Source organism: Pleurodeles waltl, chromosome 3_1, assembly GCF_031143425.1.
Source record: "Pleurodeles waltl isolate 20211129_DDA chromosome 3_1, aPleWal1.hap1.20221129, whole genome shotgun sequence".
Lineage (NCBI taxonomy): Eukaryota > Metazoa > Chordata > Amphibia > Caudata > Salamandridae > Pleurodeles > Pleurodeles waltl.
This window is the reverse complement of record NC_090440.1, coordinates 1,007,711,210-1,007,855,388: the sequence shown is the minus strand read 5'-3', so window position 1 is coordinate 1,007,855,388 and position 144,179 is coordinate 1,007,711,210.

The window sequence follows — 144,179 nt, the reverse complement described above, 5'->3', positions numbered from 1 at the left end:
GGCGTGTGCTGATGGCGGGGCCTGGGCCGGAGCGGCACCGTGACGCTGAGGGGTCCCGGCATCGCTGGAGCCGCTTGAGGGATCCGGTGTACACTGCGATGTTGGGGCGGTCCCTGGGCTGCCTAAGTGTGGAGTTTCGGAGAGCCGTGCAGCCGGGTGGCAGCTCAGGGATCGGAGCGCCGCTCACCGACGCGGACGGCGCCGGTCAGATGTGGGACCCTTATTAAAGCTGTCTGTGCGGCATTTGGGCTGCGCTCCGACGGGCGGAGGTGGCCCGCTGGATGTCGATGCTGGCCCGGCAGCAGGTGCCCGAGTGGCAGATTTTGGAGGTGGCAGCCGCCATTTTGGAGTCGGGCACCGGAGCCGGAGTGTGGTGGTACGAGGACCGGTGAGCGGCGGGGTGCCGGCGCGGGATTTCACGGCTGACGAGGGCGCCCTGCGGGGACATCTGGAGCTCTGGAGGAGGTGGTGAGTGCCTGGTCTGCCCGGGCGCCGCAGGTGGTGTGCTCCGATGAGGCTGTGGTGAAGCGACTGGGAGCTTGTGCGCAAACACCGCGGTGCAGGAGGAGGAAGGTGGATTACAGGGACAGGCGCTGATACGGTCTGTCCAGTTGACTCGTGAGTACGGGGGTGAACAGAGGGGCTTCCCCCCCCGCCGCCCCGCGTCTGCGGAGAGCTTGGTGGACATTAACCTACACCCTTGCTGCGGTTTTGATCCAACACGAGGAGTCAGTCTAGGGTAACCCAGTGGAGGTGCTGGTGACGATATCGAGGCCTGTTAGTGTGGACCTGCTGCCGGTGGGATTGCGCGGTGGTCACTGCCCGTGCCTCCAGCTTCCATTCTGGGATCAGTCAGCAGGAGTGCCACGGAGGAGGTGGAGGTGTCCTGCTGCAGCTCTTTGGTTGTGGAGGTGGCTGGGGGCCTTTGCTGGTAGTTCACGGCAGGACCCGGTGTGTCTCTCTTTGCCATGGGGAAACATGATTCTAAGCAGCCGAAGCTGAACTTTGACCATAAACGCGCCACGCGGCAGGGAGAGTTGGAGCAGGGGCCCCAGGCGGCGGAGGGGCGCGACCTGGCCGCTGATGATCATGGCGAAGATTTACGCACGCTGATGCTTGAGATGCGCTCTAGCCTCCGCAATATTGATACTAAACTGGACAACCTCACCAGTCAGTTGGACTCTGTGAAAACACAGGTGGCGACGCACGAGACGAGGTTGGACACGCTTGAGACTCGCCAATCTGAGTTTCATGAGTTCCAAGTGGAGACGAGGGACCAGCTCCTGCACATGGACAAATTATTGGGAATAATCCATGCGAAAAACGAGGACTTAGAAGCGCGGTCCCGGCGCAATAATCTACGCGTCACGGGGGTCCCGGAGACCACTGCCATAACTAAAATGGAAACCTATGTCACTGAACTCCTACACGAATTGTTTGACCCTAATCTCTCGGCGGTGTTTGCGGTGGAGAGGGCACATAGGTCGCTGGGTCAGAGGCCCCCTATTGGAGCGCCGCCCCGGCCTATAATTGCGAGAATCCTGAACTACCAAGAATGAGATTTGATCCTTAAATTGGCAAGGGAAAGAGGGACCATCACGCACAAGGGCAATAACATCTCCTTCTACCCTGACTTCACCCCTGCTGTCCAGGCTGCCCGCCGGGAGTTTCTGCCTGCAAGGCGTCTTCTTCTGCAGGCGCAGATTCCGTACTCTCTCCTCTAAGCGGCTAAATTAAAGGTGTCCTTTGAGGGGTCTGCCCACATATTCACTGATGCCTAGGAGGCGTTGAAGTTTGCCAAACATGTGGGACGCAAATCCACACAACGTTCCAGGGATGCTACGGAAACAATGGATAGCAGGCTCTGCGACAATGAGTAAACGCGGGTCTCATCTATTAGATCCTGTGGGGAATGGCTCCTTTTTGACTGTGGACTTCTATCCGCTGGAGGGGTTAGTGTACTTGTGATGCCTGGTGTTCAATCGTTGACATCTGCTATCCTAGATAGATCTAAATTATTAGGTTTTGAGTGGCTAGGATCCCCTGCAGATCTTCCGGCCACCCCGTTTCACACTGGGGAGTAGCCGGCATCGCCACACCCCCTCTGGAATGTTCCCTTGTTTATTTAAATGTCGCTTTGGGGATAGTATGGGGATGGTTACTCTACGACCCGGTTGGGGGGTTGGAGTGGGTGGGGGGCGGTTGGTTGGGGTTTTTGTTTTGTTGTTTACTGCCATCATCTATTGTATGCTATCTGTGTGGTGTCCTGAGCGTACAGCCTGGTCATTGTCAACATGTCTTACTGCACCTTACATAATGTGTGTGGGGAATGCCCAGAGTGGATAAAACTTTGAACTGTCTTACCTGGAATGTTCGGGGGCTCAACGACCACAGGAAGGCTAGGTTGGTACATGCATTTTTGGTGCGGCACTGTGTGGATGTCTGCCTATTGCAGGAAACTCATTTGAACACCGCCCCTGCCCAAAGAATGCGTCACACCAGATGGGGGCACGTTTATTCAGCTATCTATTCCAATTATGCCCGGGGGTGGCGATACTGATACGACGTGGGTTGGATTGGCGGGAGGGCGCTGTTCAATGTGACCCAGAGGGGAGATATGTTTTGGTACAGGGCATTGTGTGCGGAGTTTCGGTGGTATTCGTGGCTGTGTATGGGCCTAATGCTGACTCTCCAGGTTTCTTCCATAAGCTTTGGGGGCAAGTGAAAGCCACTGGATGCGATACAATTGTATGGGGAGGTGATTTCAATGCAGTACTTGATGACAAAGCAGATAGGAAAGGGGTGGCTCGTACATTGAATCCGTTGGCGGGTTCCGCGCTGCGGGAAATACTGCTGGATGGTGTGCTGGTTGATGTGTGGCGGGGTAGGCATGGGGACCTGAGGGAGGGCACCTGTATATCGACTTATAGCGGCGCGTGGTCCCGTCTTGACTTCTGGCTGGTGTTGCGGGATGTCGCACTGTGGACGGCGCAGGTAGAGCACATGCCCCGCACGTTGTCCGACCATGCACCTTGTATGTTGAGATTACTACTCCCTGGTGGTCCTTTTCCGGCGTTCTCGTGGCGGCTCCCGCCTCAAGCATTACTTGATGATGCGTTCAAAGGGGAGATACGGACTGATATCACTGACTACTTTGAGCGCAATGTAGGATCGGTGGACACGGAGGCGACTTTGTGGGAGGCCTTCAAGGTAGTCATTAGAGGCCAGTGCATAGCCCGTCAGGCGGGTGTATTGAGGGCGATACGGGGCACCCTGGTAGCGCTGGAAGCCGATATAAAACTACTTGAACGCACTTTCTTAGAGGCTGGAGAATCAGAGGTGGCGGGGCTACTGAAAACCAAATTATTGGAGTACGACGAGGAGGCGATGCGGGAGGTTAAATTTCTAGGGAAATATGCGGAGGCTAGGCGCTACGGCGAGGGTGGGAGACCGGGGAAGATCCTGGCAAATATGATTAGACCGCCGCGTCCCGCGACGTATATTCATGAACTGCGCACGACGGCTGGCAAACTGCTTCATGACAAGGAGGACATTGTAGGAGCATTCTCCGAGTTTTACTCTCGTTTATATACCAACAGGATGAGTGTCCGGAGGGGCTTGCATCCTTCCTGGATTCCATTGCGTTGGTATGGTTCAATAATAACCACAGAGAATATATGGACATCCCGATAGACGCCGGAGATGTGGCACAAGTTATCATGAGCTTGCCGCCTGACAAGGCACCGGGACCTGATGGCCTGACAACAGCCTTCTATAAGGCGTATGTGGATGAGCTGTCGCCCCGATTGTTGGCAGTGTATGAGGAGGCCTTGGAGAGGGGGGTGTTGCCTGCCACCATGCGCGAGGCGCTGATTATCACGTTGCTGAAGCCGGATAAACCTGCTGACGATCTAAACTCATATCGGCCCTTATCTCTGATTAATGTAGATGTGAAAATCTTGGCCAAGCTGCTCGCGAACCGGGTGCAGCCAATGTTGTCGATGGTCGCACTCCCTGACCAATCCGGTTTTATACCGGGAAGGGCGACCTCCCACAACTTGTGAACAATCTTCGCCGCATTGCATTACTTACACCCTGAGGTCAGGGCTGCCGTGGTGTTTTTAGATGCCACTAAGGCCTTTGATACGCTTGAATGGCCCTATTTATTCCATATATTGAAAAGGATGGGTTTCAGTACGCTGCTGCTCAGGAAAATTCGCCTGCTTTACACTTTGCCTACAGCCAGAGTGCGAGTGAATGGCTTGGTGTCTGAACCGTTCCCTGTCTTGCGGGGTACTAGGCAGGGATGTCCTCTCTCCCCGCTGCTATTTGCCACAGCTATGGAGCCGTTGGCAGCGAGGATTAGACAACATCATACTGCAAGAGGTATAGGCTTCAGTTCTAGAAACCTTCTAATATCACCATACGCGGAAGACGTGACCCTTTATCTTATCAATCCTGCGGACAACCTGGATCCCATCTTGCGGGAATTTGTCCGCTTTGAGGGCTTCGCGGGCTTCGCGGGCTTCGCGGGCATCTCAATCAACTGGTCTAAATCGGTAATCTTCCCCCTCACTGACAGCACTGCGGAGGTGTCCTCCGAATACCCCCTGCGCTGGGAGGCGGAAAAAGTCAAATATTTGGGGATTTGGATTAGCCGGAACCTTCAGGAGATCTGGGGCCTTAACTTTGGCAGGGCTATGATGTGGCTGAGCGAGAAAGTGAAATTATGGGCTTCCCTGCCCCTGTCGCCAACTGGGCGGATTGCGTTGACAAAAATGATAGTGCTACCCAAATTCCTTTATTTATTCGTCAATATACCTATACCGCTTACGTCGCACTTCTTTACCACTTTGCGGTCCTGTCTGGTGGAGCTGGTGTGGGCGGGTGGACAAGCCAGGGTAGCTTGGGATACGCTAGCACTACCACTGCGACAGGGAGGTCTGGGTGCCCCAGATATAAAACTGTATGCCCTCTGTGCTCAGGCTCAGTTCCTGCATTTTTGGACCCACCCTGTCCCTTTTCAGCCTCATGTAGCAGTGGAACGAGATGCGGTGGCGCCCCTTCCACTTGGAGTGGCGATATGCGCTAAGGCACGGCGTCCTAGAGCAGATGTAGATACGGCTGGGACGCTGCAATGGGTGTGGGAGGAGTTGCGCAGGAGGCGGGGGTCCCATTGTTGTATGCTCCATCGCTCCCTCTGTTGCATAACCCGATGCTGCCTTGCGTGGCTGATGGGATAGCCGGTCACCTAATTGACAAGCTGCATCTTCGCACCTTTGCGGACCTCTTTCCCAATGGCAAGTTCATGCCTCCCCCGGTGCCGGAGGAGGGGGGTACGGTGCCTTTTTCCGAATTATTTTTGTACCATAAACTACGTGCGGCGTGCCGGGCACTATTTAGAGGGTTCCCTGACGCGCCGCCAGTCTTTACAGCTTTGGAGGCGGTGGTGGGCTCCCCATCTCCCCGTAAGCTGGTAACTCGTATTTACCGCCATATGCAAAACATGACACCGGGGGTGGCGCCTAAATCTATGCTGTATTGGAACGAGGAGCTCCAACCTGAGATATCTGAGGAACAGTGGGAGTTCTGCTGTGGGCAGCTAACTGAGCTTTCGCCAAACTACAAGTTGCGTTTGATACATTTTAAATACCTGCATAGGTTCTACAGAACCCCTATCAGCCTGAAAAGAATGGGGCTTAGAGAGACGGATGAATGTTGGCGATGTGGGTCGGCCTCGGCCTCTTTTCTACATATAGCATGGTCCTGCCCGAGGTTGGAGGGTTATTGGTCTCAGGTTTTTATATTGGTAAACCAGATTGTGGGCCGCTCGGACGTCCCTTCCCCTCTGCTTGGGCTACTAGGATATGTTAGAGACACTCTGCTATCATCGCGCAGGCTGCATGCATTACTTCTACTGTTTGCTAAGTGACGGGTGGCGATCCACTGGGGTAGACGGAGGGTGCCCGCGGTGAGGGACTGGCTGGCGGATGTAACTTATGGGCACACGCAGCTAACCACGTTCTGGGAGTTACTGCCGGCTGCATCCAGGCCCCGTGACATCTGGGATCCGTTTATGAGTTGGGCTCGGGAACATCAGAACAGGGAATCAGAAGGGGATATTTTGAGTGAATGATCCCTGGGAGGTAGGTGGCGGTAGGGATACATCGCGCTCTTTTCCTCTCACATTACGGAGGCAATACCTGTAACACTAGCATGACCCTAGTCGCTGCCTCTGCCTTCCTCTACGGTTGCCCTCTCTCTACACTAAGGCAGAGTGTTGGGACCCTCCGAGCTCCTGTATCCAGTCTAGTGGCTTGTAATTCCTATTGATATCGACATGATGACTATTGTAATATGTTCTTTTCTGTATGACACCTAATAGCATACTGTATGTAACACACTAATGATGATGACTGGCAGGTTTGTTGGTTGTATTTTTTTATATTGCAAAATGTTTAATAAAAAAAAAAAAAAAAAAGTGTAGATTCCCTTTGGGAGCGGATGGAGTGTGGAGTTTGGGGTCTCTGAGCTCACAATTTAAAAATACATCTTTTAGTAACGTTGATTTTAAGATTGTGTGTTTGAAAATGCCACTTTTAGAAAGTGAGCATTTTCTTGCTTATACCATTTCTGTGACTCTGCCTGTTTGTGGATTCCCTGTCTGGGTCAGTTTGACAGTTGGGCTGGTTGCACCTCACACTAGACAGTGACACAAAGAGAGCTGGGGTGTAGCCTGCATATCCTGATGAGCAATCTGTGCTAGGAGGGAGGGGAAGAGTGGTCATTCACACCTGAAAGGGCTGTGCCTGCCCTCACACAATGCAGTCTCCAACCCCCTGGTGAGTGTCTGGGGCCTGGCCTGGGCAAGGCAGGATTTCACATTCCAAAGAGACTTTACTTTGAGGTAGGCCAACTTCAAAGGAGAAATTGGGTATAAGAAGGGCACCCAAAACTACAGACTTTAGAAACACTTCTGGAACCAAGAGGAACCTCTGCCTGGAGAAGAGCTGAATAGCTGAGGAAGAAGTGCTGCCCTGCCTGTGACTGTGCTTTGTGGAGCTAACCTGCAGTTGCTGCTTCTGCCAGAGTAAGAGGGCAAAGACTTTACTTTGTGTGCCTTCCATCTTGTGAAGAAATCTCCAAGGGCTTGATTTAGAGCTTGCCTCCTGTTGTTTGAAGTCTCAGGGACAGCAAAGACTTCTCTCTGCCGGCACCTGGAGTCTCTGGAGAGACTCCTGCTCTGACAAGTGGTGCCCTATCCAGTCCCTGGGCCCTTGAAAGGAAAGCTGGTGGAAATCCAAGGAAATCGACTTCGGACGACTCCGGACCGACGCCGCTGCAGCCCCGCTGAAGTCCGCGACTGCGTGGAAGTCGCCGCACCACGTCGTGACCAGCGCCTCTCGAAGTGTGCGGATTCAACGTTTCGCACATACGCCGCGATCCCCGACTTCGCGCATCGGCTTGTTTTCACTCTTCACCAAAGGTACTGTATTTGGGGGTCTACGCGACTCCATGTCCGGCACCGCTGGTGTCGGCTTGTTGGGAACGACTCCGTCACGACGCCGTGTTAACACCTCATCGAAGCATTTTTGTTTCTAAGCGCTATTTTTGAGTTTAATCTTTAAAAATTCATAACTTGACTTGTGTATGTTGGATATTTGTCTTTTTGGTCTTGTTTTGTTTAGATAAATATTTCCTATTTTTCTAAACTGGTGTTGTGTCATTTTGTAGTGTTTTCATTAAGTTACTGTGTGTGTTGGTACAAATACTTTACACCTAGCACTCTGAAGTTAAGCCTACTGCTCTGCCAAGCTACCAAGGGGGTGAGCAGGGGTTAGCTGAGGGTGATTCTCTTTTACCCTGACTAGAGTGAGGGTCCTTGCTTGAACAGGGGGTAACCTGACTGTCAACCAAAGACCCCATTTCTAACAATTATCATATATGAGAGCACCTCAAAATACAAGATTGCAGGATGGCTGCTGTACAAAACTTTTTCCTGTGTTTGATTTAATAACATATAGTGCTGTTCAAGTATAGTAAGAACCCAGGCCAACCAAAAAGTGCCAATAACAACTGACTTGCTACTTATTTCATTACTGGCATTGTTGTCAGGGTGGAGGGAAAAATGAATGTTTCTAAATTTAGGTTTGAAAACTATCACTTTTAAAAAATGCTTCCCAATGCCCTGATATAATCTAATGTACTAGGGTGAAAAGGCTCTGCATGTTAATGAAATACACTTTTTGAATTCTGAAGAGACGATCATATTTTTAAACATTTGCTGTAAGATGTCTTGAAAAATTAAGGTGTTTCTAAAGTTAAGCAGGCCAGGACTCCCTAGTTAATCCCCTTTTCAAACATCAGTTAACCTTTATATAAAAGCTTGCCTGTTAATCATCTTTTTAACATTTACTGCTGAGTCAAGTAAATAGCATCCTGCTATTGACCTGGCGGCCGCATGTAAAGGTCAGGAAGGCAGCATGCGGCTCCCGGGTCGTACTTTGAGTATCAACACAGTGAGGTCTTGCATCCTTACAACAACAACACAAAGATGAACTCAGGGTTGGATGCACATCAATTGGCCTATTAAGATAATGGAACTAACGGTAAGACATAAAGGATGGAAACTGCTGGGGATCCAGAGTATATTTAATGGTTGCATCCATAGGAATACTCTGGGGCTAAGCCAGTCCTGGATTTTTTAAATTAGTGAAGGCTGTTGTTCCAATTGTGATGGGAATTGCTTTACAGATGTTGTAGGGTCAGGAATAAAAGAACGACACAACTATGTTTGGCAAATAATATGAGCATTTATGAATAACGGCTGGGAGGGCAGCAGAGCTCTGTGACTGATACCGCACGCAACTTTGTCAGTACAAACAGCCCTTTTTATATGTTCACGACACCTTGAATACGTCTTATCACTTGTCATGCATTTTGATTTAAGCGCCTACTTGGTACATTGTATCTCTACCTACATTAGCCTTAAGCCACATTTCTCCTTGAGAAAGCATCTAATTACGCATTTACAGAAAAGCAAAGGTTGCACATCTGTCATGAGCACATTTGTCAATAAACCGCAATGTCTTTTATCTCACGTTCTGAAGACTATCGGTACTTTCTCCTTTAACTAACTCCACACTTGGAAACATTTCTGTCTGGCCTCCCTTGCAAAGCTGCTGGCCTTCAAGCATCAAAGCTTATTGTGTTCCCTTTCTAAAACCACCATTGTGTATCCTACCCTTGTGAATGTGGATTGGAATGTGCGCCCTCCCTGCTTGTATGTGTTATCAAGTTATGACTCAAGCTTTCTATGGCCTTCTACTTGCAGCTGCATCATGAATAAATGTTTCTGCTTGTCCTTGTCTTGCCTCCATGCTTCCTGTCCTGAGCTCTCTATTTGGATACCATGAGCATTCTGGGCCTGTATTCTTCTCTGATCATGTACAACTCTGCACATTTTCCTCCTAATTCATGCATTAGCAAAAGTGAGCCTTCTCCTTTTTCCATATTTTCAGTAACATTCCCCCCTTTAGTTGAACTTTCAACTACTTCTTCACCTTCCCTGATACATACATTCATAAGTGTGTATATGTTGTCCTTGTCCTCTTGCACTTTCCTGGCTACCCTAATAGTGAACATCCCACCCAACTTCTGGCTAACTCTCTTGCAGAATCCTACCACCATTTGAAAGATACAAAACATCAATAAGATCACCACAAGTATCGGGAATAACCCCTTAACCAGTCCTGACAAACAGGATGGCATCCATACAAACCACCCTTAAAACCATTCATCGGGGGCACCCCCCTCGTCTGCCATCTTCTTCCGTAGGTTATGTAGAGTATGTATGGCCTCCGTTATTGTCCCGTTGTCTGCATCATTAGCTGGCACGTATGTACAACAGTTGACTGCATTGAACCCATCTTCAGTCGCGTTAATGGTCTTCATCAGTTTCCATCGGGTTATTTGCAGCCAGCGGGCAGTTGCCTTTGCATGGACAAATGGGAAGATGCTTCCGAAGAACAATTGGGCATCATTGAACAACCTGTGCTACCATGGAACGTCTTCCCAGGTTGTAGTACCCATATAATCTGCATATCTCTTCTTCCGATGGTGTAGCAAGGTGGTTGGATGGCTCATGGGGCGGTCATGTAACTTTGAGATGTTCACCCCTGGAATCACCAAGGAGGGGGTGTGCACAGTAACTAAGGAACAAAGACCTCTCCATCCGGGAGGAAGTCGCGAGTACAGCCATTCTCCGCATTGCCTATAGTAGTCCATCTGACTGGTGGTGCCCCATTGCATGTCAGTATTGTACCTTGTGGTGATGCAATTGATGTTTCTCCCTACCGGGACGGTTCCATTCCCTCTGAAACATAAAAAGAAAACAATTGATGTTCTACCTGCTTGAAGAGTGGATAGCGTTTCTACCCAAGTTAATCTAGATATGTTTTCGTCCCACATAGCCTGACATTTCTGCTGTGTGCTATTGTCACTCTGATTTCCCATACATAAAGAGAGAGCTCTACATCCAAATGTTGCGCCATGGTATCACTGACGATGGACGTATACTGATCCGTTTACTCAAAAATATGGCCTCTCCTGACAATCTTGTGGCAAAGGTGTGGCTGAATAGTTTTTACAGAATAGTGTAGGTCGTGATACTCCCAGGAATCCCTGCTCTAATATTCTGCCATTTTTTCGAGCTTCACTATTAACTCCTTGCGGTCTGTCAGGACATTTGTTATATCGGCTAACTCCTCCTCATATTGTGTGGTGTTTACTAGGAATGCTCCCTGTCTTATCTGTAAGGGTTGCATCCGTGCTCTCATTCCACAAAGATACAAATGTAATAATCATTGAGTAACATTCGGAGATACCTCTTTTGAAGAGTGCAGCCTGTGTGTGTCACTAGCATGTGGAATCAGGGAACAAACAAAACATGATTCATTAGTAGTCTGCAAGCCTATCTCTGTCATGTGCTGATACCATATGTTGTCTAATAAACTAACATGAATATTATGGGATACATTTTCATACTTATATACTTCTCTCTGCAAGCGCTTAGTATACTGAAACATTGCCAAGCATGGGCTAAAGTACCATTGAAATGTAATTGCTAGCATAACAAAACATGAACAAAAAAACAAAATATAAATACATAATTGTCCACCATCAGTGTCGAATAGGAGCTCCGCTGGCCTATTTAGGAAGGGCGCAGTCCTTCGTCTTTTTCTTTGCACTCCTCTAGAAGTTCCTGTGAAGATGGTGATGCGTGACATGAAGCAGGGGCCAACCGAACGTCTGACAGATGTATCCATGGCTTCCTGCCCTCCACCTTCACTGCTGTGGGTGTGCTCTGGGTAACTAAGTAGGGGCCCTCAAACTTGCTGTCTCTCCATCGTCGTAGAAAATTACGGATGTACACTTGCTGGCCCACGGAAATTGCACTGGTTTGCTGCGGTGGTGCACTTCTCCTGTCGTGACACCTGCTTAGAGAAGAACTTGACAGACTTCAATAACTGAGATAAATAACTATTCATCTCCTGTCCTAAAACCTCAGCTGTCATTTGAGCATCTGTCCTCTGTCGGGCTATTGTTAAAGGAGTTGGCATAGGATGTCCTGTCACTATCTGGAGAGGGGTCAAGTGATGATCACTTCCTGGTTGGTTCCTGAGGGCATATAAGGCTAGTGGAAGACAATATAGCCAGTTTTTCTGCAGTGTGGCACATCGTTTACTTATTTTGTTCTTTAACAAGCCGTTAAGGCGTTCCACTATACCTTACTTTGGGGATGATAAACAGATGATAATTTATGCTTTATTCCTAGAAAGGTGCAGATGTGCTGAAACATTGCATTAACAAAGTGTGTGCTGTTATCTGAGGGGATCGCTTCTGCGGTTCCCCACCTAGCTATCACCTCTCTTATCAAAAAGTTGGCTGCTGCTTTAGCATCATTATGTACACATGGTCCTGCCTCGATCGTCCTTGAAAAGAGGTAGACCACCACGATAAGGTATCTGTAATTGTTACATCTCTCAATCATGTCAACAAAATCTATATGTACATTTTTAAATGGGCCTGTCGGACGTGGTATTGTTGAAGTAATGACTTTTAGTGTGGGTCTAGGGCTGTACTGTTGGCATACTGCACATTCTGCAATGTACGTAGTAATCATTTCAGATAATTGTGGAATGAACCAATCTCTCTGCAGCGTAGCAAGAAGATATTCCTTGGCACTGTGTGCAGGGAGGTGTAGTTGCTCTAGGGCTGTATACAACAGGGCTTGTGGCATTACTGGCTTACCTGTGCTTTCTTGCCTTTAGATAACATCTGTTGGTGACTGTATACACCCTCGCTGTTCCCACAGCTCCCTTTCATGAGGTAGTGCTTGTTCTTGCAATTCGAGTAAATGTAATCGTGCTGTCTCTGTATATGGGGGTGGTAATTCAGTAGCATTCTGTTGCCTGCTTGTCATCATCCTTAACGTGTGTTCATCCTGTTCACTATAATTTGGAGATGTTTTAGCTGCTTCTTTTGCTGCCCAGTCTGCCAAGGCGTTTCCCCTGGAGACAAGGTCTTGCTGATTGGTGTGTGCTGCACATTTTATAACTGCTACCTTAGATGGCAGAGTTAAAGCCTTTATCAATTGCGCCAATAAATCTTTATGCATTACAGGGGATCCATCAGATTTAAGAAATCCCCTCCTTTCCCACCGGTGAATGCTGGAATGCACGGTGGTGGTGACATGCTTAATCTGAATAAATGGTAACCACTAGTCCTTCGGCATGTTGCAACGCTTCAATGATGGCCACTAATTCTGCGGCTTGTGCTGAGAAATGGGATGGAAGCGGTATTTGACTCACTATCTGTAAGGTGTCAGAGGATCCCTGCTGTTCGGCTTTTACAACAGCTGCTCCTGAGTGCCTAATCCCAGTCTCCTGATCTATGAAAGAGGACCCATCTACAAAGAGCAGCATGCTCTCAGAGATGGGGGTCTTCTCCTATCCCATTCTCTTTTTCTGGGGTGCAAGTGGCACAGTCATGTACTTGTTCATTGTCAGAAACTGGGTGTGCAAAGAACGTTGCTGGATTAACTGAGTGACACCGTACCACTTGCAAGGATGGTATTGAAAGTATTACTTCCTATTCAGATACCCTCTGAGTTGTAAGGGTGCTCTTGCTCTTCTGCAAGATAGCGAATACCGCATGCTCTACATACAGTGTTAAAGGTGATCCCATCACTATGGTGCTGTAGCCAGAGCTTGCTCACATGGATAAGTCTTTTCATGACGGGATCTAGCAGCCCACTGTATTAGGCAATTGGTTTGGGTCCCATAAATGTCTTTTGAGTTAGTACTGCTGTCATTGTCGTTCCATTACAATGACAGAGGAGGTAGAATGTTTTATTATAATCAGGTGTACCTCACACTGGAGCATTTGTTATTGCTCTCTTTAGCGCCAGGAAGGTTGTCTCCCTTTCGTCAGTCCAGTCTATTTTGTTTGCGTTTGTGTGGGACTCTTTTAAAGCAGTTACAAGTGGTGCGGTCAGAGTGGCGTGGTCAAATACCCACTGCCTCACATAATTGAAGAGTCCTAAAAACTTCTGCATTTGTTTTGTGGTTATGGGCTTAGACATGTTCCTAATACTCTCTACTCTGTCTGGTTTCACTCTTTTCCCATCTTTAGATATTATCTGTCCCAAGTAGTGGACCTCTGTCTGCACGTACTGCAATTTATTTTTGTCCACTTTATAACCTTTTTCTGCAAGCATGCAGAGGAGACCAATGGTGTCATCTCTACATATGTCTTCAGTGGCACTGCAAACCATGATATCATCTACGTATTGTAACAAAGTACTCTTGCAGTTTATGTTTGCTAAGTCCTTCTTCACTGTTTGTTAAAAATGCTTGGGGACACACAGAAGCCATGTGGAAGACGCCAATAGCAATATTGGGTCTGTCTAAATGTGAATCCAGTCAAATATTGGCTGTCAGAATGCAGTGGAAAGCTGAAAAACGCACTCTTCAGATCGACCACTGAGAAATATGTGGCTTCTTTAGGAATGTTTGTTAGTATGACTGATGGGTCAGGTACCACTGGAAATTCTGGTATCACTACATTGTTAAGGGAGCGGAAATCCTGAATCATTCTCCAAGTACCCTCTTTTGGCTTGCGTATAGGGAAAATCGGGGTGTTGCACGGTGTAGACCTCTCATATATTACTCCCTGCTCAAGTAATGCTTGCATGTTGGGGAGAATGCCCTCTTCTGCCTCTTTGGACAAGGGGTACTGGTGTATCCTGGGCAGAATTGCTCCAGATTTCAAGGTAATTTCCACAGGCTCAGCCCCTTTGATCAGACCCACATCAGATGGACCCTTTGTCCACAACACCTCTGTGACTTTTGCCAAATCTCTCTCAATTATTGTTTGGTCTTGTGCGTGTCTGGACACTGTTCTGTATTGTAGCTGCACTCTAATGGCAATGTCTATCTCAAACACCACTGTCTCAATTAGTGGGTAATCATCAAATATTTCTTCGTCTGATATATCTCTTAATTTAACCCCAGGATCTGTGAATATTATTGATGCCCACATCTCCTGTCTTCTGTCACTTGTCAGCAGCAGGGCATATGTTGATCTTATTTCAAGGGCGGATATTTCCAATATCATTTCAGATTCTGTTATGGGATCCACAGGCTCGTAAGGCCTGAACAGCAGTTCCGTTGGTAACTGCACTGTTTTCCCTCGTAGTGCTGGTGTGTGTGCTATCAAGGCATATACACCGCGCAAAAAAGCCTCTGTATCGACAGGAACTGCTCTGACCTGTTGTCCTAGATCCTCATGAGCTATGAAGGACAATATCCTGCTCGGTGTGACACCTGGTGTGTAACATACCATTGACCCATCCTCCAGGAAGGAGATGGTCATGTTCAGTTTACTCATTAAATCTCTCCCAAAAAGATTGACTGGTGACTCTGAGGAGTACAGTAGTGGTCCTTCAATTTGTTTATCTCCCACAATCATGTTTACCGATTTAGTGAATAGAACCCTGCTCACAGCCCCAGAAAATCCTGTGTCCATTGAGTTGCAAGAAAGTGGTAGTGTTCCTTCCTTTATACACGACTTGGTGGCCCCAGTGTTGATTAAAAACCTGAGGGGCGACCTTTTAGGGCTACCGTCACAGTGGGTTCCTCATCTGACCTGCGGGTTACCGATAGTATCAGACACACAGTGGCCATCTGCGGGCTCTGTCATTGGGTATAATTTTGAGTTGGTGTTCCCCCGAACATTTGGGGTGATGCATGGAAGGGGTTGCCTCCTTGCACTGTTACCCCTCCCACCTGGACCTGTGCCTGTCTCCCGTAGTGTTGTTGGCGCCTTGGGGCCCACCTAGCGACACTGGCCCTTGGGGTACAACCCACTGGGCTTGGGGGCCCTGCAGGGGTCCCTGCATTGCTTGCTGCTGGGGCGCCCATTGCATTTGTTGAGGCCTCATCAGCCCCTGTGGGGTATTCCAACCTTGCACTCTCTCATAGTTTTTCCTGGCTCTGCATTCTCTTGCTCATCTTACCCCAATAATAACGTTGTTGTTTTGCCCTATAGCTTCCTTCTCTTTTCCCTTGTGTTGACCCTTGCTCTCCTGTAAAACTCCCCTGTCCCTTCCTTGTATCACTTACTGATTGTCCTCCTGGGGCTTGTACCTGTACTGGCATTGTGACAGACATTGGTGGTGCAGTTACAAATGCCCCTTCTGTACTCGGCTTCTTAAGTTTTTGTTGCACCAACTTCGCTGCGGCCCTTCCTGCCTGTTCTGTCCTCTCCTTGTCTTTTTCTTGTTTTCATTTAAAATAATGTATTATGTGGCCCTGTATTTCGGGCCATGGTTTAGCCTCTATTCCCACCACTCCATCTACATTTGCTTGTATATCAGTGGGAAGGCCTCACTTTAATACATTATAAAACAAAATTGCATTAGCTCCCATGTTTTCCTAATTACATCATACCACCTGCACCCATTGTTCTTTCATTGTAGTAATGAATTCTGCAATATCCTCAGTTGGCTTTATACTTTCTGCCATAAGAGCTCCAATGTCTGGTCTATCTGGATACGTCCATCAGAGCACATCCCAAACATGTTGACGGACATTGTTAAAAGATGACCCGTCAAACTGTGTATTTGTCAATGTTACTTGAGGGAACCCTGCCCTAACAAAAATTGTGTTTACTTCGTCTCCTACTAATGAGCTGAGCAGGCTTTTGACATCACCTAAGGCAAGGTTGACCCCGGCAGTGTGTTTTTCAAAGCATCCTATCCAATTTCCTGCACGTTCAGACAGCGGGGGTAGTGCTCTTTTTAAATTCTCTATGTCCATTTGTGGCCATGGTATGTATGTTGGCACTTGCCGTCCCTTAAAAATAAGGGGCAACTGAGTTATTGGTCGAGAGCTTCCTGCCCTGAGACTTAACCTTGGATCTGGTCTAGTACTGCGTGTCACTTTAGATGGTTTGTCTATGGCATACTTTTCCCAAACTGCAAGGCATTCTTGCATGTAAGGGTAATTCCAATCTTGGTTACCCCGTCCCTGTCGTATGCAATCTTATGCAATCGCTAAATCAGAGGGTTGAAAAGACCCTTATCAGGGCGATGGCTTCCTTCCTTCTCTTTTAGTCCACCTTGCCAATTCATCTGAGAAAGGGTGACAATAATAGCTACCCTCCTCTTGCTCTATTATCTCTATAGGTGTCAATTCTAACCTTGCTTTTAGGATTGACCGTCTTTTTGTATCTGTGCCACCTCCGGCTTTCATTATTAGTTCTCGTGTAGGGCGGGGGCGAAAATTGTATAACCTTCTGTTAACTCCTTGTTCATGCGCACTCCTATTAAGTCCATTGTCCCAATCCTCATCATCTTCTGCCCCGGTTACGACCTCTGAGCCATCGGAGGCTCCTCATATTGCAGCATTTCTACACCTCCCTCCCATTCTTCTTCCTCTTCTATACATTCCTCAGCCGCCTCTCTCAATGTGTCTGCTGATGTGTCTCCAAGCCTAAGAATGACATGCCCTGTAGTCCATTGTCCCCAGAGGGGGGCAAGGCTCCTAGATTGCTCTGCCTGTCTCACCGTGTGTTGCAACTCACTTACTAGCCTGTCTCTCCCGCTCTGTTCTGGGTCGGCTCAAGGAGCTGATGGGGTGGGAGTGGGGGTTGCCTCAGCTCCCTGCGCCTCTAACCTCTCCTCCTTGGGCTCAACCCAAACTGGATCTTGGTACCCTGCAGCTGGCAGGATAGGGTAAAGACCATAAGGTGGGGGCTCCCTTAGTGACTCTCCCAGTGATTCACTTTGTGTTTGTGCCACTACCTCTTCAGGCGCAGTTGACTTTACCTTTGGTTTTTCATGACAGAATACCCGCCATAGTGACAGAATAGCTTCCCTCTTCTGTCGTTTATTTTTCTTATATGTTGAGCGAATGTAAGTTAATGTGTGTTCATCTATGTCATCATCAAATGTCCCTTCTTTTGGCTATGGTTGAGCGTGATCCTCAGTGCCTTTGTGCCACTGCTTACAATATTTTAGTATTCTTTTCTTATCTGAAGGGAACGTTTTTATCATATGGTCCAGAGGGGTATCCATGGTCCCCACAGGACGGGTGTTTCTATGTGTACCTCTTGCAGTCTGACCACTGCACTATGTATCTCTTTTAGGCTTCTTATCTCTCGTCTTAATGTGTATTTAGCTTTACCACTATTACTGACCTACAGCAGTGTTGTGTAGGGACAGTCCTACTCAGTATTACCTGACTTTACATATATTGTTGTGAGACCGTATTGGTCAACGTCAGCCATACTTATCACCAATCTGTGTAGCACCTCTTCTATGGTGATGTCTGGAGCGGGTGAATTTATAGGGGGTCAGAGTGGATTGGTACCTGACCCAATGCGTGTTATAACATTGTCATGAATGTAGATAACCTCTTGTGGTGCTCGGGATGTGTTGAGCCATTCATTGTTTAAGGTTGTAAAATTACAAATATCTGTGAGAAATGCATCAAGAAGAGCCTCTAATATAAGGGGTGATTGTGTTATTATTTCAAACCGCGGGTTGTTGCATGGGCATGGGGGTTGCCCGTGAGCCCATTTAAATACTAATTTTAACTCAATGGTATCTGTTTCCTGCCTGAATCATCAACCTCACTCATAGGGATTTATTATCAACCTTTACTTACTTTGGGATTCTTTATTCAGGCTCCCTGTGTTTTTATTTACACTAATTATTTCCCACTTACAGGACGGGTTAAGGGTGTCTATTGGGATGTCAAAAATATGGCAGAGATCTCGCACCATCTCCTCCTCATTTATATCTGACTGCGTGACAACTGGTGGGGACACCTGCCATTTCTCTATAATCTGACCCTTATGATTGTAAAACACTGTACTATTTTTGGCCTCTTTTTTACTCATTACTCATGAAATAAATCCACTTATCACTGCTGCGCTTTTTAGGTTTTCAACCAAGGGTCTGACTGTGCTCAGTGTAAAGTCAACTGACACCAACCATGAAGTTGTCCCCTTACCTAAACGTCAGACTCCCACTGATATCTCAGCCTTGGTCGCTCTCCCTCAAAGACGCCTTCCAGATGTTACTAAATCTGGGAATTTGGTGAACCGGGCGTCTGACTCACTCAGGGCAAAGTTTGCTGGCGCCGGTAAAGCAACCGTCTCTTACCATGTCAGACTTCACACTTGTTATTCGGTCCACCTCACTATTTCTACCCTGATCCTCCGGATCTAACTAGGATACCTGGTAGGCATTCCCAAATGAATGTCTCTTCCAGGGGCTGCCCCTGGGTAATGCACTGCTGCCTGTCGCACTAGCTAGTCTACCGATCTAACCGGGAAATCACAATTCATTTGTACCATCCCAACAAAACATTGCATTGAACCCCCTAACTAGTCTTCCGGTCTGACCGGGAAATCACAGTTGATTTTGAGCATAACAACATAACATTGTATTTAAACCCCACATAAATCATGCATTCATTATGTCATATTACAGTTGCCAAAAAGAATCATACAATTAAAAAATAATAAGGTAAGAAGCCCAGCCTCTCTCCACCCTTTAGGACAGCAACATCTGGAATTCCCGACTGCCTGTTTGAATAGGCAGGTGTAAGCTCACCTGTTTTTGTTGCGCGCAGTATTCTATTCAAGCAGTGCAGGCAGTGCCTCCTTCAGCTGCAGTCCGGGAAAGAAAAGATAGCTCCTGGCTGGCTAAGCCAGAAGTTGTAGGGTCAGGAATAAAAGAACGACACGACTCTGTTTGGCAAACAATATGAGCATTTATGAATAACGGCCGGGAGGGCAGCACAGCTCTGTGACTGATACCGCACTCAACTTTGTCAGTACAAACAGCCCTTTTTATATGTTCACGACACCTTGAATGCGTCTTATCACTTGTCATGCATTTTGATTTAAGCACCTACTTGGTACATTGTATCTCTACCTACATTAGCATTAAGCCACATTTGTCCTTGAGAAAGAATCTAATTACGCATTTACAGAAAAGCGAAGGTTACACATCTGTCATGAGCACATTTATTAATAAACCACAATGTCTTTTATCTCACGTTCTGAAGCCTATAGGTACTTTCTCCTTCAACTAACTCAACACTTGGAAACATTTCTGTCTGGCCTCCCTTGCACAGCTGCTGGCCTTCAAGCATCAAAGCTTATCGTGTTCCCTTTCTAAAACCACCATGGTGTATCATTCCCTTGTGAATGTGGATTGGAATGTGTGCCCTCCCTGCATGTATGTGTTATCAAGTTATGACTCAAGCTTTCTATGGCCTTCTACTTGCAGCTGCATTATGAATAAATGTTTCTGCTTGTCCTTGTCTTGCCTCCATGCTTCCTGTCCTGAGCTCTCTATTTGGACACCATGAGCATTCTGGGTCTGTATTCTTCTATGACCATGTACGACTCTGCACATTTTCCTCCTAATTCATGCATTAGCAAAAGTAGGCCTTCTTCTTTTTCCATATTTTCAGTAACACAGGACATGAGGTCTAGTCTACCAAACAGAGGAGTCTTGGGGCAGGCAACATTTGGAGATAATCTCCCTTGTAATTAGTCAACTTTATGTATTAAAATTGCACTTTCGAATTTAGCAGTCTTGAACTCTGTATGTCACTAATAATGTGCCTAATAAATAACAGCAAGAGTTTTCCCACATTGTATGACTGTAACCCAGAAGGACATGGTAAAATGTCAGCCTCTGGAAAAGTGTAATAGACATGGCTTTAGCAAAGCCCTACCCCTTCTCTCTGCTCACTGGGAAGACAAAGAATGTAACTGTCCAAATCTGTGGTATATTATGGGGAAAAGGATAGACATGCAGGAATGCTTGTAGAGCGCCGGACCAAAGCCCCATGCAGCTTGCAATGTTGCTAGTAAAAGAGTGAAGCAACGGAGGTACAGGTAACAGTAAATACATTTAAACAGTGCCTAATATATTGACAACTAGTTAGACAGTCTTGACCAGCCTTGGCATCTCCAGTTTATTCTAATTACATGGTATGTTACGTGTTGATAGTAGAGACTGTCTTAGATCAGTCACCCGACCATACACCACCAGTTTGTGGTTACTGCTATTTGGCCACTCGCACCAGAGGCGATGGAAGTCTCCTCAAGTCTGGATCACAAACCTCACAGCATACACATAGGAAGTGGCTGACAATTACACCACGCATTGCAGGGTCGGTACCACTACAACCACGGCAATGTTTATAAAGTACAAATGCTTCCTGATTAGTCCTGACATTCATGACCATTCCATTGCCCTTGGTATTATATACACATTCCTCTGGTGCCAGAGCAGAGGAAAGGGATTATCTCTTTGTCTGATCCGGATAGCCCCTTTCGCAATGTCCAGTGCCTTTATTGCTATAAATGGGTGTTGTCACCAATGCATGGTCTATTGGTAGCTCCTGCTGTTGTCCTTGTGTGCTTTTTGGAGAAAAAGGTACACGTGGCAATTGTACATCTAGTTTCAGTAGACAGGGACATAGAGCACTGAGGACACCTTTTCACAGTTGTTCCACTGCAGTCAGGTGCCATTCACTCGCAAGGCCTGTGTAGCATTTGTTCACAGTTCCTTCAATTAAGCCGATGCCAGTTAAATAAGGTCTACTCTTGCACATTGTTTTCTCAGCAATGTCACTGTAGCCGGTTGTCGGTGGACCCGGCTCATGACGCCTCAGAATGGCGTCTGCCGCGCGGCATCCACGGCGAGAAAGACGGCTTGCCCTGTTCCTGGGCAACGGAGACATCAGAACCTCCCTCGGGAACCCGGATATCCGGGTTCCCTACAGAACTAAAAGGGAGGGCGGACTACATGATGAGGAGGATGCGGAGAACACGGACGACAAAGAGGACGCAGAGACAACAGGATGAGAGGAGAACAACGACGGCAGAAGGAACGGGAACCGCGTGGTTCCCACGGAAGCAGCCGACCAGCGGGGAACCGAAAGGAACGGTGACACACGCGCAGACCGTCACGCCCCAGGAGGGACGTGGCTAACAAACTGGTGGTGTATGGTCCGGTGACTGATCCTTTTTTCGGTGACTGATCCTTTTTAAAGGACAGTATTCTTAAGAAAGGGGATAGTTACGACAGGAGGGGAGAGGGGAGGGACGGTACGGGAGGAGTGAGGGGAGAGGCTTGGAGAGAACAGGGAGGAGACGGGGAGGAGTGAAAGAAAGGGTAGAACAACTATAAAACTTCCTTCAAGAAAAATATTCTAAAGAGCATGTGAAACAAAAGACATATTCACGGGGTGAAGCACAAGGAGGTGACTTTGCACACTCTCGCTTATATAATACCACGTACGCACCCGGGAGCTATCTCTCTCTCTCTCTCTCTCTCTCTCTCGCTCTCTCTCTCCCTTCTTTTCTCTCGCCCTTTCCCTTCTGTCTACTCCGGCTATGAACTGTTAACCTCTATAACCCCAACTTACCTTCATTTTCGTTCCTCTTTCCGGTACGTCTGGGAGTACTGCAGAACCTCTTCGCCGGTCAAGAGGGGACCTGGGAAAAGAGAGAGAAGAGTCACTCTATGGGAAGAAGCACACCACCCCTACACTATTGGCAAAACAAAAGACTATAAAGAAGTATAAATAAATTCATGGTTTCACACCCACTCAAGCATCCGAGTTCTTATTATCACCTGGCCCACTGCGACAATGGTGTCAGAAGTGGGATTTTGAAAGGTGATAAAAGGAGAAACGTAAACAGGAAACCATGGGGGAAAAACCTACACTGGAGGACATGATACAACAGCTAGCTGAAGGACAACAACACCTTCAGCTAGTATGGGAGGCACATCAGAGGGAGGCGAAGGAGGACCGGGAAGCATTACAGAGTGCACTAAAGAGCCAGGCCACCATCATGGCCAATAACCAATTAGTGCATGAGACGGCCCTCCAAAACCTTACGGATACCATAGCAGCTAGTAAGGTCCACCCCAATGTACTTAGCTCAGTCCTGCAGAAGTTCCAAGACGGTGAGGATCACAACACTTTATTCACTAATTTTGAACGAGTGGCCTCCTCTGCCCAATGGCCTGAAGAGCGTTGGGGTCAGTATATCGCACCGCTGCGGTATCTTCCAAACGGCATATCAAGCCGCCAACCCGGGTGGTACCACACCCTACAAAGAGATCAAACGAAGTATATTGGAGCGAGTAGGCCATGAGTCTGAATATTACCGTCTATGTTTCCGGAAGGTCAAGTGGGGCCAGACAGAGGATCCCCTGACTTTTTATTTTAAAGTCAAAGACCTTGGTTTGAAATGGTTAGGACCTCTAGGGACTGAGAGGGAAGATATCATAAAGGCAGTAATATTGGAACAGTATTTGGAATCTCTTCCCTCATCCACTCGGAGTTGGATAAGGCAGCACCCAAATGTCAATACTGACATGGCTGTGGATTTAGCTTGTGACTACCATAGGTCGGTCGACTTCAAGAACCCTAGCCCTAAGATAACACCGAAACCGGCCATTGTACCTTTCAGGAAATTTTCTCAAAAACCCCCAGAAGAGGCAGGCCCTCCCAGACTTGGAGAAACCCCCCCTATGCAGCAACCACAGTGCTATAGCTGTGGTGAGTGGGGCCACATAGCGAGATTGTGCCCTAGAAAAGGGGAAAGAGCGGAACCCATGGAAATCGGGGTCACAAGAGGGAGGGTCTTGTGTACTGGTGGGGGTAATCCCAGGTACAAACAAACAATTAAAGTGAATGGAAAGGTACTCCTGGCTCTCATAGATTCAGGATGTAGCCAATCTGTGGTGCGAGCAGATGTGCTAAACCATTCAGACCAAAATACCAATCAATGGGTATCAATCTGTTGCATACATGGGGACAAAAACAACTACCCCCTGGCTCTCGTTCACATAGAATGGGAAGAGAACCAGGATCTACTACCTGTTGGGGTTATGGACCAATTAGTGGAGGAGTGTATTCTGGGAACGGACTATATACGGTTCCCTGAACAGGGTAAAATCAAGGACCCTGTCCGAAGACTGGTGGACAGAAGCGCCGTTTCATGATAGTCACATCAAAAACAATCCATGTCACCCTAGACTTACTAGACGAGAAAAGAGACAAGTAAAACAGACATATCAGGCCACTGGAAAGGGAAGGGTCGTAGAGAGAGTGGTGGCCAATGCTACAGTCCCTCCCCCGTCGTTTTGAATCAGTCAGCGAGAAGACCCGACATTTTGTCACGCTTGGAAGACAGCAAAATCCGAGTCCACTAATGAGGTGGGTCCCTACTTTCTTATCCAAAATAATCTCCTTTATAGGTTCGTAAAATATAACAACATCGAAAAAAGACAACTAGTTGTACCAGAACCATATCGCTTACAGGTCCTTTTTTTGGCACACAACCAACCAGGAGGGGGACATTATGGTAGGGAAAAGACCGAGGAATACCTATTAAGGAGATTCTATTGGCCCGGGGTATATGCTCAACTCAGACGATACTGTGCGCAGTGCCCACGTTGTCAACTAATAGATCCGGGACCCCACAGGAAAGCGCCACTTCAACCCCTTCCTATCATTGAGGTTCCTTTCTCCCGGATCGGTATGGACTTGGTAGGTCCCCTTTTACCCTCCACAAAGGGATACACATATATTTTAGTGTTAGTTGATTATGCTACGAGGTATCCCGAGGCCATACCCCTTTCTAGCATGACCTCTAAAACAGTGGCCCAAGCTATGATCGCTTTCTTTTCTAGGGTTGGATTTTCCCAGGAAATCCTGACTGATCAGGGAACGCCCTTTATGTCCTCACTGATGAATAATGTCTGTAGGATCCTTGGGATCAAGCAACTAGAAACCTTGGTTTATCACCCCCAGACGGATGGGTTGGTGGAACGCTATAACTGTACTATAAAAACACTACTACGGAAAACAGTCTCTGACTCTGGACGTGATTGGGATCAAAAGCTCCCTTTAGTCTTATATGCCATAAGAACACACGAGCAGGCTTCCCCTTCTGTCTACTCCGGCTATGAACTGTTAACCTCTATAACCAACTTACCTTCATTTTCGTTCCTCTTTCCGGTACGTCTGGGAGTACTGCAGAACATCTTCGCCGGTCAAGAGGGGACCTGGGAAAAGAGAGAGAAGAGTCACTCTATGGGAAGAAGCACACCACCCCTACACTATTGGCAAAACAAAAGACTATAAAGAAGTATAAATAAATTCACGGTTTCACACCCACTCAAGCATCCGAGTTCTTATTATCACCTGGCCCACTGCGACAGTCACTCACTGCAAGTGTCATATATCCATACATTCCAGGTGAGATGGGTTAGTTTGAATGATGTCTGCATTTCTAAAGTATGCAAGAAAAATTGAAAAAGAACTATTTTGTTTGAACTATTCTGCATAGCGAGTTTAGCCATGACATGACAGCTCTGCAGCCTATGTTTTCCTGTTCATTCCAGTGAAATCTTACTTTGGCACTGATTTCAATTAGGGCGGAAGAGGGTGGGATATTTATCACATTCAGTGAATAATGGTACCTCATTGTAGGGTATTTACCAAATGCACTAAATACCTCCATTTACAACATCATAAAGAGGCAAAACCTACAATATGTATGACAACAAGATTGGCATATTATCTAATGGTCACTTTCCTTGATAGTATTTTCCAAGTTTACCTGCCAAAATCTGTCAGGGTGAAGTTGCTGGGGTGCAATCATTACAGCTAAAATCAGCCATGGGAGTTTCCTCTCAAGGTGTGTGGGGCATTAAGCACTTCTTAGTGGCCATTACCACCAAGTTTATTGTGGCGGTGGCCAACATTGAACAATGGCTATGGGCCTGATTTAGATCTTGACAGGAATTCGTCGCCCTGCTGTGATGGTGGTTTCAAGTACTCCACCAAGCTGATGGAGTTTTGTGCGCCATATTTAGAAATATGGCAGTTGAATCTCTGTCCGTGTGGACAGAGTGGAGTACACCGAATAAGCGGTCTACTGCTGCTGACGCAGTGGACTTCAATGTTGGCTAACAGTACTCTGTCGGGGTGGCGGGATTGCGCCAAGCATATTTAGATTTCACAGTTGTGCTGGTGTTGTTCTGGTGGCGGATCCCTGAAGGCGGGAGTCCATTGCAGGACCTGCTCAACATTGTACTATGGCTGTGGCTACTGAATGAATGCCAGCAGCACACAGCTGTTGTATATTGGCCAATTGTGAACGCCTACATTTTAGACCATGATCTTTTGCCATTCCACTGCAGAACACCATTGTGCTGGCTGCTGAATTTGCCACTCAGAAGTCAGGTTATTTTCCTTTAACGCGCTCTGTTCATTTTTCATTTGTCTAATTTTTTTTTTTTTTCATTAACTTGAGGGCCACAGTTTCATTATTTTTTTGTTAATCGTAAGGGCAGGGACAGAAAATTCACACTTTACAGAGGGAGAATTGTCATTCATGGTGGCTGAAATCATTAGAGTAGAACCCCATTTGTTTGGAGCACAAGTAAAAGTTACAACCATAGCACAAAAAGGGCAAATGCGGTCAAGAATAGTTGAAAGAGTGAATGCTGTAGCCAATAACCTGTGCAGACAGGAGGAAATTAGGAAGAGGACGAACAACCTGCGGAAGAGAGTGCCTTCACTGGCCTCCAAGCGTCACCTGGAGGCCCAGAGGACTGGTGGGGGTTTCATAGCCCTCCAGTAAAAATTGTTTCTTCTGGGGAGAAGGTCTTGCAGATCCTACATCCTGTCTTGACAGGTGGAGTGGAGACTGGTAAGTTAGACTTATGTATGTTTCACTAAACATAAATGTAGTTTTTGCTCTTAAGTCAGTTGCACATAATGTTTTTTCTACCTTTGTAAAACATATAAGCAAAATTTAAAAAATCGCAAATCTATTGTCATCATCAAATAAGTAGCATGACGGTGCCAACACTCCTTTTACTTCTCGACAATATTCGTAGTCAATTTGCGGGTTGTTCTTCATCTATCATTGCTTGTATTTGATTGTATGTTTGAATGTATTTTGTTTAGTTAAGATAACAGTTTCAAAACCCCATCCATTATACCATGAAGGTATGGTGCTTGCAAGTCTTATTTTCACTTTTTAACATAATTCACGTCATATTTTTTTTAAATTGTGAGCACATCTTCTCTGCATATATTTTACTAGGAATGTTCAACTTGCTATTTTCCAAGTGTTGGCAAGTGTTACAATTTGTTTTCTTGTGTTCCATATTAGGTCCCACACTCAGAGTGCGTGGACAACTATCTACCACTGAGTATATCTTTACTCCAAACCAGGATCAAGCCTTCATTGAGGACTCCACTCCTGCAAGTCTGGATGATATAGAGCAGCATAATCCATCTGGTCTGTCTGGGCAGACAGCTCCACTGAGTCTCACTCAGCCCACACCTACACCTCCCACCCCAGCTCTTACAGCACCTCAGCCAATGGACATCTCCAATTCCTGTGTCCAAAGGAATTTCACCCCAATCTTGTGCCACAAGTCCCGGCTGCTGTTGAGCCAACACCACCATCACCACTACCTCGAGTTCAGTGAGGATCCAGTGGGATGGGACACACTGGCTCAAGGGCACAGGGTAGTGAGGTAGGGTTGGTGGGAGGGAATCTGTGGGCCAGCAAAATGAGGCCACTGGGTTCACTGTCATTCAGACCATGGTCATTCAGTCTTTGGGACCCCTACATCAGCCACAAGACATGATGGGCCAGGTCCTTACAGAGCTCCTGGACATTAAGCAATTGAAGAGGGAGCACACATGCTTGTGATTTATGAATCAGGTAAGCAGACAACTTTCAAATTGATTGAATGGAAGTTCTTCCTACTACAATAGACCTGTTCCCTGGCGTGTGGTGGCACTATGACAATATGTGTTTCATCAACTGCTCCAACCACATGTGGGTTGCCACCCAAAGCATAAAAATGTCCCTTCATATTTGCTAAGTCCTCATTTCGTGGAAATCATTGAAAAATGAACTTCTTGTAGCATACCACTGAAAGCTGGTTGTGACATGCCACCAGATACTGCCATAGTGTATTGGAAGGATCCTGTGGCCACAAAATGGAGTACTGCCATGATTTTCACTATGGGTGTTATTGAGGTAGGATTCCTATTGTGAGGCAGAAGATCTGGCTTCAGTTGATGACATAAAACAAGAATAGTTTAACTATTCAATCTAAATTTGTTTATAATATTCCTTTCTTCCATGGTGGCAAGGTCTGGAAATGATCTAACTACCTCTCCCTGGGTTCATATGTCTGCATTTAAGACAAAATAGAAAACTGACTTCAAATGGGCAAACAATAGTTTGATAATCAACACATATCTCATGTCTTTGTAAAATTTCAAATGTTTTTGTGATAATGGTACACACAATTTTTAGTGATATTGTAACTTAGCTAAACAATTTTTACAAGTCTGGTATTTTCTAAAAATAATGTGTAAATAATACATTTCAAATGTATTATTTACACATTTTTTTTACATTTTTTTCTAACATTCTATCAACGGTAAAAGTGTAAAATAAACCACGTCACTATTGCATTTAAACACAGTGACGCATTACGTTATACTTTTTGAATGTTATCAAAAAACAGTAATGTATGAATTCTCTATATGTAAACAAACTAGCTGCCATTTTGAGTGGTGGTGACACACTTAACATTTAAAAATACACTGTTTCACATTTTAAAATGGCAGCCGCCTGAGCTTGCCGTCACAACATTTGCAATCTGACAGCTGGCGGCGGAAGTTGACAGTGTACTAGGTGTAATACTCCAAGTCGGACAAAGCCATAGGCTAACATGTGTGACAGCAATGTACGAAAGCCAATGGCTATGTCCTCCATTGACAATCCTGTATGTCATGTACATGTATGTGGCATTACAAAAAAAGCTCACTTGCCTCCTAACACTGCAGCCTACAACACTTCCTCCACTTTTACTGCTGTTACTGGCCTCTGGGAGCCACAATGATAGGCAAAGCAAGTGACAGGGCCCCTAATGTCACAGCAGAGGAGTTGGAACTGCTGACCAACTGAGGTACTGTCCCTGTCCAGCTAGCTGTATGGGAACCCAGAGGAACAGGAATAGAAAATGTATATCTAACTACTTTGTTTATTTTCATTACACAGGCTACTTTATACCTTTTACTTCCTGAGTGAAGTGTTGTGATTTGAGTGTAGTCAACTCAATAATTGGGCTGGGGACAAAATTATGTTTAACAATGTTTTTAAATGTCTGTAGATTGAAATGAAAAGTTATCTGAAGGAACTCTGTGCCTTTTCATTTCCATTTACTCACAGTTCAAAACTGCATGCCCCTTACTTCCAGTAGCCAGTGGCACTGTATCATAAGTATAAGTGAAAAATATAGCCATATGATGAAATGGGAGAAATGTAAAGTGCAAGAAAAATTAGGCAAGTTATGGACTTGCCTGATTTTTTTAAAAACTTTAAATGTATCCCATTTCCTGATGAGTGAATAGCTGTATCTATTATCTATGTAATGGTACTACATATGGGGAAAGGTATATCCTGTCCTGCAAGTACATATGACACAGGCACTCACTCACCCATACAAACATGCCCGATTCCTACACACACTTGTTCATACATCAACAAAACCATTCTCTTACTGGAACACATGGCAGCCCTTCCATATTGCTCTTAGTCATAGTTTAAGGTACTAACCATAGTTTCTGGCTCTAAAAACATTAGGTATTAATCAAATGAAGCTGGGCATGGCTTCACAATATACACGTTGTTTAGCCTTCTGTAGCTCACAATGATTTGTAGTTATCAGAAGCAGCTCTCAATACAGGAAATGTGTCAGACTGCTTGCCTAGATTATGTGTGTGGCCTGGATTTATAAAATGAGGACACTAAAAGTGATGAGGGTACTCAATCGGCTACTACAAATGAGTATTTTCTAGGAAATAATACATTTTGATAAATGATAGGTACTAACCTTTCAGAAATGCTTGTGAGGGATTTTCCAAAATTATGTTACAGCATGCAGGCAAACAAAACCTCACAAAACAACTTTTCCGTTCTTTTTTAGTATCCATACAGGTCAATGCCCATCAGAAAAAAGCTAAATGGAAGGCTATCGGCAAGAAGATGTGCCCCTGGGGTTCTACATGCAGTGTAGCATCCAATGCTGCCAGATGTGGGAGGACCTACAATGCTGGACCCAAAAGTCATCTGAAGTCCAGCTTGGCCATTCCTCCCAGTGTGGGAAGTGTGTGTGCCACACACTGACCCCCGCTAATGATCTGCATACTTGTGTGGCCTATCCGGACCTTAATGGGCAGTTGAGAACCCAACAGCAGCATCAGGGGGGTAGTTTTTTAGGACAGGTTGTTAGATAACTATTTTGTGGTATAGCAATAATATCTGGAATCAACATAAATGTTGGTACACATCCAATGCACAAGAAGAATTCTGGAAAGTGTACGTATTGCACAAGGTATATGATGATGCATTTTGTGTATTGGTTTATGTTAAACTTTGCCACTAGATTCTTTATCACTACCAAAGGATTGTTTTAAGCAGACACATGCCTGCCTAAGAAAAAAGAGGTACCTGGATTGTGTCTTTGAAATGATAGACAGTTGTACCAAAAAAGCCACAATTGATGATTCTGTCAGGTGTGATGCTCCATCACAATTGTGAGCGGGGTATTTTGGCCCTATTGCAGGTGACATAGCATACAATGCACTTATGATACAGTGGAAGTTTCTGACTTCACATTGGTGAGTTGGTGTAATGACCAAACAATATTGAGCATCTGATCCAAAACAGCTAGGAACATGAGTACAGTAGCAACATTTATTAGCAAACACATTTAATGAATATGTTTCCACTGCAAAATGCAAGTCAGTTAATGTTAACAGTACCAGATTGGCACAAAGCCGTCATCTTTCACAAATGTGCATGTAAGCCAGTCTGTTAAAAACATGAATTTAGTAGGCAAACATTATTAATTGAAACAGACAGGAATATGTACATATTGGTGACAGAGTTACAGTTACCCCAAACACAATTTTTTGTGTCCTTTGTTATGTCCAGCTGATACATTAATGTTGAAGCAAAGGAGTTATTGATAGGGACTTTTTCAAATGGACAATGTACATGTTTAAAAGGTGTATTGCTAGATTTTTATTTTTGTGACATGAGTACACTGTTCAAAACATACAAACTATACCGTTCAGAGGTGTTAAAGAATTTCATGACAAATTGGAAACGTTTAAGAGAAATTATCTAAAATGAAATAAGATTAATGATGGTGTTTTGAAAAACTGTGAGCAAATGGGTCCATAATATGTTCCCTACATGCATGGGGTAACAGTAAAGTATACCTAAGTTTCATAGCCTTGAAGCAGGTTAAAATGTGAAATTAGGAAATGGTTTGTTAAAAACCCTTGCAATCATGACCAGATAGAATACAAATGTTGTATGTGTCTTTTCAGCATCTTCAGGAGCAGGTAAAGGAGACATTGGCCAGGAAGGCTGGGAAGGCACTGGCCACTGTGTGTCTGGTGGAGAAACATCAGACATCAACGTACAAAGTGGCATTGAGGGTGAAGAGACTGGCATGGAGGCCAACAGCTCAACATCTTCTTCGTAGGCCTCCACTGAAAACCATTGCCTAGTGGTGATGGACCTGACAGGACCTGTTCCATCTGCATCCTTATATGCCACACAGATTCCCATCTCCACCACCCTCTTGCTCCCCCCCAAGTTGGCCAAACCCAACACCCTAAAAGGACTGGATCTCCTTTGCTTCAGGTACCTCCCCATGCCCCTGTATTTCCAGCTAGACCTCAGTTAAGAGTCTATTGACCTCTTGCACAGCATCTCTGAAATCCAGACAGCAATTGTGAATGGCATCCAGGTCCTTAGTTCCCAAATGCAGCAGATGGTTGCATTACTGGATGCAATTCATAGTTCAATGTCTGGCATGCATCAATCACTAGCTAAAATAGTATTTGCATTAACCGCAGCCCCCCAACCGGCCCAAACTTGTGCCCCCACTCTGGTTCCTTCCTCATCTCAAATCCCAACTCCCACCCCAATTCCAAGCACACTCACCTCCTTGCATGCACCCTCTCCAACAGACAAAAGTAGCACACCCACACATAAACATAAACACAACAAGGAGCACAAACATACACCCATTCAACAGACATACAAAACTGACACAATACCCACAGGCACTACAACGACTACCACACCCACCACCACACCCAAAAGCACCACCACCACACCCACAACCACTTCACCCACACCCAGAAGCACCACAACCACAATATCCACCTTTACATCACACTTCTCCAAACATACACAGTTACACACACACACACGCACACACACACACACACACACACACACCTACATGCAAAACAACACCCACCAAACACACACACTCACAATCACCTAAATATAGTTCAACTACAAAACCACACATTTTCAAATATAAACCATAGAAAAGCACACACACACCTACACCCACCACATGCAAATGCATAAACGCACCCAAACACCTTCACAGAAACACACACCCAAACTTACTCTAAACCCACATACACCTGCAAAACACACAGACACACACAACTCCCACTGCAGCTCTCCCTACCTCCAAAACCTCATTGTCTCCAACACCTTTTACCCCTTCTCTTCCACCTTCTTTTACTGCCTACCTGTCCCTAACCCCTTAGAAACCAAATCCTAACCCTCCAAAGAAAGATCATTGAGTTGCCTGCTCTGCCCATAGGATGCCCCTTACTGAGGAGGCTGTCCTTGGCAGTGTCATTAGAAGGCATGCTGTGGGCCAGAAGCCCAAATTGCGTACCTACATATTTAATGGTCAGTTCTTATAATTTTCTGTTATTTATTTGATCTTGAGGGAAGCATCTCATTTGTTCAATAAATTATCATTTATGTTCTCAAAGTTTGTCCTGACATTATTTTTAAATTGCTAGTTATTGATTGATGACAGTATTACTAATGCATATATGAGTAACAGGAACTTAATTTCATTGATGACAGTGACAAGCACAGGTTTCTTTTCTGACATATTGGTACAGTGCATACATTAGTGATGAACATTTGTAATGGACATGCTAATTTTGATGAAAGCATTCATCACGACAATGGACACGTAAACCAAAATGAAACATGTTTATATTTTTGTAACTTATGAATGCAGGTGTGTTAATTTGAAAGTCATGAGTGTTAATAAACACATATCCATTACACATGAAAACACCTTTTGATTTAAATGAAATCTAATTATATACAGAAAATGCACAAACAGGGGCAAATTGGAAATCTGTGACACTTTATTAAGCTTAGAAGTGACGTTGGATGTACATTTCTTGTTAACCCACTTGTTGCATTGTGTAGTGCAATTACTACATTTTATTAGGGTTATGTAGTTACAATAATATCTAATATTTGTGTATCTTATTTGGTAGCTAGGAGAAAATGCTAGAACACACTTGTAGGGACATATTTAGAAGGTTGCACTAGAGTGGCTTTTTGTGTAGGTGTCCATTATCATGAAGGCAGTTTGGACCAAATTGTTAAATGTAACTAAAATGTAGAGGTGTGTCTCTTTCAATTTCCAAAACTATCACGTTACACACATCTGAACTGGACATTATTGTACTATTGCTTGCTAGTATATTTAAAAAATGTATGAGTCCAGAGCTAATGTACACAGACAATTCCAATGGTAACAGGTAAAACAGTCACTTACTTTCAGTTCCAGCGACGACAGGGTTGATTTTCATCGTAGTCAATGAACGGAAAGTGAAAAGTAGAAAAAGGTAAGTTGTGCCAACTCAAGTGTGGAGGTTTAGTCACCACAGTCATGTCGGTGGGAAGGCACATCATGATTGGCCTGGCGGTAAAACTGGCTGTGGTTCCCACCGCCTCTTTTGCCTATGGCACCATTAATGCAGGTATAAAATTATGGTGGTGATGGCGGTTAGCCGACAGACTTTCATCTATGGGCCCACCAGCATCTAAATAGAGCGGGCAGATTGCCTAGTCAGCGGACGGATTGTCTGATGGAAAAACGAAGGTGGGACCGATTCCGTCAAGATCTAAATCAGGCCCTATATCTCGGCCGATGTAAATTAGGCAGGTGGACATGCGGTTAAGTCTCCGACTGCCCAACTTAGCAGTCTCCGCTGTTGTCAAAGTATTCTCTGACGAAATTTAAATTGGGCATACGGACCATAGTGTTGTTGGAGATACTTATCTGCCAGGATATAAACAAGGCCCTTAGTCACTTTTTTTGGTGCTCGCAGTCTTACAGTGGGGCAAGGCTGCGGGCTATAGTTGAAGAGGGCTACAAGAGGCTGGATACCTTCTCCGCCATGTCCCTTGCAATTGGATTTGTTGCTGTGGAGAAAAACGGAGCGGGAGCTACCATAATCTTTGGCCCAGTGAGGATACACCTGTGCCAAATGAACTTGGCAGGTTGGTCACAGTCCCCTAACGGTTCTCAGAGTGAAAAATTGGCACACATTTTCTAAGTTCAAGGTTTCAATATTTGTTAGGGGGAGTACACGTTGACACCAGCAAAGGGTCTAGGACCGTGGGCACAGTCTTGGTGGGCAAGTCTCACTCCAGCGGAGGCCGGCAGCATGGGCTAGGGAAGTTCTAGTTTGAACTGGTCAGTTGGAAATACATGAAAAGGGCCTGTTGAAGCTTGTTGTGTCTCTGTAGCCCAAACAGGAGGTCAGCCTTGTGATCCATTGAGCTCAGTTCTTTGTCCTGGGTACAAGAGGGAGAGCAGGACCAGTCTACAGGATTGTTCTTAGATAACAGACAGCAAGTCAAGGCATCTTCTATTCTGTCACAGGTTCAGAAGTGATCTGAGTAAGGAGCTGTGGGTGCACATTTATGCCCAGTGCCAGCCTGTGGGTGGGGGAAACTCCTGGCAACTTTCTCACCAATGGGGTAAAAGTTGCCAGGAATGGCCATACCCACCTTTATAGCACTTCCTGTGTGTTTTACTGTAATCAGTCCACCAGTGCCCCTGCCTTCCAAACAAGCAATATGGTAGAGCCTCTCTTTCCCTGTGCAGAGCTCCTGTGCCCACCCAATATGTAAAGCCATGGGAATGGGCACGTCCTCCTCTGTGGTCACTCAAAACTGGCTCTGGGGGAAAATACTCTCCCACTAGGCCTGGTGCCTGACTAACTGGGTGTACAAAGGAAGAGGGTAGCCCCAGGTGTTAGTTACATCTGCTTGTTACAGGGTAGGCCCTTTGAAGGTAAATAAGTTATTGTGCATAGGCCAGATGGCCAGCCAGCCAGAGAAACCAAATGCCTCACTCCAAAGGCCTTTGTAGCAGCTCTGGGAGCAAGTTCACACCTCAACAGGGGGGCTATTCACCTTCTCGTTGATACCTGATGGAAATGGGTTTCTAGAGGCTTTAGAAAGGGAAAAGCTAACTTTTCTAAAAGTAACTTATACATTTTTTAAATCAGAATTTACTAATAAATTTGGTGTGCAATAAATATTTTAAATTGTCAAAATACAAACTCTATCGCTGTTTCCTAAGCGGATATAACAAATATTAAATTTATTATTGTATCCTAATGCTTTCCAATGGAACAGCTACCCATGCTACAGTGAAAATCGCTGATGGATTTTTCACTGTTAGGACATGTTACAGTCTTTACATGTCTTACTTTTAAATACCCTGCACACTTATGGACTTGTAAGGCCATCTGAGCGATGACATTAATATTTAAATGGTGGGTTTAGATCTGTCAAAAGGGGTTATTCTAACAGGTCGAATTTGAAGTTTAGACCTACACAACCAGGTTACTATTGGAAGGCCAACAGCTATGTTTACACTCCAAATGCAGTGGATGGCACAATGAGTGTTGCAGTCTACTCGTGACATTTAAATTACAGGCCCAAGGTACACTGTTGTATCATCTACTCAGGGTATATTGGTTAGTTAAATATGCCAATCAGAGTGTGCCAATTTCATCATGTTGAACAAAGGTACTTTCCCCTTGGCTGGAGTTGTGCAGCCAGCAAAAACAACCAATGCAAAGATTTAGGGTGGTTCTATGCAAACAATGGTCATTTCCAACACACACTAACTGTCATTCATTACATACAACAGGTATGAAGTATTTAATATCATTGGATCTGGCTTACTGACTGGTTTTAACTCTGTTTCTGTACTACTTACTTCGTTTTTAGGTTGAGCTTTCGACCTCATGTATACGTCAGTACACTTCTTTGTGGTCTTCAAGCCCACCCACTGCTTTTCACTTGTTTGTTGTAGTGTCCTTTAAAAATCCTTGTTTGCTAGTGGTCAATCCTTCCCTTTGTCCCTCCTTTTTCACTTTTGTTTCCACCCAGGAGCAGGGAGCAAGTACTGTATACTTTCGCTTTGGTACTTTATCTCTTGATTTCAGGGACTACTTTATTATTTCTTTCCTGCTCATGTTACACTATGGGTGCTTCAGGCCGTAGCTGCTTTAATTTTATTGCATCATTCATCCCTCCCAACTCCTCCCAATACGAAAAAGACCAGCTGTTGTGCTCTGATCGAAGCTGCTGCAATAGGGGGTGCTCTGCAGCTCAGTGAATGCAGGTGCGCTCTCTTGTCAAAGAGAAGTGGAAACATGCTAAGCAGGAAAGAAAAGCTTTTATCAGATCAGAAGACGGGTCTTTCCTCACTCCCCTTGCACATTGCATTTTGGTTTTCATTACCTTCCTATGACCCAACAGTTGTGTTCCCTTGAACTCAGCATTTGTCCAGCCATGCTATTGACATTACATTATTTGAGCCTTTTCTATTGAGGGTTCCCTCCGTCCTCTGCATTCAGTTCCTTAGGCCCTCCATTCCTGCATATTTGAGATTTCATTTGATCCTTCCTCAAGAGCACCTCTCCCTCCCCCACTTGCCTGCCCTATCCCCAACAACTGCCCAGCCCAGCTCCAGCACAACACAAAGGGTGAAACGCTCAAATGGTTACACAAGTGCCATCCCCAAAGTATAGCAGGCCCAGTGGCTTAGAGCTGAAACCCTGCACAACCCGAAAACCCCAGTCCAGCAGTTGCACTCATCCACACTACCCCTTTGTCTCAGGAATGAGTGCTAATACCTCTTTTCTCTCGCTGAGCCTCCTGTTTTCCCTCTGTCCCTGTCAGGCCATCCAATGTCTGAATTGCACAGGGTGAGTACCCATTTCCAGCATAACTATGGTACCGCACTGTGTGATTCTGGGCGAATACCATGTTCCCTGAGCCTCCTGTTTGCTCCTCATTAACTGGTATCACCGATCGGCACAGGGTTACAGTTTCTTGTAAAGGAAAATGCCTACAATGACATCCAATGTCTGAATTGGCCAGTGTGAAACCTGAAAATATTAAACAAATCACCTCAACGTAAATAAACTGTGTGACCCTGAGCTGATACAGTGTTCCCGCAGCTTCCCGTTCGACCACTTGCAAACTCCTGCAGTAATTTACAAGCACAATTCATTTACACTGCCCTTTACTCAAAGTCAAGATGATTGTTATAGCCATGTACATACAGGGGTACAGCCCTTTGCTCACACTCTTGGCGGCCTGTAAATCCTGCATTAACATTTCCTCAGCCCTTCACACACCCACATAGACACACACACACATGCTTACAGCCCATTAATTAACACTTTACATTAGGACACACACTTCTACTTTCTTACACACCTTAGCCCTTACACCCGAATCATATACCCCATATCGCCATTTGCTCAGAATCATCCCTCCTCCCTGATACCCCATCACCCACAAACTCGCTTACCACTCTGCGCACCCATCAATCCTGTAGCATCCACATCCATCAGCCCTGCCCCTCCCCCATACATCCTTCAATCCCTGATAAGGCATTCCTCACACTGCAGCAAGCAGCACTAGGATCTCTCAGCAGCAGCAGGCGGCATGGGACCACTCTCCTAAACCCTCTCTACAGGAATTAGTTACCCCTCTACACTGGTCCCCCCTCCAAGACTAATAGAACACGTAGATTCCCACAAATAGAAGAGTATCGACTCAGGGTGACTGAGTAACCTCCCCTGGTCCACTTTATGCTGCACAAAGTACAAGCTGTGGTGCCATGCTCTTCGCGCCCCCTCAATTGCATTCCCTGAAATCTCAACAGCACGGTCACTGATGTTTTACAGTCCACATTGGCTGCAGTTTGCCTGGCAAAGGTTCCCAGTAAGCACAGAGGCACAACATGATTTCTAAGTCAAATTGTTTGGCAGCTGTGCAAAAACAAGAAGCCAACCTTTACACTAAATCCTCCTAAATAATCTCATCCCCCATGTACTGCACACCTCCACCCTCCACCTCCCACCCCCTGTGCATTTACACTAGCACCATATGTGGCAAAGGAACCCCACTCTGCCTAGTATTCTATCCATCCCAAGGCCGTACAGCTCCCCTAGCCAGTGGCAGCTTGTGACATTTGAAAGTGGTGGGGCGTAAAAGTCTGGTAATTACTTTTATGTAGCGAGTGAAGCGAGCAAGCTCAATGGACAAATGTGGGGTTCAGGGTGGGTCCTGCTCTTAACACTTTTTTTTTTAAAGACTGACAAATAGTGCGTTTGAAAGGAAATAAATTTAGTGACAAGGCAAGGTTTATAAAGCAGTGAGAATGTATAGTCTTGAAATATTAAACACATTAAACACTGCCCCTAATCCTACTGCATTAATATGTTCACCCTTTATTTTAATGTGTGAATTGTACATTAAAACAACTTCATGCCCTTCAAAGTGTGTGCTTACCCAGTGTCTTGCACTGCATGCGGCATCAACTTTGGAAGAAAATGCTCTAACTGGGCATCACGAAGCACCCACAGCTGCTGGCTGCATATGTGCAGACAGGTCTTTAAGTGGGATGGAAAAAAGTGTGGTCTCTCTAAAAGGGAACATGCAAAATAAATTTCCATGATTCCCATAGTGTGCCACCTGGCCTGTATTTTGATTTCTCTCTGAGATTTTATTGCATCCATAAATATAACACAACAACTGACATACACCTAAAACCTGTCAGTACTGTTGGCTTTGTCAGTGGTTGTTAGCTCTTTAAGATAAATGAGTAGCAACAATGATTAGTTATAATAAAGATTTTAACATTACAAATGTTTCAATTCTGAAATTGTGAGACTGTCAATTAAATAATATTGAGGCCTGTGGAAGGAGTAGGGCCTTCAGTTATGTGTGCTTTATGTTAGATATGTTTGCCCTTTTTCACTTCATATCTAATCCATCTGCACATGTTCAACCACCTCTCTCCTCTTCAGCACCCTGTTTTCACTCTCGCCTGAATGCACTTCCTCACACCTCCCACATTTTACCACCCCAAGCATACACTGCACTCATTCAAATTTAAGCACTTTATTTCCTTTTGCCGTCGAAGTATTTTGACAACTCTGCACCCCCTTCGCACACATTTACACTGAATTTCAATTGTAACTGGTATATGCGACCATTGTTCGGTGTGAGGCCAACACACTGACAGACACTTTGGCTTACTGTCAGCCTCAGCACCAGCGCTATCAATCAAAGTCCCTCATAAACACCTGGCATGATTCAAAGTATGCACTATGCAAGAGTAATAAAATGCCTGAAAAAATATCAAAAACAGAGCATGATGAAACAGCTAACTCTCTTGGCGAACGCAACAGTAAGTAAAACATGTGAAATAAGAGATGAACTAAATAACTTTTTAACATTTATTGTTTGCATATCAATCCATGTTTTTGGCATTAATGCTAAGGGGATGACGATCAGGCCAGTTTTAAAGCCACACAGCAGATAAGTGCCTTACTGTAAGCACATATTTTCCCTGTTGAGCTTGAGTCTGATATTTGGATCAATTTCACAGAAGAACAAGAACCCTGGTCGTCTTTTGGCTTCCTTTTATGAGGGAACAAATACAGCAGCTCTACTTCTAAAGGAGCCAGCAATTTGCAGCCAGGGCCTGGGGAGGTTAGCGTGACAAGGGGTCTCAGTTTAATAAAATAACTCATGATTAGCATTATAACACTTACTATTACCAAAGCCAAGGCACGAAATCACACGTGCTTGCATCCTATCCTAATGTGTGACAAATGGGGAAATGGTGGGATCTATGCCTGTGAATGACAGATGGCTGCCCTCATGCAGGGATGAGGACTCTGATTCTCAAAATCACGATGCAAAAAAAGTGTCACTAGCCTATAGTGAACACTGACAAAGATCACAATGGAAATAAAGTTATTTAGAGCAGTCAGCCCTGCGTCGTGCGTCACAGGGTAGAAAGTTAATTTGCTGCCTGGCCTCCGTCTCCTGCTTCAAGGTGAGGCAGCCTGGGACAGACAGCCTAGGCTTAAATGCATCAACCTGTTTAGAGTTACGATAGTTACGATCGCATCTCTGAACAACTCGTTCTATTTATTATTTGTTGCTATAAATGTGTAGGAAGTTCAGAGGGGCACAGCCCCTCAACCCTAAAGGAGAAACTGACCCTGCCCTTAGCCCGCCCACATGACCCCATCCCCTAACGTTACACTACGTGGCATCAGCACCTCTCTCCCCTGCAGAATCCAGCTGTTCAGTAGCACTTTGCTTATCAGAGCCTGTAGTTTCACTTTTCCTTTTATAAGTATGGACCTGCAAGTTCCAGAATGCAAAGCACAGGTGGGTAAAGCATCAGAACTGGCTATGCTGCATAAATCCACTACATGCTACACACTTAAATAGCTCCTGATAACATGCCACACACTTCAACTACACACACTTCCATTCCACATCATTCCACTCCATGCCACATAATTACAAACCAATAAAATAAACTCCAAATAATTCCACTCTGATCCATGCCACAAAATTGCAATTCACATAACACCACTCTGCTGCAAAACTCCACTCCACTCCAAACCATATAATTACACTCCATGCAACACAATTCAACTCCAGATAATTCCACTACACATAATTACACTCCAACCTACATAATTACACTTCATGCCACATATTCACTCTCCATATATCCACTTAATTCCAAAACACGTAATTACACTCCACATATATTTCCACTCCACACCATGCCACATAATACCTCGAAAACGTATGCCACATAATTCCAACAGCACCACACAATTCCACACCACACAATTCAGCACCATAAAATTCTACACCATAATTACATGCCACATAATACACCACATCATTGAACTCCACATGTTTGGACTCTACTCAATACCACATAAATCCACTCTATGCCACATAGCAACAATCAAAATAAATGCACTCCACACCATGCCACATAACTCCAGTCAGCATCATTTCACTCAACGCCATGCAGTTCCATGCCACAGAATTCAACTCCACACATTTCCATTGCACATCACATAATTCCACACCAAGCTACGTAATTAAACTCCACAACACAATGCATAACACACCACATACATCCAATCACACCACAGAATTCCACATCATTCTGCAAAATTCAGTAGCATGCCACATAACTCAACTCAACTACATGCCACTCCACAACACACAATACTCTTACACATAATTACACTCCATGACCCACAATCTTAGTCCACATAATTCCAGTACACTCAATACCATACAATTACTATCCACATAAATCCACAGTACCCCATGACACATAATTCCACTATACAACTCCACTCCACACCACACAGTTCCACGCCACACAATTCCACAACAAACTATTCTAATCCAACCTACATAATTCCACTCCAATCCACACCACATACATCCACTCCACTCCACAACACATAGCTGAAAGACATTGCCATTTACAATGCAAATAGCTCTTGTATTGCCAAGGCCTAGCGGCTTTCTATAACAGAAAAAAAATCTCATAACCACGAGACCTATTGGCTTTACCAATGCTTGTTCAGTTTACCCTTTTCAAGTCTATTTAGTACATTTTCAACCACTGTTTCTGCATTTCTCATTATTTCTTCTAGTGAAGACATAAGGCCATGAATGCCAAAGTGAATAAAATTACAGCTACCAGACTGAATACCAATGTCATGAAAATATTGCATGCTATTTCAGAGGAGAATTAATGAATGCAATAAGTGCAAATTGGACTGTCATTTCATAAGTTTCAAGCTCCTTGAGAGAGACCTTTTTTGGTACATGAACTGGTTTGAAATGATTTGCTTGAATTTCCCCCTTGGATTATCTCCGATGGTATCTGTCAACATGAAAAAGATGAGCCTACCAACAAGGTTACATCAATCATACTGCACTGGCAATTCTGAAATATGAAGTATATGATAATCCACCAGTCCAGGCTGCACTTGCCTTGCACTGCACAATCATTGACTTTGGCAAGAGTCAGACGACAAACAGGCAAACAGTGTCTGTTTCCTGGATTCCTTTGAGGATGCACTTCAACATGTGCACACCCTGTCTTCAATTACAACAATACCAGTTCTATCAAGGTCAACTGGTGCCATTCTACAAGATATTACAGACTCATCATCAGTGTGAGGGCAGGACACTGGCCTTTGAAGTGTAAGAGAGAGACCCTCCACCCTTCCTGCCTGGGAGACCCATTGATTATGCAGATGAATGCAGATGTGACTGAGTGCCCTGTGTTTATAGCTGTCTGGGTGGAATGCACAAGGGGATCTGTTAACCAGCATGGACCAGACGTGGATTTGAGAAAGGCTGTAAAGCACAGGTAGCAATAAGTGCAGAGGAATCCCCACTTTCTAAAAGTGCATATAGTAATATTAAATCCAACTTCACCAGTAAGCAGGATTTTCCATTACCATTCTGGCCGTACTAAACATGACAGGGCTACTCCTTTCAGATCAGAATCCACCACTTAAAAGTATATAAGGGCAGTTCTAATGCTGGGCTATGAGAAGAGCAGACCTCACAGTAGTGGAAAACACATTTGTGAGCTTTTCACTACCAGGACTTGTAAAACACATAAGTACATGTCTTGCCTTTTACTTACATAGCACCCTGCTCTATGGTTTACCTAGGGCATACCTTAGGGGTGACTTATATGTAGAAAAGGGGGAGTTTAAGGCCTGGCAAGTAGTTTTAAATGCCAAGTCGAAGTGGCAGTGAAACTGCACACACAGGCCTTGCAATGGCAGGCCTGCATCGTGGTTAAGGGGCTTCTTGTGCGGTTGGCACAATCAGTGCTGTGCCCCACCAGTAGCATTTAATTTACAGGCCATGAGCACCTCTAGTGCACTTCACTAGGGACTTACAAGTAAATTAAATATGTCAATAGGGTATGAGGCAATTTTGCCATGTTTTGAGGAGAGAGCACATGCACTTTAGCACGTTCAGCAGTTGTAAAAGGCACAGAGTCCTAAAACCAGCAAATACAGGGTCAGAAAAATGGAGGGAGACAGGCAACAATTAGGGGATGACCACCCTAAGGCTGTCAGGTCTAACATGTGTCCTCCCAGCTGAAAGTGGGGAGAGGCTACCCAACCCCTTGCTCTCATCACTGAGGCTGGAGAGACCATCAGCATTGGCGTGGTCAGTCCCTGGGCGATTCTCAACCGTAAAGTCCATTCCCTGCAGGGAGAAAGACATCCTCAAGAGTTTAGAATTTTCACCCTTTATCTGCATGAGTCATCTGAGAGGCCCGTAGCCTGTCTGAACCCAGAAGTGACTCCCAAACAGGTATGGTCTCAGCTTCTTCATTCCCCAGACCACAACAAATGCTTCTCTTTCAATGGCACTCCACTTCTGATCCCATTAAAGTAACCTCCTGCTAATGAAGGCTACAGGTTGGTCTAGGCCCTCCCCTTCAGATGTGCTAAGACTGTCCCTATGCCATGCTCTAAAGCGACCATCTGCACCATGAATTCCTTGGAGTAATCAGGAGCCCAGAGCACAGGAGTTGTACACATGGCTTCCTTGAGGGAATCAAAGGCTTTCTGGCAAGCCTCTGTCCAGATTGCCAACCTGGGCTGCTTCTTAGTAGTCAGCTCAGTTAAGGGGGCATCAATGGTGCCATATCCCTAAACAAATCTTCTGTAGTAACCAGTGAGGCCTAGGAAGGCTCACACTTCAGTTTGGGTTTTAGGTGGTTGCCAAACCATGATTGTTTCAATCTTGGCCTGGAGGGGCTGCGACTTGCCACCACCCACCAGGTGTCCCAGATACACCACAGAACCCTGCCCACTCTGGGACTTACTGACCTTGATTGTCAGTCCTGCCTGTTGCAGGGCCTGGAGCACCTCTTAGAGGTGATGCAAGTGTTCCTCCCCGCTGACACTGTAGACTACAATGTCGTCTAAATAGGTGGCACAGAACGCCTCCTTACCAACCAGGACCCTGTTTGCCAACTGTTGGAAGGTAGCAGGGGTATTCTTCAAGTCAAAGCACATCACCTGGAAGTAGTAATGTCCCTCAGGGGTGGAGAATGCTGACCTGTCTATTGCCCCCTCAGTCAAAGTGATCTGCCAGTACCCTGATGTCAAATCAAAGGTACGGAGGAATCTGGCAGTGCCTATTCTGTCAATTCACTCATCAGCTCTAGGGATGGGGTGTGTGTCAGTCTTAGTGATGGAATTGAGGCCTCTGTAGTCCACACAGAACCGACGTTTCAGTTTGGCGCCCGGTTGGGCAGCCTTTGGTACCAATATCACTGGGCTGGACCAGGGAATGTTAGAGATGTTAATCACCTCTATAACTAGCATCTTGACAACTTCCTCCTTGATGCTGGCTCTCTCCCTGTCTGACAACCTGTAAATTGTGTTCCTTACTGGGAAACTGTCTTCCGTGACCATGTCATGGACACACAGATGTGTGAGTCCAGGGGTGAGGAAGAACAGTGAGGCATACAGTCCCAGTAACTAGTAGCAGTCACCCCACTGGGGTCATGGAGTCAGAGAGGTTGACACCCTCCACTAACCCATCACTTTCCTGTGCATACAGGTCAGGGAGAGGTTCACTCTCCTCCTCCACACCCTTCATCTGTCACAAGGAGCATGCTCACTTGGGTCCTCTCAAACTGAGGCTTGAGTCTGTTGACATGGAGACCCTTAGGGTTTTTTTAGGGGCCTGGAGGTCCACTAAGTAAGTGGCCTCCCCTTATGCTCCTTTATTTTGAATGTGCCAGTCCAGCAGCCCTGGAGAGCTCCGGCCTCTACTGGCTCCATTACCCATACGTTGTCTCCAGGTTGAAACTCCACCAGATTGGTTTTCTGGTTATACCAGAGTTTCATTATGTCTTGACTGGCCTCAAGGTTGCTTTTGGCCTTTTCCAGAACAGTGCATCTGGTTGCAGAGGGCCAAAATGTAGCTGATCATATATTGGGGTGGTATCTTGTGAGCTTTCTCCTGCCCCTCCTTGCCAATGCTTAGAGGTCCCCTTACAGAGTGGCCATAGAGGAACTCAAAGGGGCTGAACTCTACTCCTTTCTGTGGCACCTCCTGGTAGGCAAAGAGAAGGCAATGCAAGAGGACGTCCCACTTACCCCTCATGGCCACAGGTAGGCCTGCAATCATGCCCTTCAAGGTCTTGTTGAGTCTCTCAACTAGATCATTGGATTGAGAGTGATAGTTTGTAGTGAACTTGTAAGTTACACCACATGCATCCCATATGGACTTCATGTATGCAGACATGAAGTTAGTGTCTCTGTCAGACACTATCTCCTTAGGGAACCTCACACGGGTAAATATCCCCATCAATGTTCTGGTCACCACAGGTGCAGTCACCATCGTCAGAGGGATTGCCTCTGGGTAGCGTGTGGCATGGTCCACCAAGACCAGGATGAACCTGTTGCCTAGGGCTGTCTTGAGCTCTAATGATGTTGATGCCCACCCTTTCAAAGGGGGAGCCAACGACAGGAAGATGGATCAGGGGAGCCTTCAGCTTTTTCCCTGACTTCCCAGTGGCCTGGCAGGGGAGACAGGACCTGCAAAATGCATCTGAGGCTGTCTTCATTCGGGCCAATAGAAGTGGGCGAAAAGCCTGGCAAAAGTGTTGTCTTGCCCTAGATGTCCTGCCACGGGTATATCATGAGGCAAACCCACTAGGAAGGCTCGGTAACACTGGGAGACCACCAGCACACTTGCTGCCCCAGTACCTGGAGCCTTAGGTTCACAATATAGAAGAACTTTCTCCCAGTAAATCAAGTGATCCCCAGAGGCTTCACCTGCTGCATGGGCTGAGGCCTGTCTCCTCAAGCCCTCAAGAGTGGGACACTGTTTCTGCGCTTTGCAAAATTCTTCCCTTAGGGGCCCACCCTCAACTTGCCAGCCAGCAAGCTCAGGTGGATCACCTAGGGTGGCAATGTCCTCCTGGTTCGCTGAAAGGCCTCATCCCTAGGGACTCAGTCAACCTCCACCGTGGGAATTTCAGGGACTGGTTTTCTGCGCCCCTTGCCCCTCTCCTTGGCAGATGCCTGGGTCATTCTTCCAGGCTCCAGACACCCTTGACCCCCCTTCCGGGCAGCCAGCTTCCTCAGATTAGTCAGCTTACTGACAACTTGGTACTGGTGCAACTCTGCAAAACAAATTCTGAGCATGTGCTCTCTCAGTATTAAATTGTACAACCCAACATAATCACTGACTTTGCTGCACCGCACCCAGCCATTCAGTGCCTTATTGGAGTAAGAAATTAAGTCGACCCAGGAATGGTTGAGGAGAATGTTACTGTCCTTGAATCTTTGGCGATACTTCTCAGGTGTTAGTCCAAATTTGGCAATAAAAATGGCTTTTGTGGGTGTGTACTTAGTCTGGTCCCCAACCTCTAATGTCAGAAGTGTGTCTTCCAAGTGTTAGCATGTGTTTCTTCCGGCCCACACCTTCCGTGCTCTTCAGTGCCTAATTGCGCACCAAGTCCTTGGGTATATGAACCTTCTAGTCTCCATCAGGTCCTGCATGTATGATTCCACCATCACTGCTGGATTCAGACAACCTAGAAAACTCTGGGCCATGAATGCTGGGAGTACTGGAGACATTTGGGTCCTATTCGGGCATGTCTGTGGTGTACTCCAGTCCTAGGGTGACTGTGCCTTGCCATGGGACAGCCCACTGACACGGGAGCTGAGGTTTTTTTAAAACCTGGGCGTATTTGTGACTACCAACAGGCAAGCCTTCCTCAGGGAAAACTCCTCGAATTGTTAAGCCTTATAAAGCAGATGGAGGTCCCTAGCATAAACTCTCGCTGTTATTGACAGGACAGGCAGCCCTGCATTCAATGATTTATCTGCCAAAAGTTCTAGACGTGATGCTAAACACCTCATTTGAGGTCCCAGATGGGTTCTTTAGGTTGGTGGACAGTGCTACTAGGGCCCTTTTGTGGGACTGAAGGGTGCCACAAATAGCCCTGACCACCTTGAACTGTAAACCTTTAGAGGGTGGAATAGCCCTCTCCAGCCTGCGTTTCTACTACTGGGTAACCCATCTACAGGTGATTAATGACTGTTTTTTTTTGTCTCAGCAGGAACCATCGCTGATGGCAGATCGGAGAGCAATGGAACCGGGGGTTACATTTAATACATTTATAGGCAACGAGGGCTGCCACCACTGCCCTCTCCATCAGATGTTGTCATAAGAATTTGGAAGAGGGCTACAGATTCCCTGAGCAGGAGGGGTAAAGTGACATTGGAGACCTCAATATGGGACTCCAACACATTGAAGGACCTGTGTACCATGGAAAGTCATAGAAAATGGGATCTGTTGGGCATTTCCATGCTTGGGGATGTGTGGCAAGTCAGCAAGACGACACCGCTCCCCAAGTAGTACAAACTGTCAGACCGACTATTCATTAGATACCTCCAGATGACACAAATCCTAGGCAGGCAAAAAAGTCCTGCTGAGCGAGATGCCGGAGCAGACACCTCTAGATAATAGGGTTCTGGGAGCATCCCTGATCAGTCACACGGTGTCCCAGAGCTACTCGACACTGCTGCACAATGGCCTCCCTCCATAAGATTGTCTGAGAGAGAAATGGGAAGCTGATCTGGGTAAATTGGAGAATGACAACTGAGGAGCGGCAACTTGCTACCCTTGTGAGGTTTCAATAAGGGTGAGGTTTCAACTGATCCTGTGAAAACTTTGTCACAGGGCATACTATACAAAAAACAAGTTGTTCCACATGGGAAGGGTTGATTCAGATTTATGCTTGTGGGGATGCAGACAGTGGGGCAAGCTCCTACACACACTTTGGGACTGCAATAGGATTCAGTCATTATGGGAATGGATAAGATGTAGGATCTCTGAGGTGCTGGAAATCACAGTAGACCTACATGTCAGTTGGTGGCCATAGAAGACTTGGGAAACAAATACTAGAGGGTTTTTTGCAATGATTATTTGCAATGTTGTTTGAGTGGTGGTGCGCAGAAATGTAATCCACAAGTGGAATAGTACCACAATCCTGACACTTCAGAAATGGGAGTCCAACATGGATTGGTGTATTAGGGCGGAACAATTAATGTATCAATCCAGCAGCTGTCCTAGATAATTTGACAAAGTGTTCGGCCCGCAGGTCATCAGTGGATGCAGACTTGGGTCCCCGCACAGAGGCAGTCGATTGCGAGTGAGTGTTATTTTGGGAGGGTGGAACACGGGGTGGGAAGAGTAAAACGCATTCTGAACATTTGATGGGAGGATTGTCTGCTTGCTAGATACCACATTCCTGATAATGCCAATATGGACAGTGACGACAAGAGAACCATTGTGTCTGAAGTGGTTTTTTTGGGGGGGTGGTTCTAGAGTCCTGGTTATGTGGGACCAGGTTGCATTAAAAATGACAATAAAATATGTTAAAAAAAAAAAAGAAAACAGGATCCAGGAGGTGTAAGGTGTCATGGATTGGTCCAAGGACATGCTGGGTGAAGCTGAGTTTTCTAAAGCATTGAAGGAGGATGTCTGAGTTTTGGTCGAAATATTCTTCTAAGTGAAAGTTGAGGTCTCCCAGGACAATTACAGTTATTGGAGTTGATGACGAGTTTTTCAACAAGACAGTGATGTCACTGGAGAAGTTGGTTACGGGGTCTTGGTGGACTGTAGATGAGGGTGCCACACAGGGTGAAGTTGGCGGTGATTTGAAATTTGAAGGTGAGGTATTCCATGTAGCTGGTTGCCATATCTTTGGTGTGGTCCGAAGGATAATGTCCTTGAATATTATGAAAACTCCCCCTCTCGGCATGTATAGGTGTTTTTTTTCTGAAGCAGTGGTGCAAGTGATGGTGTCCTTGATTATGAGGACAACTGTTAGTCCGGGTCTGTACTGGTGGTCTTGTTTGATGATTTTGTAGCTGTAGGTTTGGCTGTGGTGAAGTCCGGTGCCGATGCTGGGGTCCACCATGTTCCTATCAGGAAAAGCAGGTCTAGGGTGCAGGTGGTGGTGGGCAGGGAAGATGGAGTGGGGAGGTGGGAAGCAGAAGAGCCCAAGCTTAGGATAGCAGGATACCACTAGGAAGCACGGGGAAAAGGAAGCATTGGAAGTGGAGGGGAGGTAGAAACCAAACAAATGGGCACAGCAGAGCTAGTGGTGCAAGCAAGGGTACTAACAGTGAGGAAAGATTCAACAAATGAGTAAACACAGAGGGAAGAAGATGCACAAATAAAGGATAAAAACAGAGAAAAAGTCACAGAGAGTGGGTCAAAACATAGAGTTAGAGCCACAACAGATGGGTCAGAACAGTGTTGAAGGAGGCAGAAAAACAGGTCAAAACTGTGATGAAAGATGCACCAACAAAATAGGTCAAAACAGAGACTAAACACACACAGAGCAGGTCAAAATAGGGAGAAAAAAGCAGAACAAACTAAGAGAACAGACAGATAGACATTGACAAAGTGGCATAAAATGAGAGACAGAGAGAGAGAGAGAGAGAGAGAGAGAGAGAGAGAGAGAGAGAGAGAGAGAGAGAGAGAGAGAGAGAGAGAGAGAGAGAGAGAAAAGCCTTGAGGCACTGGAGCCATGACCAAAAGGAACTCGTAGGAGGACCAGACGCAGATAAGTCCCAGGTGGGCTAGGTAGGTACCTGCTTGATCATGCAAATCAGAAGCACCACCAACACAAAGAAAGCTACAAAACTTCATGTAAATTATGTGTGATTAAACCACTGTAAGGCTACCTTTTATTAATATTTTTACCTAAAGAACCTCTACTTTTTCCAGAAGACAAAAACAAGCATCCGCGCATGAATTCTTTGTTCTCACTCTCACTGGGATACCCTGCTGCAAATTTGTATTTATTGTACTAACAATTCACATCATGCGCATTAGGAAAGGATTCAGTTTGTAAAAATAAATCTTAAAAATGTATCCAGTTCCATAGTGTTCTTGAGCGTGCTCTTCCTTAATGAAGGAAGGTTTGGAGTTCTAGTAACTAACTATCCCTGTGATTCTCATAGAATTGATTGTTATCTGAAACACACCCCAATATTGCTCAGTGGATTGTTGGCTGGGTGCAGTCCAACTGGTATACTGTTTCAGGTTGGCATATTGAATTAGGTGATTACGATCTTGGCGGCATTGCCGTAGAGACTGCCAATACGGTGGGGGTGAGAAGGCCATCAAGGTAGCGCCTAACCGTGTCGTATTACGATGTTTCCACGGACTGACCGGCAGAAAAGTCGGATTATGACATTTCCACTGGTCAGCCCAGTGGAAACAGTGTGGCGCCATTGGTCTCGGCTCACATAGGGAGCCGAGGTCAAAGGTGTTGCACTCAAGCACCCTCGGAATGTGCACTGTCTGCATAGCAGACAGTGCAAACTCCGAGGATGCTGGCAGGGGGGCCTGCACTGCCCACAACATGATCATGGGCAGTGCAGGGGTCCCTGTGGCCCCCAGCACTGCCTTTCCACCACCCTTTCCATGGAGGTGCAACCGCCATGGAAAGGCTGGTGGAAAGGGACATTGTGATCAGGACAGCGGCGCCGAACTTGGCACCGCCGTGGCTGACTACGACTTCGACTGCCTCCAACCTGTTGGGATACCTGATCCCGTTGGAGGCAGCGGTATTTATGAGTGGATGGACATAACATAAATATCTCAAGTATCCTTCAAAACTCATTGTGCTTAGGCACTGGTTAATTTCGACAGGTCAAACCTGCCGAAATTCTCCAATGCATAAAATGGGGAGAAACTCTGATACATTTGGGAATGGGCATGGTAAGTGCCTATATTCACATGTAATTACCCATTTTCCAAGTGTCAATTCTGATTATAAAGTAATTATTGCATGTGGTAAGTACTGCACCCTGAGTTTCAGCACTTAGGGCCAGATTTAATGGAAAATGACGGTGCGCGTTGCTGCGCCAAATTTAACAGAGTCACGTACCGTCATTTTCACAACGCAGGGATAGAATATGGCGCACCCCTGTGTTTCCCCCTGCGCCGGCGCTGAATTTGCTGCTGTGTGCTAACGCAGCAACTCTTGCACCATTGTGCAAGGATAGCTGCACTGAGGGGGAGATTATTTTTGTGCAGAATGGAACACCTTCCTGCACAAAAAACAATTTTAAATGCAGAATGCAGCACACAGAGAAAGAGCAAAAAACGAGGTGAAATCAATGTATTTCTCCTCGTTGCGCCCTGCTAACGTCACCCATGGTGTGGCGTTAGATTTTGGTGCTGCCTCAGGTTTACGAAAACTCGTAAATCTGGGGCAGCGTCAAAATGCAACGGGTGTTGCTGTGACACGCCCACAGCAACACCCATTGCACACCCATTCCACGCAAAGGACTGCTTGTTAAGGGGCCGTATTTACAAGGTGGCGTTAAGCCATAAAAAGTGGCTTAACGCCACCTTGTAAACACGTTGCAGTGCATAGCTAAAAGTGACACTGGTGGCTCTTAAATATGCCCCATAGTGTTTGCGGTAAACAGATCACTGGGAATTACTTTCGACTTCGTTACAGTTCGTCGATTTTTGGCCTGAATATGCCATTACAGACAGGAACTAACCATAGGCCCGAACAGGTTCCCTCGGAACTACAGCACTGACAAATCCTATGTGTTGCCAATAAGAGAGGATGGCATGTCCTCGCAGTCGGGGCTGGGCAGTTCATATTGGAGAATGGCCATATCATATTTGCACAACACTGATCCATGTGTATGGTTGCACACAATAATATGATGAATTCGACGCATGTTTTGCCGTTTTCCAAGCATTTTATTCAGTCATATTTTCTCAAGGTCTAAAACGTGATTAATATTCATTCTCAAATGTTATACCAGTCCTCTTTTTCTGAAAGCCTCCATCGTACTTGAGAGCAAAGCAGCTGTGTCTGGACTGACTCACCCTCATCCAGGCATAACATTATTGCCAAAAATACCTATTTCTTGTCTGCAAGTTTGACAACACTTTGGGCCACAGGACATTTATGCATGCAATAACAGAAAACAACAGCAGCCAAGAACAATAAATTATGCAGTTAAGTCTTTAAAAGACTCCTTTTTCTTCTACTTCGGTCCGCATCCATTCACTCGTTTTTGAGCTGTTGGCATTTAGAACAGTTGGTGGGTGGGCATTGAAGAAGCAAATATTAGATAATATTCAGGGTTGAGGATTGTGTAAACATTGAATGTGTAGTGGTGAGAAGGCTACCACCCCATGTTGTTATATACATCTTTTTCTTGTTGACACTGCTATGTCTTATTTTTCTTTGTATTATTTGTGAAGCCAAACATTGTACTATCTCCTGCAATTTATACATCATATGTTTGTATTTCAGTGTATGTCTGAAAATAACAATACATTTATTAAAAACAAATGTAGCCGGTGCAGAATCAGTCTGAGGTGGTAGTATTACCAGGTGTGGTAATTCTGCATAGTGGCTCAGCCCATCTTGTAACATGGGCCACGGAATATCTCACCCTCGAGGAACGTGTTTTCAATTAGGAGAGCAGCAAAAATACATCTGTGTTGTAAGTGTAAATCCAATGCATTCTTATTTCAATTAACTATAACTGTTGCTAAATGTACACTCACCTCTTTATTACTCATAAGTGTTGTAAAATTTCTTAATTAAAGAAACCATATCTTCAGGGACTCGTATTACTGCTTGCAGTAAGCCATCTAAAGGGATACGATCTTGTACACTGGGCCTTCTACAGCCAGAGGAGGAATATTAGGCTTAGTTAAGTGTGTTTTGTTCAGTAGGTCTCAGACAAAAAACATTCACACGGGGAAGCATGTTGTGAATTATGCCATAATTGAAGATCAAATAAAAATTATAAAATGATGCGCCCTAGAAACTGTCCTTTAAAGAATAATGTGCTCTTACAATCCAAGATATCATTAGGTGAACATTTTCCCATTTTTTTTGGATTGTTGTTTAATAATGTTTTTGTCAATAATATAAAATCCAACTGGTGACCAATATGTTAATGTTTAGCGGTAGTGTTTTACTTTCTAGCAGCAAAAAAGTAAACATGCCATTAACAATGTTCTCCCTGGTTGCCAAATCCTTTTTTCATTCCCAGTGATGAGGCATATTCTGCAGATTTTGTCATTGTCAGCGAGGAAAAATACCATATTCAGTCGTACTGGAAAGAAGTTTGTTTTCTTAAAATATTTGTGCCACATGGTGTGAAGCCCGTGATAATACTATGTTCTTTTTTGGTATTATATTCAGATGTGCTTTCATATTGCCAGTCAGTGTGGTTAGGTTTAGTAAATCAATTCTGATTAAAACATACTTGAAGGGACATACTCCAAGATCTCCCCCACCATGCAGTGACATAGTGAAGTGCTGCAGCTATGCATCTATGTGGTGTAGTTAAACACAAATCAATGTGTGTAGAAGGAAGCACATATATCCCACTGCAACTAAGCAGTTAAAACACACAATTTTTACACATTAATCTTAAAGTCCATTTATTTGGATAGTAGTTTAAGAAAATAAGGAGATGTTTCGAGTACACAAATGAAACTATCAAGTGCTGTGAAAGAAGCAGCTCCTCAATGTGTTCACTTAAAACCACAGTTACCTAACTTAAAGCATGAAACAAGACGTAAAGTGTTAACAACACATGCAAAAGCCAGATATCATGGAGTTCAGGGTACTACATTGGTCTCCACCCATTTCCTTACTAATGCATGTGGTAGGGCATTGGAAAAATGAAATATATATTCATTAAATTGTAACACAGACAAGAAGGAGATATTTGTAGTGCCGTTTTTCATCTAAAAGGTGGGGTGGGGATTTAGACTCACCTTCCATCCCTGAACCCTCAGTAAATAATCTAGTTTATTTTCAATCAATCATTTTCACTTCTCACTGTAAGACTTGACATCCTTGGTGTGGTCTCCCCTAACTTTTTGCCTCTGCTTCCCAGGTTGTTTCTCTTTGTTGGACTCTGTTTTTGCTGTTTAGTTTGCTCTGGACACTTTACCACTGCTGACCAGTGCTAAAGTGTGAATTTTCCCTATATAAATTTTATGTGTAAGTTGGCTTATCCCTGATTGGCATATTTTATTTACTAACAAGCCCCTAATTAGAGGTGCCCAGGGCCTGTAAATCAAATGCTACTAGTGGGCCTGGAGCACTGGTTGTGCCACCCACATTAGTAGCCATGTAAACGTGTCTCAGACCTGCCACTACAGTGTCTGTGTGTGCAGTTTAAACTGCCAATTCGATTAAGCAAGTGTGCCCGCCTGCCAGGCCTAAACCTTCCCTTTTTATACATGTAAGGCACCCCTAAGGTAGGCCGTAGGTAGCCCCATGGGCAGGGTGCAGTGTATATTAAAGGTGGGACATATACTGATGTGTTTTACATTTCCTAACAGTGAAATACTGCCCAATTCGGCTTTCACAGTTGCAAGGCCTATCTCTCTCATAGGTTAATATGGGGGCTGCCTTTAAATATCATTAAAGCTCAGATTCCCTTTGGGAGCAGATAGAAATATGGAGTTTAGGGTCTCGAAACTCACAATTTAAAAATACATCTTTTGGTAAAGGTTGTTTTTAGGTTGTGTGTTTGAAAATGTCACTTTTAAAAAGTAGGCATTTTCTTGCTCAAACCATTCTGTGACTCTGCCTGTTTGTGGATTCCCTGTCTGGGTCAGTTTGCCAGTTGGGCTGTTTGCTCCTCTCCTCTAGACAGTGACACAAAGGGAGCTGGGTGTAGCCTGCATATCCCGATGGGCCATCTGGGCTAGAGGGGAGGGGAGGAGTGGTCACTGACACCTGAAAGGGCTGTGCCTGCCCTCACAGAATGCAGTCTCCAACCCCTTGATGTGTGTCTCGGGCCTGGCCTGGGCAAGGCAGGATCTTGTAAACAAAGAGACTTCTCTTTGAAGTAGGCCTACTTCAAAGGTAGAAAGGGGTATAAGAAGTGGACCCAAAACCCCTGAAAATCAGATTACTTCTGGAACCAATTGGAACCTCTGCCTGGGAGAAGAGCTGGAGAAGCGGGAGGAGGAATACTGCCCATTTGCCTGTGACTGTGCTTTGCTGGATTGGCCTCCAGTAACTCCTTCTGCCTGACACAGGACAAAGACTGACTTTTGTGTGACTTCCACTGGTGAAGAATCTCCAAGGGCTTGAGCTGAGCTTGCCTCCTGTTGTTGAAGTCACAGGGACATGAAAGACTTCTCCCTGCCAGCACCTGTATTTTCTACTGAGAGTCCTGCCCTGCCAAGTGGTGCCTTAACCAGTCTCTAGGCCCTTGAAAGGTGAAGCTGGTGCAAAAGGACAGAAATCCACGCAAAGACGGATGTGCGGGGAAAAGTTTGACACACCGTCTGCCCCACGGCTGCTAAAGGATGCCCTGCTGGCCTCACGGCTAAAATCGTTGCTCCACCTGCATTGCAGCTGGGAGAAACGATGCGGAACACCCGCAGCGGCTGCTGTTAACGACACAAGCGCCACGCAGTGCAGTTTCTTGACACAGTGTGACCGGATTTCAACGCAATATCGCTGGGTGTGGAAAATCAATACAAAGCCTTCCCGGACCCAAGGTGCCGTCCGGGGTCGACACATCACTCTCTTGCAGGAGAGAAGAAACAACGCACCCGACCCTACCGGAGGAGGAACGATGCACAGTCTTGCTTGTGAGTGAGAAATCGACTCATCGCTGGCCTTTTTCGATGCACGCTCACCAGTGCAGCTTTATTTTGACGCTACCCAGGTACTTTTGTGCAATAACAGCATTCTCACTGTTTTCTAAGGATTCAGACTCTTAGGGGGTCATTACAACATTGGCGGTGTAAGCCGCTTACTGCCGTGCAGAAGACCGGCAACACACCGCCGCGTACGCGGAATTCCGCCACGGTTATTATGACTCACAGCCCGGAATCCGCCAAAATCCAGACACCCACGCAAGTACGCCACACCAAAGGTCAGTGATAAACTGGCGATAACAAAACCTCCACCGTCACGCCAACAGGAATACGCCCACACTATCACGACCCACGAATCCACGCGGCGGTCTTTCAACCACGGTATTCCATTGGCGGTACACACCGCCGCGCTCAAAATACACACACATTTACAAAACACATCCACATTGGACAATTCAAAATACACACCTGATATACATACACACACCACTCCCACACATCCAATACAATATAAAACACACACCCACATCACCCACAAACCCTTATGACCAGAATTGCGACTGAAGGCCAGAGAGAGACACGACCATCTACAAACTAGCATCCACAGGCACTCAACACCATCACGCACACAACATCCAAGCACCTCACACAACACACCTCTAAATATCACCCCACACATCACAACACACACCACCCCACACATCACCCACACCACCCCATGGCCCCGCAAAGACACCCCAGGTTCTCTGAGGAGGAGCTCAGGGTCATGGTGGAGGAAATCATCCGGGTAGAGCCACAGCTATTCGGATCACAGGTGCAGCACACCACCATAGCTAGGAAGATGGAGCTATGGCGAAGAATCGTGGACAGGGTCAATGCAATGGGACAGCACCCAAGAACTAGGGATGACATCAGGAAGAGGTGGAACGACCTACGGGGGAAGGTGCGTTCCGTGGTCTCAAGACACCCCACCGCAGTTCAGAGGACTGGCAGCAGACCCCCACCTCCTCCCCCACAACTAACAACATGGGAGGAGCAGGTCTTGGCTATACTGCATCCTGAGGGCCTCGCAGGAGTAGCTGGAGGAATGGACTCTGGTAAGTCACTCTTCACTACTTTCACCCCCCATACCTGCATGCCATCACATACCCCCACCCTTGCCCTCACCCCCATCACTCCAACTCCTCACAGATGTCCCAATATCACAAACCACACATCCCAATCCCAAGCCCTGCATGCAACGCATGGACACCCATCACCAAAGCATGGACACTGCACATACCCATACACCCCCCTAAACCATCATCACACAAGGTCCTACACAGGAATGCAAGCACTGGGGTACACGGTCACCCACCCATTGCACACTATGGCACACACAGATGCAATAATCATGCCTTTACACCCCTGCAGGACCCCAACCCAACGTCACCAGACAGGAGGGTCCAGATATGTCCACTCTACCCACAGAAGAGGCCCACAGTGATGACAGCAGCTCTGTCTGACTGGATCAAGATGACTAGCCCGGCCCATCTGGGAACTCTGGACAGTCGGTTCCCCTCAAGACTGGCACAGGCCACTACAGAGCTTCCCCCCTCTGGAAACACCAGCACAGCACCCACCCAGTGGGCCCATACCTCTGTCCACAGGACACGTCAAGCAGCAGTGTGTCCACCACTACAGGGAACCCAGGCCAACCCACCTCCCCAACAACACAAGGGACCTGGGGGCAGTAGCAGTGGGCACACGGTTCAGGGGACAGAGGCACAGGAACACAGGGGAACTGGGAGGGCTGCTGTGCGACAGGGGGAGGACAGGCCCAGGGAACCCACTGTCCACGAGGCCCTCTCCAACATCATGGGAGCCTACCACCATTCCCAGGAGACGATGGCAACGGTACTGGCCAAGTTTCAGGAGACCCAGCGGCTGCAGGAGGAACAGTATTTGGGGTTCAGGGAGGAACTCAAATCCATCAATTCCACCCTGGGCACCATTGTAGGGGTGCTGAAGGAACTCGTGAACACCAGGAGGGACACTGTGGCACAACAAGGGGCCCCTGACACTAGCCTGGACGATGAACTGCCCACCACCTCCGCCGGCGCTAGTGGACAGGAGGTACCACCACAGGACCACCACACCAGCACCCCACTCCCTGCAGATGGAGAACCACCCCTCAAGCGGTCCCTGAGATCCAGGACAAAGACAGAGAACAATGCCAAGACCCTGCCAAGAAATGATACCACCCCGAATGTCATCCTTCTGTCCCACTTTGTCACCCTGTCCATTCTTAAACTGCCCCAGCTCCCCTTCCTATGCCCCTTTGGACAATGCACCTGTGAGACTGATAGACTGGACTCTGCCATGGACATTCCTCCACCATCACCCCTGACCATTTTACAACACCCTCCAATATTGAGCACTTAAATAAACACCCTTAAATCACAAAACAATCAGGCGTCTGTCTGTGATTTTGGAATTGTGTATTAGCAATTACAGTGGCAAAATGCTATATCAAATGTAATGTCAACATACCTATGTCACACAGCTCTAGTCCATGCGGAAACAAAGCAGATGTCACACAGTGGGACCCACATCTGTGAAATCATAAGGGAAAGTGACAACTCAGTGACCATACACTGGGTGAAAATGACAGACAGATGAGAGGTAGTAGAATTAAATCAGATGTAGCAGGCAGTGTTGTCTTCTTACCTGTGTCTCACTGGAAGTATTGCAGGATCACTGTGTTCCTGTTGTCTATGTCCTCTTCTTCTGCTTCCTCGTCTTCACTGTCCACAGGCTCCACAGCTGCCACAGCACCTCCATCTGGACCATCCTCCTGCAGAAAAGACACCTGTCGTCACAAAGCCAAGTTGTGAAGCATACAGCAGGCCACGATGACCTGGCATACCTTCTTTGGTGAGTAGAATAGGGAACCACCTGTCATATGGAGGCACCGGAACCTGGCCTTCAGGAGGCCGAAGGTCTGCTCTATAATCCTCCTAGTTCGCCCATGGGCCTCATTGTAGCGTTCCTCCTCCCTTGTCCTGGGATTCCTCACTGAGGTCAGTAGCCATGACAGGTTGGGGTAACCAGAGTCACCTGCAAATGTTGAGGGACAACTGTTAGACACACACTAACTCATAGGGACATACCCAGACAACTATTCACACTGTGTTGGGTCCATGTCCTCACCTAATAGTCACACACAGTGCCTCTGGAGTTGCTCCATCACATAAGGGATGCTGCTATTCCTCAGAATGTAAGCGTCATGCACTGAGCCAGGGAATTTGGCATTCACATGGGAGATGTACTGGTCTGCCAAACACACCATCTGCACATTCATCAAATGGTAACTCTTTCAGTTTCTGTACACCTGTTCACTCGTGCAGGGGGGACCAAGGCCACATGTGTCCCATCAGTGGCACCTATGATGTTGGGGATATGTCCCAGGGCATAGAAATCACCTTTCACTGTAGGCAAATCCTCCACCTGAGGGAAAACGATGTAGCTCCGCATGTGTTTCAGCAGGGCAGACAACAATCTGGACAGCACGTTGGAAAACATAGGCTGGGACATCCCTGATGCTATGGCCACTGTAGTTTGATATGACCCACTTGGTAGGAAATGGAGTACTGACAGCACCTGCACTTGAGGGGGGATTCCTGTGGGATGGCGCATAGCTGACATCAGGTCTGGCTCCAACTGGGCACACAGCTCCTGGATTGTGGCACGATCAAGTCTGTAGGTGATGATCACATGTCGCTCCTCCATTGTCGACAGGTCCACCAGCGGTCTGTACACCGGAGGATGCCGCCATCTCCTCACATGCCCCAGCGGACGGTGCCTATCGAGGAAAACAGCGAGCAGAGAGTCAACTAACTCTGAGGTACGTAAACACAGCTTACTCTGAAAATATTAGCAAATCGACATATGCCTGTATGAGTGTTTAGGCAAGGCCTAGATATGTGTGACGCAGTCCAAAATAATGCCATGTGGGCCCATGAAATGGCGGCTGCCTGACCTGTAAAGTGGGACAAGGGGATATGAGGTAACTGCGCTGGCGTTGCACACCGTTGCGGTAGGTGGTCGAACACCGCGGTGCAATCTTGCATTGGTTAACATTGGACCCTATGGGTCCCAGGAGCCAATGACGATGTATGCCGGCGGTGATGGTACACACCGCCGCGGACATGACCACCATTTTCTCTCTGTTCAATCACTTGATACCTGATCTTCGACAGGAGACGACCTACACTGCAAGTGCTGCTGTGACCTCAGTCTGGAAGATACAATGGCTCGTGTGTCTGGGGAAAGGGCCCCTGCCTTCAGCACGGAGGAGTTGGAGAAACTCGTGGATGGGGTCCTCCCCCAGTACATGCTACTCTACTGTCTTCCAGATAAACAGGTAAGTACACTGTGAGCATGCTGTATGGGCAATGCCTGTGTGGAGTGGTGTGGATGAAAGATATGGGGGGGTGAGAATGAGGCGTGCATGAAACGACAGTGGGTGCATGTGCGTCATGGCAAGGGTAGGGATGCGGGCCAATGACTGTGACGGTGCGGACGGTAATAACTTCTATTTTTCCCCTGTACTATTCCTGTAGGTCAGCGCCCACCAGAAGAAGGACATTTGGCGTGCCATCGCCAAGGAAGTCCGGACCCTGGGGGTCTACCACAGATGGAGCACCCACTGCCGGAAAAGATGGGAGGACATTCGCCGCTGGAGCAAGAAGACGGCAGAGGCCCAGCTGGGGATGGCCTCCCAACGTAGGAGGGGTGCCCGTCGCACCATGACCCCCCTGATGTTCAGGATCTTGGCAGTGGCGTACCCGGAGTTGGATGGGCACTTGAGGGCATCACAGCAGCCACAAGGGGGTGAGTACACTCTCATTCTGCGGATTCAGCGCGCATTGTAGGTGTCTGGGTGGGGGAGGTGGGCTGTGGGTTCCCCTAGGCCAGGGCGAGTTTAGTAGGCAAGGACCCTTCTTAAGGCAGGCCCTGTGGCACCCCACCCCACCTGTGTACAGTGCCAACTACACCTAGTCAGGCTCCTGTGACATCCATGTGTGCAGCAATCGGGCATAGCCTTGTAACCCATGTCCCTGGGATTGAATAGGGAACTCCAAGTGCGCGGCGTAGTGCAGGGGGCTTCTGTGTCTGTAGTGTCCGCCAACGGTAGGGGTAATGCATGCACTCAACATGTCTTTCTTCTGTCTCCCCCCCCTTTTTGTGGTCTCCCTGTTCTTGTGTGCATTAGCATCATCAGGCGGAGGAGCAGTGGCACCGGAGCAGGAGGGAGCTGCATCCCACATGGCCTGGAGAGCGACACTACGGAGTCTGAATTCACCAGTGGGACGGAGGGCGAAGGGAGCTCCACGGCGGGGACAGGAGCTGACACCAGCGATACGGACTCCTCCTCTGATGGGAGCTCCCTTGCGGTGGCGGGCCCATCTGTGCCCCCCGCATCTACAGGTACAGCCGCCACCCCCCCTACCAGCACCGCCCTCCCAGCAGCCCCTCAGCGTGTGTCCCATGCCCGCTCACCCAGGAGGGTGGGCATCTCCTTCGGCCCTGGCACCTCAGCCCCTGTCACCCCTGCTGCCCTCAGTGAGGAGGCCATTGACCTCCTCAGGTCCCTCACTGTTGGGCAGTCTACCATTTTGAATGCCATCCAGGGTGTAGAGAGGCAGTTGCAACAAACCAATGCATACCTGGAGGGCATTCACTCTGGTCAGGCAGCCCATCAGCGAGCTTTTCAGACTCTGGCCTCAGCACTGATGGCAGCCATTGTCCCTGTCTCTAGCCTCCCCCCTCCAACTTCCTCCACCCAGACCCAAACCCCTGTACCTCAGCCTATCCCAAGCACACCATCAGACCAGCATGCACACACCTCAACACACAAGGGAAGCTCTGGCAAACATAAGCACCACACATCCCACAGGCACTCACGCAAGCATCAGACACATGCAGACACACCAACATCCACTGCCTCCACTGTGTCCCCCCTCCTCGTCTCCCTCCTCCCTCCCTGTCTCGTCTCCACTCACACCTGCATGCACAACATCCTCAGCCACTACGTCCATCACCAGCACACCCACCACCACGCCCCGCTCACGTGCAGTCACCACCCCCACTACCATTCACACGTCCCCTGTGTCCTCTCCCAGTGTGTCTCTGAGGCCACCTCCCAAGGTACACAAACGCAGCCACACACCCACCCAACAGCCATCCACCTCACAACAGCCTCCAGCCCATGCACCTTCACCCAAAGTCACCAAACGTACACCTCCTACAACCACTACCTCTTCCTCCACTCCCAAACCCCCTCCAGCTACCCGTCCCAGTGTTCCTAAGAAACTTTTCCTGTCCAACCTTGACCTCTTTCCCTCACCTCCCCCATCCCTTCAGTCTCCTAGGGCCCGACTCTCCAGGTCCCAACCCATCACCTCAGCCACAACATCGGCGGGACCAATGGTGCCAGTAGTAACCGGCTTCTGGAGTACGCCAGGCAGCAAGGCAGCCAGTGTGGCAAGGAGCCAGAGCACGGACAGTCCCCCACCTGTAAAGCATAAAAAGTTGGCCAGTGCCCGGCGGGAGAGGGGAAAGAAATCAGGCACCAAAGGCGCTCCCAGGGGTACAGTTGGGAGTGTGGAGACAGCTGCGCCACCATCCAAGGTGGGGAAGGGGAACAGTAAAACCAGCAAGTCTAGGAAGATCTGCACGGCGGACAAGACCGCCACCAGCCCTGATTCCCAGGACACTGCCCCACCAGCCCCGCTGCCCAGAACACCGCCGCCAGCAAAACCGCTGCCCAGGACACCGCCGCCACCAGCCCTGCTACCCAGGACACCGCCACCAGCAGAACCGCTGCCCAGGACACCGCCGCCAGCAGAGCCGCTGCCCTGGACACCGCCGCCAGCAGAACCGCTGCCCAGGACACCGCCGCCAGCAGCACCGCTGCCCAGGACACCACCGCCAGTGAGCGCCAATGATTCCAACGCTACTGAGGCCACCACGGGCAGGATGAAGCACTCTGGGCAGAAAGCCCCCTCTAGAACCTGTGGAGATTGACTTCCACTACCTCTGTCCTTGGCAGGATGAAGCACTCTGAGCACGAAGCCCCCTCCAGAACCAGGGGAGAAAGCAATCCACTACCTCAGTCCTTGGCAGGATGAAGCACTCTGGGCACAAAGCCTCCTCCAGAACCAGTGGAGAAAGACATCCACTACCTCAGTCCTTGGCAGGATGAAGCACTCTGGGCACAAAGCCGGCGTTCATGCTCCTTGAAGAGGAGCAGGAAGATAAAGGCTGGAAGAATCTGAAGTTCCATGGCGTCCAGGTTCCTTGTGGGATGTGTAGAGGTGAGCGTTTCCACTTCCAAGTCCTGTTTCTGCCGTGTTTTTGTTCGCGGTGGATCCACCCCAGAAAAGGTGGCGGATTGGCCTGTTGTAATTCTGTGGGCGGTACATTGTCCTCCACCTGTCTGTTGGCGGTTACCGCCACGGTGTTTGTTTGCACCGCCTTGGCGGTCGGAGTGTTAAAGTGGCTGTCTATGTTGACGGTTTCCGCCACGGTCGTAATTCCATTTTTTTTTCCGCTTGCCTGTTTGCGGTTTTACCGCCGCTTTAACACCGACCGCTAGGGTTGTAATGACCACCTTCTTTTCACAGTTCATAGCTTGACTTCTGTATGTTGTATTTTTGTCATTCTGATCTTGTTTTGTTTAGATAAATATTACCTATTTTTCCAAACCTGTGTTGTGTCATTTTGTAGTGTTTTCACTGTACTGTGTGTGTTGGTACAAATGCTTTGAACATTGCTTCTGAAGTTAAGTCTGCCTGCTCGTGCCAAGCTACCAAGAGGGTGAGTGGGGGTTAACTGAGGGTGATTCTCCTTTACCCTGCCAGAGTGAGGGTCCTTGCTTGGAGAGGGGGTAACCTGATTGCCAACCAAAGACCCCAATTCTAACAGTCAGCAAAGTAAATAAAGTCATTTCTATCTGTTTTTATTAGAATATAATTCAGATCAAGCTGTTATACTATTCTGCTTGGATTATTACAACTCACTCTATCTTAGTCTTTGACTCAAGCTCACTCTTATTTGACAAATGATGAAACGTGCGCCACTTGTCTTGTCCTTGATCAATCAGTATTTGTTGAGCGCAGCTCATCACCCAAGGGTTATGCAGGCTCTGCAGTATGGTGAGCCTTAGTCGAAGAGCCAGGTCTTTAGTTCCCTCCTGAAGTCGGCGAGAGAGGGGGAGGTTTGGAGATGAAGCAGGAGGTTGTTCCAGGGCTTGGCAGTGAGGTAGGAGAAAGAACGACCTCCACTGCAGCTCTACCAGATGCGGTGGATGTGTGCAAGGGTGAAGAATGAAGATCGTAGGTCTGGGAGGCTGGTGGAAGATCAGGAGGTGGTTGAGGTAGACAGTCCGGTGTTGTGGAGGGCCTTGTAGGCATGGGTGAGGAGCTTGAACCAGCATCTCTTTTGAGCCTTTGGAGAGGTCGAGAATGAGTCTGGCCATGGCGTTTTGTATGTTCTGAAGTCGTTTATGGAGGTGGGTGCTGGTGGTCTTCAGCACAACTCTCACATGCCTACCATCTTAATTCCTTGCACTGTCTCCCTATTACTAGAAGGTCTACCTTCAAAGGCCTCTGACAAAGGAATGTCAAGCAATAAGGAACTACCTACTTGCACCGCAACTTTCAAGTCCTTCGCATTATCTTAAATCTTCCACTCATCATCTTTCCAGGGCCCAATTTAGGGTTTGACAGATTGGGAGTTCTGTCATAAATGGCCGAATCTTGTGCACTAGCCAATCCTTGTGATCTTCACCTTATTTCCTCATTGTGGAACTGCCAAATTTCTTCTGGAGGAGCCGCAGATGGAACCGCCCTTGAAAACCTTTATCTGGCATCCCATGCGCTACAGCATAGTTAACTAATAAAAGTTGAAAGGCCTGTCCATTATAGGATGAGATTTTTAAAGTTCTTTTTTAATTTCATTCATGATCTTATGAACCCCAGGCATATAAGAAAACTCTTGAGACATCAATGGCCCTCTGGTCTAAAGGTTTGTTTCTATGAAGCAAAAAGAAATTGTGAGAAGTCTGCCATGAAGTCTGCCACTTCAGTATAGTGGAAGACCTCCTGTTGACACTTCAACTGGTTGTGCTGGCTTCAAACTCACTCTCTATTGGTTTCAAACTCACTCTCTATTCTGTCACAACCAACACAGCACTTGGAACATGTTTCAACACAGGCAATCGACTTCTAATAAGTAAGTGTTCTTCACTCAGGACAAACACATAGCATAGTTCATTGTGTACCGGTGTGGGATGGTATAGAGATGCCTCCAGGCAGGATATTGATAGAGCAGGGATATTTGAACCTCTGTCTCTTTTTTAAATCGCCATCAATAATCCCCACTCGTTGTATGGGCCTATGGTATTTCAAATACCGTGAAACCAAAGGGCTTCACAATAGTGACAGAGAAGATGGTATTTCAACCAAAAAAGGTTTATTTTTCAGATTATTAATCAATTATCAAGCAACACATTTGGAATTTTTTAAGAAAGTATATCAATACACCCATAATATTCAGGTGTTCAAGTATTCTAAATTTAAATATTTTGAAATATAGAATAGCAACGAACAATAGGTAACAAATGCAAAATATCCAAATGTGTTCCATAAAAACCCACTTGTTAGAAATGGGGTCTCTAGTTGGCAGTCAGTTTACACCCTGTCCAAGTAGGGATCCTCACTCTATTCAGGGTAGGGAAGTCACACAGCTCAGATAACCCCTACTCACCCTCTTGGTAGCTTGGGTGTCAGGAAAACTATTGCTAGCGTTGTTAAGTTCTTCTCTCATCAAAAATGATTCCTCCTTTCCTTGTACCCACGTTGGTGCAGCGGCGTCCTCACTCCCGGTGGCTCTTGCGGAGGCTGTTTTTAGAACTAGCTTCTTCAGGTTTAACTGCCACTCAAGATGGTGGCCACAAATCCTTGTGAGGTCAGCACTCTAGTGTTTCTACCTTAGTCTCGTGCTGAAGCTTCCCTCCAGCTGTTTCTCTCTGGAAGCCCTGCACTTCAACTGTCATCCTGAGGAGAATGAACAGTGTTTCTGAGGCGTTTCATAGACAATTCTTCCAGTTTTGAGTAATTCATTTTTTTTCTTGTTACAATGTAAACACCAGCTACTTTTTCCCTCTTGAAGAAGCTGAATTTTTTCCTTCTTTCAAGAACTTCAAGCAACTGCAGTAAGGAATCCTTTTGTATGATTTCCATACTTGCCAATTTATACATGCATATATATATTCAAAAACTCTTTGCTCTGCAGAGTTGTCAGTCTTAGAGACAAACCTCAGGGCTCAGACTAATTCCTAGAGACTGTTATTGAGAAAACTGAACTTTGAGGAGGGGTTTTCGTTTCCTGTAAAAGACATTAGCAGTTTGTATTTTTTGTGAACTTTTGAACTGTTCTCCAGAGAGCCTTGGAAACCTCAAACTCCTGGAGATAAGAAGATTATATTAAGTTAACATTGTTCTCCTAGAGAGAGGCTAGTCTCTCAAAAGATCCAGGTTAGGAGAACGATAGAATTGGATGAATGTGAATGGCTGAAGAGTTGAATGTGCAGTAGGAATGTACCTATCTATGCTCTTATCACCCGACTGCAGGTCTTTCCTTTAAAGAAATCCTAATAAGAAGAAAGGTGCAGGTTTTCAGAGACACACACTGAATATCCTATCTTCAAGTGGGAAACACAGGCTGGAACTGGATCTGGAGGTGGTCTCTCTTTTTCCATTCCCATTCCCCTTTCCCCCTAGCAGATGCAGGGTTCAGATAATCAGTTAAAGTCTGAGCAGGCATCTGTTGGAGGGAGTTGGGGAGGGAGTTGGGTAAATGGCATCTGCTCCTGTGGAAGTTTGATTTAATTGGTAATCTTCTGACATTGGAACACACAGTCAGGCTTATCTCAGAGGCAATGTGTAAAGTATTTTCACAAACACACACAGTAACACAGTGAAAACAGCACAAAATTACTCCACACCAGTTTATAAAAATAGTCAATATGTATCTAAATCAAACAAGACTGAAACCACAAAAATCCAACTTACACAAGCAAAGTTATGATTTTTTTTAAGTAAAAAGAGTCGTAATCCATAGAAATCAATGGATGCGTTGTTTAATCAAAAAGTGCCTGGTATGCCTCAGAAATAAAGCCACACAGGCGAGCGCGTGTCAGAAAAGCAGCGTTGAGGCGTCGATTCCTTACTCGCAAGTGAGACCCTCATCAATTCTTTCCCTGCCATGTAAGCAATGTGTCGATCCTTTCCTCGCAGGGAAGGGATGCGTTGGTTTCCAGACAAGCAGCCTCGGGTCCGTGCAGTGATGTGGAAGATTTTGATGCCCAGGGATGATGCTTGTAAAATCCGGACACACAGCAGTGATGAATCTGCGCTGAGCTAGCAAATGCATCGATTTCACAAGCTCTGCATCGATTTTTCAGCTGCAGTGCAGGCACTGCATCGATTTTTCTGCTGCTCGGCTGCGGTGCATAGATTTTCACCTTTGTTCTGCCAGCTTCTCCATCCAGGGGCCCAGGGACTGGATGTGGCACCACCTGGCAAGTCAGGGGTCTCAGCAAGAGAGCCCAGGTGCTGGCAGATTAAGTCTTTGATGTCCCTGAGACTTCTTAACAGGAGGCAATCTCAGTCCAGGCCCTTTGAGAATCTTCATAAGAAGGATCCACAGCAAAGTCCTGTCTGTGTCCTCTCTAAGGCAGAAGCAGCAACCGTAGGCCAACCCAGCAAAGTGCACTCAGCAAAGGGGCAGTACACCTCCTCACTGCTCTTCAGCTCTTCTCGGCAGAGGTTCCTCTTGATCTAGAAGTGTTCTAAAGTTGTGGGGTCAGCAGTCCAATACTTATACTCATTTCTGTCTTTGAAGAAGGCAAACTTCAAATTAAAGTCTTTGTAGTGCACAAGATCCTTCCCCTTCCTTGCCCTGCCCCAGACACACTCTAGGGGGTTAAAGTCTGTATTGTGTGAGGGCAGGCACAGCCCTTTCAAGTGTATGTGTCAGCTCCTCCCTCCCACTCTAACCCAGGAAGCCTCATCGAGATGTGCAAAACACATCTCTGCTCCCTTTGAGTCACTGTCTATAGGGAATTCACAAACAGCCCAACTGTCAGTCTGACTCAGACATGTATTCAGGAGCCAGGCAGAAGCACAGAATAGATCAGCAAGAAAAAGCCCACTTTCTAAAAGTGGCATTTTCAAACAGACAATCTAAAAACCAACTTTACCAAGAGATGTATTTTTAAATTGTGAGTTCAGAGACCTCAAGCTCCAGGTTTCTAACGGCTCCCAATGAGAAACTGCACTTAAAAGATATTTAAAGGCAATCCCCATGTTAACCAATGGGAGTGGTACGCCTTGCAATAGTGAAAATTGAATTTGGCAGTATTTCACTACCAGGACATGTAAAACACAGCAGTACATGTCAAACCTTTTACATACACAGCACCCTGCTCAAGGAACTACCACCCTGCCTTAGGGGTGACATACATGTAGTAAAAGGGAAGTTTTGGGCCTAGCAAGTACAGATCGAATTGGCAGTGCAAAACTGCACATACAGACACTGCAGAGGCAGGTCTGAGACATGCTTACAGGACTTCTCACCTGGGTGCCACAATAAGTGCTGCAGGCCCACTAGTAGCTTTTGATTTACAGGCCCTGGGCACTCATAGTGCACTTTACTAGGGACTTACTAGTAAATCATATATGCCAATCAGAGATAACCAATCATAATCACAATTTACATAGGGAGAAGTGGTAAAGTGCCCAGAGTACCACCCCCAACCTCCCCCCCAGCAAAAACGAAATGCAGCACACAGTCCAAAATAGAGGAAGCAAAAGCAAAAAGACAGGGGGATCCATGCCAAGGATGCTAGGTCTTACACCACTCACTCTAAATATAGAATAAAGAAGGTTGGGGGAAGGGAAGAAGTTGTCAGCATCATGTGAATCTCATTAGAAATTCAGAAGAAAACAAAAGAGTGTCTATGGTAAAGTTTTCCATTCAGGGGAAAGCCCAACAGAGAGAGCTGCTCTCTTCTAAATCAGGGAAAAGTTTCCATTCCATTAAACTAATTATGGAACATTAATTAAAAATACAATTGAAGGTTCTAGAACATCCATATCTTGCTCCCACAGACCAAGACCAATCCTGTGGAAGCATTTGCAGAGTACCTGGAAACTCACTAAAGCCCCACTCTCACAAAATTAGGTGCACATCTGCTCATGCTTGAGAGTTGCATCTTCCTAGCATAACGGCTACAGGAGGAATGTTATTTTTCAAGTCTGCTGCCTACTGTCTCCCCCAAGTCTTACTATCAGTCTAATACATAAAAATAAACCTTTCTCTTCCAAATGAAGAACTTGATAGCACACTTTGAAAAGGAAGGAAAATAGCACACTGGCAACTTTTATATATATGAGAAAAGTCAGTTAAGGCCCAAAGCCAGGTTAAGCTAACTCGAAAATCAAAGATGGAAGCACATTGCAGCATTATTAATTCTTAGCAAACAGTTATTATCATTAAGTGAGTACATTTAGTAAACATGATTATATTGATTATCATTCAACTTAGTATAACTTCTCATTAGGTTAATACGTTGTGACTTAACACAATTCTTGTTAGAATAGATGCAAATTAACCCCTTCCCCGCCACGGACGTAATGGTTACGTCCATGGCAGCGCCCGTGTGGCGCCATGGACATAACCATTACGTCCTGCTACCGGCCCTCGGGGGAAGCGCTAGCGCTCCCTTCGAGGGCCGCCCCCCACCCCCCCAGGCCAGGGCTGAAAGGGGAATCCCTTCCCCTTCAACCCCCGATCCCCCCCACCCCCCCGTGACGTCAGTGCGCGAGCGCGCGCTGACAATCACAGAGCCTCCCCCATTGCGCTGGAAGCTCAGCTTCCAGCGCGATCGAAAGAGAGGCAAGGAGAGGCTTCAAAGGGAAGGAAATGTATTTCCTTCCCTTTGAAGTCTCTCCCAGGGTTTCAAAAGCCGGATTGCTTGCAATCCTCTAGGCGCCAGGGCAATTTTTTTTAAAATGTTTTTTATTTGTTTGTTTGTTTTTTTAGAGATGGGGAGCGACCCATTAGGCAAGGGTTGCTCCCCTGGGGGGCAAATTGTATTTAGACCATTTCTGCCCCCCTTGGGGGCAGATTGGCCGATTTTAGGTCAATCTGCCTCCAAGGGGGCGGAAACCACTTGGCACCGGGGATTTTTTTTTTGGCGCCAATGTCACGCAGGGGGAGCGACCTCGTAGGCAAGGGTCGCTCTTGGGCGGGGGTTGGGGGGGTCAAATTTATTATAGGCCATTTCTGCCCCCAAGGGGGGCAAAAACCTCTAGGCGCCAGGGCAAACTTTTTTTGTGTTTTTTTTTTGTTTGTTTGTTTTTTTAGAGATGGGGAGCGACCCATTAGGCAAGGGTCGCTCCCCTGGGGGGTTGGGGGGTGGGGGGGCAAATTTATTTTAGGCCATTTTTGCCCCCCCTGGGGGCAGATCGGCCTATTGTTATTAGGCTGATCTGCCCCCAGGGGGGGCAGAAACCTCTAGGCGCCAGGGCAATTTTTTTTGGTGTTTTTTTTTTGTTTGTTTGTTTTTTTAGAGATGGGGAGCGACCCATTAGGCAAGGGTCGCTCCCCTGGGGGGCAAATTGTATTTAGACCATTTCTGCCCCCCGCCGATTTTAGGTCAATCTGCCTCCAATGGGGCAGAAACCACTAGGCACCGGGGATTTTTTTTTTGGCGCCAATGTCACGCAGGGGGAGCGACCCCGTAGGCAAGGGTCGCTCCCGGGCGGGGGTTGGGGGGCCAAATTTATTTTAGGCCATTTCTGCCCCCCAGGGGCAGATTGGCCTATTGTTATTAGGCCGATCTGCCCCCAGGGGGGGCAGAAACCTCTAGGCGCCAGGGCAATTTTTTTTTTTTTTTTCTTTTTTTTTTCGAGATGGGGAGTGACCCATTAGGCAAGGGTCGCTCCCCTGGGGGGCAAATTGTATTTAGACCATTTCTGCCCCCCTTGGGGGCAGATTGGCCGATTTCAGGTCAATCTGCCTCCAATGGGGCAGAAACCACTAGGCACCGGGGATTTTTTTTGGGGCGCCAATGTCACGCAGGGGGAGCGACCCCGTAGGCAAGGGTCGCTCCCGGGCGGGGGTTGGGGGGTGAGGGGCCAAATTTATTTTAGGCCATTTCTGCCCCCCCGGGGGCAGCTTGGCCTATTGTTATTAGGCCGATCTGCCCCCGGGGGGGGGGGCAGAAACCTCTAGGCGCCAGGGCAATTTTTTTTTTGTGTTTTTTTTTTGTTTGTTTGTTTTTTTAGAGATGGAGAGCGACCCATTAGGCAAGGGTCGCTCCCCTGGGGGCAAATTGTATTTAGACCATTTCTGCCCCCCTTGGGGGCAGATTGGCCGATTTTAGGTCAATCTGCCCCCAAGGGGGCAGAAACCACTTGGCACCAGGGATTCTTTTTTTGGCGCCAATGTCACGCAGGGGGAGCGACCCCGTAGGCAAGGGTCGCTCCCGGGCAGGGGTTAGGGGGATCAAATTTATTATAGGCCATTTCTGCCCCCAAGGGAGGCAGAAACCTCTAGCCGCCAGGGCAAACTTTTTTTGTGTGTTTTTCTTTTGTTTGTTTGTTTTTTTAGAGATGGGGAGCGACCCATTAGGCAAGGGTCGCTCCCCTGGGGGGCAAATTGTATTTAGACCATTTCTGTCCCACTTGGGGGCAGATTGGCTGATTTTAGGTCAATCTGCCCCCAAGGGGGCAGAAACCACTAGGCACTGGGGATTTTTTTTGGGCGCCAATGGCATGCAGGGGGAGCGACCCCGTAGGCAAGGGTTGCTCCCGGGGGAGGGTTGGGGGGGTGGGGGACAAATTTATTTTAGGCCATTTCCTGTCACGGGCGCTAAGCCTACCCACACAAGTGAGGTATCATTTTTATCGGGAGACTTGGGGGAACGCTGGGTGGAAGGATATTTGTGGCTCCTCTCAGATTCCAGAACTTTCTGTCACTGAAATGTGAGGAAAACGTGTCTTTTAGCCACATTTTGAGGTTTGCAAAGGATTCTGGGTAACAGAACCTGGTCAGAGCCCCACAAGTCACCCCATCTTGGATTCCCCTAGGTCTCTAGTTTTCAAAAATGCACAGGTTTGGTAGGTTTCCCTAGGTGCCGGCTGAGCTAGAGGCCAAAATCTACAGGTAGTCACTTTGCAAAATACACCTCTGTTTTCTTTAAAAAAATGTGATGTGTCCACGTTGTGTTTTGGGGCATTTCCTGTCACGGGCTCTAGGCCTACCCACACAAGTGAGGTATCATTTGTATCGGGAGACTTGGGGGAACGCTGGGTGGAAGGAAATTTGTGGCTCATCTCAGATTCCAGAACTTTCTGTCACAGAAATGTGAGGAAAATGTGTTTTTTTAGCCAAAGGTTGAGGTTTGCAAAGGATTCTGGGTAACAGAACCTGGTCAGAGCTCCACAAGTCACCCCATCTTGGATTCCCCTAGGTCTCTAGTTTTCATAAATGCACAGGTTTGGTAGGTTTCCCTAGGTGCCGGCTGAGCTAGAGGCCAAAATCTACAGGTAGTCACTTTGCAAAATACATCTCTGTTTTCTTTCAAAAAATGTGATGTGTCCACGTTGTGTTTTGGGGCATTTCCTGTCACAGGCTGTAGGCCTATCCACACAAGTGAGGTATCATTTGTATCGGGAGAATTGGGGGAACGCTGGGTGGAAGGAAATTTGTGGCTCCTCTCAGATTCCAGAACTTTCTGTCACCGAAATGTGAGGAAAATGTGTTTTTTTAGCCAAATTTTGAGGTTTGCAAAGGATTCTGGGTAACAGAACCTGGTCAGAGCCCCACAAGTCACCCCATCTTGGATTCCCCTAGGTCTCTAGTTTTCAAAAATACACACAGGTTTGGTAGGTTTCCCTAGGTGCCGGCTGAGCTAGAGGCCAAAATCTACAGGTAGGCACTTTGCAAAAAACACCTCTGTTTTCTTTCAAAAAATGTGATGTGTCCACGTTGTGTTTTGGGGCATTTCCTGTCACGGGCTGTAGGCCTACCCACACAAGTGAGGTATCATTTTTATCGGGAGACTTGGGGGAACGCTGGGTGGAAGGAAATTTGTGGCTCCTCTCTGATTCCAGAACTTTCTGTCACCAAAATGTGAGGAAAATGTGTTTTTTTAGCCAAAGTTTGAGGTTTGCAAAGGATTCTGGGTAACAGAACCTGGTCAGAGCCCCACAAGTCACCCCATCTTGGATTCCCCTAGGTCTCTAGTTTTCAAAAATGCACAGGTTTGGTAGGTTTCCCTAGGTGCCGGCTGAGCTAGAGGCAAAAATCTACAGGTAGTCACTTTGCAAAAAACACCTCTGTTTTCTTTCAAAAAATGTGATGTGTCCACGTTGCATTTTGTGGCATTTTCTGTCACGGGCGCTAGGCCTACCCACACAAGTGGGGTGTCATTTTTATCAGGAGACTTGGGGGAACGCTGGGTGGAAGGAAATTTGTGGCTCCTCTCTGATTCCAGAACTTTCTGTCCCCAAAATGTGAGGAAAACGTGTTTTTTTAGCCAAAGTATGAGGTTTGCAAAGGATTCTGGGTAACAGAACCTGGTCAGAGCCCCACAAGTCACCCCATCTTGGATTCCCCTAGGTCTCTAGTTTTAAAAAATGCACAGGTTTGGTAGGTTTCCCTAGGTGCAGGCTGAGCTAGAGGCCAAAATCTACAGGTAGGCACTTTGCAAAAAACACCTCTGTTTTCTTTAAAAAAATGTGATGTGTCCACGTTGTGTTTTGGGGCATTTCCTGTCACGGGCTCTAGGCCTACCCACACAAGTGAGGTATCATTTGTATCAGGAGACTTGGGGGAACGCTGGGTGGAAGGAAATTTGTGGCTCCTCTCTGATTCCAGAACTTTCTGTCACAGAAATGTGAGGAAAACGTGTTTTTTTAGCCAATGTTTGAGGTTTGCAAAGGATTCTGGGTAACAGAACCTGGTCAGAGCCCCACAAGTCACCCCATCTTGGATTCCCCTAGGTCTCTAGTTTTCAAAAATACACACAGGTTTGGTAGGTTTCCCTAGGTGCCGGCTGACCTAGAGGCCAAAATCTACAGGTAGGCACTTTGCAAAAAACACCTCTGTTTTCTTTCAAAAAATGTGATGTGTCCACGTTGTGTTTTGGGGCATTTCCTGTCACGGGCTGTAGGCCTATCCACACAAGTGAGGTATCATTTGTATCTGGAGAATTGGGGGAACGCTGGGTGGAAAGAAATTTGCGGCTCCTCTCAGATTCCAGAACTTTCTGTCACTGAAATGTGAGGAAAATGTGTTTTTTTAGCCAAATTTTGAGGTTTGCAAAGGATTCTGGGTAACAGAACCTGGTCAGAGCCCCACAAGTTACCCCATCTTGGATTCCCCTAGGTCTCTAGTTTTCAAAAATACACACAGGTTTGGTAGGTTTCCCTAGGTGCCGGCTGAGCTAGAGGTCAAAATCTACAGGTAGGCACTTTGCAAAAAACACCTCTGTTTTCTTTCAAAAAATGTGATGTGTCCACGTTGTGTTTTGGGGCATTTCCTGTCACGGGCTGTAGGCCTATCCACACAAGTGAGGTATCATTTGTATCGGGAGAATTGGGGGAACGCTGGGTGGAAGGAAATTTGTGGCTCCTCTCTGATTCCAGAACTTTCTGTCACCAAAATGTGAGGAAAACGTGTTTTTTTAGCCAAAGTTTGAGGTTTGCAAAGGATTCTGGGTAACAGAACCTGGTCAGAGCCCCACAAGTCACCCCATCTTGGATTCCCCTAGGTCTCTAGTTTTCACAAATGCACAGGTTTGGTAGGTTTCCCTAGGTGCCGGCTGAGCTAGAGGCCAAAATCTACCGGTAGGCACTTTGCAAAAAACACCTCTGTTTTCTTTCAAAAAATGTGACGGGTCCATGTTGCGTTTTGGGGCATTTCCTGTCGCGGGCGCTAGGCCTACCCACACAAGTGAGGTATCATTTTTATCAGGAGACTTGGGGGAACGCTGGGTGGAAGGAAATTTGTGGCTCCTCTCTGATTCCAGAACTTTCTGTCACCAAAATTTGAGGAAAACGTGTTTTTTTAGCCAAAGTTTGAGGTTTGCCAAGGATTCTGGGTAACAGAACCTGGTCAGAGCCCCACAAGTCACCCCATCTTGGATTCCCCTAGGTCTCTAGTTTTCAAAAATGCACAGGTTTGGTAGGTTTCCCTAGGTGCCGGCTGAGCTAGAGGCAAAAATCTACAGGTAGTCACTTTGCAAAAAACACCTCTGTTTTCTTTCAAAAAATGTGATGTGTCCACGTTGCATTTTGTGGCATTTCCTGTCGCGGGCGCTAGGCCTACCCACACAAGTGGGGTGTCATTTTTATCAGGAGACTTGGGGGAACGCTGGGTGGAAGGAAATTTGTGGCTCCTCTCTGATTCCAGAACTTTCTGTCACTAAAATGTGAGGAAAATGTGTTTTTTTAGCCAAAGTTTGAGGTTTGCAAAGGATTCTGGGTAACAGAACCTGGTCAGAGCCCCACAAGTCACCCCATCTTGGATTCCCCTAGGTCTCTAGTTTTCAAAAATGTACAGGTTTGGTAGGTTTCCCTAGGTGCAGGCTGAGCTAGAGGCCAAAATCTACAGGTAGGCACTTTGCAAAAAACACCTCTGTTTTCTTTCAAAAAATGTGATGGGTCCACGTTGTGTTTTGGGGCATTTCCTGGCGCGGGCGCTAGGCCTACCCACACAAGTGAGGTATCATTTTTATCGGGAGACTTGGGGGAACGCTGGGTGGAAGGACATTTGTGGCTCCTCTCTGATTCCAGAACTTTCTGTCACAGAAATGTGAGGAAATGTGTTTTTTTAGCCAAAGTTTGAGGTTTGCAAAGGATTCTGGGTAACAGAACCTGGTCCGAGCTCCACAAGTCACCCCATCTTGGATTCCCCTAGGTCTCTAGTTTTCAAAAATGCACAGGTTTGGTAGGTTTCCCTAGGTGCCGGCTGAGCTAGAGGCCAAAATCTACAGGTAGGCCCTTTGCAAAAAACACCTCTGTTTTCTTTAAAAAAATGTGATGTGTCCACGTTGCATTTTGGGGCATTTCCTGTTGCGGGCGCTAGGCCTACCCACACAAGTGAGATATCATTTTTATCAGGAGACTTGGGGGAACGCTGGGTGGAAGGAAATTTGTGGCTCCTCTCTGATTCCAGAACTTTCTGTCACCAAAATGTGAGGAAAATGTGTTTTTTTAGCCAAAGTTTGAGGTTTGCAAAGGATTCTGGGTAACAGAACCTGGTCAGAGCCCACAAGTCAAACCATCTTGGATTCCCCTAGGTCTCTAGTTTTAAAAAATGCACAGGTTTGGTAGGTTTCCCTAGGTGCAGGCTGAGCTAGAGGCCAAAATCTACAGGTAGGCACTTTGCAAAAAACACCTCTGTTTTCTTTCAAAAAATGTGATGGGTCCACGTTGCGTTTTGGGGCATTTCCTGGCGCGGGCGCTAGGCCTACCCACACAAGTGAGGTATAATTTTTATCGGGAGACTTGGGGGAACGCTGGGTGGAAGGACATTTGTGGCTCCTCTCTGATTCCAGAACTTTCTGTCACCAAAATGTGAGGAAAACGTGTTTTTTTAGGCAATGTTTGAGGTTTGCAAAGGATTCTGGGTAACAGAACCTGGTCAGAGCCCCACAAGTCACCCCATCTTGGATTCCCCTAGGTCTCTAGTTTTCAAAAATACACACAGGTTTGGTAGGTTTCCCTAGGTGCCGGCTGACCTAGAGGCCAAAATCTACAGGTAGGCACTTTGCAAAAAACACCTCTGTTTTCTTTCAAAAAATGTGATGTGTCCACGTTGTGTTTTGGGGCATTTCCTGTCACGGGCTGTAGGCCTATCCACACAAGTGAGGTATCATTTGTATCTGGAGAATTGGGGGAACGCTGGGTGGAAAGAAATTTGCGGCTCCTCTCAGATTCCAGAACTTTCTGTCACTGAAATGTGAGGAAAATGTGTTTTTTTAGCCAAATTTTGAGGTTTGCAAAGGATTCTGGATAACAGAACCTGGTCAGAGCCCCACAAGTTACCCCATCTTGGATTCCCCTAGGTCTCTAGTTTTCAAAAATACACACAGGTTTGGTAGGTTTCCCTAGGTGCCGGCTGAGCTAGAGGCCAAAATCTACAGGTAGGCACTTTGCAAAAAACACCTCTGTTTTCTTTCAAAAAATGTGATGTGTCCACGTTGTGTTTTGGGGCATTTCCTGTCACGGGCTGTAGGCCTACCCACACAAGTGAGGTATCATTTTTATCGGGAGACTTGGGGGAACGCTGGGTGGAAGGAAATTTGTGGCTCCTCTCTGATTCCAGAACTTTCTGTCACCAAAATGTGAGGAAAATGTGTTTTTTTAGCCAAAGTTTGAGGTTTGCAAAGGATTCTGGGTAACAGAACCTGGTCAGAGCCCCACAAGTCACCCCATCTTGGATTCCCCTAGGTCTCTAGTTTTCAAAAATGCACAGGTTTGGTAGGTTTCCCTAGGTGCCGGCTGAGCTAGAGGCAAAAATCTACAGGTAGTCACTTTGCAAAAAACACCTCTGTTTTCTTTAAAAAAAGTGACGGGTCCACGTTGCGTTTTGGGGCATTTCCTGTCACGGGCGCTAGGCCTACCCACACAAGTGAGGTATCATTTTTATCAGGAGACTTGGGGGAACGCTGGGTGGAAGGAAATTTGTGGCTCCTCTCTGATTCCAGAACTTTCTGTCCCCAAAATGTGAGGAAAACGTGTTTTTTTAGCCAAAGTATGAGGTTTGCAAAGGATTCTGGGTAACAGAACCTGGTCAGAGCCCCACAAGTCACCCCATCTTGGATTCCCCTAGGTCTCTAGTTTTAAAAAATGTACAGGTTTGGTAGGTTTCCCTAGGTGCAGGCTGAGCTAGAGGCCAAAATCTACAGGTAGGCACTTTGCAAAAAACACCTCTGTTTTCTTTAAAAAAATGTGATGGGTCCACGTTGTGTTTTGGGGCATTTCCTGGCACGGGCGCTAGGCCTACCCACACAAGTGAGGTATCATTTGTATCAGGAGACTTGGGGGAACGCTGGGTGGAAGGACATTTGTGGCTCCTCTCTGATTCCAGAACTTTCTGTCACAGAAATGTGAGGAAATGTGTTTTTTTAGCCAAAGTTTGAGGTTTGCAAAGGATTCTGGGTAACAGAACCTGGTCAGAGCTCCACAAGTCACCCCATCTTGGATTCCCCTAGGTCTCTAGTTTTGAAAAATGCACAGGTTTGGTAGGTTTCCCTAGGTGCCGGCTGAGCTAGAGGCCAAAATCTACAGGTAGGCCCTTTGCAAAAAACACCTCTGTTTTCTTTCAAAAAATGTGATGTGTCCACGTTGCATTTTGGGGCATTTCCTGTTGCGGGCGCTAGGCCTACCCACACAAGTGATATATCATTTTTATCAGGAGACTTGGGGGAACGGTGGGTGGAAGGAAATTTGTGGCTCCTCTCTGATTCCAGAACTTTCTGTCACCAAAATGTGAGGAAAATGTGTTTTTTTAGCCAAAGTTTGAGGTTTGCAAAGGATTCTGGGTAACAGAACCTGGTCAGAGCCCACAAGTCACCCCATCTTGGATTCCCCTAGGTCTCTAGTTTTAAAAAATGCACAGGTTTGGTAGGTTTCCCTAGGTGCAGGCTGAGCTAGAGGCCAAAATCTACAGGTAGGCACTTTGCAAAAAACACCTCTGTTTTCTTTCAAAAAATGTGATGGGTCCACGTTGAGTTTTGGGGCATTTCCTGGCGCGGGCGCTAGGCCTACCCACACAAGTGAGGTATAATTTTTATCGGGAGACTTGGGGGAACGCTGGGTGGAAGGACATTTGCGGCTCCTCTCTGATTCCAGAACTTTCTGTCACCAAAATGTGAGGAAAACGTGTTTTTTTAGCCAATGTTTGAGGTTTGCAAAGGATTCTGGGTAACATAACCTGGTCAGAGCCCCACAAGTCACCCCATCTTGGATTCCCCTAGGTCTCTAGTTTTCAAAAATACACACAGGTTTGGTAGGTTTCCCTAGGTGCCGGCTGACCTAGAGGCCAAAATCTACAGGTAGGCACTTTGCAAAAAACACCTCTGTTTTCTTTCAAAAAATGTGATGTGTCCACGTTGTGTTTTGGGGCATTTCCTGTCACGGGCTGTAGGCCTATCCACACAAGTGAGGTATCATTTGTATCGGGAGAATTGGGGGAACGCTGGGTGGAAGGAAATTTGTGGCTCCTCTCTGATTCCAGAACTTTCTGTCACCAAATGTGAGGAAAACGTGTTTCTTTAGCCAAAGTTTGAGGTTTGCAAAGGATTCTGGGTAACAGAACCTGGTCAGAGCCCCACAAGTCACCCCATCTTGGATTCCCCTAGGTCTCTAGTTTTCACAAATGCACAGGTTTGGTAGGTTTCCCTAGGTGCCGGCTGAGCTAGAGGCCAAAATCTACAGGTAGGCACTTTGCAAAAAACACCTCTGTTTTCTTTAAAAAAATGTGATGTGTCCACGTTGCATTTTGTGGCATTTCCTGTCGCGGGCGCTAGGCCTACCCACACAAGTGGGGTGTCATTTTTATCAGGAGACTTGGGGGAACGCTGGGTGGAAGGAAATTTGTGGCTCCTCTCTGATTCCAGAACTTTCTGTCACCAAAATGTGAGGAAAACGTGTTTTTTTAGCCAAAGTTTGAGGTTTGCAAAGGATTCTGGGTAACAGAACCTGGTCAGAGCCCCACAAGTCACCCCATCTTGGATTCCCCTAGGTCTCTAGTTTTCAAAAATGCACAGGTTTGGTAGGTTTCCCTAGGTGCAGGCTGAGCTAGAGGCCAAAATCTACAGGTAGGCACTTTGCAAAAAACACCTCTGTTTTCTTTCAAAAAATGTGATGGGTCCACGTTGTGTTTTGGGGCATTTCCTGGCGCGGGCGCTAGGCCTATCCACACAAGTGAGGTATCATTTTTATCGGGAGACTTGGGGGAACGCTGGGTGAAAGGACATTTGTGGCTCCTCTCTGATTCCAGAACTTTCTGTCACAGAAATGTGAGGAAAATTTGTTTTTTTAGCCAAAGTTTGCGGTTTGCAAAGGATTCTGGGTAACAGAACCTGGTCAGAGCTCCACAAGTCACCCCATCTTGGATTCCCCTAGGTCTCTAGTTTTCAAAAATGCACAGGTTTGGTAGGTTTCCCTAGGTGCCGGCTGAGCTAGAAGCCAAAATCTACAGGTAGGCACTTGGCAAAAAACACCTCTGTTTTCTTTCAAAAAATGTGATGTGTCCACGTTGCATTTTGGGGCATTTCCTGTCGCGGGCGCTAGGCCTACCCACACAAGTGAGGTATAATTTTTATCAGGAGACTTGGGGGAACGCTGGGTGGAAGGAAATTTGTGGCTCCTCTCTGATTCCAGAACTTTCTGTCACCAAAATGTGAGGAAAATGTGTTTTTTAGCCAAAGTTTGAGGTTTGCAAAGGATTCTGGGTAACAGAACCTGGTCAGAGCCCACAAGTCACCCCATCTTGGATTCCCCTAGGTCTCTAGTTTTAAAAAATGCACAGGTTTGGTAGGTTTCCCTAGGTGCTGGCTGAGCTAGAGGCCAAAATCTACAGGTAGGCACTTTGCAAAAAACACCTCTGTTTTCTTTAAAAAAATGTGATGGGTCCACGTTGCGTTTTGGGGCATTTCCTGGGGCGGGCGCTAGGCCTACCCACACAAGTGAGGTATCATTTTTATCGGGAGACTTGGGGGAACGCTGGGTGGAAGGACATTTGTGGCTTCTCTCTGATTCCAGAACTTTCTGTCACCAAAATGTGAGGAAAACGTGTTTTTTTAGCCAAAGTTTGAGGTTTGCAAAGGATTCTGGGTAACAGAACCTGGTCAGAGCCCCACAAGTCACCCCATCTTGGATTCCCCTAGGTCTCTAGTTTTCAAAAATGCACAGGTTTGGTAGGTTTCCCTAGGTGCCGGCTGAGCTAGAGGCCAAAATCTACAGGTAGGCACTTTGCAAAAAACACCTCTGTTTTCTTTCAAAAAATGTGATGGGTCCACGTTGCGTTTTGGGGCATTTCCTGTCACGGCGCTAGGCCTACCCACACAAGTGAGGTATCATTTTTATCGGGAGACTTGCGGGAACGCTGGGTGGAAGGAAATTTGTGGCTCCTCTCTGATTCCAGAACTTTCTGTCACCAAAATGTGAGGAAAACATGTTTTTTTAGCCTAAGTTTGAGGTTTGCAAAGGATTCGGGGTAACAGAACCTGGTCAGACCACCACAAGTCACCCCATCTTCGATTCCCCTAGGTCTCTAGTTTTAAAAAATGCACAGGTTTGGTAGGTTTCCCTAGGTGCCGGCTGAGCTAGAGGCAAAAATCTACAGGTAGTCACTTTGCAAAAAACACCTCTGTTTTCTTTCAAAAAATGTGATGTGTCCACGTTGCATTTTGTGGCATTTCCTGTCGCGGGCGCTAGGCCTACCCACACAAGTGGGGTGTCATTTTTATCAGGAGACTTGGGGGAACGCTGGGTGGAAGGAAATTTGTGGCTCCTCTGATTCCATAACTTTCTGTCACCAGAATGTGAGGAAAACGTGTTTTTTTAGCCAAAGTTTGAGGTTTGCAAAGGATTCTGGGGAACAGAACCTGGTCAGAGCCCCACAAGTCACCCCATCTTGGATTCCCCTAGGTCTCTAGTTTTCAAAAATGTACAGGTTTGGTAGGTTTCCCTAGGTGCAGGCTGAGCTAGAGGCCAAAATCTACAGGTAGGCACTTTGCAAAAAACACCTCTGTTTTCTTTCAAAAAATGTGTGGGTCCACGTTGTGTTTTGGGGCATTTCCTGGCGCGGGCGCTAGGCCTACCCACACAAGTGAGGTATCATTTTTATCAGGAGACTTGGGGGAACACTGGGTGGAAGGAAATTTGTGGCTCCTCTCTGATTCCAGAACTTTCTGTCACCAAAATGTGAGGAAAATGTGTTTTTTTAGCCAAAGTTTGAGGTTTGCAAAGGATTCTGGGTAACAGAACCTGGTCAGAGCCCACAAGTCACCCCATCTTGGATTCCCCTAGGTCTCTAGTTTTAAAAAATGCACAGGTTTGGTAGGTTTCCCTAGGTGCAGGCTGAGCTAGAGGCCAAAATCTACAGGTAGGCACTTTGCAAAAAACACCTCTGTTTTCTTTAAAAAAATGTGATGGGTCCACGTTGCGTTTTGGGGCATTTCCTGGGGCGGGCGCTAGGCCTACCCACACAAGTGAGGTATCATTTTTATCGGGAGACTTGGGGGAACGCTGGGTGGAAGGACATTTGTGGCTTCTCTCTGATTCCAGAACTTTCTGTCACCAAAATGTGAGGAAAACGTGTTTTTTTAGCCAAAGTTTGAGGTTTGCAAAGGATTCGGGGTAACAGAACCTGGTCAGACCACCACAAGTCACCCCATCTTCGATTCCCCTAGGTCTCTAGTTTTAAAAAATGCACAGGTTTGGTAGGTTTCCCTAGGTGCCGGCTGAGCTAGAGGCAAAAATCTACAGGTAGTCACTTTGCAAAAAACACCTCTGTTTTCTTTCAAAAAATGTGATGTGTCCACGTTGCATTTTGTGGCATTTCCTGTCGCGGGCGCTAGGCCTACCCACACAAGTGGGGTGTCATTTTTATCAGGAGACTTGGGGGAACGCTGGGTGGAAGGAAATTTGTGGCTCCTCTGATTCCATAACTTTCTGTCACCAGAATGTGAGGAAAACGTGTTTTTTTAGCCAAAGTTTGAGGTTTGCAAAGGATTCTGGGGAACAGAACCTGGTCAGAGCCCCACAAGTCACCCCATCTTGGATTCCCCTAGGTCTCTAGTTTTCAAAAATGTACAGGTTTGGTAGGTTTCCCTAGGTGCAGGCTGAGCTAGAGGCCAAAATCTACAGGTAGGCACTTTGCAAAAAACACCTCTGTTTTCTTTCAAAAAATGTGTGGGTCCACGTTGTGTTTTGGGGCATTTCCTGGCGCGGGCGCTAGGCCTACCCACACAAGTGAGGTATCATTTTTATCAGGAGACTTGGGGGAACACTGGGTGGAAGGAAATTTGTGGCTCCTCTCTGATTCCAGAACTTTCTGTCACCAAAATGTGAGGAAAATGTGTTTTTTTAGCCAAAGTTTGAGGTTTGCAAAGGATTCTGGGTAACAGAACCTGGTCAGAGCCCACAAGTCACCCCATCTTGGATTCCCCTAGGTCTCTAGTTTTAAAAAATGCACAGGTTTGGTAGGTTTCCCTAGGTGCAGGCTGAGCTAGAGGCCAAAATCTACAGGTAGGCACTTTGCAAAAAACACCTCTGTTTTCTTTAAAAAAATGTGATGGGTCCACGTTGCGTTTTGGGGCATTTCCTGGGGCGGGCGCTAGGCCTACCCACACAAGTGAGGTATCATTTTTATCGGGAGACTTGGGGGAACGCTGGGTGGAAGGACATTTGTGGCTTCTCTCTGATTCCAGAACTTTCTGTCACCAAAATGTGAGGAAAACGTGTTTTTTTAGCCAAAGTTTGAGGTTTGCAAAGGATTCGGGGTAACAGAACCTGGTCAGACCACCACAAGTCACCCCATCTTCGATTCCCCTAGGTCTCTAGTTTTAAAAAATGCACAGGTTTGGTAGGTTTCCCTAGGTGCCGGCTGAGCTAGAGGCAAAAATCTACAGGTAGTCACTTTGCAAAAAACACCTCTGTTTTCTTTCAAAAAATGTGATGTGTCCACGTTGCATTTTGTGGCATTTCCTGTCGCGGGCGCTAGGCCTACCCACACAAGTGGGGTGTCATTTTTATCAGGAGACTTGGGGGAACGCTGGGTGGAAGGAAATTTGTGGCTCCTCTGATTCCATAACTTTCTGTCACCAGAATGTGAGGAAAACGTGTTTTTTTAGCCAAAGTTTGAGGTTTGCAAAGGATTCTGGGGAACAGAACCTGGTCAGAGCCCCACAAGTCACCCCATCTTGGATTCCCCTAGGTCTCTAGTTTTCAAAAATGTACAGGTTTGGTAGGTTTCCCTAGGTGCAGGCTGAGCTAGAGGCCAAAATCTACAGGTAGGCACTTTGCAAAAAACACCTCTGTTTTCTTTCAAAAAATGTGTGGGTCCACGTTGTGTTTTGGGGCATTTCCTGGCGCGGGCGCTAGGCCTACCCACACAAGTGAGGTATCATTTTTATCAGGAGACTTGGGGGAACACTGGGTGGAAGGAAATTTGTGGCTCCTCTCTGATTCCAGAACTTTCTGTCACCAAAATGTGAGGAAAATGTGTTTTTTTAGCCAAAGTTTGAGGTTTGCAAAGGATTCTGGGTAACAGAACCTGGTCAGAGCCCACAAGTCACCCCATCTTGGATTCCCCTAGGTCTCTAGTTTTAAAAAATGCACAGGTTTGGTAGGTTTCCCTAGGTGCAGGCTGAGCTAGAGGCCAAAATCTACAGGTAGGCACTTTGCAAAAAACACCTCTGTTTTCTTTAAAAAAATGTGATGGGTCCACGTTGCGTTTTGGGGCATTTCCTGGGGCGGGCGCTAGGCCTACCCACACAAGTGAGGTATCATTTTTATCGGGAGACTTGGGGGAACGCTGGGTGGAAGGACATTTGTGGCTTCTCTCTGATTCCAGAACTTTCTGTCACCAAAATGTGAGGAAAACGTGTTTTTTTAGCCAAAGTTTGAGGTTTGCAAAGGATTCTGGGTAACAGAACCTGGTCAGAGCCCACAAGTCACCCCATCTTGGATTCCCCTAGGTCTCTAGTTTTAAAAAATGCACAGGTTTGGTAGGTTTCCCTAGGTGCAGGCTGAGCTAGAGGCCAAAATCTACAGGTAGGCACTTTGCAAAAAACACCTCTGTTTTCTTTAAAAAAATGTGATGGGTCCACGTTGCGTTTTGGGGCATTTCCTGGCGCGGGCGCTAGGCCTACCCACACAAGTGAGGTATAATTTTTATCGGGAGACTTGGGGGAACGCTGGGGGGAAGGACATTTGTGGCTCCTCTCTGATTCCAGAACTTTCTGTCACCAAAATGTGAGGAAAACGTGTTTTTTTAGCCAAAGTTTGAGGTTTGCAAAGGATTCTGGGTAACAGAACCTGGTCAGAGCCCCACAAGTCACCCCATCTTGGATTCCCCTAGGTCTCTAGTTTTCAAAAATACACACAGGTTTGGTAGGTTTCCCTAGGTGCCGGCTGACCTAGAGGCCAAAATCTACAGGTAGGCACTTTGCAAAAAACACCTCTGTTTTCTTTAAAAAAATGTGATGTGTCCACGTTGTGTTTTGGGGCATTTCCTGTCACGGGCTGTAGGCCTATCCACACAAGTGAGGTATCATTTGTATCGGGAGAATTGGGGGAACGCTGGGTGGAAGGAAATTTGTGGCTCCTCTCTGATTCCAGAACTTTCTGTCACCAAAATGTGAGGAAAACTTGTTTTTTTAGCCAAAGTTTGAGGTTTGCAAAGGATTCTGGGTAACAGAACCTGGTCAGAGCCCCACAAGTCACCCCATCTTGGATTCCCCTAGGTCTCTAGTTTTCACAAATGCACAGGTTTGGTAGGTTTCCCTAGGTGCCGGCTGAGCTAGAGGCCAAAATCTACAGGTAGGCACTTTGCAAAAAACACCTCTGTTTTCTTTCAAAAAATGTGATGTGTCCACGTTGCATTTTGTGGCATTTCCTGTCGCGGGCGCTAGGCCTACCCACACAAGTGGGGTGTCATTTTTATCAGGAGACTTGGGGGAACGCTGGGTGGAAGGAAATTTGTGGCTCCTCTCTGATTCCAGAACTTTCTGTCACCAAAATGTGAGGAAAACGTGTTTTTTTAGCCAAAGTTTGAGGTTTGCAAAGGATTCTGGGTAACAGAACCTGGTCAGAGCCCCACAAGTCACCCCATCTTGGATTCCCCTAGGTCTCTAGTTTTCAAAAATGCACAGGTTTGGTAGGTTTCCCTAGGTGCAGGCTGAGCTAGAGGCCAAAATCTACAGGTAGGCACTTTGCAAAAAACACCTCTGTTTTCTTTCAAAAAATGTGATGGGTCCACGTTGTGTTTTGGGGCATTTCCTGGCGCGGGCGCTAGGCCTATCCACACAAGTGAGGTATCATTTTTATCGGGAGACTTGGGGGAGCGCTGGGTGGAAGGACATTTGTGGCTCCTCTCTGATTCCAGAACTTTCTGTCACAGAAATGTGAGGAAAATTTGTTTTTTTAGCCAAAGTTTGAGGTTTGCAAAGGATTCTGGGTAACAGAACCTGGTCAGAGCTCCACAAGTCACCCCATCTTGGATTCCCCTAGGTCTCTAGTTTTAAAAAATGCACAGGTTTGGTAGGTTTCCCTAGGTGCTGGCTGAGCTAGAGGCCAAAATCTACAGGTAGGCACTTGGCAAAAAACACCTCTGTTTTCTTTCAAAAAATGTGATGTGTCCACGTTGCATTTTGGTGCATTTCCTGTCGCGGGCGCTAGGCCTACCCACACAAGTGAGGTATCATTTTTATCAGGAGACTTGGGGGAACATTGGGTGGAAGGAAATTTGTGGCTCCTCTCTGATTCCAGAACTTTCTGTCACCAAAATGTGAGGAAAATGTGTTTTTTTAGCCAAAGTTTGAGGTTTGCAAAGGATTCTGGGTAACAGAACCTGGTCAGAGCCCACAAGTCACCCCATCTTGGATTCCCCTAGGTCTCTAGTTTTAAAAAATGCACAGGTTTGGTAGGTTTCCCTAGGTGCAGGCTGAGCTAGAGGCCAAAATCTACAGGTAGGCACTTTGCAAAAAACACCTCTGTTTTCTTTAAAAAAATGTGATGTGTCCACGTTGCGTTTTGGGGCATTTCCTGGCGCGGGCGCTAGGCCTACCCACACAAGTGAGGTATCATTTTTATCGGGAGACTTGGGGGAACGCTGGGTGGAAGGACATTTGTGGCTCCACTCTGATTCCAGAACTTTCTGTCACCAAAATGTGAGGAAAACGTGTTTTTTTAGCCAAAGTTTGAGGTTTGCAAAGGATTCTGGGTAACAGAACCTGGTCAGAGCCCCACAAGTCACCCCATCTTGGATTCCCCTAGGTCTCTAGATTTCAAAAATGCACAGGTTTGGTAGGTTTCCCTAGGTGCCGGCTGAGCTAGAGGCCAAAATCTACAGGTAGGCACTTTGCAAAAAACACCTCTGTTTTCTTTCAAAAAATGTGATGGGTCCACGTTGCGTTTTGGGGCATTTCCTGTCACGGGCGCTAGGCCTACCCACACAAGTGAGGTATCATTTTTATCAGGAGACTTGCGGGAACGCTGGGTGGAAGGAAATTTGTGGCTCCTGTCTGATTCCAGAACTTTCTGTCACCAAAATGTTAGGAAAACGTGTTTTTTTAGCCTAAGTTTGAGGTTTGCAAAGGATTCGGGGTAACAGAACCTGGTCAGAGCCCCACAAGTCACCCCATCTTGGATTCCCCTAGGTCTCTAGTTTTAAAAAATGCACAGGTTTGGTAGGTTTCCCTAGGTGCAGGCTGAGCTAGAGGCCAAAATCTACAGCTAGGCACTTTGCAAAAAACACCTCTGTTTTCTTTCAAAAAATGTGATGGGTCCACGTTGTGTTTTGGGGCACTTTCTGGCGCGGGCGCTAGGCCTACCCACACAATTGAGGTATCATTTTTATCGGGAGACTTGGGGGAACGCTGGGTGGAAGTCCATTTGTGGCTCCTCTCTGATTCCAGAACTTTCTGTCACAGAAATGTGAGGAAAATGTGTTTTTTTAGCCAAAGTTTGAGGTTTGCAAAGGATTCTGGGTAACAGAACCTGGTCAGAGCTCCACAAGTCACCCCATCTTGGATTCCCCTAGGTCTCTAGTTTTCAAAAATGCACAGGTTTGGTAGGTTTCCCTAGGTGCCGGCTGAGCTAGAGGCCAAAATCTATAGGTAGTCACTTTGCAAAAAACACCTCTGTTTTCTTTCAAAAAATGTGATGTGTCCACGTTGCATTTTGTGGCATTTCCTGTCGCGGACGCCAGGCCTACCCACACAAGTGGGGTGTCATTTTTATCAGGAGACTTGGGGGAACGCTGGGTGGAAGGAAATTTGTGGCTCCTCTCTGATTCCAGAACTTTCTGTCACCAAAATGTGAGGAAAACGTGTTTTTTTAGCCAAAGTTTGAGGTTTGCAAAGGATTCTGGGTAACAGAACCTGGTCAGAGCCCCACAAGTCACCCCATCTTGGATTCCCCTAGGTCTCTAGTTTTAAAAAATGTACAGGTTTGGTAGGTTTCCCTAGGTGCAGGCTGAGCTAGAGGCCAAAATCTACAGGTAGGCACTTTGCAAAAAACACCTCTGTTTTCTTTCAAAAAATGTGATGGGTCCACGTTGTGTTTTGGGGCATTTCCTGGCACGGGCGCTAGGCCTACCCACACAATTGAGGTATCATTTTTATCGGGAGACTTGGGGGAACGCTGGGTGGAAGTCCATTTGTGGCTCCTCTCTGATTCCAGAACTTTCTGTCACAGAAATGTGAGGAAAATGTGTTTTTTTAGCCAAAGTTTGAGGTTTGCAAAGGATTCTGGGTAACAGAACCTGGTCAGAGCTCCACAAGTCACCCCATCTTGGATTCCCCTAGGTCTCTAGTTTTCAAAAATGCACAGGTTTGGTAGGTTTCCCTAGGTGCCGGCTGAGCTAGAGGCCAAAATCTATAGGTAGTCACTTTGCAAAAAACACCTCTGTTTTCTTTCAAAAAATGTGATGTGTCCACGTTGCATTTTGTGGCATTTCCTGTCGCGGACGCCAGGCCTACCCACACAAGTGGGGTGTCATTTTTATCAGGAGACTTGGGGGAACGCTGGGTGGAAGGAAATTTGTGGCTCCTCTCTGATTCCAGAACTTTCTGTCACCAAAATGTGAGGAAAACGTGTTTTTTTAGCCAAAGTTTGAGGTTTGCAAAGGATTCTGGGTAACAGAACCTGGTCAGAGCCCCACAAGTCACCCCATCTTGGATTCCCCTAGGTCTCTAGTTTTAAAAAATGTACAGGTTTGGTAGGTTTCCCTAGGTGCAGGCTGAGCTAGAGGCCAAAATCTACAGGTAGGCACTTTGCAAAAAACACCTCTGTTTTCTTTCAAAAAATGTGATGGGTCCACGTTGTGTTTTGGGGCATTTCCTGGCACGGGCGCTAGGCCTACCCACACAAGTGAGGTATCATTTTTATCGGGAGACTTGGGGGAACGCTGGGTGGAAGGACATTTGTGGCTCCTCTCTGATTCCAGAACTTTCTGTCACAGAAATGTGAGGAAATGTGTTTTTTTAGCCAAAGTTTGAGGTTTGCAAAGGATTCTGGGTAACAGAACCTGGTCAGAGCTCCACAAGTCACCCCATCTTGGATTCCCCTAGGTCTCTAGTTTTGAAAAATGCACAGGTTTGGTAGGTTTCCCTAGGTGCCGGCTGAGCTAGAGGTCAAAATCTACAGGTAGGCCCTTTGCAAAAAACACCTCTGTTTTCTTTCAAAAAATGTGATGTGTCCACGTTGCATTTTGGGGCATTTCCTGTTGCGGGCGCTAGGCCTACCCACACAAGTGATATATCATTTTTATCAGGAGACTTGGGGGAACGCTGGGTGGAAGGAAATTTGTGGCTCCTCTCTGATTCCAGAACTTTCTGTCACCAAAATGTGAGGAAAATGTGTTTTTTTAGCCAAAGTTTGAGGTTTGCAAAGGATTCTGGGTAACAGAACCTGGTCAGAGCCCACAAGTCACCCCATCTTGGATTCCCCTAGGTCTCTAGTTTTAAAAAATGCACAGGTTTGGTAGGTTTCCCTAGGTGCAGGCTGAGCTAGAGGCCAAAATCTACAGGTAGGCACTTTGCAAAAAACATCTCTGTTTTCTTTCAAAAAATGTGATGGGTCCACGTTGCGTTTTGGGGCATTTCCTGGCGCGGGCGCTAGGCCTACCCACACAAGTGAGGTATAATTTTTATCGGGAGACTTGGGGGAACGCTGGGTGGAAGGACATTTGCGGCTCCTCTCTGATTCCAGAACTTTCTGTCACCAAAATGTGAGGAAAACGTGTTTTTTTAGCCAATGTTTGAGGTTTGCAAAGGTTTCTGGGTAACATAACCTGGTCAGAGCCCCACAAGTCACCCCATCTTGGATTCCCCTAGGTCTCTAGTTTTCAAAAATACACACAGGTTTGGTAGGTTTCCCTAGGTGCCGGCTGACCTAGAGGCCAAAATCTACAGGTAGGCACTTTGCAAAAAACACCTCTGTTTTCTTTAAAAAAATGTGATGTGTCCACGTTGTGTTTTGGGGCATTTCCTGTCACGGGCTGTAGGCCTATCCACACAAGTGAGGTATCATTTGTATCGGGAGAATTGGGGGAACGCTGGGTGGAAGGAAATTTGTGGCTCCTCTCTGATTCCAGAACTTTCTGTCACCTATTGTGAGGAAAACGTGTTTCTTTAGCCAAAGTTTGAGGTTTGCAAAGGATTCTGGGTAACAGAACCTGGTCAGAGCCCCACAAGTCACCCCATCTTGGATTCCCCTAGGTCTCTAGTTTTCACAAATGCACAGGTTTGGTAGGTTTCCCTAGGTGCCGGCTGAGCTAGAGGCCAAAATCTACAGGTAGGCACTTTGCAAAAAACACCTCTGTTTTCTTTAAAAAAATGTGATGTGTCCACGTTGCATTTTGTGGCATTTCCTGTCGCGGGCGCTAGGCCTACCCACACAAGTGGGGTGTCATTTTTAATCAGGAGACTTGGGGGAACGCTGGGTGGAAGGAAATTTGTGGCTCCTCTCTGATTCCAGAACTTTCTGTCACCAAAATGTGAGGAAAACGTGTTTTTTTAGCCAAAGTTTGAGGTTTGCAAAGGATTCTGGGTAACAGAACCTGGTCAGAGCCCCACAAGTCACCCCATCTTGGATTCCCCTAGGTCTCTAGTTTTCAAAAATGCACAGGTTTGGTAGGTTTCCCTAGGTGCAGGCTGAGCTAGAGGCCAAAATCTACAGGTAGGCACTTTGCAAAAAACACCTCTGTTTTCTTTCAAAAAATGTGATGGGTCCACGTTGTGTTTTGGGGCATTTCCTGGCGCGGGCGCTAGGCCTATCCACACAAGTGAGGTATCATTTTTATCGGGAGACTTGGGGGAACGCTGGGTGAAAGGACATTTGTGGCTCCTCTCTGATTCCAGAACTTTCTGTCACAGAAATGTGAGGAAAATTTGTTTTTTTAGCCAAAGTTTGAGGTTTGCAAAGGATTCTGGGTAACAGAACCTGGTCAGAGCTCCACAAGTCACCCCATCTTGGATTCCCCTAGGTCTCTAGTTTTCAAAAATGCACAGGTTTGGTAGGTTTCCCTAGGTGCCGGCTGAGCTAGAAGCCAAAATCTACAGGTAGGCACTTGGCAAAAAACACCTCTGTTTTCTTTCAAAAAATGTGATGTGTCCACGTTGCATTTTGGGGCATTTCCTGTCGCGGGCGCTAGGCCTACCCACACAAGTGAGGTATAATTTTTATCAGGAGACTTGGGGGAACGCTGGGTGGAAGGAAATTTGTGGCTCCTCGCTGATTCCAGAACTTTCTGTCACCAAAATGTGAGGAAAATGTGTTTTTTTAGCCAAAGTTTGAGGTTTGCAAAGGATTCTGGGTAACAGAACCTGGTCAGAGCCCACAAGTCACCCCATCTTGGATTCCCCTAGGTCTCTAGTTTTAAAAAATGCACAGGTTTGGTAGGTTTCCCTAGGTGCAGGCTGAGCTAGAGGCCAAAATCTACAGGTAGGCACTTTGCAAAAAACACCTCTGTTTTCTTTAAAAAAATGTGATGGGTCCACGTTGCGTTTTGGGGCATTTCCTGGGGCGGGCGCTAGGCCTACCCACACAAGTGAGGTATCATTTTTATCGGGAGACTTGGGGGAACGCTGGGTGGAAGGACATTTGTGGCTTCTCTCTGATTCCAGAACTTTCTGTCACCAAAATGTGAGGAAAACGTGTTTTTTTAGCCAAAGTTTGAGGTTTGCAAAGGATTCTGGGTAACAGAACCTGGTCAGAGCCCCACAAGTCACCCCATCTTGGATTCCCCTAGGTCTCTAGTTTTCAAAAATGCACAGGTTCGGTAGGTTTCCCTAGGTGCCGGCTGAGCTAGAGGCCAAAATCTACAGGTAGGCACTTTGCAAAAAACACCTCTGTTTTCTTTCAAAAAATGTGATGGGTCCACGTTGCGTTTTGGGGCATTTCCTGTCACGGCGCTAGGCCTACCCACACAAGTGAGGTATCATTTTTATCGGGAGACTTGCGGGAACGCTGGGTGGAAGGAAATTTGTGGCTCCTCTCTGATTCCAGAACTTTCTGTCACCAAAATGTGAGGAAAACATGTTTTTTTAGCCTAAGTTTGAGGTTTGCAAAGGATTCGGGGTAACAGAACCTGGTCAGAGCCCCACAAGTCACCCCATCTTCGATTCCCCTAGGTCTCTAGTTTTAAAAAATGCACAGGTTTGGTAGGTTTCCCTAGGTGCCGGCTGAGCTAGAGGCAAAAATCTACAGGTAGTCACTTTGCAAAAAACACCTCTGTTTTCTTTCAAAAAATGTGATGTGTCCACGTTGCATTTTGTGGTATTTCCTGTCGCTGGCGCTAGGCCTACCCACACAAGTGGGGTGTCATTTTTATCAGGAGACTTGGGGGAACGCTGGGTGGAAGGAAATTTGTGGCTCCTCTGATTCCATAACTTTCTGTCACCAGAATGTGAGGAAAACGTGTTTTTTTAGCCAAAGTTTGAGGTTTGCAAAGGATTCTGGGGAACAGAACCTGGTCAGAGCCCCACAAGTCACCCCATCTTGGATTCCCCTAGGTCTCTAGTTTTCAAAAATGTACAGGTTTGGTAGGTTTCCCTAGGTGCAGGCTGAGCTAGAGGCCAAAATCTACAGGTAGGCACTTTGCAAAAAACACCTCTGTTTTCTTTCAAAAAATGTGTGGGTCCACGTTGTGTTTTGGGGCATTTCCTGGCGCGGGCGCTAGGCCTACCCACACAAGTGAGGTATCATTTTTATCAGGAGACTTGGGGGAACACTGGGTGGAAGGAAATTTGTGGCTCCTCTCTGATTCCAGAACTTTCTGTCACCAAAATGTGAGGAAAATGTGTTTTTTTAGCCAAAGTTTGAGGTTTGCAAAGGATTCTGGGTAACAGAACCTGGTCAGAGCCCACAAGTCACCCCATCTTGGATTCCCCTAGGTCTCTAGTTTTAAAAAATGCACAGGTTTGGTAGGTTTCCCTAGGTGCAGGCTGAGCTAGAGGCCAAAATCTACAGGTAGGCACTTTGCAAAAAACACCTCTGTTTTCTTTAAAAAAATGTGATGGGTCCACGTTGCGTTTTGGGGCATTTCCTGGCGCGGGCGCTAGGCCTACCCACACAAGTGAGGTATAATTTTTATCGGGAGACTTGGGGGAACGCTGGGTGGAAGGACATTTGTGGCTCCTCTCTGATTCCAGAACTTTCTGTCACCAAAATGTGAGGAAAACGTGTTTTTTTAGCCAAAGTTTGAGGTTTGCAAAGGATTCTGGGTAACAGAACCTGGTCAGAGCCCCACAAGTCACCCCATCTTGGATTCCCCTAGGTCTCTAGTTTTCAAAAATACACACAGGTTTGGTAGGTTTCCCTAGGTGCCGGCTGACCTAGAGGCCAAAATCTACAGGTAGGCACTTTGCAAAAAACACCTCTGTTTTCTTTAAAAAAATGTGATGTGTCCACGTTGTGTTTTGGGGCATTTCCTGTCACGGGCTGTAGGCCTATCCACACAAGTGAGGTATCATTTGTATCGGGAGAATTGGGGGAACGCTGGGTGGAAGGAAATTTGTGGCTCCTCTCTGATTCCAGAACTTTCTGTCACCAAAATGTGAGGAAAACTTGTTTTTTTAGCCAAATTTTGAGGTTTGCAAAGGATTCTGGGTAACAGAACCTGGTCAGAGCCCCACAAGTCACCCCATCTTGGATTCCCCTAGGTCTCTAGTTTTCACAAATGCACAGGTTTGGTAGGTTTCCCTAGGTGCCGGCTGAGCTAGAGGCCAAAATCTACAGGTAGGCACTTTGCAAAAAACACCTCTGTTTTCTTTCAAAAAATGTGATGTGTCCACGTTGCATTTTGTGGCATTTCCTGTCGCTGGCGCTAGGCCTACCCACACAAGTGGGGTGTCATTTTTATCAGGAGACTTGGGGGAACGCTGGGTGGAAGGAAATTTGTGGCTCCTCTCTGATTCCAGAACTTTCTGTCACCAAAATGTGAGGAAAACGTGTTTTTTTAGCCAAAGTTTGAGGTTTGCAAAGGATTCTGGGTAACAGAACCTGGTCAGAGCCCCACAAGTCACCCCATCTTGGATTCCCCTAGGTCTCTAGTTTTCAAAAATGCACAGGTTTGGTAGGTTTCCCTAGGTGCAGGCTGAGCTAGAGGCCAAAATCTACAGGTAGGCACTTTGCAAAAAACACCTCTGTTTTCTTTCAAAAAATGTGATGGGTCCACGTTGTGTTTTGGGGCATTTCCTGGCGCGGGCGCTAGGCCTATCCACACAAGTGAGGTATCATTTTTATCGGGAGACTTGGGGGAACGCTGGGTGGAAGGACATTTGTGGCTCCTCTCTGATTCCAGAACTTTCTGTCACAGAAATGTGAGGAAAATTTGTTTTTTTAGCCAAAGTTTGAGGTTTGCAAAGGATTCTGGGTAACAGAACCTGGTCAGAGCTCCACAAGTCACCCCATCTTGGATTCCCCTAGGTCTCTAGTTTTAAAAAATGCACAGGTTTGGTAGGTTTCTCTAGGTGCTGGCTGAGCTAGAGGCCAAAATCTACAGGTAGGCACTTGGCAAAAAACACCTCTGTTTTCTTTCAAAAAATGTGATGTGTCCACGTTGCATTTTGGGGCATTTCCTGTCGCGGGCGCTAGGCCTACCCACACAAGTGAGGTATCATTTTTATCAGGAGACTTGGGGGAACACTGGGTGGAAGGAAATTTGTGGCTCCTCTCTGATTCCAGAACTTTCTGTCACCAAAATGTGAGGAAAACTTGTTTTTTTAGCCAAAGTTTGAGGTTTGCAAAGGATTCTGGGTAACAGAACCTGGTCAGAGCCCCACAAGTCACCCCATCTTGGATTCCCCTAGGTCTCTAGTTTTCACAAATGCACAGGTTTGGTAGGTTTCCCTAGGTGCCGGCTGAGCTAGAGGCCAAAATCTACAGGTAGGCACTTTGCAAAAAACACCTCTGTTTTCTTTCAAAAAATGTGATGTGTCCACGTTGCATTTTGTGGCATTTCCTGTCGCTGGCGCTAGGCCTACCCACACAAGTGGGGTGTCATTTTTATCAGGAGACTTGGGGGAACGCTGGGTGGAAGGAAATTTGTGGCTCCTCTCTGATTCCAGAACTTTCTGTCACCAAAATGTGAGGAAAACGTGTTTTTTTAGCCAAAGTTTGAGGTTTGCAAAGGATTCTGGGTAACAGAACCTGGTCAGAGCCCCACAAGTCACCCCATCTTGGATTCCCCTAGGTCTCTAGTTTTCAAAAATGCACAGGTTTGGTAGGTTTCCCTAGGTGCAGGCTGAGCTAGAGGCCAAAATCTACAGGTAGGCACTTTGCAAAAAACACCTCTGTTTTCTTTCAAAAAATGTGATGGGTCCACGTTGTGTTTTGGGGCATTTCCTGGCGCGGGCGCTAGGCCTATCCACACAAGTGAGGTATCATTTTTATCGGGAGACTTGGGGGAACGCTGGGTGGAAGGACATTTGTGGCTCCTCTCTGATTCCAGAACTTTCTGTCACAGAAATGTGAGGAAAATTTGTTTTTTTAGCCAAAGTTTGAGGTTTGCAAAGGATTCTGGGTAACAGAACCTGGTCAGAGCTCCACAAGTCACCCCATCTTGGATTCCCCTAGGTCTCTAGTTTTAAAAAATGCACAGGTTTGGTAGGTTTCTCTAGGTGCTGGCTGAGCTAGAGGCCAAAATCTACAGGTAGGCACTTGGCAAAAAACACCTCTGTTTTCTTTCAAAAAATGTGATGTGTCCACGTTGCATTTTGGGGCATTTCCTGTCGCGGGCGCTAGGCCTACCCACACAAGTGAGGTATCATTTTTATCAGGAGACTTGGGGGAACACTGGGTGGAAGGAAATTTGTGGCTCCTCTCTGATTCCAGAACTTTCTGTCACCAAAATGTGAGGAAAACGTGTTTTTTTAGCCAAAGTTTGAGGTTTGCAAAGGATTCTGGGTAACAGAACCTGGTCAGAGCCCACAAGTCACCCCATCTTGGATTCCCCTAGGTCTCTAGTTTTAAAAAATGCACAGGTTTGGTAGGTTTCCCTAGGTGCAGGCTGAGCTAGAGGCCAAAATCTACAGGTAGGCACTTTGCAAAAAACACCTCTGTTTTCTTTAAAAAAATGTGATGTGTCCACGTTGCGTTTTGGGGCATTTCCTGGCGCGGGCGCTAGGCCTACCCACACAAGTGAGGTATCATTTTTATCGGGAGACTTGGGGGAACGCTGGGTGGAAGGACATTTGTGGCTCCTCTCTGATTCCAGAACTTTCTGTCACCAAAATGTGAGGAAAACGTGTTTTTTTAGCCAAAGTTTGAGGTTTGCAAAGGATTCTGGGTAACAGAACCTGGTCAGAGCCCCACAAGTCACCCCATCTTGGATTCCCCTAGGTCTCTAGATTTAAAAAATGCACAGGTTTGGTAGGTTTCCCTAGGTGCCGGCTGAGCTAGAGGCCAAAATCTACAGGTAGGCACTTTGCAAAAAACACCTCTGTTTTCTTTCAAAAAATGTGATGGGTCCACGTTGCGTTTTGGGGCATTTCCTGTCACGGGCGCTAGGCCTACCAACACAAGTGAGGTATCATTTTTATCAGGAGACTTGCGGGAACGCTGGGTGGAAGGAAATTTGTGGCTCCTCTCTGATTCCAGAACTTTCTGTCACCAAAATGTGAGGAAAACGTGTTTTTTTAGCCTAAGTTTGAGGTTTGCAAAGGATTCGGGGTAACAGAACCTGGTCAGAGCCCCACAAGTCACCCCATCTTGGATTCCCCTAGGTCTCTAGTTTTCAAAAATGCACAGGTTTGGTAGGTTTCCCTAGGTGCAGGCTGAGCTAGAGGCCAAAATCTACAGCTAGGCACTTTGCAAAAAACACCTCTGTTTTCTTTCAAAAAATGTGATGGGTCCACGTTGTGTTTTGGGGCACTTCCTGGCGCGGGCGCTAGGCCTACCCACACAATTGAGGTATCATTTTTATCAGGAGACTTGGGGGAACGCTGGGTGGAAGTACATTTGTGGCTCCTCTCTGATTCCAGAACTTTCTGTCACAGAAATGTGAGGAAAATGTGTTTTTTTAGCCAAAGTTTGAGGTTTGCAAAGGATTCTGGGTAACAGAACCTGGTCAGAGCTCCACAAGTCACCCCATCTTGGATTCCCCTAGGTCTCTAGTTTTCAAAAATGCACAGGTTTGGTAGGTTTCCCTAGGTGCCGGCTTAGCTAGAGGCCAAAATCTACAGGTAGGCACTTTGCAAAAAACACCTCTGTTTTCTTTCAAAAAATGTGATGTGTCCACGTTGCATTTTGGGGCATGTCCTGTCGCGGGCGCTAGGCCTACCCACACAAGTGAGGTATCATTTTTATCAGGAGACTTGGGGGAACGCTGGGTAGAAGGAAATTTGTGGCTCCTCTCTGATTCCAGAACTTTCTGTCATCAAAATGTGAGGAAAACTTGTTTTTTTAGCCAAAGTTTGAGGTTTGCAAAGGATTCTGGGTAATAGAACCTGGTCAGAGCCCACAAGTCACCCCATCTTGGATTCCCCTAGGTCTCTAGTTTTAAAAAATGCACAGGTTTGGTAGGTTTCCCTAGGTGCAGGCTGAGCTAGAGGCCAAAATCTACAGGTAGGCACTTTGCAAAAAATACCTCTGTTTTCTTTAAAACAATGTGATGGGTCCACGTTGCGTTTTGGGGCATTTCCTGTCACGGGCGCTAGGCCTACCCACACAAGTGAGGTATCATTTTTATCAGGAGACTTGCGGGAACGCTGGGTGGAAGGAAATGTGTGGCTCCTCTCTGATTCCAAAACTTTCTGTCATCAAAATGTGAGGAAAACATGTTTTTTTAGCCAAAGTTTGAGGTTTGCAAAGGATTCTGGGTAACAGAACCTGGTCAGAGCCCCACAAATCACCCCATCTTGGATTCCCCTAGGTCTCTAGTTTTCAAAAATGAACAGGTTTGGTAGGTTTCCCTAGGTGCAGGCTGAGCTAGAGGCCAAAATCTACAGGTAGGCACTTTGCAAAAAACACCTCTGTTTTCTTTCAAAAAATGTGATGGGTCCACGTTGCGTTTTGGGGCATTTCCTGGCGCGGGCGCTAGGCCTACCCATACAAGTGAGGTATCATTTTTATCGGGAGACTTGGGGGAACGCTGGGTGGAAGGACATTTGTGGCTCCTCTCTGATTCCAGAACTTTCTGTCACCAAAATGTGAGGAAAATGTGTTTTTTTAGCCAAAGTTTGAGGTTTGCAAAGGATTCTGGGTAACAGAACCTGGTCAGAGCCCCACAAGTCACCCCATCTTGGATTCCCCTAGGTCTCTAGTTTTCAAAAATGCACAGGTTTGGTAGGTTTCCCTAGGTGCAGGCTGAGCTAGAGGCCAAAATCTACAGCTAGGCACTTTGCAAAAAACACCTCTGTTTTCTTTCAAAAAATGTGATGGGTCCACGTTGTGTTTTGGGGCACTTCCTGGCGCGGGCGCTAGGCCTACCCACACAAGTGAGGTATCATTTTTATCGGGAGACTTGGGGGAACGCTGGGTGGAAGGACATTTGTGGCTCCTCTCTGATTCCAGAACTTTCTGTCACAGAAATGTGAGGAAAATGTGTTTTTTTAGCCAAAGTTTGAGGTTTGCAAAGGATTCTGGGTAACAGAACCTGGTCAGAGCTCCACAAGTCACCCCATCTTGGATTCCCCTAGGTCTCTAGTTTTAAAAAATGCACAGGTTTGGTAGGTTTCCCTAGGTGCCGGCTGAGCTAGAGGCCAAAATCTACAGGTAGGCACTTTGCAAAAAACACCTCTGTTTCCTTTAAAAAAATGTGATGTGTCCACGTTGCATTTTGGGGCATTTCCTGTTGCGGGCGCTAGGCCTACCCACACAAGTGAGGTATCATTTTTATCGGGAGACTTGGGGGAACGCTGGGTGGAAGTACATTTGTGGCTCCTCTCTGATTCCAGAACTTTCTGTCACAGAAATGTGAGGAAAATGTGTTTTTTTAGCCAAAGTTTGAGGTTTGCAAAGGATTCTGGGTAACAGAACCTGGTCAGAGCTCCACAAGTCACCCCATCTTGGATTCCCCTAGGTCTCTAGTTTTCAAAAATGCACAGGTTTGGTAGGTTTCCCTAGGTGCCGGCTGAGCTAGAGGCCAAAATCTACAGGTAGGCACTTTGCAAAAAACACCTCTGTTTTCTTTCAAAAAATGTGATGTGTCCACGTTGCATTTTGGGGCATTTCCTGTCGCGGGCGCTAGACCTACCCACACAAGTGAGGTATCATTTTTATCAGGAGACTTGGGGGAACGCTGGGTGGAAGGAAATTTGTGGCTCCTCTCTGATTCCAGAACTTTCTGTCACCAAAATGTGAGGAAAACTTGTTTTTTTAGCCAAAGTTTGAGGTTTGCAAAGGATTCTGGGTAATAGAACCTGGTCAGAGCCCACAAGTCACCCCATCTTGGATTCCCCTAGGTCTCTAGTTTTTAAAAATGCACAGGTTTGGTAGGTTTCCCTAGGTGCAGGCTGAGCTAGAGGCCAAAATCTACAGGTAGGCACTTTGCAAAAAACACCTCTGTTTTCTTTCAAAAAATGTGATGGGTCCACGTTGCGTTTTGGGGCACTTCCTGGCGCGGGTGCTAGGCCTACCCACACAAGTGAGGTATCATTTTTATCGGGAGACTTGGGGGAACGCTGGTTGGAAGGACATTTGTGGCTCCTCTCTGATTCCAGAACTTTCTGTCACCAAAATGTGAGGAAAATGTGTTTTTTTAGCCAAAGTTTGAGGTTTGCAAAGGATTCTGGGTAACAGAACCTGGTCAGAGCCCCACAAGTCACCCCATCTTGGATTCCCCTAGGTCTCTAGTTTTCAAAAATGCACAGGTTTGGTAGGTTTCCCTAGGTGCCGGCTGAGCTAGAGGCCAAAATCTACAGGTAGGCACTTTGCAAAAAACACCTCTGTTTTCTTTCAAAAAATGTGATGGGTCCACGTTGCGTTTTGGGGCATTTCCTGTCACGGGCGCTAGGCCTACCCACACAAGTGAGGTATCATTTTTATCAGGAGACTTGCGGGAACGCTGGGTGGAAGGAAATTTGTGGCTCCTCTCTGATTCCAAAACTTTCTGTCACCAAAATGTGAGGAAAACTTGTTTTTTTAGCCAAAGTTTGAGGTTTGCAAAGGATTCTGGGTAACAGAACCTGGTCAGAGCCCCACAAATCACCCCCTCTTGGATTCCCTAGGTCTCTAGTTTTCAAAAATGCACAGGTTTGGTAGGTTTCCCTAGGTGCAGGCTGAGCTAGAGGCCAAAGTATACAGGTAGGCACTTTGCAAAAAACACCTCTGTTTTCTTTCAAAAAATGTGATGGGTCCACGTTGCGTTTTGGGGCATTTCCTGTCGCGGGCGCTAGGCCTACCCACACAAGTGAGGTATCATTTTTATCGGGAGACTTAGGGGAACGCTGGGTGGAAGGAAATTTGTGGCTCCTCTCTGATTCCAGAACTTTCTGTCACCAAAATTTGAGGAAAATGTGTTTTTTAAGCCAAAGTTTGAGGTTTGCAAAGGATTCTGGGTAACAGAACCTGGTCAGAGCCCCACAAGTCACTGCATTTTGGATTCCCCTAGATCTCTAGTTTTCAAAAATACACAGGTTTGGTAGGTTTCCCTAGGTGCCGGGTGAGCTAGAGGCAAAAATCTACAGGTAGTCACTTTGCAAAAAACACCTCTGTTTTCTTTCAAAAAATGTGATGGGTCCACGTTGCATTTTGGGGCATTTCCTGTCGCGGGCGCTAGGCCTACCCACACAAGTGAGGTATCATTTTTATCGGGAGACTTGGGGGAACGCTGGGTGGAAGGACATTTGTGGCTCCTCTCTGATTCCAGAACTTTCTGTCACCAAAATGTGAGGAAAACGTGTTTTTTTAGCCAAAGTTTGAGGTTTGCAAAGGATTCTGGGTAACAGAACCTGGTCAGAGCCCCACAAGTCACCCCATCTTGGATTCCCCTAGGTCTCTAGTTTTCAAAAATGCACAGGTTTGGTAGGTTTCCCTAGGTGCAGGCTGAGCTAGAGGCCAAAATCTACAGCTAGGCACTTTGCAAAAAACACCTCTGTTTTCTTTCAAAAAATGTGATGGGTCCACGTTGTGTTTTGGGGCACTTCCTGGCGCGGGCGCGAGGCCTACCCACACAAGTGAGGTATCATTTTTATCGGGAGACTTGGGGGAACGCTGGGTGGAAGTACATTTGTGGCTCCTCTCTGATTCCAGAACTTTCTGTCACAGAAATGTGAGGAAAATGTGTTTTTTTAGCCAAAGTTTGAGCTTTGCAAAGGATTCTGGGTAACAGAACCTGGTCAGAGCTCCACAAGTCACCCCATCTTGGATTCCCCTAGGTCTCTAGTTTTAAAAAATGCACAGGTTTGGTAGGTTTCCCTAGGTGCCGGCTGAGCTAGAGGCCAAAATCTATAGGTAGGCACTTTGCAAAATACACCTCTGTTTTCTTTCAAAAAATGTGATGTGTCCACGTTGCATTTTGGGGCATGTCCTGTCGCGGGCGCTAGGCCTACCCACACAAGTGAGGTATCATTTTTATCAGGAGACTTGGGGGAACGCTGGGTGGAAGGAAATTTGTGGCTCCTCTCTGATTCCAGAAGTTTCTGTCACCAAAATGTGAGGAAAACTTGTTTTTTTAGCCAAAGTTTGAGGTTTGCAAAGGATTCTGGGTAATAGAACCTGGTCAGAGCCCACAAGTCACCCCATCTTGGATTCCCCTAGGACTCTAGTTTTAAAAAATGCACAGGTTTGGTAGGTTTCCCTAAGTGCAGGCTGAGCTAGAGGCCAAAATCTACAGGTAGGCACTTTGCAAAAAACACCTCTGTTTTCTTTAAAAAAATGTGATGGGTCCACGTTGCGTTTTGGGGCATTTCCTGTCACGGGCGCTAGGCCTACCCACACAAGTGAGGTATCATTTTTATCAGGAGACTTGCGGGAACGCTGGGTGGAAGGAAATTTGTGGCTCCTCTCTGATTCCAAAACTTTCTGTCATCAAAATGTGAGGAAAACATGTTTTTTTAGCCAAAGGTTGAGTTTTGCAAAGGATTCTGGGTAACAGAACCTGGTCAGAGCCCCACAAATCACCCCATCTTGGATTCCCCTAGGTCTCTAGTTTTCACAAATGCACAGGTTTGGTAGGTTTCCCTAGGTGCAGGCTGAGCTAGAGGCCAAAATCTACAGGTAGGCACTTTGCAAAAAACACCTCTGTTTTCTTTCAAAAAATGTGATGGGTCCACGTTGCGTTTTGGGGCATTTCCTGGCGCGGGCGCTAGGCCTACCCACACAAGTGAGGTATCATTTTTATCGGGAGACTTGGGGGAACGCTGGGTGGAAGGACATTTGTGGCTCCTCTCTGATTCCAGAACTTTCTGTCACCAAAATGTGAGGAAAACGTGTTTTTTTAGCCAAAGTTTGAGGTTTGCAAAGGATTCTGGGTAACAGAACCTGGTCAGAGCCCCACAAGTCACCCCATCTTGGATTCCCCTAGGTCTCTAGTTTTCAAAAATGCACAGGTTTGGTAGGTTTCCCTAGGTGCAGGCTGAGCTAGAGGCCAAAATCTACAGGTAGGCACTTTGCAAAAAACACCTCTGTTTTCTTTCAAAAAATGTGATGTGTCCACGTTGCATTTTGGGGCATTTCCTGTTGCGGGCGCTAGGCCTACCCACACAAGTGAGGTATCATTTTTATCGGGAGACTTGGGGGAACGCTGGGTGGAAGTACATTTGTGGCTCCTCTCTGATTCCAGAACTTTCTGTCACAGAAATGTGAGGAAAATGTGTTTTTTTAGCCAAAGTTTGAGGTTTGCAAAGGATTCTGGGTAACAGAACCTGGTCAGAGCTCCACAAGTCACCCCATCTTGGATTCCCCTAGGTCTCTAGTTTTCAAAAATGCACAGGTTTGGTAGGTTTCCCTAGGTGCCGGCTGAGCTAGAGGCCAAAATCTACAGGTAGGCACTTTGCAAAAAACACCTCTGTTTTCTTTAAAAAAATGTGATGTGTCCACGTTGCGTTTTGGGGCACTTCCTTGCGCGGGTGCTAGGCCTACCCACACAAGTGAGGTATCATTTTTATCGGGAGACTTGGGGGAACGCTGGTTGGAAGGACATTTGTGGCTCCTCTCTGATTCCAGAACTTTCTGTCACCAAAATGTGAGGAAAACGTGTTTTTTTAGCCAAAGTTTGAGGTTTGCAAAGGATTCTGGGTAACAGAACCTGGTCAGAGCCCCACAAGTCACCCCATCTTGGATTCCCCTAGGTCTCTAGTTTTCATAAATGCACAGTTTTGGTCTGTTTCCCTAGGTGCCGGCTGAGCTAGAGGCCAAAACCTACAGGTAGGCACTTTGCAAAAAACACCTCTGTTTTCTTTAAAAATATGTGATGGGTCCACTTTGCGTTTTGGGGCATTTCCTGTCACGGGCGCTAGGCCTACCCACACAAGTGAGGTATCATTTTTATCAGGAGACTTGCGGGAACGCTGGGTGGAAGGAAATTTGTGGCTCCTCTCTGATTCCAAAACTTTCTGTCACCAAAATGTGAGGAAAACTTGTTTTTTTAGCCAAAGTTTGAGGTTTGCAAAGGATTCTGGGTAACAGAACCTGGTCAGAGCCCCACAAATCACCCCCTCTTGGATTCCCCTAGGTCTCTAGTTTTCAAAAATGCACAGGTTTGGTAGGTTTCCCTAGGTGCAGGCTGAGCTAGAGGCCAAAGTATACAGGTAGGCACTTTGCAAAAAACACCTCTGTTTTCTTTAAAAAAATGTGATGGGTCCACGTTGCGTTTTGGGGCATTTCCTGTCGCGGGCGCTAGGCCTACCCACACAAGTGAGGTATCATTTTTATCGGGAGACTTAGGGGAACGCTGGGTGGAAGGAAATTTGTGGCTCCTCTCTGATTCCAGAACTTTCTGTCACCAAAATTTGAGGAAAATTTGTTTTTTAAGCGAAAATTTGAGGTTTGCAAAGGATTCTGGGTAACAGAACCTGGTCAGAGCCCCACAAGTCACTGCATTTTGGATTCCCCTAGATCTCTAGTTTTAAAAAATGCACAGGTTTGGTAGGTTTCCCTAGGTGCAGGCTGAGCTAGAGGCCAAAATCTACAGCTAGGCACTTTGCAAAAAACACCTCTGTTTTCTTTCAAAAAATGTGATGGGTCCACGTTGTGTTTTGGGGCACTTCCTGGCGCGGGCGCTAGGCCTACCCACACAAGTGAGGTATCATTTTTATCGGGAGACTTGGGGGAACGCTGGGTGGAAGTACATTTGTGGCTCCTCTCTGATTCCAGAACTTTCTGTCACAGAAATGTGAGGAAAACGTGTTTTTTTAGCCAAAGTTTGAGGTTTGCAAAGGATTCTGGGTAACAGAACCTGGTCAGAGCTCCACAAGTCACCCCATCTTGGATTCCCCTAGGTCTCTAGTTTTCAAAAATGCACAGGTTTGGTAGGTTTCCCTAGGTGCCGGCTGAGCTAGAGGCCAAAATCTACAGGTAGGCACTTTGCAAAAAACACCTCTGTTTTCTTTCAAAAAATGTGATGTGTCCACGTTGCATTTTGGGGCATGTCCTGTCGCGGGCGCTAGGCCTACCCACACAAGTGAGGTATCATTTTTATCAGGAGACTTGGGGGAACGCTGGGTGGAAGGAAATTTGTGTCTCCTCTCTGATTCCAGAAGTTTCTGTCACCAAAATGTGAGGAAAACTTGTTTTTTTAGCCAAAGTTTGAGGTTTGCAAAGGATTCTGGGTAATAGAACCTGGTCAGAGCCCACAAGTCACCCCATCTTGGATTCCCCTAGGTCTCTAGTTTTAAAAAATGCACAGGTTTGGTAGGTTTCCCTAGGTGCAGGCTGAGCTAGAGGCCAAAATCTACAGGTAGGCACTTTGCAAAAAACACCTCGGTTTTCTTTAAAAAAATGTGATGGGTCCACGTTGCGTTTTGGGGCATTTCCTGTCACGGGCGCTAGGCCTACCCACACAAGTGAGGTATCATTTTTATCAGGAGACTTGCGGGAACGCTGGGTGGAAGGAAATTTGTGGCTCCTCTCTGATTCCAAAACTTTCTGTCATCAAAATGTGAGGAAAACTTGTTTTTTTAGCCAAAGGTTGAGTTTTGCAAAGGATTCTGGGTAACAGAACCTGGTCAGAGCCCCACAAATCACCCCATCTTGGATTCCCCTAGGTCTCTAGTTTTCAAAAATGCACAGGTTTGGTAGGTTTCCCTAGGTGCAGGCTGAGCTAGAGGCCAAAATCTACAGGTAGGCACTTTGCAAAAAACACCTCTGTTTTCTTTCAAAAAATGTGATGGGTCCACGTTGCGTTTTGGGGCATTTCCTGGCGCGGGCGCTAGGCCTACCCACACAAGTGAGGTATCATTTTTATCGGGAGACTTGGGGGAACGCTGGGTGGAAGGACATTTGTGGCTCCTCTCTGATTCCAGAACTTTCTGTCACCAAAATGTGAGGAAAACGTTTTATTTAGCCAAAGTTTGAGGTTTGCAAAGGATTCTGGGTAACAGAACCTGGTCAGAGCCCCACAAGTCACCCCATCTTGGATTCCCCTAGGTCTCTAGTTTAAAAAAATGCACAGGTTTGGTAGGTTTCCCTAGGTGCAGGCTGAGCTAGAGGCCAAAATCTACAGCTAGGCACTTTGCAAAAAACACCTCTGTTTTCTTTCAAAAAATGTGATGGGTCCACGTTGTGTTTTGGGGCACTTCCTGGCGCGGGCGCTAGGCCTACCCACACAAGTGAGGTATCATTTTTATCGGGAGACTTGGGGGAACGCTGGGTAGTAGGAAATTTGTGGCTCCTCTCTGATTCCAGAACTTTCTGTCACAGAAATGTGAGGAAAATGTGTTTTTTTAGCCAAAGTTTGAGGTTTGCAAAGGATTCTGGGTAACAGAACCTGGTCAGATCTCCACAAGTCACCCCATCTTGGATTCCCCTAGGTCTCTAGTTTTAAAAAATGCACAGGTTTGGTAGGTTTCCCTAGGTGCCGGCTGAGCTAGAGGCCAAAATCTACAGGTAGGCACTTTGCAAAAAACACCTCTGTTTTCTTTCAAAAAATGTGATGTGTCCACGTTGCATTTTGGGGCATTTCCTGTTGCGGGCGCTAGGCCTACCCACACAAGTGAGGTATCATTTTTATCGGGAGACTTGGGGGAACGCTGGGTGGAAGTACATTTGTGGCTCCTCTCTGATTCCAGAACTTTCTGTCACAGAAATGTGAGGAAAATGTGTTTTTTTAGCCAAAGTTTGAGGTTTGCAAAGGATTCTGGGTAACAGAACCTGGTCAGAGCTCCACAAGTCACCCCATCTTGGATTCCCCTAGGTCTCTAGTTTTCAAAAATGCACAGGTTTGGTAGGTTTCCCTAGGTGCCGGCTGAGCTAGAGGCCAAAATCTACAGGTAGGCACTTTGCAAAAAACACCTCTGTTTTCTTTCAAAAAATGTGATGTGTCCACGTTGCGTTTTGGGGCACTTCCTGGCGCGGGTGCTAGGCCTACCCACACAAGTGAGGTATCATTTTTATCGGGAGACTTGGGGGAACGCTGGGTGGAAGTACATTTGTGGCTCCTCTCTGATTCCAGAACTTTCTGTCACAGAAATGTGAGGAAAATGTGTTTTTTTAGCCAAAGTTTGAGGTTTGCAAAGGATTCTGGGTAACAGAACCTGGTCAGAGCTCCACAAGTCACCCCATCTTGGATTCCCCTAGGTCTCTAGTTTTCAAAAATGCACAGGTTTGGTAGGTTTCCCTATGTGCCGGCTGAGCTAGAGGCCAAAATCTACAGGTAGGCACTTTGCAAAAAACACCTCTGTTTTCTTTCAAAAAATGTGATGTGTCCACGTTGCGTTTTGGGGCACTTCCTGGCACGGGTGCTAGGCCTACCCACACAAGTGAGGTATCATTTTTATCGGGAGACTTGGGGGAACGCTGGTTGGAAGGACATTTGTGGCTCCTCTCTGATTCCAGAACTTTCTGTCACCAAAATGTGAGGAAAACGTGTTTTTTTAGTCAAAGTTTGAGGTTTGCAAAGGATTCTGGGTAACAGATCCTGGTCAGAGCCCCACAAGTCACCCCATCTTGGATTCCCCTAGGTCTCTAGTTTTCAAAAATGCACAGTTTTGGTAGGTTTCCCTAGGTGCCGGCTGAGCTAGAGGCCAAAACCTACAGGTAGGCACTTTGCAAAAAACACCTCTGTTTTCTTTCAAAAAATGTGATGGGTCCACGTTGCGTTTTGGGGCATTTCCTGTCACGGGCGCTAGGCCTACCCACACAAGTGAGGTATCATTTTTATCAGGAGACTTGCGGGAACGCTGGGTGGAAGGAAATTTGTGGCTCCTCTCTGATTCCAGAAGTTTCTGTCACCAAAATGTGAGGAAAACTTGTTTTTTTAGCCAAAGTTTGAGGTTTGCAAAGGATTCTGGGTAACAGAATCTGGTCAGAGCCCCACAAATCACCCCCTCTTGGATTCCCTAGGTCTCTAGTTTTCAAAAATGCACAGGTTTGGTAGGTTTCCCTAGGTGCAGGCTGAGCTAGAGGCCAAAGTATACAGGTAGGCACTTTGCAAAAAACACCTCTGTTTTCTTTAAAAAAATGTGATGGGTCCACGTTGCGTTTTGGGGCATTTCCTGTCGCGGGCGCTAGGCCTACCCACACAAGTGAGGTATCATTTTTATCGGGAGACTTAGGGGAACGCTGGGTGGAAGGAAATTTGTGGCTCCTCTCTGATTCCAGAACTTTCTGTCACCAAAATTTGAGGAAAATGTGTTTTTTAAGCCAAAGTTTGAGGTTTGCAAAGGATTCTGGGTAACAGAACCTGGTCAGAGCCCCACAAGTCACTGCATTTTGGATTCCCCTAGATCTCTAGTTTTCAAAAATACACAGGTTTGGTAGGTTTCCCTAGGTGCCGGGTGAGCTAGAGGCAAAAATCTACAGGTAGTCACTTTGCAAAAAACACCTCTGTTTTCTTTCAAAAAATGTGATGGGTCTACGTTGCATTTTGGGGCATTTCCTGTCGCGGGCGCTAGGCCTACCCACACAAGTGAGGTATCATTTTTATCGGGAGACTTGGGGGAACGCTGGGTGGAAGGACATTTGTGGCTCCTCTCTGATTCCAGAACTTTCTGTCACCAAAATGTGAGGAAAACGTGTTTTTTTAGCCAAAGTTTGAGGTTTGCAAAGGATTCTGGGTAACAGAACCTGGTCAGAGCCCCACAAGTCACCCCATCTTGGATTCCCCTAGGTCTCTAGTTTTCAAAAATGCACAGGTTTGGTAGGTTTCCCTAGGTGCAGGCTGAGCTAGAGGCCAAAATCTACAGCTAGGCACTTTGCAAAAAACACCTCTGTTTTCTTTCAAAAAATGTGATGGGTCCACGTTGTGTTTTGGGGCACTTCCTGGCGCGGGCGCGAGGCCTACCCACACAAGTGAGGTATCATTTTTATCGGGAGACTTGGGGGAACGCTGGGGGGAAGTACATTTGTGGCTCCTCTCTGATTCCAGAACTTTCTGTCACAGAAATGTGAGGAAAATGTGGTTTTTTAGCCAAAGTTTGAGGTTTGCAAAGGATTCTGGGTAACAGAACCTGGTGAGAGCTCCACAAGTCACCCCATCTTGGATTCCCCTAGGTCTCTAGTTTTCAAAAATGCACAGGTTTGGTAGGTTTCCCTAGGTGCCGGCTGAGCTAGAGGCCAAAATCTATAGGTAGGCACTTTGCAAAAAACACCTCTGTTTTCTTTCAAAAAATGTGATGTGTCCACGTTGCATTTTGGGGCATGTCCTGTCGCGGGCGCTAGGCCTACCCACACAAGTGAGGTATCATTTTTATCAGGAGACTTGGGGGAACGCTGGGTGGAAGGAAATTTGTGGCTCCTCTCTGATTCCAGAAGTTTCTGTCACCAAAATGTGAGGAAAACTTGTTTTTTTAGCCAAAGTTTGAGGTTTGCAAAGGATTCTGGGTAATAGAACCTGGTCAGAGCCCACAAGTCACCCCATCTTGGATTCCCCTAGGTCTCTAGTTTTAAAAAATGCACAGGTTTGGTAGGTTTCCCTAAGTGCAGGCTGAGCTAGAGGCCAAAATCTACAGGTAGGCACTTTGCAAAAAACACCTCTGTTTTCTTTAAAAAAATGTGATGGGTCCACGTTGCGTTTTGGGGCATTTCCTGTCACGGGCGCTAGGCCTACCCACACAAGTGAGGTATCATTTTTATCAGGAGACTTGCGGGAACGCTGGGTGGAAGGAAATTTGTGGCTCCTCTCTGATTGCAAAACTTTCTGTCATCAAAATGTGAGGAAAACATGTTTTTTTAGCCAAAGGTTGAGTTTTGCAAAGGATTCTGGGTAACAGAACCTGGTCAGAGCCCCACAAATCACGCCATCTTGGATTCCCCTAGGTCTCTAGTTTTCACAAATGCACAGGTTTGGTAGGTTTCCCTAGGTGCAGGCTGAGCTAGAGGCCAAAATCTACAGGTAGGCACTTTGCAAAAAACACCTCTGTTTTCTTTCAAAAAATGTGATGGGTCCACGTTGCGTTTTGGGGCATTTCCTGGCGCGGGCGCTAGGCCTACCCACACAAGTGAGGTATCATTTTTATCGGGAGACTTGGGGGAACGCTGGGTGGAAGGACATTTGTGGCTCCTCTCTGATTCCAGAACTTTCTGTCACCAAAATGTGAGGAAAACGTGTTTTTTTAGCCAAAGTTTGAGGTTTGCAAAGGATTCTGGGTAACAGAACCTGGTCAGAGCCCCACAAGTCACCCCATCTTGGATTCCCCTAGGTCTCTAGTTTTCAAAAATGCACAGGTTTGGTAGGTTTCCCTAGGTGCAGGCTGAGCTAGAGGCCAAAATCTACAGCTAGGCACTTTGCAAAAAACACCTCTGTTTTCTTTCAAAAAATGTGATGTGTCCACGTTGCATTTTGGGGCATTTCCTGTTGCGGGCGCTAGGCCTACCCACACAAGTGAGGTATCATTTTTATCGGGAGACTTGGGGGAACGCTGGGTGGAAGTACATTTGTGGCTCCTCTCTGATTCCAGAACTTTCTGTCACAGAAATGTGAGGAAAATGTGTTTTTTTAGCCAAAGTTTGAAGTTTGCAAAGGATTCTGGGTAACAGAACCTGGTCAGAGCTCCACAAGTCACCCCATCTTGGATTCCCCTAGGTCTCTAGTTTTCAAAAATGCACAGGTTTGGTAGGTTTCCCTAGGTGCCGGCTGAGCTAGAGGCCAAAATCTACAGCTAGGCACTTTGCAAAAAACACCTCTGTTTTCTTTCAAAAAATGTGATGTGTCCACGTTGCGTTTTGGGGCACTTCCTGGCGCGGGTGCTAGGCCTACCCACACAAGTGAGGTATCATTTTTATCGGGAGACTTGGGGGAACGCTGGTTGGAAGGACATTTGTGGCTCCTCTCTGATTCCAGAACTTTCTGTCACCAAAATGTGAGGAAAACGTGTTTTTTTAGCCAAAGTTTGAGGTTTGCAAAGGATTCTGGGTAACAGAACCTGGTCAGAGCCCCACAAGTCACCCCATCTTGGATTCCCCTAGGTCTCTAGTTTTCAAAAATGCACAGTTTTGGTAGGTTTCCCTAGGTGCCGGCTGAGCTAGAGGCCAAAACCTACAGGTAGGCACTTTGCAAAAAACACCTCTGTTTTCTTTAAAAAAATGTGATGGGTCCACGTTGCGTTTTGGGGCATTTCCTGTCACGGGCGCTAGGCCTACCCACACAAGTGAGGTATCATTTTTATCAGGAGACTTGCGGGAACGCTGGGTGGAAGGAAATTTGTGGCTCCTCTCTGATTCCAAAACTTTCTGTCACCAAAATGTGAGGAAAACTTGTTTTTTTAGCCAAAGTTTGAGGTTTGCAAAGGATTCTGGGTAACAGAACCTGGTCAGAGCCCCACAAATCACCCCCTCTTGGATTCCCCTAGGTCTCTAGTTTTCAAAAATGCACAGGTTTGGTAGGTTTCCCTAGGTGCAGGCTGAGCTAGAGGCCAAAGTATACAGGTAGGCACTTTGCAAAAAACACCTCTGTTTTCTTTCAAAAAATGTGATGGGTCCACGTTGCGTTTTGGGGCATTTCCTGTCGCGGGCGCTAGGCCTACCCACACAAGTGAGGTATCATTTTTATCGGGAGACTTAGGGGAACGCTGGGTGGAAGGAAATTTGTGGCTCCTCTCTGATTCCAGAACTTTCTGTCACCAAAATTTGAGGAAAATTTGTTTTTTAAGCGAAAGTTTGAGGTTTGCAAAGGATTCTGGGTAACAGAACCTGGTCAGAGCCCCACAAGTCACTGCATTTTGGATTCCCCTAGATCTCTAGTTTTCAAAAATACACAGGTTTGGTAGGTTTCCCTAGGTGCCGGCTGAGCTAGAGGCAAAAATCTACAGGTAGTCACTTTGCAAAAAACACCTCTGTTTTCTTTCAAAAAATGTGATGGGTCCACGTTGCATTTTGGGGCATTTCCTGTCGCGGGCGCTAGGCCTACCCACACAAGTGAGGTATCATTTTTATCGGGAGACTTGGGGGAACGCTGGGTGGAAGGACATTTGTGGCTCCTCTCTGATTCCAGAACTTTCTGTCACCAAAATGTGAGGAAAACGTGTTTTTTTAGCCAAAGTTTGAGGTTTGCAAAGGATTCTGGGTAACAGAACCTGGTCAGAGCCCCACAAGTCACCCCATCTTGGATTCCCCTAGGTCTCTAGTTTTCAAAAATGCACAGGTTTGGTAGGTTTCCCTAGGTGCAGGCTGAGCTAGAGGCCAAAATCTACAGCTAGGCACTTTGCAAAAAACACCTCTGTTTTCTTTCAAAAAATGTGATGGGTCCACGTTGTGTTTTGGGGCACTTCCTGGCGCGGGCGCTAGGCCTACCCACACAAGTGAGGTATCATTTTTATCGGGAGACTTGGGGGAACGCTGGGTGGAAGTACATTTGTGGCTCCTCTCTGATTCCAGAACTTTCTGTCACAGAAATGTGAGGAAAACGTGTTTTTTTAGCCAAAGTTTGAGGTTTGCAAAGGATTCTGGGTAACAGAACCTGGTCAGAGCTCCACAAGTCACCCCATCTTGGATTCCCCTAGGTCTCTAGTTTTCAAAAATGCACAGGTTTGGTAGGTTTCCCTAGGTGCCGGCTGAGCTAGAGGCCAAAATCTACAGGTAGGCACTTTGCAAAAAACACCTCTGTTTTCTTTCAAAAAATGTGATGTGTCCACGTTGCATTTTGGGGCATGTCCTGTCGCGGGTGCTAGGCCTACCCACACAAGTGAGGTATCATTTTTATCAGGAGACTTGGGGGAACGCTGGGTGGAAGGAAATTTGTGTCTCCTCTCTGATTCCAGAAGTTTCTGTCACCAAAATGTGAGGAAAACTTGTTTTTTTAGCCAAAGTTTGAGGTTTGCAAAGTATTCTGGGTAATAGAACCTGGTCAGAGCCCACAAGTCACCCCATCTTGGATTCCCCTAGGTCTCTAGTTTTAAAAAATGCACAGGTTTGGTAGGTTTCCCTAGGTGCAGGCTGAGCTAGAGGCCAAAATCTACAGGTAGGCACTTTGCAAAAAACACCTCGGTTTTCTTTAAAAAAATGTGATGGGTCCACGTTGCGTTTTGGGGCATTTCCTGTCACGGGCGCTAGGCCTACCCACACAAGTGAGGTATCATTTTTATCAGGAGACTTGCGGGAACGCTGGGTGGAAGGAAATTTGTGGCTCCTCTCTGATTCCAAAACTTTCTGTCATCAAAATGTGAGGAAAACTTGTTTTTTTAGCCAAAGGTTGAGTTTTGCAAAGGATTCTGGGTAACAGAACCTGGTCAGAGCCCCACAAATCACCCCATCTTGGATTCCCCTAGGTCTCTAGTTTTCAAAAATGCACAGGTTTGGTAGGTTTCCCTAGGTGCCGGCTGAGCTAGAGGCCAAAATCTATAGGTAGTCACTTTGCAAAAAACACCTCTGTTTTCTTTCAAAAAATGTGATGGGTCCACGTTGCGTTTTGGGGCATTTCCTGGCGCGGGCGCTAGGCCTACCCACACAAGTGAGGTATCATTTTTATCGGGAGACTTGGGGGAACGCTGGGTGGAAGGACATTTGTGGCTCCTCTCTGATTCCAGAACTTTCTGTCACCAAAATGTGAGGAAAACGTTTTTTTTAGCCAAAGTTTGAGGTTTGCAAAGGATTCTGGGTAACAGAACCTGGTCAGAGCCCCACAAGTCACCCCATCTTGGATTCCCCTAGGTCTCTAGTTTAAAAAAATGCACAGGTTTGGTAGGTTTCCCTAGGTGCAGGCTGAGCTAGAGGCCAAAATCTACAGCTAGGCACTTTGCAAAAAACACCTCTGTTTTCTTTAAAAAAATGTGATGGGTCCACGTTGTGTTTTGGGGCACTTCCTGGCGCGGGCGCTAGGCCTACCCACACAAGTGAGGTATCATTTTTATCGGGAGACTTGGGGGAACGCTGGGTGGAAGGAAATTTGTGGCTCCTCTCTGATTCCAGAACTTTCTGTCACAGAAATGTGAGGAAAATGTGTTTTTTTAGCCAAAGTTTGAGGTTTGCAAAGGATTCTGGGTAACAGAACCTGGTCAGATCTCCACAAGTCACCCCATCTTGGATTCCCCTAGGTCTCTAGTTTTAAAAAATGCACAGGTTTGGTAGGTTTCCCTAGGTGCCGGCTGAGCTAGAGGCCAAAATCTACAGGTAGGCACTTTGCAAAAAACACCTCTGTTTTCTTTCAAAAAATGTGATGTGTCCACGTTGCATTTTGGGGCATTTCCTGTTGCGGGCGCTAGGCCTACCCACACAAGTGAGGTATCATTTTTATCGGGAGACTTGGGGGAACGCTGGGTGGAAGTACATTTGTGGCTCCTCTCTGATTCCAGAACTTTCTGTCACAGAAATGTGAGGAAAATGTGTTTTTTTAGCCAAAGTTTGAGGTTTGCAAAGGATTCTGGGTAACAGAACCTGGTCAGAGCTCCACAAGTCACCCCATCTTGGATTCCCCTAGGTCTCTAGTTTTCAAAAATGCGCAGGTTTGGTAGGTTTCCCTAGGTGCCGGCTGAGCTAGAGGCCAAAATCTACAGGTAGGCACTTTGCAAAAAACACCTCTGTTTTCTTTCAAAAAATGTGATGTGTTCACGTTGCGTTTTGGGGCACTTCCTGGCGCGGGTGCTAGGCCTACCCACACAAGTGAGGTATCATTTTTATCGGGAGACTTGGGGGAACGCTGGGTGGAAGTACATTTGTGGCTCCTCTCTGATTCCAGAACTTTCTGTCACAGAAATGTGAGGAAAATGTGTTTTTTTAGCCAAAGTTTGAGGTTTGCAAAGGATTCTGGGTAACAGAACCTGGTCAGAGCTCCACAAGTCACCCCATCTTGGATTCCCCTAGGTCTCTAGTTTTCAAAAATGCACAGGTTTGGTAGGTTTCCCTAGGTGCCGGCTGAGCTAGAGGCCAAAATCTACAGGTAGGCACTTTGCAAAAAACACCTCTGTTTTCTTTCAAAAAATGTGATGTGTCCACGTTGCGTTTTGGGGCACTTCCTGGCGCGGGTGCTAGGCCTACCCACACAAGTGAGGTATCATTTTTATCGGGAGACTTGGGGGAACGCTGGTTGGAAGGACATTTGTGGCTCCTCTCTGATTCCAGAACTTTCTGTCACCAAAATGTGAGGAAAACGTGTTTTTTTAGCCAAAGTTTGAGGTTTGCAAAGGATTCTGGGTAACAGATCCTGGTCAGAGCCCCACAAGTCACCCCATCTTGGATTCCCCTAGGTCTCTAGTTTTCAAAAATGCACAGTTTTGGTAGGTTTCCCTAGGTGCCGGCTGAGCTAGAGGCCAAAACCTACAGGTAGGCACTTTGCAAAAAACACCTCTGTTTTCTTTCAAAAAATGTGATGGGTCCACGTTGCGTTTTGGGGCATTTCCTGTCACGGGCGCTAGGCCTACCCACACAAGTGAGGTATCATTTTTATCAGGAGACTTGCGGGAACGCTGGGTGGAAGGAAGTTTGTGGCTCCTCTCTGATTCCAAAACTTTCTGTCACCAAAATGTGAGGAAAACTTGTTTTTTTAGCCAAAGTTTGAGGTTTGCAAAGGATTCTGGGTAACAGAATCTGGTCAGAGCCCCACAAATCACCCCCTCTTGGATTCCCTAGGTCTCTAGTTTTCAAAAATGCACAGGTTTGGTAGGTTTCCCTAGGTGCAGGCTGAGCTAGAGGCCAAAGTATACAGGTAGGCACTTTGCAAAAAACACCTCTGTTTTCTTTCAAAAAATGTGATGGGTCCACGTTGGGTTTTGGGGCATTTCCTGTCGCGGGCGCTAGGCCTACCCACACAAGTGAGGTATCATTTTTATCGGGAGACTTAGGGGAACGCTGGGTGGAAGGAAATTTGTGGCTCCTCTCTGATTCCAGAACTTTCTGTCACCAAAATTTGAGGAAAATGTGTTTTTTAAGCCAAAGTTTGAGGTTTGCAAAGGATTCTGGGTAACAGAACCTGGTCAGAGCCCCACAAGTCACTGCATTTTGGATTCCCCTAGATCTCTAGTTTTCAAAAATACACAGGTTTGGTAGGTTTCCCTAGGTGCCGGGTGAGCTAGAGGCAAAAATCTACAGGTAGTCACTTTGCAAAAAACACCTCTGTTTTCTTTCAAAAAATGTGATGGGTCCACGTTGCATTTTGGGGCGTTTCCTGTCGCGGGCGCTAGGCCTACCCACACAAGTGAGGTATCATTTTTATCGGGAGACTTGGGGGAACGCTGGGTGGAAGGACATTTGTGGCTCCTCTCTGATTCCAGAACTTTCTGTCACCAAAATGTGAGGAAAACGTGTTTTTTTAGCCAAAGTTTGAGGTTTGCAAAGGATTCTGGGTAACAGAACCTGGTCAGAGCCCCACAAGTCACCCCATCTTGGATTCCCCTAGGTCTCTAGTTTTCAAAAATGCACAGGTTTGGTAGGTTTCCCTAGGTGCAGGCTGAGCTAGAGGCCAAAATCTACAGCTAGGCACTTTGCAAAAAACACCTCTGTTTTCTTTCAAAAAATGTGATGGGTCCACGTTGTGTTTTGGGGCACTTCCTGGCGCGGGCGCGAGGCCTACCCACACAAGTGAGGTATCATTTTTATCGGGAGACTTGGGGGAACGCTGGGTGGAAGTACATTTGTGGCTCCTCTCTGATTCCAGAACTTTCTGTCACAGAAATGTGAGGAAAATGTATTTTTTTAGCCAAAGTTTGAGGTTTGCAAAGGATTCTGGGTAACAGAACCTGGTCAGAGCTCCACAAGTCACCCCATCTTGGATTCCCCTAGGTCTCTAGTTTTCAAAAATGCACAGGTTTGGTAGGTTTCCCTAGGTGCCGGCTGAGCTAGAGGCCAAAATCTATAGGTAGGCACTTTGCAAAAAACACCTCTGTTTTCTTTCAAAAAATGTGATGTGTCCACGTTGCATTTTGGGGCATGTCCTGTCGCGGGCGCTAGGCCTACCCACACAAGTGAGGTATCATTTTTATCAGGAGACTTGGGGGAACGCTGGGTGGAAGGAAATTTGTGGCTCCTCTCTGATTCCAGAAGTTTCTGTCACCAAAATGTGAGGAAAACTTGTTTTTTTAGCCAAAGTTTGAGGTTTGCAAAGGATTCTGGGTAATAGAACCTGGTCAGAGCCCACAAGTCACCCCATCTTGGATTCCCCTAGGTCTCTAGTTTTAAAAAATGCACAGGTTTGGTAGGTTTCCCTAAGTGCAGGCTGAGCTAGAGGCCAAAATCTACAGGTAGGCACTTTGCAAAAAACACCTCTGTTTTCTTTAAAAAAATGTGATGGGTCCACGTTGCGTTTTGGGGCATTTCCTGTCACGGGCGCTAGGCCTACCCACACAAGTGAGGTATCATTTTTATCAGGAGACTTGCGGGAACGCTGGGTGGAAGGAAATTTGTGGCTCCTCTCTGATTCCAAAACTTTCTGTCATCAAAATGTGAGGAAAACATGTTTTTTTAGCCAAAGGTTGAGTTTTGCAAAGGATTCTGGGTAACAGAACCTGGTCAGAGCCCCACAAATCACCCCATCTTGGATTCCCCTAGGTCTCTAGTTTTCACAAATGCACAGGTTTGGTAGGTTTCCCTAGGTGCAGGCTGAGCTAGAGGCCAAAATCTACAGCTAGGCACTTTGCAAAAAACACCTCTGTTTTCTTTCAAAAGATGTGATGTGTCCACGTTGCATTTTGGGGCATTTCCTGTTGCGGGCGCTAGGCCTACCCACACAAGTGAGGTATCATTTTTATCGGGAGACTTGGGGGAACGCTGGGTGGAAGTACATTTGTGGCTCCTCTCTGATTCCAGAACTTTCTGTCACAGAAATGTGAGGAAAATGTGTTTTTTTAGCCAAAGTTTGAGGTTTGCAAAGGATTCTGGGTAACAGAACCTGGTCAGAGCTCCACAAGTCACCCCATCTTGGATTCCCCTAGGTCTCTAGTTTTCAAAAATGCACAGGTTTGGTAGGTTTCCCTAGGTGCCGGCTGAGCTAGAGGCCAAAATCTACAGGTAGGCACTTTGCAAAAAACACCTCTGTTTTCTTTCAAAAAATGTGATGTGTCCACGTTGCGTTTTGGGGCACTTCCTGGCGCGGGTGCTAGGCCTACCCACACAAGTGAGGTATCATTTTTATCGGGAGACTTGGGGGAACGCTGGTTGGAAGGACATTTGTGGCTCCTCTCTGATTCCAGAACTTTCTGTCACCAAAATGTGAGGAAAACGTGTTTTTTTAGCCAAAGTTTGAGGTTTGCAAAGGATTCTGGGTAACAGAACCTGGTCAGAGCCCCACAAGTCACCCCATCTTGGATTCCCCTAGGTCTCTAGTTTTCAAAAATGCACAGTTTTGGTAGGTTTCCCTAGGTGCCGGCTGAGCTAGAGGCCAAAACCTACAGGTAGGCACTTTGCAAAAAACACCTCTGTTTTCTTTAAACAAATGTGATGGGTCCACGTTGCGTTTTGGGGCATTTCCTGTCACGGGCGCTAGGCCTACCCACACAAGTGAGGTATCATTTTTATCAGGAGACTTCCGGGAACGCTGGGTGGAAGGAAATTTGTGGCTCCTCTCTGATTCCAAAACTTTCTGTCACCAAAATGTGAGGAAAACTTGTTTTTTTAGCCAAAGTTTGAGGTTTGCAAAGGATTCTGGGTAACAGAACCTGGTCAGAGCCCCACAAATCACCCCCTCTTGGATTCCCCTAGGTCTCTAGTTTTCAAAAATGCACAGGTTTGGTAGGTTTCCCTAGGTGCAGGCTGAGCTAGAGGCCAAAGTATACAGGTAGGCACTTTGCAAAAAACACCTCTGTTTTCTTTCAAAAAATGTGATGGGTCCACGTTGCGTTTTGGGGCATTTCCTGTCGCGGGCGCTAGGCCTACCCACACAAGTGAGGTATCATTTTTATCGGGAGACTTAGGGGAACGCTGGGTGGAAGGAAATTTGTGGCTCCTCTCTGATTCCAGAACTTTCTGTCACCAAAATTTGAGGAAAATTTGTTTTTTAAGCGAAAGTTTGAGGTTTGCAAAGGATTCTGGGTAACAGAACCTGGTCAGAGCCCCACAAGTCACTGCATTTTGGATTCCCCTAGATCTCTAGTTTTCAAAAATACACAGGTTTGGTAGGTTTCCCTAGGTGCCGGCTGAGCTAGAGGCAAAAATCTACAGGTAGTCACTTTGCAAAAAACACCTCTGTTTTCTTTCAAAAAATGTGATGGGTCCACGTTGCATTTTGGGGCATTTCCTGTCGCGGGCGCTAGGCCTACCCACACAAGTGAGGTATCATTTTTATCGGGAGACTTGGGGGAACGCTGGTTGGAAGGACATTTGTGGCTCCTCTCTGATTCCAGAACTTTCTGTCACCAAAATGTGAGGAAAACGTGTTTTTTTAGCCAAAGTTTGAGGTTTGCAAAGGATTCTGGGTAACAGAACCTGGTCAGAGCCCCACAAGTCACCCCATCTTGGATTCCCCTAGGTCTCTAGTTTTCAAAAATGCACAGTTTTGGTAGGTTTCCCTAGGTGCCGGCTGAGCTAGAGGCCAAAACCTACAGGTAGGCACTTTGCAAAAAACACCTCTGTTTTCTTTAAAAAAATGTGATGGGTCCACGTTGCGTTTTGGGGCATGTCCTGTCACGGGCGCTAGGCCTACCCACACAAGTGAGGTATCATTTTTATCAGGAGACTTCCGGGAACGCTGGGTGGAAGGAAATTTGTGGCTCCTCTCTGATTCCAAAACTTTCTGTCACCAAAATGTGAGGAAAACTTGTTTTTTTAGCCAAAGTTTGAGGTTTGCAAAGGATTCTGGGTAACAGAACCTGGTCAGAGCCCCACAAATCACCCCCTCTTGGATTCCCCTAGGTCTCTAGTTTTCAAAAATGCACAGGTTTGGTAGGTTTCCCTAGGTGCAGGCTGAGCTAGAGGCCAAAGTATACAGGTAGGCACTTTGCAAAAAACACCTCTGTTTTCTTTCAAAAAATGTGATGGGTCCACGTTGCGTTTTGGGGCATTTCCTGTCGCGGGCGCTAGGCCTACCCACACAAGTGAGGTATCATTTTTATCGGGAGACTTAGGGGAACGCTGGGTGGAAGGAAATTTGTGGCTCCTCTCTGATTCCAGAACTTTCTGTCACCAAAATTTGAGGAAAATTTGTTTTTTAAGCGAAAGTTTGAGGTTTGCAAAGGATTCTGGGTAACAGAACCTGGTCAGAGCCCCACAAGTCACTGCATTTTGGATTCCCCTAGATCTCTAGTTTTCAAAAATACACAGGTTTGGTAGGTTTCCCTAGGTGCCGGCTGAGCTAGAGGCAAAAATCTACAGGTAGTCACTTTGCAAAAAACACCTCTGTTTTCTTTCAAAAAATGTGATGGGTCCACGTTGCATTTTGGGGCATTTCCTGTCGCGGGCGCTAGGCCTACCCACACAAGTGAGGTATCATTTTTATCGGGAGACTTGGGGGAACGCTGGTTGGAAGGACATTTGTGGCTCCTCTCTGATTCCAGAACTTTCTGTCACCAAAATGTGAGGAAAACGTGTTTTTTTAGCCAAAGTTTGAGGTTTGCAAAGGATTCTGGGTAACAGAACCTGGTCAGAGCCCCACAAGTCACCCCATCTTGGATTCCCCTAGGTCTCTAGTTTTCAAAAATGCACAGGTTTGGTAGGTTTCCCTAGGTGCAGGCTGAGCTAGAGGCCAAAATCTACAGCTAGGCACTTTGCAAAAAACACCTCTGTTTTCTTTCAAAAAATGTGATGGGTCCACGTTGTGTTTTGGGGCACTTCCTGGCGCGGGCGCTAGGCCTACCCACACAAGTGAGGTATCATTTTTATCGGGAGACTTGGGGGAACGCTGGGTGGAAGTACATTTGTGGCTCCTCTCTGATTCCAGAACTTTCTGTCACAGAAATGTGAGGAAAACGTGTTTTTTTAGCCAAAGTTTGAGGTTTGCAAAGGATTCTGGGTAACAGAACCTGGTCAGAGCTCCACAAGTCACCCCATCTTGGATTCCCCTAGGTCTCTAGTTTTCAAAAATGCACAGGTTTGGTAGGTTTCCCTAGGTGCCGGCTGAGCTAGAGGCCAAAATCTACAGGTAGGCACTTTGCAAAAAACACCTTTGTTTTCTTTAAAAAAATGTGATGTGTCCACGTTGCATTTTGGGGCATGTCCTGTCGCGGGCGCTAGGCCTACCCACACAAGTGAGGTATCATTTTTATCAGGAGACTTGGGGGAACGCTGGGTGGAAGGAAATTTGTGTCTCCTCTCTGATTCCAGAAGTTTCTGTCACCAAAATGTGAGGAAAACTTGTTTTTTTAGCCAAAGTTTGAGGTTTTCAAAGGATTCTGGGTAATAGAACCTGGTCAGAGCCCACAAGTCACCCCATCTTGGATTCCCCTAGGTCTCTAGTTTTAAAAAATGCACAGGTTTGGTAGGTTTCCCTAGGTGCAGGCTGAGCTAGAGGCCAAAATCTACAGGTAGGCACTTTGCAAAAAACACCTCTGTTTTCTTTCAAAAAATGTGATGGGTCCACGTTGTGTTTTGGGGCACTTGCTGGTGCGGGCGCTAGGCCTACCCACACAAGTGAGGTATCATTTTTATCGGGAGACTTGGGGGAACGCTGGGTGGAAGGAAATTTGTGGCTCCTCTCTGATTCCAGAACTTTCTGTCACAGAAATGTGAGGAAAATGTGTTTTTTTAGCCAAAGTTTGAGGTTTGCAAAGGATTCTGGGTAACAGAACCTGGTCAGATCTCCACAAGTCACCCCATCTTGGATTCCCCTAGGTCTCTAGTTTTAAAAAATGCACAGGTTTGGTAGGTTTCCCTAGGTGCCGGCTGAGCTAGAGGCCAAAATCTACAGGTAGGCACTTTGCAAAAAACACCTCTGTTTTCTTTCAAAAAATGTGATGTGTCCACGTTGCATTTTGGGGCATTTCCTGTTGCGGGCGCTAGGCCTACCCACACAAGTGAGGTATCATTTTTATCGGGAGACTTGGGGGAACGCTGGGTGGAAGTACATTTGTGGCTCCTCTCTGATTCCAGAACTTTCTGTCACAGAAATGTGAGGAAAATGTGTTTTTTTAGCCAAAGTTTGAGGTTTGCAAAGGATTCTGGGTAACAGAACCTGGTCAGAGCTCCACAAGTCACCCCATCTTGGATTCCCCTAGGTCTCTAGTTTTCAAAAATGCACAGGTTTGGTAGGTTTCCCTAGGTGCCGGCTGAGCTAGAGGCCAAAATCTACAGGTAGGCACTTTGCAAAAAACACCTCTGTTTTCTTTCAAAAAATGTGATGTGTCCACGTTGCATTTTGGGGCATTTCCTGTTGCGGGCGCTAGGCCTACCCACACAAGTGAGGTATCATTTTTATCGGGAGACTTGGGGGAACGCTGGGTGGAAGTACATTTGTGGCTCCTCTCTGATTCCAGAACTTTCTGTCACAGAAATGTGAGGAAAATGTGTTTTTTTAGCCAAAGTTTGAGGTTTGCAAAGGATTCTGGGTAACAGAACCTGGTCAGAGCTCCACAAGTCACCCCATCTTGGATTCCCCTAGGTCTCTAGTTTTCAAAAATGCACAGGTTTGGTAGGTTTCCCTAGGTGCCGGCTGAGCTAGAGGCCAAAATCTACAGGTAGGCACTTTGCAAAAAACACCTCTGTTTTCTTTCAAAAAATGTGATGTGTCCACGTTGCGTTTTGGGGCACTTCCTGGCGCGGGTGCTAGGCCTACCCACACAAGTGAGGTATCATTTTTATCGGGAGACTTGGGGGAACGCTGGGTGGAAGTACATTTGTGGCTCCTCTCTGATTCCAGAACTTTCTGTCACAGAAATGTGAGGAAAATGTGTTTTTTTAGCCAAAGTTTGAGGTTTGCAAAGGATTCTGGGTAACAGAACCTGGTCAGAGCTCCACAAGTCACCCCATCTTGGATTCCCCTAGGTCTCTAGTTTTTAAAAATGCACATGTTTGGTAGGTTTCCCTAGGTGCCGGCTGAGCTAGAGGCCAAAATCTACAGGTAGGCACTTTGCAAAAAACACCTCTGTTTTCTTTCAATAAATGTGATGTGTCCACGTTGCATTTTGGGGCATGTCCTGTCGCGGGCGCTAGGCCTACCCACACAAGTGAGGTATCATTTTTATCGGGAGACTTGGGGGAACGCTGGGTGGAAGTACATTTGTGGCTCCTCTCTGATTCCAGAACTTTCTGTCACAGAAATGTGAGGAAAATGTGTTTTTTTAGCCAAAGTTTGAGGTTTGCAAAGGATTCTGGGTAACAGAACCTGGTCAGAGCTCCACAAGTCACCCCATCTTGGATTCCCCTAGGTCTCTAGTTTTCAAAAATGCACAGGTTTGGTAGGTTTCCCTAGGTGCCGGCTGAGCTAGAGGCCAAAATCTACAGGTAGGCACTTTGCAAAAAACACCTCTGTTTTCTTTCAAAAAATGTGATGTGTCCACGTTGCATTTTGGGGCATTTCCTGTTGCGGGCGCTAGGCCTACCCACACAAGTGAGGTATCATTTTTATCGGGAGACTTGGGGGAACGCTGGGTGGAAGTACATTTGTGGCTCCTCTCTGATTCCAGAACATTCTGTCACAGAAATGTGAGGAAAATGTGTTTTTTTAGCCAAAGTTTGAGGTTTCCAAAGGATTCTGGGTAACAGAACCTGGTCAGAGCTCCACAAGTCACCCCATCTTGGATTCCCCTAGGTCTCTAGTTTTCAAAAATGCACAGGTTTGGTAGGTTTCCCTAGGTGCCGGCTGAGCTAGAGGCCAAAATCTACAGGTAGGCACTTTGCAAAAAACACCTCTGTTTTCTTTAAAAAAATGTGATGTGTCCACGTTGCGTTTTGGGGCACTTCCTGGCGCGGGTGCTAGGCCTACCCACACAAGTGAGGTATCATTTTTATCGGGAGACTTGGGGGAACGCTGGGTGGAAGTACATTTGTGGCTCCTCTCTGATTCCAGAACTTTCTGTCACAGAAATGTGAGGAAAATGTGTTTTTTTAGCCAAAGTTTGAGGTTTGCAAAGGATTCTGGGTAACAGAACCTGGTCAGAGCTCCACAAGTCACCCCATCTTGGATTCCCCTAGGTCTCTAGTTTTCAAAAATGCACAGGTTTGGTAGGTTTCCCTAGGTGCCGGCTGAGCTAGAGGCCAAAATCTACAGGTAGGCACTTTGCAAAAAACACCTCTGTTTTCTTTAAAAAAATGTGATGTGTCCACGTTGCGTTTTGGGGCACTTCCTGGCGCGGGTGCTAGGCCTACCCACACAAGTGAGGTATCATTTTTATCGGGAGACTTGGGGGAACGCTGGTTGGAAGGACATTTGTGGCTCCTCTCTGATTCCAGAACTTTCTGTCACCAAAATGTGAGGAAAACGTGTTTTTTTAGCCAAAGTTTGAGGTTTGCAAAGGATTCTGGGTAACAGATCCTGGTCAGAGCCCCACAAGTCACCCCATCTTGGATTCCCCTAGGTCTCTAGTTTTCAAAAATGCACAGTTTTGGTAGGTTTCCCTAGGTGCCGGCTGAGCTAGAGGCCAAAACCTACAGGTAGGCACTTTGCAAAAAACACCTCTGTTTTCTTTAAAAAAATGTGATGGGTCCACGTTGCGTTTTGGGGCATTTCCTGTCACGGGCGCTAGGCCTACCCACACAAGTGAGGTATCATTTTTATCAGGAGACTTGCGGGAACGCTGGGTGGAAGGAAATTTGTGGCTCCTCTCTGATTCCAAAACTTTCTGTCACCAAAATGTGAGGAAAACTTGTTTTTTTAGCCAAAGTTTGAGGTTTGCAAAGGATTCTGGGTAACAGAACCTGGTCAGAGCCCCACAAATCACCCCATCTTGGATTCCCCTAGGTCTTTAGTTTTCAAAAATGCACAGGTTTGGTAGGTTTCCCTAGGTGCAGGCTGAGCTAGAGGCCAAAATCTACAGGTAGGCACTTTGCAAAAAACACCTCTGTTTTCTTTCAAAAAATGTGATGGGTCCACGTTGCGTTTTGGGGCATTTCCTGTCGCGGGCGCTAGGCCTACCCACACAAGTGAGGTATCATTTTTATCGGGAGACTTAGGGGAACGCTGGGTGGAAAGAAATTTGTGGCTCCTCTCTGATTCCAGAACTTTCTGTCACCAAAATTTGAGGAAAATGTGTTTTTTAAGCCAAAGTTTGAGGTTTGCAAAGGATTCTGGGTAACAGAACCTGGTCAGAGCCCACAAGTCACCGCATTTTGGATTCCCCTAGGTCTCTAGTTTTCAAAAATACACAGGTTTGGTAGGTTTCCCTAGGTGCCGGCTGAGCTAGAGGCAAAAATCTACAGGTAGTCACTTTGCAAAAAACACCTCTGTTTTCTTTCAAAAAATGTGATGGGTCCACGTTGCATTTTGGGGCATTTCCTGTCGCGGGCGCTAGGCCTACCCACACAAGTGAGGTATCATTTTTATCGGGAGACTTGGGGGAACGCTGGGTGGAAAGACATTTGTGGCTCCTCTCTGATTCCAGAACTTTCTGTCACCAAAATGTGAGGAAAACGTGTTTTTTTAGCCAAAGTATGAGGTTTGCAAAGGATTCTGGGTAACAGAACCTGGTCAGAGCCCCACAAGTCACCCCATCTTGGATTCCCCTAGGTCTCTAGTTTTCAAAAATGCACAGGTTTGGTAGGTTTCCCTAGGTGCAGGCTGAGCTAGAGGCCAAAATCTACAGCTAGGCACTTTGCAAAAAACACCTCTGTTTTCTTTCAAAAAATGTGATGGGTCCACGTTGTGTTTTGGGGCACTTCCTGGCGCGGGCGCTAGGCCTACCCCCACAAGTGAGGTATCATTTTTATCGGGAGACTTGGGGGAACGCTGGGTGGAAGTACATTTGTGGCTCCTCTCTGATTCCAGAACTTTCTGTCACAGAAATGTGAGGAAAATGTGTTTTTTTAGCCAAAGTTTGAGGTTTGCAAAGGATTCTGGGTAACAGAACCTGGTCAGAGCTCCACAAGTCACCCCATCTTGGATTCCTCTAGGTCTCTAGTTTTTAAAAATGCACATGTTTGGTAGGTTTCCCTAGGTGCCGGCTGAGCTAGAGGCCAAAATCTACAGGTAGGCACTTTGCAAAAAACACCTCTGTTTTCTTTCAATAAATGTGATGTGTCCACGTTGCATTTTGGGGCATGTCCTGTCGCGGGCGCTAGGCCTACCCACACAAGTGAGGTATCATTTTTATCAGGAGACTTGGGGGAACGCTGGGTGGAAGGAAATGTGTGGCTCCTCTCTGATTCCAGAACTTTCTGTCACCAAAATGTGAGGAAAACTTGTTTTTTTAGCCAAAGTTTGAGGTTTGCAAAGGATTCTGGGTAATAGAACCTGGTCAGAGCCCACAAGTCACCCCATCTTGGATTCCCCTAGGTCTCTAGTTTTAAAAAATGCACAGGTTTGGTAGGTTTCCCTAGGTGCAGGCTGAGCTAGAGGCCAAAATCTACAGGTAGGCACTTTGCAAAAAACACCTCTGTTTTCTTTAAAAAAATGTGATGGGTCCACGTTGCGTTTTGGGGCATTTCCTGTCACGGGCGCTAGGCCTACCCACACAAGTGAGGTATTATTTTTATCAGGAGACTTGCGGGAACGCTGGGTGGAAGGAAATTTGTGGCTCCTCTCTGATTCCAAAACTTTCTGTCACCAAAATGTGAGGAAAACTTGTTTTTTTAGCCAAAGTTTGAGGTTTGCAAAGGATTCTGGGTACCAGAACCTGGTCAGAGCCCCACAAATCACCCCATCTTGGATTCCCCTAGGTCTCTAGTTTTCAAAAATGCACAGGTTTGGTAGGTTTCCCTAGGTGCAGGCTGAGCTAGAGGCCAAAATCTACAGGTAGGCACTTTGCAAAAAACACCTCTGTTTTCTTTCAAAAAATGTGATGGGTCCACGTTGCGTTTTGGGGCATTTCCTGTCGCGGGCGCTAGGCCTACCCACACAAGTGAGGTATCATTTTTATCAGGAGACTTAGGGGAACGCTGGGTGGAAAGAAATTTGTGGCTCCTCTCTGATTCCAGAACTTTCTGTCACCAAAATTTGAGGAAAATGTGTTTTTTAAGCCAAAGTTTGAGGTTTGCAAAGGATTCTGGGTAACAGAACCTGGTCAGAGCCCACAAGTCACCGCATTTTGGATTCCCCTAGGTCTCTAGTTTTCAAAAATACACAGGTTTGGTAGGTTTCCCTAGGTGCCGGCTGAGCTAGAGGCAAAAATCTACTTGTAGTCACTTTGCAAAAAACACCTCTGTTTTCTTTCAAAAAATGTGATGGGTCTACGTTGCATTTTGGGGCATTTCCTGTCGCGGGCGCTAGGCCTACCCACACAAGTGAGGTATCATTTTTATCGGGAGACTTGGGGGAACGCTTGGTGGAAAGACATTTGTGGCTCCTCTCTGATTCCAGAACTTTCTGTCACAGAAATGTGAGGAAAATGTGTTTTTTTAGCCAAAGTTTGAGGTTTGCAAAGGATTCTGGGTAACAGAACCTGGTCAGAGCTCCACAAGTCACCCCATCTTGGATTCCCCTAGGTCTCTAGTTTTTAAAAATGCACATGTTTGGTAGGTTTCCCTAGGTGCCGGCTGAGCTAGAGGCCAAAATCTACAGGTAGGCACTTTGCAAAAAACACCTCTGTTTTCTTTCAATAAATGTGATGTGTCCACGTTGCATTTTGGGGCATGTCCTGTCGCGGGCGCTAGGCCTACCCACACAAGTGAGGTATCATTTTTATCAGGAGACTTGGGGGAATGCTGGGTGGAAGGAAATGTGTGGCTCCTCTCTGATTCCAGAACTTTCTGTCACCAAAATGTGAGGAAAACTTGTTTTTTTAGCCAAAGTTTGAGGTTTGCAAAGGATTCTGGGTAATAGAACCTGGTCAGAGCCCACAAGTCACCCCATCTTGGATTCCCCTAGGTCTCTAGTTTTAAAAAATGCACAGGTTTGGTAGGTTTCCCTAGGTGCAGGCTGAGCTAGAGGCCAAAATCTACAGGTAGGCACTTTGCAAAAAACACCTCTGTTTTCTTTCAAAAAATGTGATGGGTCCACGTTGCGTTTTGGGGCATTTCCTGTCACGGGCGCTAGGCCTACCCACACAAGTGAGGTATTATTTTTATCAGGAGACTTGCGGGAACGCTGGGTGGAAGGAAATTTGTGGCTCCTCTCTGATTCCAAAACTTTCTGTCATCAAAATGTGAGGAAAACTTGTTTTTTTAGCCAAAGTTTGAGATTTGTAAAGGATTCTGGGTAACAGAACCTGGTCAGAGCCCCACAAATCACCCCATCTTGGATTCCCCTAGGTCTCTAGTTTTCAAAAATGCACAGGTTTGGTAGGTTTCCCTAGGTGCAGGCTGAGCTAGAGGCCAAAATCTACAGGTAGGCACTTTGCAAAAAACACCTCTGTTTTCTTTCAAAAAATGTGATGGGTCCACGTTGCGTTTTGGGGCATTTCCTGGCGCGGGCGCTAGGCCTACCCACACAAGTGAGGTATCATTTTTATCGGGAGACTTGGGGGAACGCTGGGTGGAAGGACATTTGTGGCTCCCCTCTGATTCCAGAACTTTCTGTCACCAAAATGTGAGGAAAACGTGTTTTTTTAGCCAAAGTTTGAGGTTTGCAAAGGATTCTGGGTAACAGAACCTGATCAGAGCCCCACAAGTCACCCCATCTTGGATTCCCCTAGGTCTCTAGTTGTAAAAAATGCACAGGTTTGGTAGGTTTCCCTAGGTGCAGGCTGAGCTAGAGGCCAAAATCTACAGCTAGGCACTTTGCAAAAAACACCTCTGTTTTCTTTCAAAAAATGTGATGGGTCCACGTTGTGTTTTGGGGCATTTCCTGTCGCGGGCGCTAGGCCTACCCACACAAGTGAGGTATCATTTTTATCAGGAGACTTAGGGGAACGCTGGGTGGAAAGAAATTTGTGGCTCCTCTCTGATTCCAGAACTTTCTGTCACCAAAATTTGAGGAAAATGTGTTTTTTAAGCCAAAGTTTGAGGTTTGCAAAGGATTCTGGGTAACAGAACCTGGTCAGAGCCCACAAGTCACCGCATTTTGGATTCCCCTAGGTCTCTAGTTTTCAAAAATACACAGGTTTGGTAGGTTTCCCTAGGTGCCGGCTGAGCTAGAGGCAAAAATCTACAGGTAGTCACTTTGCAAAAAACACCTCTGTTTTCTTTCAAAAAATGTGATGGGTCCACGTTGCATTTTGGGGCATTTCCTGTCGCGGGCGCTAGGCCTACCCACACAAGTGAGGTATCATTTTGATCGGGAGACTTGGGGGAACGCTGGGTGGAAAGACATTTGTGGCTCCTCTCTGATTCCAGAACTTTCTGTCACCAAAATGTGAGGAAAACTTGTTTTTTTAGCCAAAGTATGAGGTTTGCAAATTATTCTGGGTAACAGAACCTGGTCAGAGCCCCACAAGTCACCCCATCTTGGATTCCCCTATGTCTCTAGTTTTCAAAAATGCACAGGTTTGGTAGGTTTCCCTAGGTGCAGGCTGAGCTAGAGGCCAAAATCTACAGCTAGGCACTTTGCAAAAAACACCTCTGTTTTCTTTCAAAAAATGTGATGGGTCCACGTTGTGTTTTGGGGCACTTCCTGGCGCGGGCGCTAGGCCTACCCACACAAGTGAGGTATCATTTTTATCGGGAGACTTGGGGGAACGCTGGGTGGAAGTACATTTGTGGCTCCTCTCTGATTCCAGAACTTTCTGTCACAGAAATGTGAGGAAAATGTGTTTTTTTAGCCAAAGTTTGAGGTTTGCAAAGGATTCTGGGTAACAGAACCTGGTCAGAGCTCCACAAGTCACCCCATCTTGGATTCCCCTAGGTCTCTAGTTTTTAAAAATGCACATGTTTGGTAGGTTTCCCTAGGTGCCGGCTGAGCTAGAGGCCAAAATCTACAGGTAGGCACTTTGCAAAAAACACCTCTGTTTTCTTTCAATAAATGTGATGTGTCCACGTTGCATTTTGGGGCATGTCCTGTCGCGGGCGCTAGGCCTACCCACACAAGTGAGGTATCATTTTTATCAGGAGACTTGGGGGAACGCTGGGTGGAAGGAAATGTGTGGCTCCTCTCTGATTCCAGAACTTTCTGTCACCAAAATGTGAGGAAAACTTGTTTTTTTAGCCAAAGTTTGAGGTTTGCAAAGGATTCTGGGTAATAGAACCTGGTCAGAGCCCACAAGTCACCCCATCTTGGATTCCCCTAGGTCTCTAGTTTTAAAAAATGCACAGGTTTGGTAGGTTTCCCTAGGTGCAGGCTGAGCTAGAGGCCAAAATCTACAGGTAGGCACTTTGCAAAAAACACCTCTGTTTTCTTTAAAAAATGTGATGGGTCCACGTTGCGTTTTGGGGCATTTCCTGTCACGGGCGCTAGGCCTACCCACACAAGTGAGGTATTATTTTTATCAGGAGACTTGCGGGAACGCTGGGTGGAAGGAAATTTGTGGCTCCTCTCTGATTCCAAAACTTTCTGTCATCAAAATGTGAGGAAAACTTGTTTTTTTAGCCAAAGTTTGAGGTTTGTAAAGGATTCTGGGTAACAGAACCTGGTCAGAGCCCCACAAATCACCCCATCTTGGATTCCCCTAGGTCTCTAGTTTTCAAAAATGCACAGGTTTGGTAGGTTTCCCTAGGTGCAGGCTGAGCTAGAGGCCAAAATCTACAGGTAGGCACTTTGCAAAAAACACCTCTGTTTTCTTTCAAAAAATGTGATGGGTCCACGTTGCGTTTTGGGGCATTTCCTGGCGCGGGTGCTAGGCCTACCCACACAAGTGAGGTATCATTTTTATCGGGAGACTTGGGGGAACGCTGGGTGGAAGGACATTTGTGTCTCCCCTCTGATTCCAGAACTTTCTGTCACCAAAATGTGAGGAAAACGTGTTTTTTTAGCCAAAGTTTGAGGTTTGCAAAGGATTCTGGGTAACAGAACCTGGTCAGAGCCCCACAAGTCACCCCATCTTGGATTCCCCTAGGTCTCTAGTTTTAAAAAATGCACAGGTTTGGTAGGTTTCCCTAGGTGCAGGCTGAGCTAGAGGCCAAAATCTACAGCTAGGCACTTTGCAAAAAACACCTCTGTTTTCTTTCAAAAAATGTGATGGGTCCACGTTGTGTTTTGGGGCACTTCCTGGCGCGGGCGCTAGGCCTACCCACACAAGTGAGGTATCATTTTTATCGGGAGACTTGGGGGAACGCTGGGTGGAAGGACATTTGTGGCTCCTCTCTGATTCCAGAACTTTCTGTCACAGAAATGTGAGGAAAATGTGTTTTTTTAGCCAAAGTTTGAGGTTTGCAAAGGATTCTGGGTAACAGAACCTGATCAGAGCTCCACAAGTCACCCCATCTTGGATTCCCCTAGGTCTCTAGTTTTCAAAAATGCACAGGTTTGGTAGGTTTCCCTAGGTGCCGGCTGAGCTAGAGGCCAAAATCTACAGGTAGGCACTTTGCAAAAAACACCTCTGTTTTCTTTCAAAAAATGTGATGGGTCCACGTTGCGTTTTGGGGCACTTCCTGGCGCGGGTGCTAGGCCTACCCACACAAGTGAGGTATCATTTTTATCGGGAGACTTGGGGGAACGCTGGTTGGAAGGACATTAGTGGCTCCTCTCTGATTCCAGAACTTTCTGTCACCAAAATGTGAGGAAAACTTGTTTTTTTAGCCAAAGTTTGAGGTTTGCAAAGGATTCTGGGTAATAGAACCTGGTCAGAGCCCACAAGTCACCCCATCTTGGATTCCCCTAGGTCTCTAGTTTTAAAAAATGCACAGGTTTGGTAGGTTTCCCTAGGTGCAGGCTGAGCTAGAGGCCAAAATCTACAGGTAGGCACTTTGCAAAAAACACCTCTGTTTTCTTTCAAAAAATGTGATGGGTCCACGTTGCGTTTTGGGGCACTTCCTGGCGCGGGTGCTAGGCCTACCCACACAAGTGAGGTATCATTTTTATCGGGAGACTTGGGGGAACGCTGGTTGGAAGGACATTTGTGGCTCCTCTCTGATTCCAGAACTTTCTGTCACCAAAATGTGAGGAAAACGTGTTTTTTTAGCCAAAGTTTGAGGTTTGCAAAGGATTCTGGGTAACAGAACCTGGTCAGAGCCCCACAAGTCACCCCATCTTGGATTCCCCTAGGTCTCTAGTTTTCAAAAATGCACAGGTTTGGTAGGTTTCCCTAGGTGCCGGCTGAGCTAGAGGCCAAAATCTACAGGTAGGCACTTTGCAAAAAACACCTCTGTTTTCTTTCAAAAAACGTGATGGGTCCACGTTGCGTTTTGGGGCATTTCCTGTCACGGGCGCTAGGCCTACCCACACAAGTGTGGTATCATTGTTATCAGGAGACTTGCGGGAACGCTGGGTGGAAGGAAATTTGTGGCTCCTCTCTGATTCCAGAACTTTCTGTCACCAAAATGTGAGGAAAACTTGTTTTTTTAGCCAAAGTTTGAGGTTTGCAAAGGATTCTGGGTAATAGAACCTGGTCAGAGCCCACAAGTCACCCCATCTTGGATTCCCCTAGGTCTCTAGTTTTAAAAAATGCACAGGTTTGGTAGGTTTCCCTAGGTGCAGGCTGAGCTAGAGGCCAAAATCTACAGGTAGGCACTTTGCAAAAAACACCTCTGTTTTCTTTCAAAAAATGTGATGGGTCCACGTTGCGTTTTGGGGCACTTCCTGGCGCGGGTGCTAGGCCTACCCACACAAGTGAGGTATCATTTTTATCGGGAGACTTGGGGGAACGCTGGTTGGAAGGACATTTGTGGCTCCTCTCTGATTCCAGAACTTTCTGTCACCAAAATGTGAGGAAAACGTGTTTTTTTAGCCAAAGTTTGAGGTTTGCAAAGGATTCTGGGTAACAGAACCTGGTCAGAGCCCCACAAGTCACCCCATCTTGGATTCCCCTAGGTCTCTAGTTTTCAAAAATGCACAGGTTTGGTAGGTTTCCCTAGGTGCCGGCTGAGCTAGAGGCCAAAATCTACAGGTAGGCACTTTGCAAAAAACACCTCTGTTTTCTTTCAAAAAATGTGATGGGTCCACGTTGCGTTTTGGGGCATTTCCTGTCACGGGCGCTAGGCCTACCCACACAAGTGTGGTATCATTTTTATCAGGAGACTTGCGGGAACGCTGGGTGGAAGGAAATTTGTGGCTCCTCTCTGATTCCAGAACTTTCTGTCACCAAAATGTGAGGAAAATGTGTTTTTTTAGCCAAAGTTTGAGGTTTGCAAAGGATTCTGGGTAACAGAACCTGGTCAGAGCCCCACAAGTCACCCCATCTTGGATTCCCCTAGGTCTCTAGTTTTCAAAAATGCACAGGTTTGGTAGGTTTCCCTAGGTGCAGGCTGAGCTAGAGGCCAAAATCTACAGCTAGGCACTTTGCAAAAAACACCTCTGTTTTCTTTCAAAAAATGTGATGTGTCCACGTTGCATTTTGGGGCATTTCCTGTTGCGGGCGCTAGGCCTACCCACACAAGTGAGGTATCATTTTTATCGGGAGACTTGGGGGAACGCTGGGTGGAAGTACATTTGTGGCTCCTCTCTGATTCCAGAACTTTCTGTCACAGAAATGTGAGGAAAATGTGTTTTTTTAGCCAAAGTTTGAGGTTTGCAAAGGATTCTGGGTAACAGTACCTGGTCAGAGCTCCACAAGTCACCCCATCTTGGATTCCCCTAGGTCTCTAGTTTTCAAAAAGGCACAGGTTTGGTAGGTTTCCCTAGGTGCCGGCTGAGCTAGAGGCCAAAATCTACAGGTAGGCACTTTGCAAAAAACACCTCTGTTTTCTTTCAAAAAATGTGATGTGTCCACGTTGCGTTTTGGGGCATTTCCTGTCGCGGGTGCTAGGCCTACCCACACAAGTGAGGTATCATTTTTATCAGGAGACTTGCGGGAACGCTGGGTGGAAGGAAATTTGTGGCTCCTCTCTGATTCCAAAACTTTCTGTCACCAAAATGTGAGGAAAACTTGTTTTTTTAGCCAAAGTTTGAGGTTTGCAAAGGATTCTGGGTAACAGAACCAGGTCAGAGCCCCACAAATCACCCCCTCTTGGATTCCCCTAGGTCTCTAGTTTTCAAAAATGCACAGGTTTGGTAGGTTTCCCTAGGTGCAGGCTGAGCTAGAGGCCAAAGTATACAGGTAGGCACTTTGCAAAAAACACCTCTGTTTTCTTTCAAAAAATGTGATGGGTCCACATTGCGTTTTGGGGCATTTCCTGTCGCGGGCGCTAGGCCTACCCACACAAGTGAGGTATCATTTTTATCGGGAGACTTAGGGGAACGCTGGGTGGAAGGAAATTTGTGGCTCCTCTCTGATTCCAGAACTTTCTGTCACCAAAATTTGAGGAAAATTTGTTTTTTAAGCGAAAGTTTGAGGTTTGCAAAGGATTCTGGGTAACAGAACCTGGTCAGAGCCCCACAAGTCACTGCATTTTGGATTCCCCTAGATCTCTAGTTTTCAAAAATACACAGGTTTGGTAGGTTTCCCTAGGTGCCGGCTGAGCTAGAGGCAAAAAGCTACAGGTAGTCACTTTGCAAAAAACACCTCTGTTTTCTTTCAAAAAATGTGATGGGTCCACGTTGCATTTTGGGGCATTTCCTGTCGCGGGCGCTAGGCCTACCCACACAAGTGAGGTATCATTTTTATCGGGAGACTTGGGGGAACGCTGGGTGGAAGGACATTTGTGGCTCCTCTCTGATTCCAGAACTTTCTGTCACCAAAATGTGAGGAAAACGTGTTTTTTTAGACAAAGTTTGAGGTTTGCAAAGGATTCTGGGTAACAGAACCTGGTCAGAGCCCCACAAGTCACCCCATCTTGGATTCCCCTAGGTCTCTAGTTTTCAAAAATGCACAGGTTTGGTAAGTTTCCCTAGGTGCAGGCTGAGCTAGAGGCCAAAATCTACAGCTAGGCACTTTGCAAAAAACACCTCTGTTTTCTTTCAAAAAATGTGATGGGTCCACGTTGTGTTTTGGGGCACTTCCTGGCGCGGGCGCTAGGCCTACCCACACAAGTGAGGTATCATTTTTATCGGGAGACTTGGGGGAACGCTGGGTGGAAGTACATTTGTGGCTCCTCTCTGATTCCAGAACTTTCTGTCACAGAAATGTGAGGAAAACGTGTTTTTTTAGCCAAAGTTTGAGGTTTGCAAAGGATTCTGGGTAACAGAACCTGGTCAGAGCTCCACAAGTCACCCCATCTTGGATTCCCCTAGGTCTCTAGTTTTCAAAAATGCACAGGTTTGGTAGGTTTCCCTAGGTGCCGGCTGAGCTAGAGGCCAAAATCTACAGGTAGGCACTTTGCAAAAAACACCTCTGTTTTCTTTCAAAAAATGTGATGTGTCCACGTTGCATTTTGGGGCATGTCCTGTCGCGGGCGCTAGGCCTACCCACACAAGTGAGGTATCATTTTTATCAGGAGACTTGGGGGAACGCTGGGTGGAAGGAAATTTGTGTCTCCTCTCTGATTCCAGAAGTTTCTGTCACCAAAATGTGAGGAAAACTTGTTTTTTTAGCCAAAGTTTGAGGTTTGCAAAGGATTCTGGGTAATAGAACCTGGTCAGAGCCCACAAGTCACCCCATCTTGGATTCCCCTAGGTCTCTAGTTTTAAAAAATGCACAGGTTTGGTAGGTTTCCCTAGGTGCAGGCTGAGCTAGAGGCCAAAATCTACAGGTAGGCACTTTGCAAAAAACACCTCTGTTTTCTTTCAAAAAATGTGATGGGTCCACGTTGTGTTTTGGGGCACTTCCTGGCGCGGGCGCTAGGCCTACCCACACAAGTGAGGTATCATTTTTATCGGGAGACTTGGGGGAACGCTGGGTGGAAGGAAATTTGTGGCTCCTCTCTGATTCCAGAACTTTCTGTCACAGAAATGTGAGGAAAATGTGTTTTTTTAGCCAAAGTTTGAGGTTTGCAAAGGATTCTGGGTAACAGAACCTGGTCAGATCTCCACAAGTCACCCCATCTTGGATTCCCCTAGGTCTCTAGTTTTAAAAAATGCACAGGTTTGGTAGGTTTCCCTAGGTGCCGGCTGAGCTAGAGGCCAAAATCTACAGGTAGGCACTTTGCAAAAAACACCTCTGTTTTCTTTCAAAAAATGTGATGTGTCCACGTTGCATTTTGGGGCATTTCCTGTTGCGGGCGCTAGGCCTACCCACACAAGTGAGGTATCATTTTTATCGGGAGACTTGGGGGAACGCTGGGTGGAAGTACATTTGTGGCTCCTCTCTGATTCCAGAACTTTCTGTCACAGAAATGTGAGGAAAATGTGTTTTTTTAGCCAAAGTTTGAGGTTTGCAAAGGATTCTGGGTAACAGAACCTGGTCAGAGCTCCACAAGTCACCCCATCTTGGATTCCCCTAGGTCTCTAGTTTTCAAAAATGCACAGGTTTGGTAGGTTTCCCTAGGTGCCGGCTGAGCTAGAGGCCAAAATCTACAGGTAGGCACTTTGCAAAAAACACCTCTGTTTTCTTTAAAAAAATGTGATGTGTCCACGTTGCGTTTTGGGGCACTTCCTGCCGCGGGTGCTAGGCCTACCCACACAAGTGAGGTATCATTTTTATCGGGAGACTTGGGGGAACGCTGGGTGGAAGTACATTTGTGGCTCCTCTCTGATTCCAGAACTTTCTGTCACAGAAATGTGAGGAAAATGTATTTTTTTAGCCAAAGTTTGAGGTTTGCAAAGGATTCTGGGTAACAGAACCTGGTCAGAGCTCCACATGTCACCCCATCTTGGATTCCCCTAGGTCTCTAGTTTTCAAAAATGCACAGGTTTGGTAGGTTTCCCTAGGTGCCGGCTGAGCTAGAGGCCAAAATCTACAGGTAGGCACTTTGCAAAAAACACCTCTGTTTTCTTTAAAAAAATGTGATGTGTCCACGTTGCGTTTTGGGGCACTTCCTGGCGCGGGTGCTAGGCCTACCCACACAAGTGAGGTATCATTTTTATCGGGAGACTTGGGGGAACGCTGGTTGGAAGGACATTTGTGGCTCCTCTCTGATTCCAGAACTTTCTGTCACCAAAATGTGAGGAAAACGTGTTTTTTTAGCCAAAGTTTTTGGTTTGCAAAGGATTCTGGGTAACAGATCCTGGTCAGAGCCCCACAAGTCACCCCATCTTGGATTCCCCTAGGTCTCTAGTTTTCAAAAATGCACAGTTTTGGTAGGTTTCCCTAGGTGCCGGCTGAGCTAGAGGCCAAAACCTACAGGTAGGCACTTTGCAAAAAACACCTCTGTTTTCTTTAAAAAAATGTGATGGGTCCACGTTGCGTTTTGGGGCATTTCCTGTCACGGGCGCTAGGCCTACCCACACAAGTGAGGTATCATTTTTATCAGGAGACTTGCGGGATCGCTGGGTGGAAGGAAATTTGTGGCTCCTCTCTGATTCCAAAACTTTCTGTCACCAAAATGTGAGGAAAACTTGTTTTTTTAGCCAAAGTTTGAGGTTTGCAAAGGATTCTGGGTAACAGAACCTGGTCAGAGCCCCACAAATCACCCCATCTTGGATTCCCCTAGGTCTCTAGTTTTCAAAAATGCACAGGTTTGGTAGGTTTCCCTAGGTGCAGGCTGAGCTAGAGGCCAAAATCTACAGGTAGGCACTTTGCAAAAAACACCTCTGTTTTCTTTCAAAAAATGTGATGGGTCCACGTTGCGTTTTGGGGCATTTCCTGTCGCGGGCGCTAGGCCTACCCACACAAGTGAGGTATCATTTTTATCGGGAGACTTAGGGGAACGCTGGGTGGAAAGAAATTTGTGGCTCCTCTCTGATTCCAGAACTTTCTGTCACCAAAATTTGAGGAAAATGTGTTTTTTAAGCCAAAGTTTGAGGTTTGCAAAGGATTCTGGGTAACAGAACCTGGTCAGAGCCCACAAGTCACCGCATTTTGGATTCCCCTAGGTCTCTAGTTTTCAAAAATACACAGGTTTGGTAGGTTTCCCTAGGTGCCGGCTGAGCTAGAGGCAAAAATCTACAGGTAGTCACTTTGCAAAAAACACCTCTGTTTTCTTTCAAAAAATGTGATGGGTCCACGTTGCATTTTGGGGCATTTCCTGTCGCGGGCGCTAGGCCTACCCACACAAGTGAGGTATCATTTTTATCGGGAGACTTGGGGGAACGCTGGGTGGAAAGACATTTGTGGCTCCTCTCTGATTCCAGAACTTTCTGTCACCAAAATGTGAGGAAAACGTGTTTTTTTAGCCAAAGTATGAGGTTTGCAAAGGATTCTGGGTAACAGAACCTGGTCAGAGCCCCACAAGTCACCCCATCTTGGATTCCCCTATGTCTCTAGTTTTCAAAAATGCACAGGTTTGGTAGGTTTCCCTAGGTGCAGGCTGAGCTAGAGGCCAAAATCTACAGCTAGGCACTTTGCAAAAAACACCTCTGTTTTCTTTCAAAAAATGTGATGGGTCCACGTTGTGTTTTGGGGCACTTCCTGGCGCGGGCGCTAGGCCTACCCACACAAGTGAGGTATCATTTTTATCGGGAGACTTGGGGGAACGCTGGGTGGAAGTACATTTGTGGCTCCTCTCTGATTCCAGAACTTTCTGTCACAGAAATGTGAGGAAAATGTGTTTTTTTAGCCAAAGTTTGAGGTTTGCAAAGGATTCTGGGTAACAGAACCTGGTCAGAGCTCCACAAGTCACCCCATCTTGGATTCCCCTAGGTCTCTAGTTTTTAAAAATGCACATGTTTGGTAGGTTTCCCTAGGTGCCGGCTGAGCTAGAGGCCAAAATCTACAGGTAGGCACTTTGCAAAAAACACCTCTGTTTTCTTTCAATAAATGTGATGTGTCCACGTTGCATTTTGGGGCATGTCCTGTCGCGGGCGCTAGGCCTACCCACACAAGTGAGGTATCATTTTTATCAGGAGACTTGGGGGAACGCTGGGTGGAAGGAAATGTGTGGCTCCTCTCTGATTCCAGAACTTTCTGTCACCAAAATGTGAGGAAAACTTGTTTTTTTAGCCAAAGTTTGAGGTTTGCAAAGGATTCTGGGTAATAGAACCTGGTCAGAGCCCACAAGTCACCCCATCTTGGATTCCCCTAGGTCTCAAGTTTTAAAAAATGCACAGGTTTGGTAGGTTTCCCTAGGTGCAGGCTGAGCTAGAGGCCAAAATCTACAGGTAGGCACTTTGCAAAAAACACCTCTCTTTTCTTTAAAAAAATGTGATGGGTCCACGTTGCGTTTTGGGGCATTTCCTGTCACGGGCGCTAGGCCTAGCCACACAAGTGAGGTATTATTTTTATCAGGAGACTTGCGGGAACGCTGGGTGGAAGGAAATTTGTGGCTCCTCTCTGATTCCAAAACTTTCTGTCACCAAAATGTGAGGAAAACTTGTTTTTTTAGCCAAAGTTTGAGGTTTGCAAAGGATTCTGGGTAACAGAACCTGGTCAGAGCCCCACAAATAACCCCATCTTGGATTCCCCTAGGTCTCTAGTTTTCAAAAATGCACAGGTTTGGTAGGTTTCCTTAGGTGCAGGCTGAGCTAGAGGCCAAAATCTACAGGTAGGCACTTTGCAAAAAACACCTCTGTTTTCTTTCAAAAAATGTGATGGGTCCACGTTGCGTTTTGGGGCATTTCCTGTCGCGGGCGCTAGGCCTACCCACACAAGTGAGGTATCATTTTTATCAGGAGACTTAGGGGAACGCTGGGTGGAAAGAAATTTGTGGCTCCTCTCTGATTCCAGAACTTTCTGTCACCAAAATTTGAGGAAAATGTGTTTTTTAAGCCAAAGTTTGAGGTTTGCAAAGGATTCTGGGTAACAGAACCTGGTCAGAGCCCACAAGTCACCGCATTTTGGATTCCCCTAGGTCTCTAGTTTTCAAAAATACACAGGTTTGGTAGGTTTCCCTAGGTGCCGGCTGAGCTAGAGGCAAAAATCTACAGGTAGTCACTTTGCAAAAAACACCTCTGTTTTCTTTCAAAAAATGTGATGGGTCCACGTTGCATTTTGGGGCATTTCCTGTCGCGGGCGCTAGGCCTACCCACACAAGTGAGGTATCATTTTTATCGGGAGACTTGGGGGAACGCTGGGTGGAAAGACATTTGTGGCTCCTCTCTGATTCCAGAACTTTCTGTCACCAAAATGTGAGGAAAACGTGTTTTTTTTAGCCAAAGTATGAGGTTTGCAAAGGATTCTGGGTAACAGAACCTGGTCAGAGCCCCACAAGTCACCCCATCTTGGATTCCCCTATGTCTCTAGTTTTCAAAAATGCACAGGTTTGGTAGGTTTCCCTAGGTGCAGGCTGAGCTAGAGGCCAAAATCTACAGCTAGGCACTTTGCAAAAAACACCTCTGTTTTCTTTCAAAAAATGTGATGGGTCCACGTTGTGTTTTGGGGCACTTCCTGGCGCGGGCGCTAGGCCTACCCACACAAGTGAGGTATCATTTTTATCGGGAGACTTGGGGGAACGCTGGGTGGAAGTACATTTGTGGCTCCTCTCTGATTCCAGAACTTTCTGTCACAGAAATGTGAGGAAAATGTGTTTTTTTAGCCAAAGTTTGAGGTTTGCAAAGGATTCTGGGTAACAGAACCTGGTCAGAGCTCCACAAGTCACCCCATCTTGGATTCCCCTAGGTCTCTAGTTTTTAAAAATGCACATGTTTGGTAGGTTTCCCTAGGTGCCGGCTGAGCTAGAGGCCAAAATCTACAGGTAGGCACTTTGCAAAAAACACCTCTGTTTTCTTTCAATAAATGTGATGTGTCCACGTTGCATTTTGGGGCATGTCCTGTCGCGGGCGCTAGGCCTACCCACACAAGTGAGGTATCATTTTTATCAGGAGACTTGGGGGAACGCTGGGTGGAAGGAAATGTGTGGCTCCTCTCTGATTCCAGAACTTTCTGTCACCAAAATGTGAGGAAAACTTGTTTTTTTAGCCAAAGTTTGAGGTTTGCAAAGGATTCTGGGTAATAGAACCTGGTCAGAGCCCACAAGTCACCCCATCTTGGATTCCCCTAGGTCTCTAGTTTTAAAAAATGCACAGGTTTGGTAGGTTTCCCTAGGTGCAGGCTGAGCTAGAGGCCAAAATCTACAGGTAGGCACTTTGCAAAAAACACCTCTGTTTTCTTTCAAAAAATGTGATGGGTCCACGTTGCGTTTTGGGGCATTTCCTGTCACGGGCGCTAGGCCTACCCACACAAGTGAGGTATTATTTTTATCAGGAGACTTGCGGGAACGCTGGGTGGAAGGAAATTTGTGGCTCCTCTCTGATTCCAAAACTTTCTGTCATCAAAATGTGAGGAAAACTTGTTTTTTTAGCCAAAGTTTGAGGTTTGTAAAGGATTCTGGGTAACAGAACCTGGTCAGAGCCCCACAAATCACCCCATCTTGGATTCCCCTAGGTCTCTAGTTTTCAAAAATGCACAGGTTTGGTAGGTTTCCCTAGGTGCAGGCTGAGCTAGAGGCCAAAATCTACAGGTAGGCACTTTGCAAAAAACACCTCTGTTTTCTTTCAAAAAATGTGATGGGTCCACGTTGCGTTTTGGGGCATTTCCTGGCGCGGGCGCTAGGCCTACCCACACAAGTGAGGTATCATTTTTATCGGGAGACTTGGGGGAACGCTGGGTGGAAGGACATTTGTGGCTCCCCTCTGATTCCAGAACTTTCTGTCACCAAAATGTGAGGAAAACGTGTTTTTTTAGCCAAAGTTTGAGGTTTGCAAAGGATTCTGGGTAACAGAACCTGGTCAGAGCCCCACAAGTCACCCCATCTTGGATTCCCCTAGGTCTCTAGTTTTAAAAAATGCACAGGTTTGGTAGATTTCCCTAGGTGCAGGCTGAGCTAGAGGCCAAAATCTACAGCTAGGCACTTTGCAAAAAACACCTCTGTTTTCTTTCAAAAAATGTGATGGGTCCACGTTGTGTTTTGGGGCATTTCCTGTCGCGGGCGCTAGGCCTACCCACACAAGTGAGGTATCATTTTTATCAGGAGACTTAGGGGAACGCTGGGTGGAAAGAAATTTGTGGCTCCTCTCTGATTCCAGAACTTTCTGTCACCAAAATTTGAGGAAAATGTGTTTTTTAAGCCAAAGTTTGAGGTTTGCAAAGGATTCTGGGTAACAGAACCTGGTCAGAGCCCACAAGTCACCGCATTTTGGATTCCCCTAGGTCTCTAGTTTTCAAAAATACACAGGTTTGGTAGGTTTCCCTAGGTGCCGGCTGAGCTAGAGGCAAAAATCTACAGGTAGTCACTTTGCAAAAAACACCTCTGTTTTCTTTCAAAAAATGTGATGGGTCCACGTTGCATTTTGGGGCATTTCCTGTCGCGGGCGCTAGGCCTACCCACACAAGTGAGGTATCATTTTTATCGGGAGACTTGGGGGAACGCTGGGTGGAAAGACATTTGTGGCTCCTCTCTGATTCCAGAACTTTCTGTCACCAAAATGTGAGGAAAACGTGTTTTTTTAGCCAAAGTTTGAGGTTTGCAAAGGATTCTGGGTAACAGATCCTGGTCAGAGCCCCACAAGTCACCCCATCTTGGATTCCCCTAGGTCTCTAGTTTTCAAAAATGCACAGTTTTGGTAGGTTTCCCTAGGTGCCGGCTGAGCTAGAGGCCAAAACCTACAGGTAGGCACTTTGCAAAAAACACCTCTGTTTTCTTTAAAAAAATGTGATGGGTCCACGTTGCGTTTTGGGGCATTTCCTGTCACGGGCGCTAGGCCTACCCACACAAGTGAGGTATCATTTTTATCAGGAGACTTGCGGGATCGCTGGGTGGAAGGAAATTTGTGGCTCCTCTCTGATTCCAAAACTTTCTGTCACCAAAATGTGAGGAAAACTTGTTTGTTTAGCCAAAGTTTGAGGTTTGCAAAGGATTCTGGGTAACAGAACCTGGTCAGAGCCCCACAAATCACCCCATCTTGGATTCCCCTAGGTCTCTAGTTTTCAAAAATGCACAGGTTTGGTAGGTTTCCCTAGGTGCAGGCTGAGCTAGAGGCCAAAATCTACAGGTAGGCACTTTGCAAAAAACACCTCTGTTTTCTTTCAAAAAATGTGATGGGTCCACGTTGCGTTTTGGGGCATTTCCTGTCGCGGGCGCTAGGCCTACCCACACAAGTGAGGTATCATTTTTATCGGGAGACTTGGGGGAACGCTGGGTGGAAAGACATTTGTGGCTCCTCTCTGATTCCAGAACTTTCTGTCACCAAAATGTGAGGAAAACGTGTTTTTTTGTTAGCCAAAGTATGAGGTTTGCAAAGGATTCTGGGTAACAGAACCTGGTCAGAGCCCCACAAGTCACCCCATCTTGGATTCCCCTATGTCTCTAGTTTTCAAAAATGCACAGGTTTGGTAGGTTTCCCTAGGTGCAGGCTGAGCTAGAGGCCAAAATCTACAGCTAGGCACTTTGCAAAAAACACCTCTGTTTTCTTTCAAAAAATGTGATGGGTCCACGTTGTGTTTTGGGGCACTTCCTGGCGCGGGCGCTAGGCCTACCCACACAAGTGAGGTATCATTTTTATCGGGAGACTTGGGGGAACGCTGGGTGGAAGTACATTTGTGGCTCCTCTCTGATTCCAGAACTTTCTGTCACAGAAATGTGAGGAAAATGTGTTTTTTTAGCCAAAGTTTGAGGTTTGCAAAGGATTCTGGGTAACAGAACCTGGTCAGAGCTCCACAAGTCACCCCATCTTGGATTCCCCTAGGTCTCTAGTTTTTAAAAATGCACATGTTTGGTAGGTTTCCCTAGGTGCCGGCTGAGCTAGAGGCCAAAATCTACAGGTAGGCACTTTGCAAAAAACACCTCTGTTTTCTTTCAATAAATGTGATGTGTCCACGTTGCATTTTGGGGCATGTCCTGTCGCGGGCGCTAGGCCTACCCACACAAGTGAGGTATCATTTTTATCGGGAGACTTGGGGGAACGCTGGGTGGAAAGACATTTGTGGCTCCTCTCTGATTCCAGAACTTTCTGTCACCAAAATGTGAGGAAAATGTGTTTTTTAAGCCAAAGTTTGAGGTTTGCAAAGGATTCTGGGTAACAGAACCTGGTCAGAGCCCACAAGTCACCGCATTTTGGATTCCCCTAGGTCTCTAGTTTTCAAAAATACACAGGTTTGGTAGGTTTCCCTAGGTGCCGGCTGAGCTAGAGGCAAAAATCTACAGGTAGTCACTTTGCAAAAAACACCTCTGTTTTCTTTCAAAAAATGTGATGGGTCCACGTTGCATTTTGGGGCATTTCCTGTCGCGGGCGCTAGGCCTACCCACACAAGTGAGGTATAATTTTTATCGGGAGACTTGGGGGAACGCTGGGTGGAAAGACATTTGTGGCTCCTCTCTGATTCCAGAACTTTCTGTCACCAAAATGTGAGGAAAACGTGTTTTTTTAGCCAAAGTATGAGGTTTGCAAAGGATTCTGGGTAACAGAACCTGGTCAGAGCCCCACAAGTCACCCCATCTTGGATTCCCCTATGTCTCTAGTTTTCAAAAATGCACAGGTTTGGTAGGTTTCCCTAGCTGCAGGCTGAGCTAGAGGCCAAAATCTACAGCTAGGCACTTTGCAAAAAACACCTCTGTTTTCTTTCAAAAAATGTGATGGGTCCACGTTGTGTTTTGGGGCACTTTCTGGCGCGGGCGCTAGGCCTACCCACACAAGTGAGGTATCATTTTTATCGGGAGACTTTGGGGAACGCTGGGTGGAAAGACATTTGTGGCTCCTCTCTGATTCCAGAACTTTCTGTCACAGAAATGTGAGGAAAATGTGTTTTTTTAGCCAAAGTTTGAGGTTTGCAAAGGATTCTGGGTAACAGAACCTGGTCAGAGCTCCACAAGTCACCCCAT